This window comes from Anser brachyrhynchus (genome assembly GCF_964034855.1).
Source record: "Anser brachyrhynchus genome assembly, chromosome: 1".
Taxonomy (NCBI): domain Eukaryota; kingdom Metazoa; phylum Chordata; class Aves; order Anseriformes; family Anatidae; genus Anser; species Anser brachyrhynchus.
The window spans coordinates 145173567-145317745 of record NC_137694.1 but is presented as its reverse complement, the minus strand read 5'-3'; the positions used below and the strand labels follow the sequence as shown (position 1 = coordinate 145317745).

The 144179-nt window shown below is 42.5% G+C and overlaps 1 protein-coding gene and 4 long non-coding RNA genes across 13 annotated transcripts; 2 read left to right on the top strand and 3 right to left on the bottom strand.

Moving 5' to 3' along the window:
- The first annotated feature begins 16335 nt into the window (after positions 1 to 16335).
- On the top strand, positions 16336 to 24014 carry LOC308199019. 3 transcript variants are annotated; one of them, XR_013954334.1, is made up of 4 exons: positions 16409 to 16564; positions 21841 to 22207; positions 22315 to 22356; positions 23894 to 24014. It is a non-coding gene; the product is annotated as an uncharacterized lncRNA (long non-coding RNA). The 3 variants fall into 3 exon arrangements; XR_013954335.1 differs by having other exon boundaries at positions 16412 to 16564; positions 22315 to 24014; XR_013954333.1 differs by having other exon boundaries at positions 16336 to 16564; positions 21841 to 24014.
- A 3799-nt stretch (positions 24015 to 27813) lies between these two features.
- Positions 27814 to 30981, bottom strand: POU3F3 (POU class 3 homeobox 3; the record flags this gene model as incomplete). Its single annotated transcript, XM_080602277.1, has 1 exon — positions 27814 to 30981. The coding sequence occupies one exon, from the start codon at positions 30979 to 30981 to the stop codon at positions 29656 to 29658; it is 1326 nt and encodes a 441-aa protein (XP_080458403.1). The 3' UTR covers positions 27814 to 29655.
- Positions 30982 to 33354: 2373 nt separating this feature from the next.
- LOC308198931 lies at positions 33355 to 85728 on the top strand. 7 transcript variants are annotated; one of them, XR_013954286.1, is made up of 8 exons: positions 42642 to 42751; positions 59020 to 59106; positions 68015 to 68137; positions 70180 to 70214; positions 72353 to 72448; positions 82321 to 82450; positions 82652 to 82982; positions 84696 to 85728. It is a non-coding gene; the product is annotated as an uncharacterized lncRNA (long non-coding RNA). The 7 variants fall into 7 exon arrangements; XR_013954285.1 differs by lacking the exon at positions 70180 to 70214; XR_013954287.1 differs by having other exon boundaries at positions 70180 to 72448.
- On the bottom strand, positions 36498 to 43195 carry LOC308198943. The gene is made up of 2 exons (XR_013954294.1): positions 42683 to 43195; positions 36498 to 41919 (listed from the first exon to the last, which is right to left on the bottom strand). It is a non-coding gene; the product is annotated as an uncharacterized lncRNA (long non-coding RNA).
- A 10528-nt stretch (positions 85729 to 96256) lies between the features above and the next one.
- Positions 96257 to 116687, bottom strand: LOC308198954. Its single transcript, XR_013954296.1, has 4 exons — positions 115818 to 116687; positions 103216 to 103310; positions 100792 to 100941; positions 96257 to 100306 (listed from the first exon to the last, which is right to left on the bottom strand). It is a non-coding gene; the product is annotated as an uncharacterized lncRNA (long non-coding RNA).
- Between the last annotated feature and the right edge of the window lie 27492 nt (positions 116688 to 144179).

Genomic DNA, 144179 nt, shown 5'->3' with positions numbered 1-144179 from the left:
GAGAGCTAGCACTTAGAAAGCAACCATGTATAGATAAACACAGTGAGACATATGCCTGCTCTTGTCACGTATGGTGACCCAACTCTGGTCCCTCAGCTATGTGCCTATACTACTACCTGAGCTAACACACCTTATCTCCTGGACCAGAGTGCCATATATTCCTGTGGTTTGGATCATGGACAGAGCAGACCATTCATACATGGGTATTACATTCATACCCATGAATGTAAACATACCTCAGAATGGGCTCAGCAAGCTAAATGCCATTTAAGCAAAGAGGAAATCCCAATGAGGGGAATTTTGCTCCCTGAATGAGCTACAGTTAAGGGTGTCTTTGAATGTCAGCTTCTGAACCAGAATGTCCTGGCTTTAGCTACCTTAGTCACACATTTTGAGACAAGTGGCTCATCTCTGTTCTCCCTTGGGATGGGGCTTGTCGTGACACTTTTTGTTAGTAGCCTATTGAACATGTGCCCCAGAAGTGGGACTCCAGACCTATCTCAGCAGACTCTACAGCAGTGTAAAGAAGGAGGTCTCATCAGAAGGATTTAGGTGAGAGTGGGAATGAGAGAGTGCTTCTGTTTTCTCTGCATCAACTGTGTCACTGTGAAGCAGCCCAGAAGTCACAGTTCATAGAGCCAGAGGGAGTAGAAAGGACTACCTTGAGTGGAGCAGGTAATGAGTATTCCCACTGAGAATGGGAAGCTCTGAACCTTGGTTTTCACTCCATGCCTGTCTACACGCGATGCGAAAGCAGTAGCTTGCCTTTGCTCTGTTTAGCTCCACGACTCCTGACTTCTCGTCGCTAACTTCACTATGAAGCATGATGTGGTCCTCTCCCCTGCTACCTCTTGTCTCTCAATGAGAGTCCCCTTAACAGACTTGCAAACCTTAGGCTAAAGAGAACTGAAAACTTTTATTTCCCAGAGTGTTCCAGCTGCCAGGCAATCGCACAAAAGGTAGACAGCAGTAGTTGCTTTTGAAAGGAAGTGGCTGCAAATGCTGAAACCAAGAGTGTATGAGACTGTGCTAACATGGTCTTTTGCAGATGGAGGTGAGCCTGTTTCATCCTTTTTCCAAGCCAGCTGGGGAATTGCTTTACTGTAAGCTGATCCTGAGCTAACGCAACTATGCAGCTTCAGGTTCAGAAGCTTTTAGTTAGCACGTACCTCAGAAAGCAAGCTGGGTGTCTGGGGTGGGGTGGGGGGTACACTGTGAAAGGAAATAGGAAAAGGAGGCAGAAGTCTGGGTCTTGGGACAGTAACTGGTGCCTCTCTTTCGTTCTTTCCCTGTCAGGACTAATAGCTTTGTTCCCTGATCCCTCCTGTCCTCCCCTACACTCTGTCCAAGCCTTTTTCCTGTACCCTAGCACTTTCCACAGCAGGGAAAAACAGGCCCCAGCTCCTCTTCGCGCAGAAAAGCTGCACTTCTTTTCACTTCAGCTGGCTGTGGTAGCTGACTGTCTAGACATGTACAGTGGGACTGTACTGGGCACCTGAGGAAGTCCCACCTAGCCGTGTACCTGCCTGGGAGATGCCTAATCAAGATTGGCAGGATTCTGTGTGTGACCCTCAGTATGCACCTACACTCTCCCTAAGCTGCATTTTAAGCACATGAAAGACCATGCCCAGTTTCATCACATGGTGTCTTGAAGCAATTCTGCCTGCTTACCTGCAAAAATGAGACTCCGTGCTTCCTGCTCCCTAGGTGGAGAAGCCAAGGAAGCAGGAAGCGTCCTGAGTTGTCTGAATAGGACTGCAGAACAAAAGTCAGAGAAGGAAAACACTGTGAGCAATATCTCAGCCCCACTGAAGCCCCTGGCACAATCTCCACTGACTTCAATAGCTTTCTATTGTGTGGCTGCGTGTCCTTGTGTCTGACTACACACCCCTTTCACTCGCACACTGTTAATAAGTTGTGTGACTGCTACAAAGGGCAGAGTGCAACCTTCTCCATTTTTATTAGGGCACAGTACGTGCACTCTGAGCAGAAAGCAGCATCTCTTTACATCAGGTCTTGTGCATCAGGTAATATAGGAAGAGTATTGTTGTTAAGAAAGTGGTTCTCTCACGATGTAGAATGACTGGCATTGTACCCTTTCCTTCTCTATTCTCATTTCTCTCTATTCTCTCGCATTTTGGACCATACATACTCTGCATTCACTGAATATCCTCCTATTCAGCCTCACTGACTTTTGTTTAGGTGCACGGCTAGGGATTCCGAGGGAGGAATCTGGTGGACTGTATTTATAATTACATCTTTGATATTTATCCATTCGAAAACAACACAACAATTTTTGAGCAAAAATAATATTCAGCACTTTGCCAAGACTGAGCATTGTTTTCCTGCCTCCACATGCCAGCCGTTCCTCGACAAAATTCCATGCATTGTCTTTTTCATGAGTTCAAAGGGCAGTTACCAAGTGTAATTTCCACCTGTAGGCACTGTTTTTGCTTTGTTTTTATGATTCCTCTTCCAGATTTACAACAGAATTTAATTAGGCTTCTTATAGATTTCTTTGGCAATTTTTGAATATATATATATATTTCTCCTTCTTGATTACGATCCCCTTTAACTCACTGGATGTCCCAAATTATAAGCTTTGCATGGAATCAGTTGCCTTTGGCTATGTTTGGTATTATGTTACCTTCTGTTCAGTTAACGGTGTGGAGATAGGCCATAAGCACTGGAAAAACCTCAAAGCTCTTTTCTGCTGTTTTGAAATTGAGAAAGCAGAAACATAATTGCTTTTGTTGGATCACAATCCTGAATAGTGAAAGACTTTTTAAACATCTGCCCTTCCTTTGATTGGCTTTACATCTTCTCTCTTTTTTGTCTACTGTTCATTATTCTGCATTTTATTCACTAATGAAAAATTCTATCCATGACAATATTTTCATATGCCGTAAGAAGACTGGGATTCAGTGCATTTAATCTGATCTAGCCCTACAGAAAACCTTAATAGAATGTGACAATATATGTTAATTCTGTGAGGTTTGTATTTCCTTCTTGCTCATGTAGTATCTGATCTGTCCTGCCTACAATCTCAGTGCAATCTCTTGTAACCCTGACTTTTAACAGAGCCAGAGTCTAACTCCCAGAATGTATTTGCAGCACCCTATTGAAGTCCAACAACACTGCATAGCTGTATGGGAAATAAATTTTGTTTTCTTTGTCACTGGGACCCTGTTCCCATTCAGATCTGTGGCAAATGCAGCGTTGACTTACATTCCACCAAGATGAGGCATCAGAATTGTCCCATTTTACACAGGATTCCCTTTGATGGGAGGACTTGCATGTGTCTCCCTGTGTTGATCTCTCTCTCTCCCTCTTTATCACTAATCGAATGACTTGATATACCTCTTTTCTTTCTTTTCTTTTTTCTTCTTTTTTTTTTTTAATACCACTGTCAAATACCTGTTATGATATTAGCATTCATTCCCAGGGAAATGTAGCAGCCAGGAAGAATGCAGATCCCCAAGCGGACCAGAATAATACATTCATTCTGCAGGGAATAGCTATCCCTATTCAATAATAATATTGAAATTAAGAAATAACATTCTGTCTTTTAACATGGGAAGACAATACAAATAATCGGGGAATTTTCTAATGAGTCTGTTATTAAAACAGCATCTAGAGGAAACCTGAGCATTCAGTCAACTGAAATGTGTCTTTTTTTTTTCCCTGGTTTGAGCACAATACTTGACATCAATACCACAAGTATTTTCAGTGCTACCTGGGAATAAGGGGGGATGAAGGCAGGAGGCTTTTGAAAAGTCACTTCTGATTTTGCTCATTTAAGAGCTAAGTATTTCAAAAGCAATGAGGGCCAAATTTTCAAGTGCTGATAGTCCCCAGTTGGATCCAGGTTTTCAGAAAGATTCCGTTCTCATTTACACTTCTCAATAGAGCATTTTTCCACAAGTGCTCAGCAGCCAGCAATTCTTTCTGGCCAGGAAGCCATTGAGAAATCTGGCTTCTTTTTTTTTTTTTCAGAGACTAAAAGGGAATGGGGTGTTCTTTTGTGAATCTGGCTCTTCAGACAAGTTATGACTGATGAGCCCAGGTCTGAGGAAAGAAGTTTCCTCTCCGAAGCTCTAAAGGCAGCGGTCGCTAGAAAGACCTGGTGTAGCGCTGGGCAGCGATAGCTCCGAGAGAGCTCACTTGGAGACTGGGAGCAGTGGAGAAATACCCATAGTTCCTCCTGAAGCTTTGCAGTGTATGAGGGAACAAGTATTTCCATGAATACCGGAATTATTCCGGAAGCCTAGTTTCCAATGGAGTTAGTGTTTTGTGGCTGACTGACATTTTAAATGAATTATACTCTTGCTGCAGTGTGAATTCCACCCTTATCAGACACTAGGGAGCCCATGGGGGAGAGAAGCCTTGGCTATGGAGTGGATTCCCAGATATCTAATAAGGTATAAGCTCTGACTGAAGCTTTCCTTCGCGTGCATCCCCTCTCTCTCCCAGTTGGATTGTCTCCATGTCAGACGAGAACCGAGCGTGGGCTGCAGCCTTTCTGCCAGTAGGAAAACTCTTCAGCTTTCTATTCGCACAAAAACTTACGAACTGGATTATCTCTGAAACCACCACCTTTCTGCCAGGTCTAGCTACAATTGGCCGATGAGTTCAGAAGTTGTTAGACAAACACACGCTCAAGCACATGCACGCCGTGCAATTATACGAGCTGCGCTTCCTTACAGAGCCGGGCTAAAAACACCCACTAAAAACTCCGAATGACTGCAGCCTGCTGTGTCTACGAGCGAGCTGGGGAGGCTGTAATAAAGGACCGGGTGGAAAGAGAAATAAACGATTCTGCATCTCCTGCCCCGTAGAGCAATCAGCCGCATGCTTCCCCCCGTCCCCAACCACAGGGTCTCCCCGGCAGCGGCCACGGCTGCCGAGCCCCTTTGGCGTGGAGCGCGCCTGGGGGGCGGTCAGGGGAGCTGGAAGCGTTCCTGGCCGGTCTGCCAGTGTGAAGGATTGGCAGGGCTTCTTGCAGTTTCCTTTCCCATGAGCAGCTAGCAGCAATCAAACACAATCTAGCCCTCATTATTTGCCGTTCGTTTCTTTGATTGTGATTTGGAAATAACGTTGCTAAGGAAAGCAAAAACCGTGGTTAACTGATTGATAGAAAATAAGAGTCATAGAAAACATCTGGAGAGCCAGATGAGTACAAGCCATTGTTTAGTTTAATACCCTTATAATATTTGCTGCAAACAGCCAAGCTGAAGGGTGGATTCTTCATCATTTTTATTATGTGCTTATTCCAAAATATTAATGAATGGGCTTTGACAGCAACGTTTGATCCATGCCCTTTTGCCCAGACGTTACCATGCCTTGGCTTCCTGAAGCTGCATAAGGCAAAATTATCAGAACATAATATCAAAATGGAAGAACGGTCATACTGGATCATACCAATGTCCCTCTAGACTCTTGCCTCTGATGGTGACTAATAACAGATGTTTAGGGAAAAATACACAGCCAAAAAATGCAGCCGCTGTTCCCTGGTGCGCCCTCCTCGCGCCTAGTGATTAGCAGTCCAAGAACAAGCTGAGCCAGGGGTGGTGTCTTTGTGTTTCACGTGCCCAGATGGATTTTGTTCTTCTGGGATTCTCCGTCTCAGCCTTTAAAGGTAGAAGCAATGAAGAGCTTATGTTTCACCTAGGGACAGAAAAATGCAGAGGAGGAAAATCCTACAACTGGAAACATTAGGGCTCATCCCTAGGAAATGGGCTCCATCAGGCTGCAGGGGCACGTCTAATCCTAATTTAGATAATAAGATAATCTGCCTCTGACTTCAACTTTTGGTGTTCACTCTTCAGTTTACCAGTCAGCAGCTGGTACTAGCTTACCCAGCTGCAGCCCTGGGAGGGAACTCCATGGTTGAAATCTGCACCTCAGCTTTAAGCAGGGTGGTGCCTGGGTGCACATGGACAGTAGACAGAAATAATGTTGATGGCCAGCTTGCCATCAACCCACTCCTGTGCTGATCATAGTTATTCAACAATGTGCTTTACACCTACATCAGTGTTGCAGCTTTGTTAAAGAACCCTCTATGGGCCCAGAGGGACAGATAAATGTGAGCATGTTTCCAATTCTACAGATACTGAAAATGAGAGAAAGAGTTGAAATCACATGCCTGAAGTCCACAGAGTGAATCAGGAACTGAACCAGGTGTAGAAACTACCACACACACTCCTGATACTGTTTTCAATGGCTAGCCAGCCAGCATTTCCTTTCACCTAATTTACTCTTAAACCTAGATGCATAACGCAGAAATATGTACAAGGGGGCTGTTCCTTCACAGAAGTTTATTATTTGATATTTATAGTATGTGCTTATGATGATCATCATCAACAAAATTACATTGTTTTAACTCCGTGAGTGATATGCCACCACAACCACCAACAAAGAATTTTTGCATTAAAAATGGGCTGGTGTTTCCAGAAATACCATATTTTTTTCCTAATTCACACATCAGTCTGAATTCATTACAATACAAAGCTGTTCCTAGTGCCAATACATTTTTGCATTTCATTCAATCAAATTTTACTGTGAGTTTAGATGAGACGTCATCTCACATTTCACAGAAATACAAGCTTTTAAGGCAAAAAGAAGGAGAGGAGAGAAGAAGAGAGGAGAGGAGAGGAGAGGAGAGGAGAGGAGAGGAGAGGAGAGGAGAGGAGAGGAGAGGAGAGGAGAGGAGAGGAGAGGAGAGGAGAGGAGAGGAGAGGAGAGGAGAGGACAGGACAGGACAGGACAGGACAGGACAGGACAGGACAGGACAGGACAGGACAGGACAGGACAGGACAGGACAGGAGAAAGTGAACACTGGATGTATTTTGCCTGCCCAAGTGAAGTCATTACCATACATTTGCAGTCTACTTGCAATTAAGTCTTCTTTTTTCTTAAGTATTTGCCAGTGTTCTGATGTCAGTCATATTCTAAGTGTTTGTTTGTATGTTTGTTTGTTTTTAATAGCTTAACATATTTAGAATATTAGCTTTCCAGAAGAGGCTGATGAACTTTTGTTAGCCCTCAGTTCAGAAATACTGACTCCTGAGGAAGTTTTGTGAGCAGAGGACATTCACTAGGGCATCCACCGTAGCCTTTTGCAATTCAACCGTGGGCTGTTCCTGCCCTTTCTCACATCACATTCATTTTCACCCCAAACTGGTGTGGTAGAACGGACACGGTGTAGTCCCTGCTGCCTGCTATTCCATTAGACTTTGTTTGCTACACGTGAAACGGCTTGCCAGCAAAGCTACACTAATAAAATACCAACAGAGTCACCTCAGTGGAACCGTTTTGATGAACAAAATAATATACCAGCAAAAAGACTTTTTTTTTTTTTCCACACGATATTGTTCTGTCTACCTCGGGCAATTGTTTTCATGCTTCTGACTGACACAGCAAGGATGGCAAAGCTCTCTGCGTAGACAAGAAGTCCTGAGGGGGGAACAGAATATTCACTGCTGGTTCCGGTTGCATCTCCGTTGTCTCTCTGGGCTGGCTGCTTGCATGAGGGAGTTTGCTTTCAGAACTGTCTTGCTGGAGATTTGGGGCAGATGTCATTTTTATTTTTCGAATTCTTTTTTAATATTGCTTACTTCAAAAGAGCGCTGGGGTCTAGCATTTCCCGATGCTGTAGGAAATAAAAATTGGGCCAAAAAAAAAAAAAAGTGCTTTGAGGAAGATCAACAGATAGCCAAAGGACTGTCAGTGTTTGACCATTGGGATATATTTACTGAAAGAAGACCCTTTTTGAAGGACAGACTCCATCTGAGCAACTATGGAAATAGCCTTCTGGAAGCAAGTCTGGCAGGACTGATAAGCAGAGCTTTGAACTGAGAAATGAAGGGTACAGAGTCAGAGACTTGAATAATCTCCACGTGCCCGTAGAACACCAGAGGAGAAAGCCCAGGTACATGAGGATATGCCAAAGGACAAAGAAATTTCAGTGATCAGAGTGATGGGGAATAAGAAGAAAGAAAGTGCAAAGTGTGATGAGAGCTCCTTCCAAATCAGCAATACAATGTCAGGAGCAGGTCTTAACAAAGCTGTGGTATGGGGCACAGAAATGTTTAACAACACTCTATGTACCAAAAAAGGGAAGAGCATGAACTAAGCTGACAGGGCATTAAGGAGGACAGGTATACACCAGGAGCACAACAGAATAGCAATCATGGCTGGAACACTGGTCTCGAAGCGCATGCATTATTCAGTAAGGCAGAGATAAAGGTGAAGGTGGTGGCAGCGAGCAGAGCGTTAATGATATGAAACACTGCAAAGAAGGACGTGCAGAAGGGATGGCATGCAAAAAGCAGGATTTTCTCCAGTTAAAATCACTTCAGGGAAAGATGGCAAAAGAGAGTGTTTGGAAAGTGCAAACCCCCTGATTTGGTCTGGTCATGGGTGAAGTCAACAGTAATGCCATTAGAGAGAAAAGTTCTGTTGGGCAGAGAAAATTTTACCTTCCCAAGTACAGATCGAAGAATAAATGACACTAATCATGATAGGATCCAGATATTTCTGGATGTAGTAGCCAGCAAATTTCTTAATAAAACTCTCAGTAAAAAGTGATACTGTTTCAGACTTGGTTTTGGTAACCAATGATTACAGTGAAAAGAAAAAAAAAATGGCTCAAGTGATCAGGGATTGACACTCCCTAATAAAATGGAATTAATAAATGAGCCTGTTAATAAAGTTTAATAAGGGCAGTGTTTGGTAAACTCATGGTATCGATTAGTAAACTCAGAGTCCAGGCATTAAAATGTGAAAGAGGCCTGAAACTTCTGCAGGTCTGCACAAATGAAAGTTTCAGGAATCTGAAGAAGAGGCAAAAGTGAAAGCTTGGTTATATAACCACTTCAAGAAAGGTACCAGTACACTAGTTTATGCCTTTTAAAAGAAAGGCCAGGTGATAAACAGGGAATGGGATAAAACGTAACAGGAAAGGTCACACCAAAGTCTGTTGGACTTTTCTTGGACAAGATTTATTTAAAAATAAATAAATAAATACAAAGTTAGGACTAACAGTACAATTACTCCTAATTGCTCTGAGCTTGTAAGTAAGCAGAAAGACCTGTCCACACTATCCAAGGTGACTCTCATGCTACAGTGTGATCCAGCCTTCAAAACAGGTAACTAAAACCCAGTGACACAGATACAAAAGTGCTTTAACACACACAAGAAAATGATGAGACCTTGTGGGCAGCTCCGAGCACCCGTGGGCAGGAATGCTCAATACCATCTGGAAACACTGCAGAAATATGGCTAACATGATCGTGAGGAAATAAGAAGAGTCCTGAAAAGCTTAGCTTGTAAAGTTTAACAAAGAGTGAGGACTGAGAATAAAGAAGCTCACCACAACACATCAAGGTTGCAAATCAGAAGATATTTTCTAGCTGTCAGAGTCGTCAGTCTTGCTGTGGGGAACAGCGAGCACCAAGAATCTGATGGCATTTCAGATTGAGTCTGATACGTTGGTGAAAGCAAATCTACGACAGTGTTTGACATAAGACGAGTTCTTGCTGGTCAAAGAAGCCTCTTCCAGTCTTGTGGTTCTAACTATAGCTGAATATCTGAGGGAGGGAATAAAGGGAGAGATACGCGTGATGAGAGAAGGCCTCCTTCAGTGTTTGATGGATCTTTTAGCTGTTTCTCAAATCCAAACTTTTGCTGGTTTGCCAAACTTAGATTGAAAGACACGAATCTTGTAAAAACCTTTTTGATTTTGCTTAATATTCAGTAACTTGAATGGTGAAAGAGGAAGAAAATAGGTTTTCATGTAAAATTTAACACATTCTTTTCCTCAGCCATTTCTGAATACTCAGCTAAACTTTTTGATTTGAAATATGTGAGCTGGTAATGTCCCACATAGAAAATAAGCCCCATTCGTTGCCTGCCCGCCAGCCAAACAACAAAAGAGAAAACAAAGTGGCCTAGTACATTTGTTTAACAGTATCTTGTATATATGCGGTGATGCTTTTTCTCAGTCTGAGGCTAGATGTACTTGCAGAGAGATAAGGACTGGGGTATCCTCCTGTGAGAGGCAGTAGGAAATTACCTGTTGGATTCACTGGGATAATATGTATGGAGTTCTTACAGCTGCGCAGGTGGGTGTTTTCTCCTCTGCCTACAGGGTTCATCTGCTCCTGCTGCTTCTCCAGAAAGGTTCTTGGAGTGAAGTTTTCAATGAAGGTGGCAGGCTACCTTGAGATATGTTCTGAAGAAAATGGTGTTTGGTTATTCTGCTGCTTCAGATGGCCATTCCCAGCATCATCATGCTCCTCTCTTGAGACTCACCCGTCTTGTGCCATGGCTCTGTCAACTGGCTCATTTCCAGCCCAGTGCAGTAGGCTGTCTCGGGCTGCTGATCTCCCAGGTTTGGTGTTATTGATCCCACCGCCAGCTGACACATGAAACCTTGGAGCAAAATACTCAAAAAAGGCTTTGGAGTATAAACGTCTCTTCCACCACAGCCCAGCCCAGCAGCTCCCTTGCCTTCATAGCTTCCCAAACCATGGGGTCTCACTAACTGGGTAAAGAGAGAAAAATCTGAGAGTTTATTATAGTGTAAATTTAGCTCTGTACAATCTGTGTGTGCTAGCCCTGAGTAAAGCACCACCGTGCAACCACATGAGAAGGTATTCCTATACACAGTTCTGCCAAGTTTCAATTTGGTTTTTGGAGGTCTTTGTTTTGTTTTGTTTTTATGACCAGTCTCATGCTGCTTGGCATTTCCTTTAATGCCTGGCTCCTAGACTCGTGTGATTATGCAGAAAATGTTTGAACAAAAGTGAGGGTCCAATTTGCCCTGTCTTGGAGAAAAACTAGGAGACCTCGTGCCTCAGAGAAGCGCCACAAGATGGCAAGCAGAGCGGTGCCAAACTAAACCTGCACCTCAATCAGCATGACCATAAATTGATCAAATGAGCTGAGGGCTGGAGTCCGGTTTCTTGAGCGTTGTGGCCACCAGCCACAGTATAAGTCAGACCCATTTTTAAAAGAAAGACCATCCAAGATATTTTGTTTGATATGGGCAAAATACAGTCACATTCAGTAGCAACAGTTCATCTTGACTAGTCCTGAGTCCCTGAGCATCTTCTCCTTGTCTGCTGTGCCCACAGAGAGGTAGGACAGGATCCATCTGCCCTAACTTCAGCCATCTGGTTAGGTGCTCTATAACCAAGCTAGCTGCTTGGGTTTCTACTATAATCGACAGAGCAATGCAGACAACTTGAAAAGGTGACACATCGCTCCCTTTAATAGGTACCTAGGATGGTGGGCATTAATTGCCCTCCGTTTTTCTCAACTGAATACAGAGGGTGTCCAGACTTGGCCGATACATTACCGGTATGTGCCTAAAGTTAGTGAAGATAAATCCCATCTGCAGTCAGTGCTGGATCTGATAACTCAACTGCTGAAGCCACATTTGAAATGCAGACCTTGCTTTTAGAAAAAGGTATCACAAACTTATTGGTCTCAGATGTTCTCTATACATGGGCACTCCTAAAAGGGGGGAGGGGGGAGGAGGGATAGTAACCCCTTGATTGTGAAATTACATGATTACTAAATGAATATGATTCTCCAGCAGGCTGTTTTTAATGTCTAGGTTGTGTTTCTAATGAAGGAAAACATGTTGTATCACTGATCCATATCGCAGCGCTCATGCTGTCTGCTATCAAGACTAGGCAAGCTCTAAACACAGGATCTCAGATTTTTATTCATACCTGCAGAAATAAAACCAGAAGGTTGTTCTTTTTTAAAATCAAAATAGTCTCTGTGCAGTGTATCTGATTCAAACCATATTGCTAGCAAGGTGGAACCTTGAAATCATTAAGATTTTTCTATGGTAAAAGTTAAAGATTAGAGGGCCCTGAGGAAACAGAACACGTGGGCCAAAAGTTTTAAACCCAAATATTAAAGATAGCCAGCCAAGTCAAAACATTGGCATCTACATGAAGGGGTCGTGAATTACAGAGGAACCGAGCACCCACTGAGTCTATTTATTCCCTAGCACTTCTGAAAACTACTGACTTTAAATATATACCTTCATGGGGATGAAGCCACTTCATTTTTGTACAAAGGAACTCATACACTCTTTGCTTTATTAGAGGAACCCCCAAAGGGTTGGGTCCCTTGTCTTTCTCCACCAGCAAGGGAGGAACTATGAGAGCAGTCTTCGGGGCTGACAGATTATTTTTTTTTCATCTGAATCAGAAGTAATCCACAGAGGAAAAAAATAATAATAATAATAATAAAAAAGGAAAGTCCCATCACATAATTCACCAATGGTTCAGCAAAATGATTTTGGAGGAACAGATACCTCCCACCACAGCTTAGGGACATGGTTTAGTTGGCAACATTGGTAGTAGGGTGATGGTTGGACCAGATGGTCTTGAAGGTCTTTTCCAACCTTAATGATTCTGTGATTCTGTGACATCAGCAGGTTTGGGATCAAAAGCTGGGCTAGATGGGCTAACCCTTCTGAGTTGCACAGCTGAGTTTCCACAGCTGCTCCTGCCTATGGTCCTCCTGGGGCTGCAGACAGAAATGCGTTGCCTTGAGTTACCTCAAGGAGCTGTACTCACCTTTCAAGTATGAGAAAACTCACGACATTGAAATAATTTCAAAGCCAAAGTTTAACTTCTTTGAATGACAAAACCTTGAATTACTCTAGATTCTATGGTAAAAGAAAATAGGTGTCATATTTTAGCTTGAAATCCAGTCTTTATGTCCCACCTGACAGAAACAAATATCTGCTACTGCAGAGCTAAAAGTGGCTCTCCCTTGCCAAAGTCAGGGGAACCTTTCCTAATCTGAAAGCTGTGACAACAAAACGTGCCATCTGCTGTCCTTCTGGCCTCACACTCCTTGTGGGGTGGCGGCATGGGGCAACCAAAGAAGCAGAGTGGAGAATCCTCCATCAAAAGACATCAGGGCAGCCGTCCTTCCACTGCTCTTCGGGTAAGAGTGGAGGAAAAACTTTTCCTTTCTCAGTTTAAAAGATTCTCTCAGCTGAAACCCATAATTCACATTTGCCAACGTAACCACAAGCCAGGGCTTTTCTGCTGTTCCTGTCCTTCACCGAGCAGCATGGCTTTGGACAAGGCACAAAAGATTTGTCTGTAGACACCTTCTCCACTCACAGCGCAGTGAGCCCTGGTGCCAAACACAACATCAGGGATGCCAGCCTCAGGGCAAGGCACTCGAAAGCTAAGTAGTGAGACAACTAACTTTTTAGACATGCAAATCCTTCATTGGATGTATTCAGAAACCTCGCTAGCCCAACTCTTCATAGGTGGTTAATGAACTGGAGTGTGACTGATTTTTTGTGCCTACTCTGAGACACCCCAGCCCGACTGTCAGAGGCTGTCTGTTTTATTGTCCATAGCCCTGAAAATACATTCTTGTTTCAGTGTAGACAGAAATTGCTCTTCCTCCCAATTAGAGAACCAGATGAGCATTCCCAGGCTCAAGAATGAAAATCTATTCCTGTCTGAGGATATACACATTATGAGTTTCCAATTTCTTGCCTATAAAACCAGTTCAGTGGCAGTGCTGTACTTCATTTTAGCCATGTGAAGTTTGGTTTGTTTTCACAACCTGGAATAAGTGTGAGGATGTTATTTTTTTAATTATTAGGCTCAGAAGATGTCAGAAGTTTACAAGGGATGGGAATTATAAATCACACTTTCACCTCTGAAAATGCAGAATCCGATACAATCTGACCATGCAGCAGAAAATTGATCAGGCAGTCATTACCACTGCCTAATTGTCTTTTTTATGTAGTGGCCCGTGGCGCAGCACCATCAGAAGGAATACAGCCGTGGTCACCTTGCCCTTCAGATTCCTTCTGGTGTGTAGGATTTTTTTTTTTTTTTTGCTCTATGTGATAAATAAAGAGAGAGCACCTAAAAACTCTACTTCCAGCTGTCAAGGTACTTCAGAGACGAACTTAAGTTTTTTAGTTTTTTTTCTGCATATTTGGTCATTCTTCTCCTCAGAAGGTGTAGGCAAACTAGGTAGCTGGATCCCATTTCCAAACAGTGTGATGCCCATCAAAGATGTTTTGGATATTACATCAAAATAAAAAGGGGGTTAGAAATTAAATATTTTAGGACTTTAAGACCAAGGTCCACATTCAACGGAAGATTTAGACTTATAACTCTTGTTTAGGCTTTTATCTCCCTACTGGAGTCTGGAAGCAGCTGGGACCACACAGGCGTTTGTAGCCTAAACCCTTTGTTTGGGCTGGCCTTAAATGCCTTAGCAGGGCTAAACTTAGGAGCCATTGGGTGTCAGTGGCACTCAGGTGCCTCACCATCCAAAAATCTCTTTGGCAAATGTAACCCGTCCATCCAAGTCCCGTGGGATTTGCAGCATGCAGAAGTGATAGCCAAGGGCATTGGAGAACCTGGGCTGAAACATAAATACAGTTTGAGTGGCTGATGCAAATATACCTTTTGCTAGCCAAGGCTACGCTAATATTTTATGACCTGAGACACGGACAGAAAGATTTCTGTGCTGCTTTGGACCTGCCTGCCAACGTGGAAGACGTATGTAAATACAGCAAAACCGGTATGTGTCATTGAAGGTGTAGCTCAGACTCTGCATCTGTAGCAGTAATACAGAAGCAGAGTGAAAGTTAACGTTAAACCTGTTGGAAAACCTCTACCCTGGGTTAGCAGAAACGCCTGATTTTAACACAAGGCACTTAGAGGTGGCAAGAGCTGAAGAGAGGTGGCAGGCGCCTGTAGAGACTGCCTCCGACCTTATGTGAGCCCAGACCTGCCCTGGACAGACAGTCTCTGCTTCTTTTCGCTGCCTCTGCCACGGGACAGGGGTGAGCAAGCTGCTAATCTGGGCAACTCACTTGGGGCCTCAAATTCATTTTGGGAGGTCCGCTGCCTCCCAAAATAAGCATCGCTCTGGCTGTGAACACAGGCATGGTCACAGTGCCTTGGCAAAAGGGCAGCGTCGTAATTTAACCTTAAAAATGAGCATACGCTCCAAAGCTTTGGGATCACAGAGCTCACTGGGATGCCAAAGCAGCAGCAGAAACGGGGACCCTTGCCACTTGCAAGATGCAGCAGCCTGCTGGGGCCCTCCCAGAAGAGGGATATGATGAATATCTCAAATGTGCTGGGCTGGGAGGGCTCCCTCCCACCCACCCTCTACTCTGTCCAGCTTGGGATTTATTCATTCCTCTTTTCCCTCCTTTATCCCGCCCCCAAAGAGTACCTTTACCAACTCTTTGCATCTACAACGACACAGAAAAAGGCGAATAAATTAAAAACGCACAGGCTGGGGGTTGCTCGGGGGGGGGATAGCCCACCGGTCGGGTTACAAAGCACAGCCTGGGCAGGTTTTGCGCCCTTCCTCTTGCCACGGGCACCTTTCCACTGCCCCATACCGGGGGCGACAGGGTCCCAGGAGGAGCCGTGCCAACCCGAGCCAAGCCGTGCCGGGCTGCCCCCGCTGCTCCCTGCCCTGGGCGGCGCGGCACAGCTCGGAGCGGCCTCCGCCCCCCGTTAGATGGCGCTACAGACTTTACAACCACGTGTTTTTAAAAAATATAGGGGAAAACTATCAAAAAATAACCGCCTTATTGTCCGAAACGGGGACACCCGGCGGCGCGATGCCGCCTCCTCCTCGGGTCGCCAGGGCAAGGCGGGGACCGGGACCCCCCGGTGCCGGTGCTGCTCCCGGGGAAGTTCCCGCACCGGGTGGGACGGGGGGGGCTGCGGGCCGGTCCCGGGAGGGGGGAGCTCGGGCAGAGCCGTGTGCGGGTCCCCGTCCCTCCCCAGCATCACTTCGCCTTTCCGAAAAGCCGCTCGGGCGACCTGCGCGGCGAGCCTGGGCTTTGGGGTTCGCTGGCTTCGTCGGTTCCGTGCGTGCCCCCGCTTTTTATTTTATTCTATTGATTTATTTTACTATTTATTGGGGAGTTTCGGGACGCGGCAGTGACAAAAAAAAATAAATAAAAAAAATCAAGTTTCCAAGAATTCAGCCACCGCCGCGGGGAAGCTCTGGGGCGTTGCGCGCCGCAGCCGCGGGGGATCGGCGCCCGCCCCCCCCTTATCTTCCTGTCCCCCCCTTGTCCCCCTGTCCCCCGCCTTGTCCCCCCTGCCTTGCCCGGCCCCGTCCGGCGGGTGCCGCTCGGTGAAAGCCCCGCAGGCTGCGAGGCAGCCGGTGGCCGGAGTCCGACTTGGGGCCGCCGCTCTTGTGCCAGCGGTGTCCCGAGTGTCCCGGTCCCCGCTGCCTTAGGATGGATGGGGTTAGGGCCGCCGAGGGGGAAAAGCAGAGCAAAGCCCTCCCGCCCCCCCCCCCCCCCCCCCCCGAGCTTGGCGCTTGGCTGTGAACTTTCCGCCGGGGTAAGTTCTCCTTTAAGAAAAGGAGCTGCTCCTTATGCATATTTAACGCCGGGTGTCTGCAGTGCCCAGATGACGCGGGGCTGGAGGCTCGCAGGCAGGACCTGAGCTGTAGGGGAAGTAAAGGAGCCACCCTTCACCCGCACCCTCTCGCTGGGAGCCCCTTGCTCTGAGCCCATGTAAGTCAGAACCGCGGGGCTGGGGGTGGGGGGGGGGGCTCCCTGCAGGGCGATAAGGGGGCTCTTTGGTCATCCCCATCGCAAACCTGACAGTGCGCTGGAAGGCAGGACACCTCGGACTTTATTATTATCATTTGTTAGCATCGTTATTCTTATTTTCCTGGGGGCGCGGAGCCGAGCGCAGGAGGGAGGAGCCCCCAGGAGCATCCCCCCCGGAGCATCCCCCCGGGACCGAGAGTGCGGGATGAGGCCGGGCAGCCTCCCCCCGGTGGCCCTGTGCACTCCTGTATCCGTCCGGAATGCCAAAATTGCAGGGGAAGGTCAGCCGGGAGCTCTTCCCCCGCAGATCGAGTGGGATGGAGAAAAACTTCGGGTGCTGCGCTCTCGGCGGTTTCCTGCCTTTTAAAGTGAACTTGTTCGAGTGTGTCGCTCCCAATGCGGTTCAGTAGTTGTGCCTTCAAATTAAGTTGCTTTCTCGGTCCTCACTGGGAAAAGCAGACATGTGTCCTCAATTGTATAGCATAAAAAAAAAAAAAAAAAAAGCCCTACTAGGTACTTTATGATTCCATCTGGAGAAATTAAAAGCCCAGAGCTGTAATGTTTATTCTTACATAGTTTACAAAAAAAAAAAAAAAAAAGGGGGGGGGGGGGAAATGTGTGAGACACATGTCTCCAAATATAACCAAAGTGCTTTCCCTTCTGGTTAAAAAGTTGCATGCGAATGTTTTCATTTTAACACTCCCTGCCACCTGTACTTCGCAGGGAAACTTTTCCTGGCGTTAGCGGCGGAGCACCAATAGTACTTATTAATGGATTAATTATTATTATGGCTGCTGAATTGACTTAAAGTGCTTCGGAGGCCAAACTAATCCATGTTAATCAGTTACAATTAATTGTGTTTCAGCTGCTGTTTTAAACACAGTTTCCCAGAGAGGGGAGAGGAGGCTGCTCGTAGAAGGGGGGATGCTCCTGGGTTCCCACCCTGCCCCCGGGGGTCTCTGAGACCGGCGCAGCCCACGCCCGGTGCCCGCATAGGGCTTGCGGGAAGGTGCGGGGCCAGCTTTGGTGCCAGGCTCCGGGTGCCGAAATCCGCTCAGAGCAGAGGCTGCGGAGCGAGGGACACCTCCCGGAGGAGATTTCCCCCCCCCCCCCCAAGAGCTCGCATTGTGCAGAGGGCAGCAGAGGTGGGGGCTTGTCGTGCTCTGTTTGCTTGGCCGCTTCGGCCCGGGGCTTTTGCTTTGTCCGCGGAGAAAAGGAGGCAGCGGTGGGCAGGAAAGTCAAGGGGGGGGGGGAGAGGAGGGAGGAAAAAAAAAATCCCACAGGGGACAGCGGCGGCTGGGCTGGCCCAGCCGGGCAGGGAGCGAGCCGGGCCGGCTGGTGGCAGAGTTGGGCAAAGTTTGGGAAAGCCCCCCCCGAGGGTAGGGGGGCACGCACCGGTTTCCTGCACCCTGGGGGAACCGGCAGGCGGGGGGGGGCTTCCCCTCCGCTGCCAGGGAACGGGTTTTTCCCTAGGAATAACGCTTCCCCCCCCTCCAAGCTCGCTACCAAACTTTGGGACGGGGGAAGGAGGAGGGATGGAGAGGGGCCGGCGGCACCCGGGGGGCCCAGCCCGTCCAGGGGGTACACGAGGGGTCATCGAGGCCAGCTCGCACTCCCTAAAGAAAACTCTGCCCCGCTCCCAGCCCTAGCCTTCAAAACGATTGTTTTTTTCTTTCTTTTATGGGAGTCCACAAACTGAGAAACTACACTCCTCCCATCCCTCTCCATTCCCTCTGGAATTAGGTTGTTGGGATTCTTTTTTTTTTTTTTTTCGGTTTGATTTTTTTTTCATCTCCCACTCCGACTCTTTCTCAGGGATTCGCCTTCTTCTTCTTCTTTTTTATTTTTTTTTTTCCCCACCCCGTTGACTCTGCTCAGCTTTTGCATAACACGGGCAAGCAAAGCACCAGCCAGCCCTCCCCTTCTACGTGCAGACGGACCTTTCCTGGAGAGCAGCAGACCAAAGAAGCAAAACAACTTTTACCTGCAAGGGAAAACAGTGTGCACCGCCAGCCCCCGCAGCTGTAATTCAATGGAAATGTGGGGAAGGAATGCATTTCTCCCGGGGAAAGGGGACAGACGAGGTGGCAGCGGGCGGCCGGGTGGGCAGGGCACCTCTCCCCTGCTCGTCACGCGTGGAATCGTTTCGTCCAGCTGGAGCGGCTCTTGGTCTTCTCCCAGGGGTGCAGGAAGCACAAAAGCAGGCTGCTTTTGATGAAGCACGCGTCTTAAGCAACTTTCTCCCTCCCTGTTTTTATTTCTTTCCTTCGGCTGCGGGGACGTTGGCGGCCCGAAAAAAAAACAAACAAACAAACAAAAAAAGCCACCCTTTTGCGTTTGTGCAGGCACTTTGTCGTCGGGGCAGCGCACCCGCATTAGATTATCGCCGGGGAATTTATTTGCATGCAGCTGCAAAGCCGCAACCCGGCTGCTGACCGCTGCGCATAAAGGGCTGCCGGGGCCGGCCCCTGCCCCGCCGCCGCGGCTCCCAGCGGGAGGGGGGCAGGATCCGGACCCCCCTCCCTTCACCTCGCCCCGTGCTTTTTTTTTACTCCTGGCACAGCCCCGAGGGGTCCCGAGGCTGCAGGTGCGTGCGCCCCAGGGCCAAAAGGGGAGCTCGGCGGCCTTTTTGGAGGGCACCCCGAGAAAAGCTCCCCCAACGCGTGTATCCCAGGGAAAAGGATCTCCGAGGGCTGTTTACGGTGTCTTCAGACCTCCAGTCGTCCTGCTGGTCGTTTTTCCCCCTTACCCCCTCTCTGATGCTCAGACAAGCAAGCTGGTAACCTTTGGAGCAAGGGCTTTAGGCTCCGGCCACCTCCGCTACCTCCAGCCCCCTGGGGCAGCGTGGCGAGCATCCAGCACCTCTGCGTGTCTCCTCGGGCCTCCATCCACCTCGGGCTAGGTCGCCAAGTCTCCTTCACCTCTTCCTGGAGAGCCAGGAGGTCCCCCGGGCTCGGACCCCAAGGGGGAAAAAAGCCCCGAGGGGGGTCGGGGGGTCCCCTCTCTGCGTTGCAGGATGGGGTCAGGGCAGCCCCCTCTCCATCCCCCTGCCCCGACCACAAGCAGGGGGCTCCAGGGGCGGAGACCCCACTGTCACAGTGGTTTCGGCGGCCGGGAGGCAGCCTCCGGGGCTCGCCCCGTCCCGCAAGGCTCCCGTCCTCGCGTGGGAGCTGCGCGGAGCCCCCCGCGTGGGGCGGCCGCGGCGAGCCCCGGGGGCTGAAGCCGTGGGAGCTGGCAGGGGGGCAGAGAGCAGAGAAATGCGAGCAGGAGTGCGGGAGCGAAGCCTTTTGGCAGCCTCCGTGCGGAGAGGGGTGCGTGGGCATCTCCGCGGAGGGTGCCTGGGTTTGTTTGCCAGGGGGTTTGGGACAGCTGCCGGAGGGGATCGTTCCTTCCCAGGAGATGCTTCCCTGTAGGGGCGTCGGGATGCAGCTGGAGGCCGAGGAACAAAGCGGGCATCTCCCGTCAAGGTGACTGACTGGTCCCCTTCCTTTGTTCCTGCCATTGTTAATGACGGGGCTCGCTCGGCTCCGGCCTCGGCCCTGCTGTACGCGGCGTTAACATCGCCTTGGCAGGGCAATTGAAAACCCCAAACCAAACCCCACCGCAACATCAAGGGCGTCAAGCCCAAGCCTAGCTCTTCAGGTAAAAGCTGCCTCTTCTGGGCCGCTGAGGATGGTGCTGTCACCTCGCCTGGGAGCCACAGAAATCCACCTACCATTCGTAAGATTAGGCACATCCATATCCATCGGTAACACCTACGGGAGACACTAACGCCGTCCTTTAGCCCAAAAGAGCATTATTTGCAAATGCGCACTGCTAGAGCACGAGGAAACTCTCACCACGTTTAAAAAAAAAAAAAAAACTAACAAAATTATTCCTTTAATTTCGGTCATCTAAACGTAGCAGTAAACCTGAGCGTTTATTGACTCATTTTCTTCTTCTCGAGGTAGCGGATGGTATTTAAAGTTCAACATTTCACACAGCTCCTTGTTTAGTTTAATTTCCCCGACAATCTAGGCGATTTCGGCAAACTGAGTTAAGAATTTTTGTACACATTTGGGTATGGATCTGCATAAAATAGAGAAGGCAGCAGAACTGGGGAGTGGATAATTTATTATTTTAGGAAGAGAAGGAAATGCATGTTTGCATGTGTGTGGGTGTGTGTGTGAGAGAGAGAGGGAGGGAGAAACAAATGGAGAGCCTTGCACCTTACATTTGGTCTGTGGCTTTAGCGTGGTCTCTGGAGCAAATATCTATTATATTTCTTTGAGAAATGTCCCACTCGGGCAGATGGGCCCCTGTTTTGAATGAGAGATCTAGAAGATGAAAGAAATGTATGTTACTCCAGCACAATTCTTCACCGAGCCATTTTTTCCCCCCCTCTTAGAAAGATTAGTTTCAGCTCTGCTTTCCTGGGCCCATTTTCTGTCGGGGCAGGGACATAATAATGATCAATGCCCAGCAGTTCTCATTTCTTTTGTACTTGGTAAATATTCAGGATGCCTTGAGCTTGGCGGGGAGGTGGAGAAGTGGACCCAAACTCAACCTCTGGTGTCCCCATCACCTGGCTTTCACCTGCAGCCACACAGAGGGGGAAAACCCCAAGGAAACAGAGAAAAACAGCCAAAAGAAACCCCAATCTGAAGCCTCCTACCACCAGGCACTTGCTTTTGGTATTTCAGCCTTGTGCTGGGCAAAGTGCTCTACCTGGCTTTATACGAGTAGCCCCGAGTGTACAGCAGCAGTGCTCCAGTTGGAAATGGAGCCTGGAGTTGTTGAGCAAACAGCCCCTGCTCGGCTGTAGCGCACGCTCAATGCTCTACAGTCAGCTCGATGGAGCACTGGCAGGGAAGCATCACCAAGCATTTCCAAAACTAATAACAAAAAGGTTACTATATATAAAACGTTTCTACATCCCACACTGCCTCAAGTTGTTTAAATTTCGGTTTTCTGCACATAAATATAGCAGCCATGCGGTTCCCCATTAGCCAGCCCCTGCTTTTTTAAATCAATTCATTTCAATTTGAAAGGATGGCCCCTAACGCAAGACAGTCAACAATCCTTTGGCTTTCTACACTCAGCATGGACCTGGGGAAGAAATAGCGTCTGTCTTTGTCATTTCACACGCCTATTGCGGTGCCTTGACTTTGGGTTTTAGAGCAGGCCTACTCCCGACGAGGGCAGCAATCCCCAGCTGTTTTCGCCTTTCTAATCCATTTCCCCCCATCTCATCTTAGGCTCCCTCTGAGGAAAGACCAATTCTGCTGGCATCCCGCGTCTGGACTTTGGAGGGCATGGCAGAGCAGCTGGATCTGAAAGCACCATCCCCATAGGTAGAAATCCTCCTCCACACCACACACCTTTCAAGGAAGGCAACGAGGGGACACGTGGAGAGCCCAAACGTCTGGCATTGAGGAACTGAGATCCACCTTGCACTGCCCTGAAGGGAAGTTTGTTCCCAAACCGATTACGTTGTGGCGTTCAGTGCCGGTGTCAAATCGGTTCAAGCCATCCCAAGTGTAAAATAAAGATCTCCGCCCGGGTACGCCCGTCGTGCCAGTGAGCGTGTCTTGCTAACCTTCCTCTGTTTCCTCTGCCTTGAAGGTATCGAGCTGATGTAGCACTATCTTTTCACCCCACCGATGTACGCAATAGGAACAATTCAGGAAAGTTATGTTTAGCTTTTTTTTTTTTTTTTTTTTCCCTTGCAGCTGAAGAAATGCAAGCTATCAGAAACAAGCCTATGTTTGAAGGTACAGTTTTCAACACGTGAGTGGGAAACATATGTACTGGCACAATCCTGCTGCTCTGCAAGGGCTGCATTCGGATTTTGGCTTTTAATCTCAACTCTGTTAGGGAGAGAGAGATGCAAAATGGAAGGAAGCGTGATTATTTGTGCTGTAGCCTTGTGATAGTCATCCTATAACCGTTGGGAAGAGAAGCAAAACACTCTGCTAGAGCTCTGGATGAGCCTGAGGTTCAGGGGGACTCGAGTCTTCGCAGGTTCTCACTTCACTGCCTTTCTTCCCTGAGTGTTTGTTATATGGGGTTCTTTTTTTTTGTCTGCTGTTCTACGTTTTAAACTGAGTAGAGGCTAAACCCTGCTGAGAGAGCAAGCTCCCTCCATCACAAACTCACGTTTGAAAACCTCTACCCCCCTTGACCACCCCCCTTCAAGCCATCCTCCCCTTTCAGGGGAGAAAAGAAAACCTCAAAAGAGAGCGAGAGAGAAGGGGGTTGGGAGGGGAGAGGGAGGGGAGACCCCCCCGATTCCTCGGTGACCTGCACAGCTCGGACAGCCCTCCGAGTTCCCCTTCCCCTCCTGTGGACAAACCCCGTTAGAAAAACACATGCCTGCACCTAAGCAACTTTTAATGTGGTTTGGGTTTTTACAATTCAGGTTATGTTTTAGCACTTTCAAGGGGTAAAAAAAAATATAAAATAAAGGTGGGGATGGGCATGGGGAGGGGAGGGGAGGGGAGAAAGTTTGGATTTAGCCTTTTGCTGCTGAAAAAGCACCATAAAATAAAAGAACACAGCCAAGAAGAAACTAAGCAAGCCCATCCCGAAGCCAGCCTTCGCCACGAGGGAGCTGAAGGCACACACAATAGCACACAAAAAACAGCAGCTCCAACTCTTAATACCAGCACCCTGTGCTCACCGCCGTGCCGAAACGCCCCGGCCTGGTCTTGGTGGTGCCCTTCAGAGCGGCCACCTTCCGTCTCTGCGGTGCGGCCTCTGTCCCCCCTGCCTGGGGACTTGAGGCTTGGCAGGAAAGTTTCTGCGCTGCTGCAGGCGTATATACACACACAGGGATCTATGTTATCCACACACATGCACACACAGCTTTATATATAGATACGCATGTAGGTGTAGAGTCTATGTTTAAATACTCCTATATATACACACACAGTCCTCCTAGGATGAGGTCATTCCACAAGATCTGGCTGCATCGAACGCCAAGATCTTATCTCCGCCGATCTAAGGAGCAACACAGACGACACGCTAGCAGAAGTGGAAAGAAATTTGGGAGACAAACATTCAACAAGGTGCCCCCGGAGGCCCCTCTGCCGCCCTCCCCAGCCCAAGAACCCACTCGCTCCTTGCATGAGCTGCACCCCGCAGCGTGGGGCTGAGCCCTCCTGCTGCACCTTGAAGTTTTTCCCCCCCCTTTTTCTTTCTTTTTGCACCGATGCTCGCCTCCCTAACGCGCTGGTGGGCTGCAGCTTAATACATATATGCATTTTTTCCCCCGTGGCTCCGAAAGTCTTGATGTTTTTTTGATTTCAGCAAACCGAAAACGGAAGAGGGGGGGAGAGATGATGCTCGGCTGCGGGACTCCGAAAGGTTTCGCTTTCCAGCTATCAGCAGCGCCAGGAGACAGCTCCATTAAAAAAAAAGTAGTTTTCCACCGCTCTTGAAAAGCCGTTATTTTTTACATCGCTTTTAGGGAGATAGATTAACAAAACATCACATTTCAAGCCACTCTGATCTGTAATTAAACGGGGGAGCCGGTTTGTATTCTCCTATGGCTTTTACAGAAGTTGCAGTGATCCAAAGTCAGGTTGCTGTGTCAGAGTGGCATTTTTATTAATGAGAATACAAAAAGCTTGCATATTCTTAGCCCGGCTTGAATTTAGTTGCTAAGCAACCGCTGTATGGTAATTCATCCGCGAAATTTAAATCGGGGAGAAAGGATCGTGCGGTTTTTTGCTCAATGGGCGCCACGAGGAACACAACTTGTGGGACCCGCAGCAGCCGCCGCCGCCACCGAGCCGCCCGCCCGCCGCACCCCGGCACGGCCCCGGACCCACCGGGGCCTCCCCAAGGCCCTCAGGGGACGAGGACGGGGTTTGGGGTCGGGGTTGGGGTCGGGGTTGGGGCCGGGGAAGGGAGCGGCGGCCGCCCCGTCGGGGCTGCCCACGCGTGGGGCGCCCGCGAGCGGCCCCGGCCCCGAGGGGTCCCGGAGCGCCCCGGTGCCGCTGCTCGTTTGGCGGCGGGGAGGCCGGGAGGGAGGCTGGCCTCCCCTCGCTCAGGCCTTAACCCCTCCGCTTTTTGTCTCGCCAAAGCCTCTGTCGGGCAAAGGAGAAGGAAAAAAAAAAAAATAATAAAGGAGGAAAAAAAAAAAAGAAAAAAGCGAAGCTCCCTACTGCTGTGTCATTGATACCACGGGGTCGCTCGCTCCCTTTCTTTTCGCCTTTCTCAAGCCTCCCATTGAAGGCTGCACCCGCTCAATTATCGCAAACTGCAACTGAAAATCCTGGTGGGCTCGCTGGCCATGTGCCTCCGCTGCCCTGAGCCATCCTCCTCGCCCCAGAAAGAGCGCTCCCCTCGCCCTACCTGGGCTCCTGGGGGTCTCGCCACCGCCTCCTCGCCTTAAATCCTTCCTTCCTCGCCCGCATCCGAGGCCAGGACTTGTTGCATCCCTTTTAGAGTTTGATTAATTACCCTGGAACTTAAGCAAACTACACTGCATGTGGCGAAGGAGCTCATGCCTACAGTGCTGTCCTGCAGCTGCCAGCCCCAGACGTGATTTTACGCTCTCGTGCGAGCTGGAACAAATAGGACTGTGCCTCTAAAGGGCTACCTGTGTAAATATATACAAGTAGCAGCTTGAAGGCGTCGATCATTTATTACAAAAATAAACGAATAAATACTACAACATGTTGTTGCTTTCAACAGGATAAATATTTTACAAATATATAATTAAAAAAATCGAATTGTTAGGATTATTTAAAATGTTACACTCATTGATAATGAAATTATCAGAACCGATTATTCCCTAAGCGTTCCATTTAAACCCGGCCGTACAAAACGAGTTGGGAGCATTGCAATGTGCAAACACGAGTCACTACATTAAAGCAGGAGGATTCTTTAGAGATCACTTCCGAGAGGAACCGCTGCGTTTTTCAACCAAGGCAGAGCTCTTGGCTGAATCCCGGGAAACACGCGGCCCGGCAGCGGTGAGATGACTATTTAAATACACCTGAAAATGATTTATTGTACACAGACGAGACGGGGGAAGGATGGGATGGGAGCGAGAAGACCAGGGCGTAGCAGAGGACCGCAGGAGATGAGAATGTAAACTATAAATAATCACATCTCGGGATTACCCAGACCGAGCAAATATAACTTTGTAAAAGCATTTGGCTTTCCTTTAGGTAGGAAGAAAAATATAAAAATAAAAAAAGGAAGGAGAAGAAGGAAAATGATGCCGACTCAGTCACCAAGCACAGAACACTGATATTATAAATGAACACAATTACGAAATTCATTAGGAGATCTGGCGATCTATAACAATATTTTCATTATTTACACGTGTAACAATATCACCCTGAACGCCAAACCTCTCCGTGATTATCTACCCCTGGTCATCTCGCAGGCTCACAACCCTGAAATGCCCAAATACATTCAGAGGATTCAGTTTCGGGGGGGGGGAGGAGGAGGATGGGGGGTGATGGGGGGGGGGGAGCGGAGGGGGGACACGAGCGCGGCCTCACTTTTTTTGTGCATGATGAGCAGACGGAACCGGGCACATTTTACAAGTCCCTACAACCGCAAGCTACCAAACCCTTTAAATCCCAGCTCCTCGTACGCAGCAGCAAAACCGCAAAGGTTGCCTTCTAATGGCAACCAGCGCCAAGCCTTGGATGTTAGCTCTTTGTTGCCATCCAAATCCCAGGAACCGAACCCCGCCGAGAAATGCCACCAGCCCTTCGCGGCGCCCCACGGCCCCCTGTGTCCCCCCCACAAGGTGCCAGCACCGAGTCCCTCCTCGCGTGTCCCGAGCGCCCGCAGCCGGGGCCCCGGGGCCGGTCCCCGTAAGCGCGACACCGGCCGGGCTCCTGCTACAGCGAACAAAGAAGCAGCGTCCTTTACCCTTTCAGGCTTTTTTTTTTTTTTTTCCCCTTTGTGTTTTATTTTTTTTAATCATCATTATCACCGTTATTATTTTTCCTTCCGTGTTAGCAGGGCCTTTCGGGTCTCACGGGCCGAACCGGCGGTGCCGTTCGAGCGGCGTTCGCATACCGCATCCCGGCACGCTCGGCTCGCCCGTGATTTATGGACTGACACCGGGCCTATCTGCGAGGAATAAATGTTTTGTTGTTTCTACGGCGGTTTTCTGGGGTTTTAACCCCTGCGTCCGTAGCACGTAGAGAAGCGAGGGATAAGGGGGGGGGGGGGGGAGGTGGGGGAGCGGTCGAGGGGGAGGGAGAGGAAGGCGAGGAAGGAGCCACGGACTGGATGGATCATAAAAGCAAACCTTATTCTCCCGTACAGCGTTAGTGGGGGCGGGCTGAGGCGTTAGAGGCAGCAGCTATCTGCTTCCCACCACGTCCCCGGCTCAGAATGAAGCGAGCCGAAACGGTCAGTCACTTGTCCGCACATTGCCATAAATTCAGCGGATAAATTTGACAGGCTTACCCACCGCATCCAGCGGCAGCTTCAACGCCACTAACACGCACGCTTGCTCGCGAAGAAGGTACGGCAGCACTACCGCAGAGAGAAAAACAAAAAAAAAAACCCTCTTGCTACACCACTTCACACCCCATTGAAAAAGCCTAAACCAACCACAAACAACAGCAGCAGCAGCAGCAACAGAAACGGTGAACCGTGCGGAGGATGCTGGAAGCATTATTCTGTATATCCTTCTGGGGAAAAATAATTAAAAAAAGCACCTTCTCCTTCGATAAATTAAATCCCAGTCTTTGCACGGACACGAAATGCGTCAAAGTAATTGATAGCTCGCCCCCCTCCCCTCCCCGAGCCTTAGTTTGAGAAGAGAGAAAACAAGAGTGAACTTTTGGAAACATCCCTGCTTTCAGCATCGGCCATTGATTATCGGCGGATACACTCGGGCATCCCCTGCCCCTGAAGTGCGATCCTAAAGCCAAAAGCTACCATCCCCTCTCGGAGAAACGTGGCCCTTTATCACCTCTAATCTCGCCTCACTTTCCCATGCCACGGGGTCCCTGTGCGGGTGGAGGACGATATTAATAATTTTGACTGAGAAAGAGCGAGGATTGTGCTGAGCACCCGGCGGGGATGCTGCCAGGCTGCAGCCCCAGGGACCCCGAGCGGTGTGCGGAGAGCAGGTTGGGCTTGGGGGAGCACCTCACATCAGCTTTTGCAGCATTTGCCTTCCGAGAACTTTTTTTTTTTTTTCTTTTTTTTTTCGACACAGTGGTTTATGCATCAGACACAGACTCTTTCATTCTAACAAATTTATTTTCTCAATCAGCTCTTACGGAATCACTACTCAAATTAAATTACAATCAAATTATCACATCAAAAGATACCCTTATTACCTAACAACTGTCCATATTTTCATTTCATTTTGATTTGTGCTCGTCTGAAAAAAACACGTAATACAAGATCTGGGGAAAAAATAAATTACCGTTTTGCAGCAGTTCATAGGTATTCTGAATAAAATATTAAAAGAAGTCATTTAATGAAAATATAAAGCAAATTTTTTTTTTTTTAGATCAACAACGGATCTAACAATTCTATATTGCCGTCTTTTTGAAAAGTCTGTTTATTAAAACCTACCAAAAACACTGCTTGGAAATGGCAGTATTATATAATCACATCCACAGCACCCATTCAATCAAAGTTGGCAACGGATTTAGGAGAGGAGAAGTTCAGATAAGTGCAGCTGCAGATGCTCAGTCCTTCTAAATCCCTTTATCTGAATCAGTCCAGAAATAAAAAATAAAAATATTAATAAAAAAAATATTAGCAGTGGATTTTTTTTTTTTATGACTCTTCCATGGTGATTGGCAGCCGTCAGGAGCAGGACTTTGACAGCCCTGAATTATTTCCCTTTCCCTCGCTGGTTCCCTTAATTCATGCAAAGTCCTTCTACAGAGCTCGAACTTTAGGGACCAACAACCTCTCCTTCTCCCACCCTCCCCCCGGTGTCTGTCCCTCCCCCCTCTCTCCTCGGGGTCAGTTTTCGGTGTGCGGGCATTTATTTCCATATTTTTGTTCTATAGCTATACCTATATATATAGATAAATATATATATATGTATTTGCTTCCCTATGCAGTCTGCTTGTTTTTAGTGCTGTGTGCATATTTTTTTTTTCCTGGAAAAAGTGGCCCTTTTCATTTTTGCAGAATATATAGCTATATAGATATATATGTTTTCAGAGTGGATGTCTGCCTTGCACCAAAATTCTCCGGTTTGGCCAAGAAAAACAGGGTGCTGGAATGCAGCAGGCCCCCTCTGATTAATCAGATTATTTTGCTTCTGCTTCCCTTTTTTTTTTTTGGATTGCTCCCATTTAAGAAAAAAAAAATAAAGGAAAGAAAAGGAAAAAAAAAAAAGGAAAGAAAAAAAGGGGGAAAGAAAAATAAAGGGGAAAGAAAAATAAAGGGAAAAAAAAGAGAGAGGGAGAAAGGGGGGAAAAAAGTTTCTGTGATTCAGAGAAGAGAGCCCTTCTGGGGATAGGGGGGAGAGTGCGGGGGGGAGGAGGGGAGAGAAGAGGTGCAGACATCAGTGGCATTCCTCGCTGCGAGAGAGGGGTAACTGGGGGAGTAAAAAAGCAAAACCCTAAAGAAACCAAACGAAAACCCACCCGGCCAACCCCTGTTCCCACAAGCAACCCCCCGACACATCTGCAGTTTTGGTGCATTACCGCATCTCCGCCCCGTTTTACCCAGCACAGTCTAAACGCTCTCGCTCGGATCCTTCCTCCACCGCTCCCTCTTGGTCTCGCTCTCACATATATATATATATATATAGATGCACGCCTCTATCCATATATATATAAACACAAGCAGTCTGAACGAGCCTGGACCGTGTGTGTGTGTGTGTGTGTGTACGTGTGTGTGAGTGCGTGCGTGCGGGTGTGAGTGTGTGTGAGTGTGTGTGTGTGTGTGTGTGTGTGTGAGCGAGCGGGTGTGCGCGGCGCTGCCGCTGCCGGTACCGCTGCCGGGGCCGGTGCCGGTGCTGGGGCCGGGGCCGGTGCGGCGGTGCCCGGCCCGGCCCGGCCCGCGGTGCCCCGAGCTCCCCCCCCCGTCCCCCTCCCCGGCCCTGTCGGTGCCCCTCACTGCACGCTCGTCTGCAGTCCGTGGTGAGGGGGCGGCGTGTCGGAGTTGACGGTGCCGACCTGCGAGTAGACATCGTCGGGGGTCTGCTGCTGGATCCCCGGGGGGGTCATCCGTTTCTCTTTCTGCCTCCGATTGCAAAACCAAACCCTGACCACCTCCTTCTCCAGCTGCAGGCTGTCCGCTAGGTTCGTAATCTCCTGGGCGGAGGGCTTGGGGCATTTCAGAAAGTGGCTCTCCAAGGCCCCCTTGACACTCACCTCGATGGAGGTCCGCTTCTTCCTCTTCCTGCCCTGCGCCGCGATCTTGTCGATGCTGGTGGGGCTGCCCGTGGAGGAGTCGGCTTCCTCCAGCCACTTGTTCAACAAAGGCTTCAGCTTGCACATGTTCTTGAAGCTGAGCTGCAGGGCCTCGAAGCGGCAGATGGTGGTCTGCGAGAAGACGTTGCCGTAGAGGGTGCCCAGCGCCAGCCCCACGTCGGCCTGCGTGAAGCCCAGCTTTATCCGCCGCTGCTTGAACTGCTTGGCGAACTGCTCCAGGTCGTCGGAGGTCGGCGTGTCCTCGTCCGAGTGCGGGTCGTGGCTGTTGACGCCGCCGTGGTGCGCCGGGTGGTGCCCGGGGTGCTGGTGGTGGTGGTGGTGGTGGTGCCCGGGGTGCTCGCCCAGCTCCGGCGTCTCGCCGCGCACCAGCCCGGGGTGCACCAGGCTCTGCCCGCCGGGGGGGGGGCTCAGCATGCCGTTCACCGTGAAGCCCCCGGGCTGCGAGTAGAGGAGCGACTGCTGCTGCTGCTGCCCGCCGGCCATGGAGGGCAGGTGGGCGGCCGCCGCCGCCGCGCCCCAGGCCGCCGGGTGCCCCTGGTGCGGGGGGCCCAGGTGGGGCGCCCGGTGGTGCAGCGCCGCGCCCGAGTGCAGGTCGTCGCGCCCGCCGCCGCCCTTCACGTCGGGCGGCGGCGGCGGCTGCTGGGGGCTGCCCGTCATGCCCACGGGGCTGCCGGACCACGGCGAGCCGGCCTCGGCGGCGGCGGCGGCGGCGGCGGCGGCGGCGGCGGCGGCGTGGGGCAGGGCTGTCACCCACTGGTGGGCATGGCTCAGCATATGGCCGCCGTTGCTGGCGGCCATGGCGCCCGGCATGAAGTCGCTCTGGACCATCTTGGCCGCCGGGTCGCCGCGGTAGCCGCCCGCCGCCACCGAGGTGACGGCCACGCCGCCCGGCTGCATGCCGCCGCCGCCGCCGCCGCCGCCGCCGCCCGAGTCCGCGTGGACGATGGAGCCGGCCGCCAGGATGCCGGTGCCGGGGAGGTAGGGGTTAGACGTGGCCGCGGCCATCCCGCGCCCGCCGCCGCCGCCCGCCGCTCGCCCCCGCCGCGCCGCCGCCGCGCCGCCGGCTGCCGGCCGAGCGCCCTTGCCCGCCGCTGCCGGGGCCGCTGCCGGGGCCGCCGCCCGCGCCGCCGCCGCCGCCGCCGCCGCCTTCCCAGCCTCGCCGGGGCGCCGGGGCGCGGGGTTCACCTGCTAGCGCTCCGCGGCGCGCTGCCGGCCGCCCGTCCGCCGCCCGTCCTGCCTCGGCTCCGCTCTGCCTTCGCCTTGCCTTCTTCTCCTCCTTCCCCTTCTGTGGTCGTGGTTTTTTTTTTTTTTTTTGGCTTTTTTCTCTCTCTCTCTCTCTTTTTTTTTTTTCTCTCCGGGAAAAAAAAAAAAAAAAAAACAACACAAATTGTATACAGAACGTGGAGGGGGGGGGGGGGGTTGTCCTCCGCCGCCTGCTCGCTGCTCGCTGGGAGGAAACCAAACAAAGGCTAAAAAGCGAAAAAGAAGCGGGGGGGGGGGGATCGAAAAGCCCCCGTGCCTTCTCCCCTCCGCTCCCCTAGAAGTACATCTCCACCTCGCAGCCTTCCCCTCTCCGAGCGAAACTTTTCCTTTTCTTCTTTCCTTGAAGGCTCGGGGCGGCGGGGGGCTCTTTTCCTCCTCTGTCTCTCTGGCTCTCTCTCCGCCTCTCGCCTCGGCTCCTCGGTCTCCTCTTTGCTCTTTTATCTGCAAGTTTTTGCTCGGTGTCCTACGAAAACTTCCCGTGACGATGATGATGGTGGCGGTGGCGGCGATGATGCATTGCTCAAAGTTGTGCTGCCGCCGGAGCACTTTGTCCCCTTTGAAACAAGAGTCCTGCCGGAGCCTTCTTGCTAGAGTCACAGGCTGGATAAGACATCTTTTTGTTTTATATATATATATTTATATATATATTTCTCTCTACCTTTCCTTTAGGCGGTTGGAAAAAAAAAAAAAAAAAGAAGAAGAAAAAGTGGAAAAAAAAATCAGAAAAAGTTGAATTTTCTCGGTACCTCGCGGATTGTTTCTCTCTCTCTCTCTCCCTCTCTCCCTCCTCTCTCTCTCTCTCTCCTCTTTTTTTTTTTTTTTTCTGGTGTTTGTTTTGCTTTTTTATTTTAATTCCAGCGGCCGCTCGAGGGAGGAGGCGGAGGAGGAGTGCCTTGCCGGAGAGGTGTGCGTTATGTGCGTGTGCATATATGGTATCCTTTATACACTAACTCCGGCGGGCAACTTGGGCTGCCGGGCTCGCGGCGCGCACTGGCGGGGCCGGAGTCCCGCCGCTCGCCTCTCCCCGCCTCCCTCCCTCCCTCCCTCCTCCCTCCCTCCCTCCCTCCCTCCCTTCCCTTCCCCTCCCCTCCCTTCCCTCCCTCTCTCGGGCCGTGCCCGCGCCGCCCCCTCCCCTCCGCCCTCCCCGTCCCCTCGCCCGCCGCCGTCTGCCCGCCGCCCCCCCCCCCCCCTCCGGACCCCCCCCAAAGCCCCCCGGTCCCCGTCCCCTCGCCCGCCGCCGCCCCCCATTGGCCGCCGGGCCCCCTTCCGGCCGTTCCGATTGGCTGCCCGTTAATTTAGGCAAAGCGCAGTCGGGGCTGGAAGTCGCCCCCCCCCCCCCCCCCCCCCCCCGGCCTCCCTCCACCGGCCTCTTCCCCCCCCCTTCCTCCTCCTCCTCCTCCTCCCCGCCTCCTTCCCTCCAGCCGGCCCTCCCCTCCTCCCCTTAACTCTTCGTGCACAGAGAGAGAGGGGAGGGGGGGGCACACACACCGGGGGGGGATATTTTTTTTTTTGGGGGGGGGGGGTCCTCATTAACAACGAGCAGCGCCGAGAACGGCCTCCGCGCAGCCTCCCCTCCCGTCTCTCTACCTCCCCCCCTCCTCCTTTTGTCCTCCCCCCGTGTCCTGAGCCCCCCCCCCTCCAGCCGCCGTCCCGCCGTCGGGGGGGGCGGGGGGGGGGGAGCCCGGGGGGGCCTCGTTCTCCCGGCGAGCAGCCTCGCTCCGCCGCAGGCAGCCGGCCCGAACCCCCCGGGCCCGCACCCCCCGCGGTTATTTCTCTTTTCCCATCCAGCGGAAAGAGTTAAGGGGGGCGGGGGGAACGGAGATGGGGGGGGGGGGGGAAAAACGACCGAGCGGAAATGCTGCCGCACACGGGCAACCTCAGTGAACCGAGGGGGAAAAGGAAAAAAAAAAAAAAAAAAAAAGAGAAAGTGGCAACAAAAACAAGGGCGAATTGAACGCTCCTCGGGGATTTCCAGCGCAATAACACAAGTCGGACGTTCAGGGGACGCGCCGCCGCGCACACGCTCCCGAGGTGCGGGGCATCCCCCCCCCCCCCCCCCCGACCCCCGCCGTCGTCGTCCCCCCCCCCCCCCCCCGAGCTCTTGGGGCCGAGCTCCGGGCCCCCCCCGCAGCGCCCCCCCGGCGCGGCGAGCCCCGACGGGCGCCCGCTGGGCTGAGCCCGGCCCCGGCTGGCGAGATCCCATCTTAGGTAGGTCTCGGAAAAGAAAAAAAATCCCCATCAGAGCCAAGCTCCGAAGGGCTCTGGGAACTAAAACCCTAAGCAGACCCTTTTTTAAAATTATTTTTTTATTATTATTATTTTTTTTGTTCCCATGCGTCCTCCAAAGGTTTCTTTTTTATATATATATAAAAGATCCAACACAGATTTCATTGAATAAATCTGAGATCTCCAGGTGCAGACGTTTGAATAGTCGGTGCCAGAACCCCATGTTTTCCTTTCCAGCCGATTTTGCTTGGATCAGGCTCAAAAACCGAGCGAGTCTCGTGGTTTTGTTTACACTGAATGGGGAGGATAGGAACGGTGCCATGGGGCCGTCTTTCATTAATATACAGTGAGGATTTTGTCTAAATTACTGCTATGAATTTCACAGTACACGCTTTCAAAAGCCGTCTCAGGTGGCCTGATGAAACGTGATAGCGCCTCTGCAAACAGATCTACTTTCTTAATAAAAAAGGAAGGGGGGGGGGGCGAGAAATCCCCCCCCCAAATAATAATAATAAAAAAATGTACACCCTCATAACAGCGGCAACAACAACAAAAAAATAAAGCTTGAACCGGAGTAATGTCTTTTATTTTAAAAAAACAAAACAAAACACACAAAAAAACTTAGTTCCCCAACTCTTCCCACCCCCTCCCTTGCCGAGTGTGATTGTTTTGTCTGGAAAAAAATCCAAAGTATAACAAGGGGAGAACAGTTAGTGCTGATTTTCATTTGCATAAATTTTCATATATTTTGGTGAAAATAATAGACTAGTGGAGAGCGGGGCTTAGTGGAGTCAGTGCAAAGGAAAATCTTAACATGGATCGTTTCGCTGGAGTTGAGAACATGATTTTCCCCCCTGTCACCTTATTAAAATCAAAAATTAAAAAAAAATCTCTAAATCCTCGAAGTATGATCGGTAAGTGTTTTACATTTTTTTTTTCTTCTACTTTTGTTTGCTTTAAAGTCTTCTGGATATGGGGTTTCAAAAGCCTAGGACAAGACAGGGAAACCCATGGCAACTGCCTGGAAGGAAACAGGCTTAGGGAAAGGGAAAGGAAAAAGAAAAAGAAAATCCCACCAGCAACAAAAACCACCTTAGTGAAATATTACATAAAAAGCGTGGATTCATTCCAAAGCTCGAGGCAGCAAAGCAATTCTTCAGACTTTTCTGGGTCCCTGCTTCACTTTCCTGGGCACTCTTAATTATCGTAACGCCGGGGCTCGGGGCAGGGGGTGGGTGGGATGGAGGGGGGGGGAGTGGGGGGGGGGGGGGGAGAAGGCTCTCGAAAACCTTTCGGGGATGGAAAGGGGGCTCGGGGGCAGGGGAGGGGGCCGCTCCTGGAGGGGGGGAGCCGGGTGCGGGGAGCCGGGCACCTGCTGGCGGCGGCGGCGCGGGGGGGGCCGGGCGCGGTGCGGAGCGGTGCGGAGCGGTGCGGAGCGGAGCGCGCACAGGGTTAACGCTGTAGCTAGGGAACAGCCGGCTGGGCTCAATATCCCGGGCTGGAGCGGCGCAGGTCCGTCGGAAAGAGGATAATCAATCAAAACTAAGCAGGGCATCCCTCCGGCTTCTCCTCCGAGGGGAGAGGGGCCGGAGGATTTACAGGGCAGGTTGCACTTTGTTTCTCCCTCCTGCCCCCTCGCTCCGCTTTTCCCTCCCCGATTCCGGCTAATTGAGAGGTGGAGGCTAACGAGCCGCAACTCTTTTTTTTTTTTTTTTTTCCCTTTTTTTTTCTAGCGGTGGGGTCAGCGCGATAAATAATGTGATAAATAATGTAGGCTGAAATTAGTAGGCCAGCTCCCTCTCCTGCAAACTTTACCGAGCCTTCAATATCCCATGCCGCGACTTTCATTTATTTTCATTTCGCCGTCCCATTTGCATAATATACATATATATATATATATATATATTTCCCCCCCACTCTGTCGCTGCTCTTTTGGGCACACAATAGCTGGCGATCATTGTGATTTCCTAGAATTAGTTACTTCTTTGCAAACGGTCGATCGTCGAATCAATAAAACGGCTTGTAAAACTAGGGAGGGATAGGTTTCAATTTGGGGGGGGGGGGAAAGAATCGCTCATTTTCCACTTCTTGTTGACGTGCCCGGCGTCTCTTTTGACTGGGGTTAACTCTGTGTGCTCCATTGGAACAGATGCCGTATAGAGCTGCTCCCTCAAGATCATTTGTTTCCTTGATGGGGGAACATTTCTGAGCAGAACATATTGGTTGCCATAGAGAAAGAAATAAAAGGAAGAACACTAGTCACATTAAGCTATATGTTTGTGCACTGGGCTTTAGATAAAAGGGCCCTAGTTCAGCCAAAGAGAGCGCGGCCAAAGCCGAGCTCCTTAGCCTCACCAAAACTAGCTTTATTTTGTTTTGGACTTTTACAGTTGAAACATGTAAGCTAATTTTATTGGCTCTCGTTAATTTTATACGAGGCGGCTTGCTGAACAAAATAAACTTTTTAGAGGCTGCCGGAGGACGGCAGGGGGCGCCCGGGTGCCCTTCCCGGCACGGCTCGGCCCGGCACGGCCCGGCGGGGGATGCTCGGGACCCCCGGGCACCGCCGCCCCCTCCCGCAGCGGGCACAGCCCCGTGGCCGGGAACCCCGGGCCGGGGGAGCCCCAGATCTTCGGGGGGGGATGCTGGAGGCTGGAGGGCAGGGGTCCGACGGGGCGGGAGGGGGGCGGCGGGGAAAGGGGTGCGGGCTCCCGGGCCGCCCCCAAAGTGTCCCGGGCGGTGCGGTGCCTCCAGCGGAGCCGAGGCCTGCGGGGGAGCCAAATCAGCTAATTAAACTCAGGGCATCCTGAGGTACCACGCAGGTTTTTTTTTATTATTTTCTTTTATTTTCTTTCCTCTTTTTTTTTTTTTTTTTTTTTTTTTTTCCAAACAACGCGCTTAAGCCTCTGGAGGTGCAATAAAACGACTCTTTTATTTTATTTTTTTTAGATCATTTAATATTTAATTGCTGTGTTAAAGCTGGAAAAGTAGCTTTTTTTTTTTTCCTTTTTTTTTTCTTTCTTTCCCCCCCCCCCCCCCCGGCCCCTCCCTCCCTCCCCTCACGCCTTTTCCCCACTGGCGAAGCCCCCGCAGCCCCCCTTCTATCTAACCCCCCCATCCCGGCCACAAGTTGTCGCCAGCCGGGACGGGACACTGGCAGGAGTTAACCCGAGCTAAAACCAAGCACATCGACGGCCGGCACGGCTTAGCCCAGCACAGCTCGGCCCTCCGGCCCTTTGCAAAGGCGCAGTGTCAGCTTTCTGCCCCAAATCCCCTCCGTCTCCCCCCACGCCCCCCCAGCTGTCGCGATAGGGGACAGCAGCGACAACCGCGTCGCTGTCGCTCCCCCCCCGTCGGGGAGCAGGCTGGCCAGCGGGGCTGCAGCAGCAGCAGAGACACCTGCGAGGGGATGTCCCCACGGTCCCGGGGGGGGACACACACGAGGGCACTTTGTTCCCCCCCTCCGGGCTGCAGCCCCAGCGGTTTCCGTGTGGCTGGGAAAGTTTGATTCCTCGCCTCCATAAAGGAAAGACCAATTGGAGCCCTGGAAATCACACAGCCCATAAATATGATAGATGCTGGCAAGATGAACTCCCCGCCTAAAAACCTAACGCATACCCAAAAAGAAAAAAGAAAAAAAAAAGCAGAGAGAAAGAAAAGTAGGCAAAGAGGGAAAACGACCTACGAGAATACATCCACTTTTGATTTAAAGTGGTGCTGGGTCTTCCTTGGGAAAACGGAGTCAAGCCTCGGCGTGCGTTGACCGTGCGGGAAAATGCTCGAGATATTTGCGTGGACAAAACTTTCCACCTACCGCATTTGGCCAAACAAGCAAGAGCAATATTCCAGCCCAGCGAAACACATTTCCAGAGCGCAATTCCCACCAGAAAGGCGGTCGCTTGCTGGAGCTTTGCCGCACTTTTAGTGAACATTTCCCTCGCCTCCGAGCGGGACGGTTGGAGTTTGAGGAGCCCAGCAAAGTTCAGAGCCCCGGGCTCGGGGTTCAGAGGCTTCCCCCTCCCAAAAATCTCCTCTTCCTCCCGCTTGCCCCAAACCTTCCCCGTGTACGAAGCAAACCCCGAGTTAGCAGCCGAGCTCCTCTGTTTTCTGCCCGCGGTGGGCAGCAGCAGCAAGACTTCGGGGCAATGCAAGCAGCAAAGCCACCGCTAAAACGAGCAACAAGTTAGCTCGGCGACAACTTGCTGTCCCGACTGCGATTCTGGGGCTTGTGCCACAAGTGGCCCCGATAAGCGCCTATTCGGGACTCCTTTGTAAAGTGGGTGTGTAAACGGAACGGGCACCGAAGTGGGGAAAAGAAAGTGCGTGGCGACTGTCTTGAGTAGTCATTTACTCAGAGTGGGAAACGCTTAGGTATCTCCTAATATAACGGCGGAGACCGACTGCCTCATTAGCATTTACAAATGAAAATGTTAAACATCGAGACATATTCCGTATACAGCGTGCTATATGTAAAACACAGCCGTGCATAATCCAGCAGTCAGCTGAAAACGCCGAGTTGACTGGGTTCCAGCTATGTGGCATTCTTGGCTAATGTGATTTGCTCTGTGTTTTTCAAGCTTACCCATGCTGTAGTTCAGAGTTCTTATGACCACGTTGATAGCTGCACTAGGGATATTAGACTAACCAATCTGGAGAAAACAGGAAAATACACATATTACTTTTAAAGGCTTACAATAATAACGATAAACACAATAGGCAGGCGGCTCATTTATCCATACCTTTTATTATGAAGGCTTCGCTCCCAACCTTATTTATTGTTTTGAGCATAACAAAGCGTTTCTGGTTCTGTAATAAATTAGAACAATAACACGGGACCACACATGCAAAGCTGGATAGGTTTTAAAATAGAGGTCCTTTCTCTCCCAGCTGCATAATTCCGATATTACCCAATGTGTCGTGCTTAGGGCTCACCTCGCACGCACTGTAATGAAAGTTGCCAAATGAATGGAACAATCTATCTGTTGACTTGAGCTCAACGCAGACGCATTACATATGATAGAAACCTAATGCTCCCACCGACGTTAAAATCATAGGGATGTATAGTTACAATCCGGCTCCTTGAACATGTAGATTTTTATTTATAAGAATAATCGTGCATGTAGCAACATAAAAAGGGGATTTACAAGTTGGAGTCCTTTGTAAAAGACTGTGAAAACCTTAGCCCCGCTTTTATTAGACATGATATCATTCTGATTTGCGTGCTTGCCATCTCAATAGCGTTTCACACGTGAAAAAAAAAGAGAATGAAAGAAAGAAAGAAAAAAGAAAGAAAGAAAGATCCATATGCATTACATAGATTTTCTTTTACGCGCATAAGGACTGGCAGTCTCTTAGTGGATAAGAGGGTGAATAATTGTGCTACACCAGAAAACAGTTCGTGCAGTTTGGCAGCTCTGTTTTTTATTATTAGATTTTTTGACATTTGAACTTGTCTATTGTCTGAGGAGCTCAGTGCAGATTGCAGCAGGTCAACCTTAAGGCTGCTCTTTTTGGCATTGCACACAAACATGCACTCGCTGTCTGTTCTCCTTGCGTGAATGCAGCAGCTACAGTTTTACCGTGCATTTGTTTTTTTTTTTAATGCACATGTATTTATATTTATTTAATCGGCTTGGGGTTTTCACGGTCGTGCGGTTAGTTTGTCCATGCGATCATTTTACACCAGTTCCTCCCCATCTATGAGTTTTTTCCCCGGTGCTGGATACTTTTAAGCACTCAGCCGCTTTTACAGCAGGGTAATTCCAGCATCACGATGCTTGATAAAAGGGACTTCAGTAGCCCCGAGATTAAATGACATATTTCCCCGCAGCTTCGCTCAACTCTATCATGACTCCTACAGTCAAAAGTTAACATTATTCATCATGTCCTCGCCTTTCTTCCCTCCTCCCCCCTCCGCATCCAGCCCCGGTCCGGCTCCCCGAGCCTTTGCGAGGGCTGGGGGCGGCCGGGGGAAGGGGGGGGGGGGGTGGGATGCAGAGGAGGGGACCTGGTGGGGCGAGGGAGATGCGAAATGGGGGTCGTTGCCCCCCGAGGCCGCAGGGGGAAAGGGAAAGGGAGTGGGATGGGGGTGGAAATAACTTTTCCCGGCAGCGATTTGCACCCCGGTGTGCTGGGGGTCGGGCTGGTTTTAAAGCGGGACTCTTCCCTGGGTGCGGGAGGGGGGGGTCAGGCCGAAGAGCCGACCTCTTCCTCTAGCAGGCTTTCACTGGAGCATATACCTTCAGACATATAGACGTGGACACGCTGTGCGCCCACCGGCAGGGGCACGAACCCCCGGGCACGGCCACGCACCGCGAGGCTGGGTTCGCCCCCCCCTTATCTTCACCCCCCCACCCCCCCTCCAGCCTTCCCCTTAACAAGCGCCTGATAACGCGTTTAAGGCTTGTTATTTGAACTCTCCCGATCAGCATGCAGAAACGTAATTGCATCGTTTTTCATCAGGAGAGAAAAGAGGGGAGGAAGGGGGGGACCCCCCCCCCCAGCTCTCCGTAACCGCTGAGTCACCGCACCGGGGGGCAGCGGGGACGCGCAGGAGGCAGCGGCATCTCATTGCCCACCCCGGCTCAAAACGCATCCCTCCTCATCTCCAGCCCCGCAGGTCCCTCCCTCCTCCTGGATTTAGCAAGACAGACTTGGAAGAAAGTGGCCCAAGTGCGGCCAGGGCCCTCCTTTGTCACTGGGTGTCCTCCTCCGGTGCACTGGGACCTGCATCATTGAGGCGAGGAAGAAAATAAGCCTTAAAATAGTGTTTTGGGGGGATTTGGGGAGGAGGAGGGATGGATAAGCACCGGCCACTTCACCTGGTGGACAGAGGACAGGCAAAGCATCTGGGCACCTTTATCCCTACAGACTCCTTTAAAGGTTACTCTTGCTGCCAGGCTTTGGCACAAGCAAAAATGGGGGTGCTGGTGGTTGGGAACAAAGCTGGTGGCAACCAAGCGACCCCCCAAAAGGGGGAGGAATAGTCCCTTCAATTCCCTGTCGAAAAGCATACGGCATTGCTTTCTGCTGGGGGCTGTTTCCCGGGGTCCCCGCACCCCCAGGGTGCTGAGCGGGGTGTCTGTCCAGCACCCCCTTACCGGGCCCACTCAGGGAGGGGTGCGGACCCCCAGGTACATGCCAAAGGGCCTCATGGACAGCTTCTGGGAGTTGGTGGGTTGCACGAGCAGCCTTGAAATCAGTTTGCAGCAAGGCCTGCAGTGGGAAACAAAGAGGCAGAAAATGTTGGGAGCCCAAGAAGAGCCTGAAATACAGAGAGAGGCATTGAGCTTCCCGGAGATGCTTCAGCTCCTCAGTGGGGAACAGAGCGGTATCCTTTTTGGGCTGGCTCCGTGCAGCTGAGGGCTGGACTGTACAGCCCACACTGAATCAGAGGCATTGTGTGCAAATGAATAAGCGCACATTGTTTTGAAATGCTGCTATTGTGTTTGGGCTAGGGGGAGGAGGTGGCTGCATTTTGCGTGCGTGCGTGTCTATGGGCTTTCTAAAGGTGAGTGCAGATTGCAAGAGTTGCGGCTCTGTTTTTGTTTGTCAAACAGGGCCCTTCTCTTGGGAGAGGGGCATGTGGCGGATCCCAGCCCAGGATTACATTAATCAAAGCATTATTTCCCCAGGGATGCGCAGCACAAATGATAGTAAATCCTAATAAAATTGGATCGCTGAGAAATTGAACGCTTAAAGTAATCTGCTCTGCCTGATAAAAACTTCAAATTTATAAGATATTATGCATCCCCACCCCCAAACACCTCAGGTATCACCACTGTGTGTGTGCATTACGCATCTATCTGGAGGAGAGACAACACTGGTCGGCTTAACAGGCCCCCCACTATTGAATATATATATATACACAGATGTGTGCACGTGTACTTGCGTGCACACATTTCACGCATGCACACACACGTGCAGAGCTGTAAGCTAAGCTAAAACCTATACGCACGTAGCAGTAATGAGGATGGTCAATATTTGGTTATTCCACCCTCGCTGTGTACGAGGCCGGGACATGGTACTGTGCCGGTGCCGTAACACGGCCTGGGCACTCCTTGCTCTTGCTCTTTAGCGATGCTCACCACGGGCCTCCATAACAGCACCTGCGATCTCAGCCCTGCTCAGAGCAGCTTGGCTTCTCACGGGGGTGGTGGGGAAATAAATAATAATAAAATAAAACACTACATGGACATGAATGTCCAAAGCTGACCTTAGAAAGCCTGTGGGAGGATGAGTGTCAGAGCGAAACTGCCTTGGACCAGGGGCACAGGTGAAAGAAGGGGAGAGGTTGCCCGTTTTTCCCTGGGGTGCGCAGCACGCGGCACCCGCAGCCCCCGCGCCCACGGCCGTGCCACCACGGCCCCTGCCCTTCGGCGAGGGTCAGCCGAGGCCTGGGTAGCCGCTGGCAACTCGCTTAGCTTCAGATCCTCAGTCTCAGCTACTTCCTCTCTGCAGAAGGAAAGTTTGTTTGTAATTGCGGGACATTACAGTACGCTCAAAGAGCCCCACTGTCCGGCATGGAAAAAAAAAAAAAAAAGGGAAAAAGAAGGAAAAAATCTGTTTTTTTCCCCCTCCTCCCCCTTACTGAGCTTCCAAACGTGGAAGGGGCAGAAGGCGTTGCCACTCGCCCAGCTGAAACTCCTTGAAGGGCTGTGCGTTTCAGACATGCCGATCATTCCTCCTCGCCCCTACCCTCCCGGGGACCCCTGAAATGTGGCACTGCGACCCCCCCTCCCCCCCGTGAAATGCCCCCACGCGTGACCGTGGCCGCTCCTGCCCCCTGCCCTGCGCCCCCCGTGCGCCCCCCGCTGCCCCTTCCTCCCCTGGCACCGCTCGGCACCGGTCCTGCCCCTTGCGGGGGGGTTTCCTGCCCCGTCCCGGCTCCAGGGGCTTGCAGGGGGGTGTGCGTGTAAGGGGGGGGGGGGGGGGGGCGGCCTCGCAGCGCCCCGCCGGAGCGGGGGGGGCTCGCCCTCTCCCAGCCCCGAAATGACGCAGCCCCTGCTCCAGCATCGGCTCCCGTTCGGGCTGGCTCCATTTCAGGAGCTCCGTCTCCCCCCACCCTCTTCTTCCCAGCCTTCCTCCTTCCTCCTCCTCCTCGCCCTACCGTCACTCTCAAACATCCCCCCCCCCCCCCAAGCCCCCAACCCCCCCCAACCTTCCCCCCCCCCCCCCCCCCCCGCCTCCCCGCCGCCCCAAACTCCTTCCTCAGGACCGTGGGATGCTGGCGAGCCCTGGCGAGAGTTGCCGGTCTCCATTTCCAAGCGGGGAGCCGCCGGGAGCGGTGAGGCAGCCGGCAGGGCTTGGGGCGGGGGGGGACGCGGAGGGGCTGCGCGGGCCCGGGGAGGGATGTTGGGGGGGGGGGGGGAATGAAGGATGGGGGGGCAGCACCCCGAAACAACCCCCTCGCTCCCGGGATAGGGGCAGCGCCTTCCCCTGCCCGCCGCCGGCACCGCACAGTGGCCCCTCCGCGCCCCTCCAGGGCTGTCCGGTGCCCCCACAACCCCCCCACCCCTTTTTTTTTTGGAGGGGGGATTGGGCTCCCCTCCGCCCTCCTCCGCGCCAGCAGCAGGGGGACCCGCTCACCCCGCCGCTGCCTCCCCTCCCTCTCCCCTTCCCTAAAAAATAGTAATAATAAAAAAATCACCGTTCCCTTGCGCACCACGAGGCACCCTCTCTCGATCCCCCCTCCCTCCCCCTTTTCATTCCGCCCCCTCCCGGACCGACCCTTTCCCCCCCCCCCTTTCCCCCCCCCCCCCCGCCGCCCCGCATCCCGGGTGCAAGCGGATCACCAAAATCCGAGCTGGTTCCAATTTCCCCCAGTTGCCTGCCTTTGAAACACTCAGAAGGTAGGGATGGCTCATCGTGGGATAATGCGCTCCCACTCCCCATGTGTTCAGGAAGGTGGCTGCCTCCCCACCCTCCCCTCCCCGCTTTCTTCGCCTTAATTGGCTCTATCTTGATGTGCACTTGTTTTGTTTAGCCTATTTTAACATTGCGGACGAGATAGGCAGAAAAAGGAGCGTTTGACTCGGTATGTCTCTCTGATTTTTTTTTTTTTTTCTCCCCCTTCGGAGGTTAATTTGCATTTGAGGTCTAATTCATATTGCAAAATCCTGGCGTTTGAGGACTGCAGAGGAACAGGGCATTCTTTTCTGCTTCTGAGCAGGAGGCTCTCCTGTCGTTCACTCTTCTGAGTATAATTTCATTGTATTCACAAGTGACAAGGATTTGCATCAGTCATTTTTCAAGCTATTTTTTAAAGAGTTGGGTCATTTTTTTTTTTTTTTTAATTGCAAAGGGAACAAATATCAGCATGAAAACAGAGGATGCCTTACTAACAACGTTACAAACTTAAAGTTTAAGGCACAGGCTATATATTAATATAAGTATTAATCTGCATTCCTTGGAGTTGGATTTCTAACTCCTGAACATCTGATTTTGATGGAAGTCAGGGAAAGTCGACTATACAAATATCGAAGTATATTTATAGCTTCTTACATCTATTCACAGGTGATTTTACTGCTGTTTGCCACTCTTGCTCCAGCGTTTTGTAATTATTTCACTCCTGAAAAGCATTTCATAGGATTATATGCTGCTTTACTTATTAAAGGTTTTCAGCCTGTCCAGCTATAACTTCCATTCACATCTCTGGAAATAGTTAAGTAGCCATGTGGACTTTATGGAGAGATTATAAAAGATACATGGTCATATAAAAAGATTCTGTTTTATATCCCCGGTCTTTTCGTTCTTTGGATGTGATGAAGAATCCACCTACATTTAGGCCTTTATAGCTCCTTTAAGGAATACCTTCACATATTTTATTTATGTATATAAAATGAATTTTATTTATATACATATAAATATAAAGTGATTACATGAATGGCATATGTTGTATAATATGCATATGAGACATTTCAAGCATCTCTACGCGCACACCAATTTATTTTTCATAAATGTATATGTGTGTGTATGTGCGTGTATATACACGTGTGTGATGATACACATGCTGGAAGATAAAACTACACAAAGTAAAAAAATATTCATAAAGGAAAAACCTGTAAAGGTTGTTCACTGGGAGTTCGCGTTTAGTCCCTCGTAAAAAATCACCTAAGTTACAGACTTTACTGTAAATACCTACTTACACCCCCACCTCAGCATAAAAATATTTGTGCATATATATTTGTCATAGAACAAACTAAACAGGGCTATGAATTATACCTAAAAGACAATACTGAGATTAAAAAAAAAAAGCAAAAAACAAAAACAAACATAAAATAATAATGGAAAATGGAATTTTATATAATGCCAACAACTTTAGCTTGATTCTTGGCATAAGCAATTTAGTGCAATTTCATTTGTCTGAACTAGAGTGATATTACAAAGTGAATTAATAGAACATTAGTACTGGAAAAAAAAAAAGAAACAGTTCTTCCTTTGAAATATGAAGTGCCTCTAACTTGAGATGAAACCTGAAAGTCAGTGAATAATATATGGGAAATATTAATATTTTAAATGTATCATATTTAAAATTGCTATGAACTTAAACAAGGTTTCATAGCAAGAAAAAACAAGTAATTCATTTTAGATTCCAATTTTATATGCACCATTTTACAAATGAAGCAATTCACTAAAGAAGTGAAGTCAGGTATGTAAGCATATTTTGTTATTTTGCACATGAAATACAGTCATTATGGAATATAAATTTAATTTGGGAAATGATAAAAAAGAACATTTGTTTCATTTTCTACTGCACTGCAAGGAAAACATTTTTAAGTAGCTGATTAATGAGATGAAATGAAGTGATACAGCCCATAATACCTGCATGTGTTTTTATACGTAGTGAAACTGTACCACAACGGGACATTTATGAAAAGTATGAATTCAAGTAATGCAGTAAGACTTTAAATTTAGAATGGGAGTTTATACAATTCAGCCTGATGTTGTAAAAAGTGAGCCCTGTGGCATTTGACTTTGCATTACTGAAAAATTACTCCTGCAAGAGAAGTTAGTAGAGTGTAGCAGAGTTGAATCCTGCACTTCAGCGCGGGCAAAACTGAGGTGCCACTGGCTGCCTTGCCGCTGGTTTTAGTGGGAAGAAGGTGCAGCCCTCAGTCCTTTCCCTAATACGAGGTCTATCGACTCCCAAATTTCATTGCCCTGCTCCAACCCAAGCGAGGAGGTACAGCTCAGCCTCTGGGAGCCAGCCCTGTGTTCCTTCAGTTGGGCCAAATCCTACTTGCCCTGTTCACTGAGGACACCTGGTGCTTTGTCTTACTGAAAAGAGCAGAATCTGGCCCTCAGTCTTCCCCCTGGTGTAACTCCTTTGGACCTTAGTAGAAACAGAGGGATTATTTTCGCATGTTTCCAATGTCAATGGGAATTCTGCTGGGGTTAGTTCTCAGGGCTAGGTTGACCTTGTACTTACTCCTAAGAAACCTACAGTTTACACCCTACCTGCTTTGGCTCGGGCTTCAGTGAACCAAGCCAGCAATAATTCGAGTTGATACATACAATACATAGGATACATATGAGTGGGCATTTGGAACAGCTAGGCAAAAAAAAAAAAAAAAAGAGTGTCTTTGCACCAGTGGAAAGCACTGGATGTGTATGAGCTTAGTGAAGAGGGAAATGACACCTTCTGGCAAGTGCTACGGCTGTCATGAGGACTATAAGCACCTAGGAACTGTCTTGTTGAAGGAGAGCAAAAGTCTGGGTAGTCTGTAGCTTGGTTCCCAGCAGGAGTTAGTCACAGGTGCCACAGAAGAGGGCAAAAGTTGGTGACCGAGGGGGAGGTAACACGCTTGTCACCCTCCACACGGCAGATCTCTTTCTCACCACTTTTGCCTGAAGCCCTGGGGCATTTGATATACTTCTCCAAATGACTTCCCATTAGTTTCAGTAGCTTCCATTTTTGTTATAAATGGCCAATTCACTTCTGAAACTCACTATAGTTATTTTAAATTCAGAATAATAGTGACAAGAAAAAAAAAATCCTTTTAAAACAGTTTTACCACTCTTTGTTTAAATATACATTTCTCTGCTGTGAAATACCCTTTCTTTCCACATCTATACCTATATGAACAATGCTAACTCATACCAGGAACAACATTTTAAAACTGTGTCATGCTTATGGGATAATTATTAATCTTGTCAGAATAAAAAGCATACTAAAAGTACTCCATACAAAGGTTTGTGCCTTAATGTTTTTGAAAGTTTTTTTTTTTAAAGTAATCAGACATGTCATAACAGAGGAAGAAACTATACAATATATAGCACATAGTAAAAGTATATGACTCCTACAGGACTATTTAGAAATACACAAAGATTAATTTTTCTCCTTTTGCTTAGAAGAATACTTGATGAGCAGGTATGTTTTTATTTGTATTCCTGCTTGTGTCTTACAGTTCTGTGAAGACGGTGTGGAGCTACAAATCCAAAATTTTAGTGGCTATAAATGATATAAAAATAAGCAAGAGAAATGCTCATGTTACGTATCTGGAGGGATAAATACACAATAATCATGCAATTTGGTAGCAGAAAGAATAACTATTTGACAATAAAACCAATGCTAAATACAAACAGGATAATATTGTTCTAGTGAAAAATATAGCAAATAAAAATATACAACTAAAAGATGATATTGAAATTCTCTCTGTTGTTTTCTATCTCTGTTGTTTTCTCTCTCTCTGATTAGATCTTTTTCAGTTGAATGTAGATTTTGAATGTTTTGTGACCGCCGAGACCCTGTTAGTGAACAAGTTAGTCAAAACTTTTCCATCTTGGTTATCATATCCCATGTCTACAAATCCAAAATGTAACCGGTATCAACCCCACTGAACACTAGGAAGGTGTTTTTGCTGCTCATTGCTTGGGATTTGCTGGAGGTCTGATTTTGCATATGCTTACTCGTGTGCTAAAATTGCTGGGTTATGTGAGAGGTATTTGTAGGTTCATCTACTTATTTTGTGCAGGAAGGCCGGCACTTTCAAACTGGGAGTTTGTGCATGCACAAGAACAGGACACCTACTGCAGGAGAGGGGCCTTTTTTTCAATAGACATGGGGCATTTTCAGCTTCGTTTGACTTCAGTGAGAATTGTGAAAACTCAATATTTTCTAAAAAGACGGGCCACTTTTCTTGAGAAAGTCAAATGTGGATATAAAAATCTGACTTCCTGTATCTCTGACTGAAAAAAAAATGGTAAAATGTTGGTGTTTTATCTTCATATAGGTTTAGCATCAGCCCTACGGATATAAATCACAAACTTACCTTTTCCCATGTGATAACTGTTTGCTTTGCCTTTCGTTTCACAGAGGTAGGAGAAACGATTAAACCACAACCACCCTGAAAAAAAAAAGACATCAATAATAGAAATTATTGTTCATTACTCGATTAAGAAAATAAGAAGACTGGAATCTGCATTGGGGGAATTATGATTTTACGTGCTGATGTTTTGACTTTCGGAAATTAGGATGTTATTACTAAACATTGCCACGTATTTCTTGCTAGCAATAGGAAATAATCACATGCAAATTTTAAAGGTCTGTTCGAGGGACAGCTTCCTGCACTGTGGCACACTGAAACTTGAGGAAAATATTTCTAACGTTTGGAGGGGCTGCCAACAGCTGGAGAGGTTACAATATGCCACCGGCCCCTCCGTGTCGGTAAAGCAGGCAGCGGGCGTCCTTACCTGGCTTTACGGGCCCGTATTCAGAAGAGGAGAATTAGGAGAACTGAAACAAATGAGCAAATATTGGCGCAAGTCCCCTCGGTACAGCATGACCATTTTTGTGGTCAGTTTTGGCTGGAGGGTGTTGAGCAGAAAGCAGGAAACGGGCCCAGTCCAAAGCCTCCTCTGCACACACCCAGTGCTGGGCCTCTGGGCACTCCTGCTTTGTCTGCAAGTTGGGGCTGAAACAATGCAAATGAGTCTCCCGTCCCAGCAAAATCCCTAAAATTAGTAAAATTAGTAAAATCATGTCCCCTGTTTGTGAGCCGTGCCCTTCTTTGTCCTGCTCCTGGGCAAAGGCCTTTGCTGGTCGAACCTGTCAGGGCCGGGCCCCCTTCCAAACTGTGGCCCGAACTTTGCTCTTTGGTTTCATCCCAAACCAAGCTTTGAGCTTTTTTTTTTTTTTTTTTTCTTTTTTTTTTTCAAATCTTTGCTTTGTCTAGAAATGATTGGGCTTTGCTGAGAACCGACTGTCTTGATAGGCTCGAAGTCCCTGGGAAACCTCAACACTCGCATTTTATAAAAAACAGTAAGAAAAGCACACTAGCATATTAATAGGTGAAGGGCATTTTAAAGGGACACTCTCGCTTGGTAATTCAGTCCGGTAAAATATATAAGCTGAGAGCAGTTTGCGGGAGTTGTAGCAAGCCACAAGTGTTCTTCTCAACGTAAGGCTTCTGCATTTTAATTATTATTTCTTTTTCTGCCACTGTGGCTGTGTAAAAGATCCCCGGAGACAATGGGGACTGTGACACTGAGGGACAGGTTGCACTGACGCCACACAGAGAGCTATAAAAAGCACAAAATGGGCACACAGAATAACATACAGAAAGAGAAAAGAACAGTTTCTCTAATTTCTCGCGTTTGTAGTAGCTATGTTACATCAGGGGTGGGTAAAAAGAAAAAAAACAGACAGAAATGCGATCCCTAAACTGACAGAGCCTCTTTAAATTTGCTTGAAGAACCATCTCAGGAAGGAAAAAAAAAAAAAAAAGAAAAAAAAAAGACATACTACACTGTTCTGGATTTTATTTGTTTAAATGCAAATTTATGGAGCTGGCCACACACCAAAAATTGAAGAGTTTGGTACTGCAGTTGCTTTGGTGTATTTTTCAGCATTGTAATGGGCTACAGGGAGACAAAGGAGAATATGAATATATGGCAGTTGATATTGAGATTTGGGTGACATTTTTGCTTGTTGTAACTGTCATTTTAAAAAATCCATTTTCATTCTATCACGTTATTGAATCGCAGCAGACGTTGATATATAAAAGCTGGAATTATTTAATAACCAAAATTAGGAGTGATTTTTGTACTATATTTCTCATTACCAACCCCACGATTGATCACAAATCCTAAGGTCCAGGATCACGAATCCTAAACTTGCCCATAGGGTAGAGTAGACTGTTCAAGAAGGAGATGATAGAAAAAGTAGTTTCTTTTTAAAGCTGTTCAAAGCACACTGTTTCATAGGGCATCAAAAAGCAAGCTCAAGTGTGACATTACTATCACACCTTTCACAGTATTTTTTTTCAGGAGTCGGTCCCCAAAATTAGTCCGAAAGAACTGCTTTGGGGAATTGCGTTTGCAGTCCTGGTGTTGGCCTGCTAAGGAAGAGGTGTGCCCTTTGTCCTTACCTGCAGATGGTTTGGATGATTTTACTCTTCGGAGGCAAGCACTTCCAGGGGGCTGCGTTCAGAAACTGCTTTTCATAGCATTAGTACAGAACCAAGTTACAAAAGAATATTAATCTAATACATTCCAAAATTCAAATATGTGTGATTAATAAGCATTATTATCTATAAATAAGGCTCTAATGATACTTTGGCAGTGTTGTAAACACAAGAATCAGAAGCAATTATTGTCATTATTGTTCTGCAAGTACTTTCCATGAATACCAAATGGATATTACTGTCCAGCTCCTTGGCACATAGAAATCCTGTAAAGAAACAGTTGTCAGTCAGTAAGGTCTGGCCGGCTGCTGTTAACTACATTTGTCTAAAATGCAGCGTACCTAAAGACAAAGCGGGCGAGGTATTGAAAGCAAGACAATAGTTGATTTAAAAATTCTTCTTTGTCTTTTTCAACCCACCAAATTATGTTAAATAAAGCCTATGAGAAAGTTTTCACATCCTGTGAGATGAACTGTTTGTGTGATGGCTGTGATTAAAAATGGAAACGGGTTCTCTGCCAAAAAAGCTACCCTTCCTTGTGTGAAACCTACAAAGGTGAGAAAATTCCAGATGAAAGGTGGTGTGAAAATAATTACAAAGACCCCCCTCCCCAGCCATTAGAGGTAACCCACAGATTGTTTTCAAGGACACGGGATAAAAGGGACATTTATCTCCGTCATGTTTACCTATCTCCAGTTTTCACAGGTCCCATAGACTAGAGTCATGCTGGTGGCCGGGTCCCACTCACTGTGACACCCCCACTTGCCTTCCTTTGGCACTCTCACCTCCCTCACGAAACCTCACCACTTTAGACAGCGCCAGCCAACAGCAGCATTTTGTGGTGGGTGTCATGTTGTTCTTCGGATGCCAGGGTGTCATCGCGAGCGGGAACAGTGTGGGTCTGACTCTCCGAATCTGCAGAAAGAAAAAGGAAAAAAAAAAGAAAAAAATAAAACCAAAACAGTAAGCTTTACTTTCCAAATGTGTTCAATTCTTCTTTCCTCTCCTTGATATTTGGGGTGTGCAGCACCCTATACCATGTGGTTTAACATTTTGTTCTCTATTTGTAGGTCAACATTTCCATGATTAAACTTCATCCTTTATTCAGCCTGTTCTGGCTAGGCTTTGCAGCACATGTGATATAAGCTGTTTTCACAGCTAGTAGGCCAAATCTTACTCTGGATAAGTGAGCCAAACATATGTGACTGAGTCAGACACTTAAATCAGCTCACTGGTAAATGGGAGATAACTCCAGGTGCAGTGTTGAACACTGAGAACCAAAAAAGTGGGAAGGGTGGCCAACGTTCCTCCGTGTGGGAAAGGAGACATCCTATGCACACAGACAGTGAAATCATAGCCCTGCCCAGATCTCTCTCTCTCACATTTGCCTGAGTATATGGAGCCTTCTTCACTGAAGTCACTAGGCATCTTTCCATTGACTTTGGTGGGCTCAGGACCAGGCCAGGTTTGGGTAGTCTTGGTGGCAGCTGGATGTGGTACGGGAGAAAGGAAGACTCTTCTCACTTTCCCAATATGAAAAGCCATCACTCTTTGAGAACCCACCTTGTACTTGCAATACACACCGGGTGGTTTCTTGGGTGACATGGAGCACCACACCTATGGAACCCCATTTCTTTCAGTCAGTTTCTCTTCATTGCCCTTAGATATCAGGCTATCAGTCTCATTTGCTGACAGAGGCTGATGAATCTTTCACGTTGTGACAGACATCAGTTGCTCTAATGTGTGGTTGGACTGGGTGACCTCTCCTCATAAATCAGTGGAACAATTCCTGGAAGTGCTCAAAGCCTTGAGTGAGCATTACCCAACTCCGTCATCTTCAGTGCTGAGGATTTGCATTAAAGGACTCTTTCTGGCTGTGTGGCCAGCAGTCCTCCTTCTCTTGTCCTTCTTTTCCACTGCCTGGTAATTCTGGTAAGCCTGTGCAGCTAGTTAAGTGAAAATAGAAGAGCCAGATCAGCAGGCAGGTGTCATATGTATGATTCAGAGCTGCCCTATCATTGCTGTGTGACATTCTCACTTTCATCAGGGCTGGACCGGTCTTGATTGTTGGACTGCTAGAGGACTTTGACCCTTTTCCTCACATTTACGCAGAAAATGCCACGGTTGACTAGCTAGAGCGGCAAAGGAGAGCTCCTGCATCAAGGCCAGGGAGGACACATTTTCCTAAAGCAGGCAGAGCTGTACCTGTAATGCTGCAGAGAGAGGAGTGCCCTTCATCTATGCTTTGGTGATGACTTGCGTCATTGCACAAAGGAGCTGGCAGAGAGCATTTTCCCTCAGGAATGAGTCCCTCCAGAGCTTTGCTTGGGCTGTCTCCCTTAGCTAAGGGAAGTACTGGGAATGTAGATAGCAGGACTTCCAGTGATTTTTTGCTTTTATCTTTTTTTTTTTTTTAATGACACGTCTTTCAGCTTTTGTACATTTGCTTTGAGTATTTCAACAGCTTTTTTCATTTAGAAAACAAACAAACAAACAAACAATAAAACATCTCCTGCTCCAAACTAAATCTACTTGTTAGATCTTCAGTGGATGAGCTCAAATAATAAATGGTGGTTACCCGTTGCTTTCAAAGTCCTGTCCTGATAATGCACTGTGACATGTTGGATGAAGTGCCTGTACTACTCTGAGGACCAGCCCCATAGTTGGGCAGATCCCTTGGCATGCACGTGGGCATCTGATTGACTTCCCTGCTGTTGTGTTGGGAAGGAAAGCCTGCTGGGAACAGCAAGAAAGTTGCTGAGGAATTAATGGAGGGCAGGTGCCATCAGCTCTTGGCATGTGAGTGAATAGCGGGCCAGGAAGTGATTAGGGCATGCTGTCCTGAAGTGAGGCACAGAAGTAGATGATCTGGTCTGGTGTGCCTGGGGACATGAAACGGCACAAGACAGAGGGAGAATTTCCTGTACACTTCCAGAAAGCAACAGGGAGAGTACCACATTTCTGCTCTCACTGGTGTGAGAGTTAATCAAGGATATGCTGGAATAAATCCATTTGTGCTTCAAAGACATGTTGGTGTCAAATTAGTGGAAAGGAGCGGGGAATTCAGGCCAGTAAGATCTGCCGATAGGGTCAAGTGGCCTCCCTGGCCCTGGTTCTGCCTTTTGGAAACACAAACTGCACTTTGGATTCACTTTTAAAAGTGTGAGCCAAATTGTGATGCTTACAGAAAGCAAGAGGAGAGGAAGAAGGTGGGGAAGTTGTGTGCTCAGAGTACGAGAGGAACATAGCATGCTTCAGTGAAGTAAAGTTGAGGAAAAGCAAATTAAGCTTTTTTCTTAGTGGTTATTTAGACAAAGGAAATTAACTCACCATTTTCTTATGCTTAAATAACAGTCTCCCTCTTCCACAGCATAAAAGATCTCAGGATCACACTGGAATGAATTAAGACTATGGTACCAGATGTAATTTCAAGTTAATGAAGAGACAGCGTATTTTGTGTTATCTTTTCTCTTGTTTCTGATTGTCTTTTTTGGGGTTGATATTACTGTAAGTAAATACATTTGTCTTTTGTTTCATTTTCCCCTTGTGACCTATTTCATTTAATTAGAAGGAAATGTGTAATAGGAAATGAGTAGCATCACACTGGGCTCCATCCAAAGCCTGTGAAATCACCGGGAATCTTTCCCGTGGTTTTCACCGGCACCGAATCAGGCCCAGCAGAAATGAGAGGATATTTCCACCTTATCTGGAACAGGAGGAAGAATGCACTTTGCCAGTGTAAAAATATTACAGTCGTCATTTTAAGATCTGGCCCAGATCCTAGGGAAGGATTTTGCTACTGCATCTGCCTCTCTGTGCCACATGTTTCACATCTGCGGCAGCACGTTAAGGATAAAGGTTCCTAAAACCTTAACTCTGGCTATAAATATAAAAAGAAGATACAAATTAAGTAAAAGATAAAAGATATTGATGGAAGTACATGAGATGCTCTTTAACATGCATATTATTGACTCAGTAGATTGTTACGGCTTCAGAGCTATTAGGGTCTGCTGTGTCAATGTGTACTTAGGGACTGTTTAATATGCAGATGGTTGACATGACAGACCGAAGCCATTACAGTCTATCATGTCAGGGGGGATACATGAATACGCACTTTGCCAAACACTGTAAAAAGTCCCTTTAAAATACAGTTGCTGTGCATACTTAGCTGCTTTTTAAAATCCTTTAGTAGGTTTGGTTATTCTGATACCCAAAGACTATGGAGTCTTGATTTATCAGCAACAAATTTTATTTCCAAATTAAGCCATTTTCCATGTGGAATGTGCAGTCAGGAGGACAGGGTGTAATCTCAGATCCGCAGCTCCTATCAAATCTTGTAAAATTAGCAATTGCACTTGTGAGTGTGTATAAGAGATCAGAATCTATCTGCTGGCATGTGTCTTTTTGAAGAATATAGTTTTGTCTTTTTGAGGGGTAAGGGAGAGTGTCGTCTCTTTTTCATTCAAATAATCTTCAGTAGCAATTAAATAGCTTATGCTACCTAAGAGATCAGTTATTACAAGATAAGCAGCATGACAGTTTGGAAAAACTGAATAAGTCTTTGATTATTTACTAAGTTTTGATATCTGCTATTTGCCTCAAAATGCTAAAAAGTGAAGTATAAGATACAAACATGAAAGGCTCATTTGATCATCATAAGGAAAGGAATCAGTAGTTTTGCTTTTCTTTTCCTCAACAACTTATTTTTTATTAAAATAGCAAAGCCAAGTGTTGTGTTTAATAAGATATATTTTTTTCATTTGAATATCAAATGGAAAAATACAATTAAAATATTTCTGCTTTTACATTAGTTGTAGGCTATATTTCAGCAATGCATATATCTAAGAAGCTCAGCATACACATTTGGTATATATTAGATGCTTCTAACAGATGCCCAGACCTCTTCCCCTGATTTTTAATGTTCTTTTTTATGGCAGTGATCCAGGGACATTTTAATTTGCAAGCCTGTGAACTTGGAAATAATACTTGTAGTGGGGCATTACAGCTAGTCCATTCCCTCTAAGTTTATTGTCATGTGTCACCTAGCTCTGATTTTTAGCTTATTTGCTGGACCGAGGTGTGTGGCGCAAATCCAGCACGAAATTCATCGAGGAAAAAGCACTCTGCCTTTCTAATAATGGGAACCATGCAACACTGTAAAGGCCTTCCTTCTTATTTGTGGTACAGCTGGGGTGCAAATCTTGCAAAGGAGAGAAGTGGGTTTTCAGACAAATGTGCTGGTTTCTTTTCTGATGGCTCTTTTTACCGCCTGGTGCTGTCAGGGAGGCCATGGCTGCAGTCGGGATGTGGCGATGGGTAGGTCAAGTGCCGGGAGGTAGAAATGGAGCAGTGGATGTTTCCCATTACCTGCCACACACCTGCTCCTGGATCTCCTACTAGATTTCTGCAGCAACACAGGAAAGGCAGGAAGAGTTTGAGGGAGTAAAAGGGTCTAGAAAAGCCCACAAGATGAATGCTTCTTACAGACAAATGAAGGTAACCTGTGCTCCATCTCCCACGGGAGATGTCTCTCTTTGTGTTGAGGACCAAGCAGCAGGAGCCTGAGCCACAGAAAATCGTATTGTAGCCTCATACAGCACCAGCACTAGCAGGAAAGATGTGCTGATGACCAAAGACCCTGGGATCAGCAGCCCCTGCAGCCCTTCCCACCTCACCTTGGGCTGTCTGTCGTGGACACAGGGGCACCTCCAGGTCTCCAGGTCTCTGCCCTCCTCCTTCCCCAGTGTGTGCCCCTACAGATCCAGTTCCAGGTCCCTCTGTGCACCCACGTGCACAGAAACATCATCTGAAAATGGCCCATATGAGCATGCGATGCAGAGCACTGCATTACCTGGTGCTAATCAATAAAGCGAAAATGTCGCTTTTGACAGCGCTTGTAATTTTGACTATTGCAATGGTGTGCCATTTCTTTGAATGCAGCACGCTTCTGTGCCCCATTAAAGCATGGCTGGCATAGCTTTCAACTATTCACAAATGCTGAGATGTTGAAAAATGTAACATTTACAAAAGATACATCTGGTGTATATTTACAAGGCTCAGGAATCATTTAAATAGTGCCTGTGCCATCACCATATTAGGAGAAAAGTTAGTCCCAGCCCCATATGTGAAATCAGTAGTCAAATGTGTGCTGGTTTAAATTCCTCTGATATGATATGGCATTTTGGGGTATTAAACTCAAATGTACCATACTGGGTGTAGCACCCAAACAAGGTAACACAGAGCAAAGTATAGACCTGAATAACACACGTGATAATGGCCAATATGCATCAGTTTCAGTCAGTGTGGTTGGAAGATGGTTATGAGTTTTGAGGGACAAATGCTAAATTTTTTAATTAAAGAAGAATCTTTGGCTACTAATTGTGAATTTTATTTTATTTTATTTTATTATTTTATTTTATTTTATTATTTTATTTTATTTTATTTTATTTTATTTTATTTTATTTTATTTTATTTTATTTTATTTTATTTTATTTTATTTTATTTATTTTATTATTTTATTTTATCTTATTTTATTTTATTTTATTTTATTTTATTTTATTTTATTTTATTTTATTTTATTTTATTTTATTTTATTTATTTATTTCGATTCCACAATGGGAATTGTGAGATATACCCAGGAATCAAGGGGAAAGATGTTGAGCAGCTTCCCTTATATCATATAACAGGCTGAGGACAAAAAGTGTTTGTCTTTTCCTGCCAGTGTGATATGACTTAAGCTACATTTGAAAACTATTTTTTAATTAATGTAATGGGTCATGTTTTCACCACACTAGGGCAGGAAATTCAAGGTAAACCAGATACTCTCTTTCTCAGTCACACAAACATGAATTAAGCATGTAGCATCAGACTTAATTTCAATTTCTAGGTCTGTAATTGAATCTAGCTAAATGTGAACATTTTTTTTTTTTTTTTTTCACCATCACATTGATATCTGGATGTTAGTGACATTATTTAAAGCAACAAATCAACCTATAGGACTGTGTTCAGCTATACTTTCTTTATGTCATTTGACAGTAAATGGAATAAAAAAAAATGCTACTTTTCTCTAGGGGAAGATTTGTTAAAGGGTTTTCGTCTTTTGTCAAGATATTTAATCTTACAGTGTTACCAAAAAGAAAAAAAAAAAAAGGCACGGTTTGTACAAGTGCAGATTTTTGCATGCACAGTTTGCCTGATTGCTAATTTGGATGAATGCTTTTAGGCTTAACACAGGCAAATGAGAGAGGAAAGATAATTTTTGCATATATCCTCTGAGTCAAGTGTGAGTCCCTGGACTCTAAGGGAAGTAGGTATCCACTTTTTGGGCTGAAGGCTGTCACTCTGGATCGCCTGATACATCAGTCTTAGTTCATGCATGCCAATGAGAACAAATCCTAACAATGAGCTGTTGAGTGATGCCAACAGAAATGAATGTTTCTGAAAGCTTCAGGGCTTTGGAGAAAGCAGCTGAAGCTAACTACACAGCACTCTCACCCCCGCTAACTGGCCGAAGCAGGGTGAGATTTTGGCTAAACCCTCCCACATAATGGACAATTTTGAACACACCTTTGTTTTGCAGTGGGCTGAGTAAAGCTGATATGGGACCGTATAATTAAGCCAAAATACCCAACCATGTTATTTCCTCGGAGGGGTTCACTATAGAATGGCCTATCCAAAATTATTAGCATTCCTAGTAATTATTATTATTAATTCCTGTTTGTGAGCCTGTCGCTCCATCACGGCAGCGATCACATGCTGGGATATCCACTGCTCAGGACATAACACGCCTTTGGAAGTGGGTGATTGTTTAATTGATAGATTGTAAAGATGGGCTGACCTATTGCCTTTCCATGTTTTGCTTTGCTTCAGCTGCCCGGACTCTTGCAGTTCCTTAGTGCCTTTTCTGATCCATCATGTCAGCCTGGCAGCTGTGCCTCTGCGCTCTGCCTGCCTGCCCACCGCAAGCCAGATTTCAGTCTCCAATGCCTGGTACACACTCCTCCCTGGCTGTCCTCTCACCGGAGAGCTGATTTTGCCTGCACCTCTATCAAATGGCTGTCTTTTAACCAGCACGACTGCTTTTCCCTTGGGTCCTCTCAGCCCAGGGCACCAGGTACACCAGGACAGAGGAGTTCACGTTACCAGATAGATGTCCCTACGCGTGTGCTGTGCGTCAGAGATCGGGCTCCTGCCTGACACCTGTGGGCTGAACCTCCCCACCCCAGTGAAATGTGAACCATTTTTACTTGGAGGTGTTTCCCATACACCTGGTAACTTCTGCCCTTGTTGTGGACTGACTCTCTGCTTTTCTCAAATTTAATTTCTTGGGGGCATGCAGACCTGCAAAAGATAGTGTCTCACACTGATAAACTCTTTTTGACAACAGTCCACCTAGAAAATTGCCCTACGACGTCTCCACCCCCCTTCCCAAAACTGGGGAAAAAATGATTGGAAAATGGTTGAAATTTGATGAGCAAATTTTCAAGTAGGAACAGATTTTTTTTTTTTTTTTTTTTTACTGCCAAGATATATAATAGGTGTTTTTGAGAGGTCGTTAACTTCAACAGCATAGTCAAAAACAGTGTTACACCCCACACTGCATCATTCGTTAAGCAATTAAGTTACTGATAGGCTTTTACATTTATTTACCTTGATGGAAAGATATGTTTACTCAACCTGAGTACAAATCAACATGAGGAGGCGGAAGTTCAGAGTAAATTTGACTAATGATGTTATGTTTTCATCCTTAAAAGAAAGAAGAAAAAACCCTCCCTGCTTTTGATGCTATTTTATCTTCATTGGAAGGGATCCGAAATGATCCCAACTGTCATGTGAGTGCTCAGGGAGGCTCAGATCCTCTTTGATTGCCTCTGAATGTCTCTCTCCGTTGGCTCATACCTTCCTGTACATGAATACAGCGTGCAGCTCTTCAGGTTGTTTGCTGAGCAGTGCTTTAACTCTTCCCCGTGAAGGCTCTCATGTCTCCCGCACAACAGGGGCTGTGGCCACCTTTGCCTGGGGGGACGTTAGGGCAGCCTCGTGCCTGCTATGAAAGGATCATTTCCTCTCACTTTCAGAAAACTCCTGACTGACTGGTGCAAGTCACATTTCTTTCAGTGAACTTTAATTATCTCTCATTTTCTTTCAGGCCCACTCTGTTCTCCAGCCTTATTACATGGGGTTTTTGTCTCTCCAAGTCATTCCTCAGCATCGCCTTGAATGGCATCTACTGCACGTGAGCATCCTCCACCGTCTCTAAGATACTTTTGTTGTTTTTCTTTTTTAAGCGTTTGTTTTTTAAGATGACATTGATAGACATGAGGCCTAAGTCTGGAGATGTTCTGTGGGTAGAGCTCACATTTATTTCAGTGTGTAGAGCAGTTTTAGGATCTGATCCATGTGGAAGACTAGCACTGCGTAATGAGGCCCGGGCATATAAAAAAATATGTATTCTAACACAGCTCACTCAAAACAAATATGTTCCCTTCTCTTCAGCTGGTGTAAACAAACAATCCCCATTGTGCTCAGCGTGGCTCTGCTGTGCTGCCTTACAGGAGACCAGAGCTTGGCTTCCCAGGTCTTGTGAGCTTAGTTCATGACAGTGTATTGCTGTCCACAATCCTATGATTTAGGATGCCAGTTCTAAAAGCCATCCTCAAGTGTGGTATTGTTGCAAGTGCTTTCTGGGAAGACCTTTTCACACTACAGATGTATTTACATGGGGTCTCACTTCTGAGTAGTGGTCTCCTCAGTCGAACTCAACAGGCTCGAGTTCCAGGAGAGTTTTACACTGTGCAAAAGCAGAGAATTGGTGCAATAGTTGTAGCAAGATACCCTCATGCTGACCTGCACAATGTTGTGCACCGATATCTAAATTTTCTTTTGATGAAAATCGGCAGCTGCACGAAAAATCTGTGATGACTCGAGGCAGAAGCATTAGCAGGGACTAGTTCAAAACTCCCATGTGATATCCACTGTCCGTGTGGACTAAAGTGAGTTTGAACCCAGGTGTTTGTTCTTCAGCTGAGCTCAGATTTTGTGCTGTTCTGCAGAACCATTATACTGCTCTGTAACTTGTGCTGGAAGCAGAGTGAGCTGCTTTGGCGCTGAAATGATTTCATTGTTAGGCTAAGTGTTACACAGATGGCATTCTTAAATGTAAAATTCTTTTTATGATTCTTTCAATTTAATATTTATTTCATTAGATCATTATTTATGTTAAAGAGACACCATTAATATGAAACGTGCTCAGCTTAAAAGAAAATGTTGAGAGGAGTTTCAGGTATCTGATCCTCAATCCTTTAGTTTTTGTGTTTCACATTTTCCTGCTTAAAATGTTTTTTTTGTGTCTCTAGGTGCTATGTGACAGATCCACACAAACAACAGAGGGGAAAGAGCCTCACTTAACTGATTAGAGGAGAGAAGCAGTGAAAGGGAATACGCACAAAGCGCTGCCAAGTTCACAGAGCAAAGGAAAAGATAAAAAATAGAATAATTTCAACAATCTTTTTTATTATTATTTAGAGTAATGTGAGGTATTGCTTATAACAGCAGCAGGAAAACAATTTTCAGACAAAAATGTGATTTCTCAATCAAGGGTCTCTAATTCAAAATATATTTATTTAATAAACAGTAATTATGATAGCTGCAACTACTCATTCATATCAATAATTCATTCAGAAGTAAACCATATCAACATATTAGCATTTATTTTTCCATTTAATAGGCTGTGATTTAAAATAAATGTAAATCGTCATAATCATTCAGCTCCATATGCTGGGAAAGGAAAAGTCACCTTAAACCAGATGCATACCGTGAAAAAAAAGGGAAGACAAGTTGTTCGAAAGAAACAGCATATGGGGGCAGATTTTAAGCTGGGGTAGAAATGCTCTGCTTCCTAGATATCAGTATAACTGTGCTGATATACACCAGCTGAGACTGGTCAGTAATTTTTAAGAACTGGAAGTTTTAGACGATGTTCCATGGAGATATGTAATGATTTATTTCTGTAAGAAAATAGATGAGTATAATTGCTTTCAGTTTTCTTTTGAGTATAATTTCTTTCAGTTTTCTTTTCTTTTAGGAAAAGGCAGCGCACGTGATCAAGTAAATTCTAGTTTGAAGATTTTTATATGCGGAAACAATAGACTCTTTGCCTGAGTCGTAGGCTGGCACTGCACATATATGAGTGTGTGTGTGCTTGTGTGTGTGGAGCTGCATTTATTATTTCCTGTCCCTATTTGGTTCGCCAACCCCTCTCCTAACTTGTATCCCTCCCTACCTAACTACCCACCTCATTTTGACAGCTCTTTTTTTCCTAATCCTTTAGCCTTCCTTCAGCAGGCTCTGTTGAAAATATTTTTCTGAACCTGGTTTAAGGTCCAGAGAGCATTGTTTGGAGGCTTTGGAGCAGGGTTTCATGTTAGATTTTTATTTTATTTTATTTATTTTATTTTATTTTATTTTATTTTATTTTATTTTATTTTATTTTATTTTATTTTATTTTATTTCATTTCATTTCATTTCATTTCATTTCATTTCATTTCATTTCATTTCATTTCATTGTATTTTATTTTGCTTTGGGCACAGGGAAAAAGTGGTCTAGGGCTAGACCCTCAGCCAGTGTGTGTTACTGCTGTTAGAGCATCTCCAGCGCTCAATGCATATCTTGTCTTACAATGACAGCTCTTTCTCTTTTGCTTTCAGTAGGTGAGGCCAGAGATTGTGGCTGGGAGATACACGTGATAGGGATGAGCCTGGAAAGCCTTTGGTACTCCCTGTGTGAGCCCACCCTGCTCGCACGCACAAGCAAGAGACGGCAGCATGCCTGCCAGGCCCTGCTGCAGCCTTGGGGTCCTCTTGTACTGCGATGAGCTAAGCTGAGCCCTTTTCCTCCTCCACACAGAGTGCCCTGTGTTCTTGCTGAGGAAATAAGACCACAAACTCCTTCCCCCCAAGTCCTGCAGTGATGCTTTCAGGGGATGGCTCAGGGCAGTGCCTGCAGCACAGCTGAACCAGAGAGCAGGCAGGCAGCAGCATGGCATGGGACAGCCACAGCACGGGTTAGCCTGGCAAAAAAGGTGTTTTCACAGCCTCCCAGGTGAGTTTTGTCACCCAAAGGACTGTGGCACCCAGCTAGCTATTATCCCATTCTTCTTTCAAGGCTGGCCCTGCCGTGATGCTGTCCTTCACCCACAGCTTGCAACTGCAATGGGCATATAGCTATAGGGCAGCCAAGTTAAGGTGTTACTCAACTTTTTTTTTTTTTTTTTTCCCCAGTCTCTGCAATGTTTTACATTATTACATTCCTCCGACAGTTTCTGAGGAGAAAAGTGAGTCACATTATTTAATTTTCCCCATCTTAATAGAAAGGAGCCATGCTTTTTCCACAAGTTATTGCATTATTCCTCTTTACGGTGTGGCTCTGATTTAGTGCTGGATGAAGCTCAAAAGGAGGATTAGCGTAGATATACTCCCATATGCTTGGATGCATTTCTGAACCCTGTCTGTACCATCCTCACTGCTTTTGATGGAAAAAGCTGGGCTATAAACCTGATGAGAACAGGCTTCCATGCAAGATGTTTAGTATTTCCTGCTTCCATTCGGGCTAGCAATATGGCACATCCAGCCCCTTTTGGCCCTGCAGCTCTTGGTCATGGTCTTGTCTGAAATTCAGAAAATCACAGTGGCAGAAAATGAATAGGGGAATAAAGGGAAGTTGATTTTTCTCAACTTTAATAATGTTTAGATTTGGGTTTAGTTCCACCTGTGGCTGAAACTTTGCTGGGGGTTGGGCATAGGTAGAGTGTTTTTATTATTTTAAGTGGAATTGGTTCATCTATCTCTTAGATGGTGGCATTGAAGTGTGAGCCCTGAGAGGAAGAACCTGTGCTTCTCTGTAAGATCTGTGCCTTCTGGGAAAATCAGGGCTGGCTATAAAAACCCTGACTGTATTGTATTCAAGCAAACCAGGAGCACAGGAAGAGGGAAAGGGGAGCAGAAAGAGCGAAAGAAGGAGACAAAGGAGGCTTTTCCAAAGATTTGTTGCTACAGGGAGTCGTGCTGTGATTTGGTAGTGCAAGCTTCACCATTCCTAATTCTTGCCTGGCATTTTCTGGCTGGTAATCTAGTTGTTTAATAGCTGAACACCAAGCCACATTGAACTTGATCCTCAAACTGCTGTTCTATTGTAATTCGGGGGCTTTCTTCTTTAGCTGACTTTTTCTAAAAGAATTTCTCAATAGCACTGTAACCAGTCTTTTTTTTTTTCTTTCTTTTTTTTTTTTTTTCCAACCCTCCTCTCTCCAAGAGTTTCCGAATTTGTGAAAGAGAGTCTGTGTTTTCTCAACCAAATCCTCCACTCTTAGGTCTACTAACAAACTAAGATTAATTTACAAGATATGACTGAAAATGCAGGATCTTTACATACCTGCGTAGCCAGCTGGAGGCGTGAGGCGTCCAAGCCAGCTAGGCAGACAGACACCTTTTTCACATGCCCCAGGCTGGCTCCTGCGTTGCTCCATGACTTTCTATCAATCCGTACAATGGCTGACATTGTCTGCAAGCAGCAACTCAGATTATGGCCCCTTCCAGCTGCGCTGTCCCTGACCCTGAGCCTGCCCCAGGCTGCCCACGCTCTGCCCTCCCCACCAGCACCGAGACTTCAGCTACAGCCTGCTGCTGCCTGCGAATGTTGATCCTGGTCTTGAGGGTGGCCTTGGATGCTTTTCCACAGCCAGCACAGGCACTCTGTGGGGATAACACAGAATGATTATTTTAGGGTGGATTTTCCCCTAAAAAAAATATAGTTCTACATGCACACAGTTTGATCTTCACACAAAGGATTTATATAAGAACTCACTTCCCTCTGTCGGTTATGAAAAAAAAAAAGTGTGCTGGTGGGATTTAGGGAAGTGTGCAAGCTAGAGGATAGCTGCAGACAAAAGAGAATTTTTCTTCTAAAAACAACTGCACAGCTGGAGCTCTGGCAGCGCTGCAGTCAGAAAGCCTAGGTGTTACCTGGCTGAGACAAGGGACAATGTCTGCTCAGCACCCTCCTGACACACAGATTTGGCCAGCACTTCTCAGATCCCTGTCCACTGCCATGTACATACGTACACATACTCACTGTCTTGTCATCCAATGCCCATTTTTTGGTAATCTTCCACCCTGAATGTGTAGTGTAAACAACTGGCCTGAAGGGAGTAAGGGTGAAGGAGGAAAATCTTTGTGACTCCCTTACATGCCAAATTAGATGTAAAAGAGGCCCAAAGCTCACCTGATCTTGTAGGAATAGTGTTGTTGCAGTGGCTATAACAGCCCCAAACAAACATCCCAACTCTTAAACGTCATCCAACAATATACCTTTAACTCACACTGGAGAGACTTAATGACAGATCTGCTGTAAAAAAAAAAAAAAAAAAAAAGACCCAACAGGATGGGAATAATGCTTCCTTTTGGTGCTTGCACCCACCAAAGTCTTTCTAAGGCCAGGCCACCACCTACAAGTGTAACACCAGCTGACTGTGTCCAATCTGCTTTGTGGTGAGAGGGAGATATGCACATCAGTCTGAAGTTGCTCAAGTTTTGTCCATCTTGGGCTGGCCCTGTTCAGATATCTCTGCTCTCCCATGGAGCGAGTCCCAAATGCAAAAACAGAGCCTAACAATCAACGTGTGTGCTTGCCCTTAATGTAGCATGATGCTTGAAACGGAATATAAACAGGGATGAGGCTTTAGATCTTACTCAATTCTCAGTGTAACTTTGAGGTTGTCAGGCAGTACTGAAGTGAGAGATCTGGAGTAGGAAAATTAGTGAACACAAAAGTCATGATATTTACTCAGTTTATGCGAAACCTGCATAACTGGCGTGTAATTGTTTTGCTAAGTGAGCCTTGAAAGCAAAAGTCTTGATAGCTGTCAAATATCTTCTTTGTAGTAGTGTGTTGTCCTCAGAAGCTAATCAGTAGAACTTGCTCAGAAGAACTTAATCAGCAGAACTGAGCACATTGTCAGTGCTTAACAAATAATAAATTATAATAATAACAACAGTTCCTTTTGACACAACCTATCAAACTTTTGCTTTATTTCTGGGAGTGCCGCCTTTGCCTCTAGTTAAGATATGATACCTACTGCTGCTCTGCTTACTTTGGTTGAGAGGATCGGTGATACAACCTAACAGGGTGGAAGTATTGATCGAAATGAAATTTTGACAAATGGCTGAAAAAGAATCCTGAGAAAGTTCCTAGACCATTCCTTTTCACTTATTGATGTTACTCCTAAGACTCTAAAAGAGAACGTAAAAGTATATTTGATCAGTTCAATTGTTAAAATGTAACATGCTATGCTTACGTGTTAATAGAATCACTTTTGAATTTCCTGATAAAAAAAAGAGAGAGAGAGAGATTCATTAGGCTTTCCTTACAGAAAGGTGAATGTATCCAGCAGCACATCTATTATTATTAATTATTATTATTATAAGGGGATTGGATAGCTCAGAGGGCTGTTAACAGATCTGAGGCTATCACTTCTTTGTCACCATTGTAATTTGGCCCAGGCTGGGAGTTACTGACAATCATTTCATCTTCTGATTGTTTGGTGGCTTATATGCAATTAGTTGGTGGGTTTTGTTCACTTCCAACAAGACACATATCCACATTATAAAGAAAACCACCGGGTCAGCTCTAAGCTGCCGCTAATTGTCGCAGGCTTAAATGGAGCCGTGTCAATTTATCCCAGTTGAGGATCTGACCGAGGATCACAACTGGCATTAATTAGCAGATGTGTTATCAGACGCCGTGGAGATGCCCTGGGTAGAGTGACAGTGGGCAAGCGCCGTGCCATCGCAGCCGGTGGAGCAGTGCCCAGTGCTGGCAGGTGGGAGCTCCAGGTCACCCCTGACTGGGGCACCTTGGTGGCTTCTGCTGCCGTACAGCCATCGCTGTGCCACCAGCCCTTGGGCAGAAGGAGCCCCAGAGCTGGGGGTGGCCAGTTTTTAGAGCCGAAGCAATGCAAGACAGCTACTTAAAATCTGGGAGGGGGTAAGCATGCAAGGAGAAAGGGAGGAAGTACTAGGGCTGAGCTGACTCCTCCTGGAGCTGGATGTGTATGAGACTGTGCTGCTAGAGCTAAATGAAAGCCCCTGGCTCTGATTTTCTGGAGGTATGTATGCACCATCTGAGCTAACACTGTAATGCTGGCTGCATGTATGTGACAGAAGGGTGGAGAGATGCCACTGAAAATACAGGTACACAAAGTCCACAGGACAAATCTGGACTTCACATAGCTCAGGGAGTAATCTTACCAACCTTCACCAGCTACTAACAGTCTTTAAAAATTAGCTCCAGTTCATAGCCCCCATGGTTTTTGGTGCACTTGGAAAATTTTCCTTTTCATTCTGAGACCTTTTCGTAACTCACAAAAGGGAAGAAACAGGAGAGTGGGAGTTCAATATTAGTGGAAATGAAGACGTTATTACACTGATCTAGTTGATGGGAAGATACAGAATATCTGAGGAAGGTGCAGTAGTAACTGCCACCTGCAAACTCTCCATCTACCTTTCTGCAAACTCTTTATTCCTATTTTAAACAAGATATGAAAAGATGTTCAGGTACCTATTTTCTGTGGCAAATCTGGGTCCCAACTCTGAATAGGCATCTCTGGGCCTAAAGACACAAAAGGAGATGACTGAGACTCGGGTGGGATAGAGATATTTAGCTTAAAGATACCAGTCCACACATCTGCAAAGTTCATCACCCATATTTTTGTTAATAAAAATATCAACATCTAAAATCCTTCTCCTGCTCGTGCCTGTTGGCCCGGCAGTCACCAGCTTAGCTGGGCTGAACTTCTCAGCAGCTAACCCCTGATTTGCTTCCTCAAACTATGCATTACTTTGCCCACAGCTCTTAAAAAAATGACCTGGCAAATCATGTGTAACACACAATCAGGATTGAGCAGCATACAAAACACAGCAGCTGTCTTCACTTCAGAATAAATACATTCGATGTCTACCTGAGCTTCAGGGGTTTCAAGCCCTTGTCTGCAAATCTGTATCTCCAGGAAGCTACGAACCAAATATTCTCGGGGGTAGTTATTTTCCATACTTCCTGCAGAAGTGGCGCTGGCACACATATGGTTCTCTAGGAGGAGTTTAAGGCAATGAGGTGGAGAATAAGATGCCTTTTCCAGCCCTCCTCTGCTGACTTAGCTTGCTCTACGCTTAGTTTGGATTGGCACAAGATAGAGGATTTCATTCAGTATACTCATTGCCGTGTAAGGCATTTCAAGAGTATTGGCTTCACAGACTAATAAAAATACAATGATTTTTCAGAAAAATCAGTAGAATATATCCTCAAAGGATATACAGATGTGATGATTATTGGAGTTTTAATTAAAATAGCAGGTAAAATAAGTATTATGGTGTGTTATTATTTCTAAGATAACAACAGAATAAAGGTGCCCATTTCTTTCTCGAGTGCAATTTCCTAAATGAAAAAGTAAACATTAATATCTTCAGAGATCTTACTGATCTTGTACGATAATTTAGAAAAATATCTCTATTAGGGATAGTTATATATGCTTTTTGTTGGAAATGCAATCACAGAATATGCACATAGCTGCAATCTGTAGACAGATTAAGTAAATTAAATCACTCAATGTCTTTTTTCAATAGCTCTAAAGTTAAAAGTAATTTGCAAAGAAAATACTCAGTTTCAATTGGTTTGTAATATCTGTTAATGATCTTTGGAAAAATTTCTGATAACACACGGGAATTCCCTCAGGGACAGGGTTGTGAATAAGTGGATTTTTTTAAGTTTCAGATGTCATTAGCTAGTGATTTCTTTGAAGTAAAAAGCTGTTACAGAATAAATTGCAGAGGTATACAAGTGAACAGGACAATCATTTTTATGAATAATACACATTTTTCTTTTCCACCGTGCTTTCTGCCCCCAAAAGAAAAAAAAATCCAACTTGTCATTACAAACATACTGGAATCACAACTGCATGGAGATTTTGTTCTTATTTTATGTGTATACTCTGTCTTTACATGAATGTACAGAATGCTGGTGCAAAAATCCTAGTGGAAGGATCTTTTTTGCTCTTTTTGATGTGGTATTTATTTATTTATTTTTTCCCTGGCAGATAACTTTTTCAGCCCACAAGGCTGAAACACTTCCTGTGACTGAAATGGCTCCAACACAGCTATTTCCTAGAAGACATTCTCCCTGATTTCTTGTGGTGCCTGTAAGATAACTGGAGATGCAGGTAAGTGCAAACATGGAGAAAAAGGGCCTCTATTCTCATGATACCTTGTTAGCATGAAGTCTCTACCACCTTATTGACAGTTCAGTGATAAACCAGATATCCAGATACCAGACACCAGAATAAGGTAACATTTCTCAGAAAGGTCAATGAGAGATCTCCTGACCTCTGCCCCTATCTGAGGATGTCTGGAGTAGAAAAGAGCAACAGAGGCATACTACACCTGCTATGACTACACCTGCCTGTGGGGAACATTGCCCTGCCTCAAGGTTCAGCTGTACAATTCAGCCATGTGCAGATGAGGATGAGCCTTATGTCTCCATGAGTTCCTTGTGTGTGGGTGAGGTGTGTGTGGGTTTAGACAGAGACTGGAGACACTTTGAGGGGATGCTGTTCTGGGTGATGGGGGACTAGGACTCCTGGGTATACTGTCACACAGATAAGCCTAGTTTCAGCCTTTGAGCTTTTGGTTTCCTCACCTTCCTTCTAACCTCTTTTCCCAAGGCCTTATTTGACTTTCTGTGCTTTTTCCTGATCTACACACAGGGCTATAAAGCATACCATGCTACAATGAATATGGTTATTCCCTTCACACAGGGGTGGGGGAGAAAGATTTGCCCAGCTTTAGTAAGAGAGGTGAACAGCTACAAGTTTGGAAAGTCTCCTAGCCTTCCCTGGGTCTCTGAAAGCCCAGCATAAGAGTCCACACTAATCCTGATTATCCATAAGTAGGTCAGACAACCTCCCATTTCCCAGACACCGGTGTTCAGTGATGCTCTGTAGTTACTCAAAGAATAATGAAATTTCCTCCGGCATGCTCCGATGCCAGTCACTGGCATTGGTAAACACTAAGATGCCTTAACTGTGACAGAGGCCAATACCAGATGATATGGAAAGGGACTACTCCTTCCTGCCTATTTAAGTGTATAACAGTTTACCAGGGAGACGATACCATTCTGACTCCATCTATTATCTAACATATATCTAGAACTACTGACATTATTGCATAATACCTGGTAGTAAAATTCTCTTTTTTTTTTTCTTCTCAAGACTAGGAGCAACCATTATTATCATCTAGTCTGATCTTCTGCATAATATATGCTACTGAACTTAACCCAATCTGAACTTTGTGTGAAGATTTGCTTTTATGCCTAAAAATGCCTGCTCATTTACAAATATGATGCTGTTTCTCTGAGTACTATCTATGCAGCAGCAAGTTCCATTAATTAACTGTACATTGTTTGGAAAAGCAATACCTCTTATCCGTTTGAAATTTGAAACCTCTTCATTTCACCTTGCAGGATAGGAAAGGGTTTTTATTCCTTTGCTGCTAATTAGGTTGGAGGATCATGAGGACAAAATGTTATTTATATTACAGTCATGCTTAAGTAGAGCTCTGACGAAGCCTGGGGATCCCACTGCACAAACTGAGGGAGACTGTGCAATTCCTTTGGGGCTGAGACTATTTGAGTAGACAAATGGCACATTTCTGAAAGAGCTGAATGATTTCACAGAAAAGAATGTTAGACGAGTCAATGGATTCATACTTCTGAATCACCTGTGCATTTCTGAAAAATGAATCCAAAATTTGAAGGAAAGAAAGGTATGGAAAAATGAATTTTCTGAAACTGAGACTTAAAAATGAGTATGGAAGTAGTTGATGAAAATAAAAAGGTGTTGCTAATATGCAGCACTGCCCATAGGTCACTTTGGCTTCCAGAGGCTCATGCTCTGAAAGTCCTCCCTTTAAGAGAGCAGAATGCACTGAGGAAAGAATTTGCAATATGTGTTTCATGCAAGGTCCCTAAACCTTCCAGACAGAGGACAAGGGCATCTTCTAGGTTAACTCAGGCAACAGAGTTTGTTCCAAGTTAATGGAAAGGTTTCATGTAAAATCTGCAGTCCCATGAGGGTGAATCAACCCTGAGAGACAGGCTGGGGCTTCTGTTCTTTATCTTTTCTCAAGAAATTCCACATCCTTTTGGCTTTTATCATTTTTATTGCCATTCTCTGGACTTGTTCTATTTCTACTTTCTTTTTTTCAGGGATGAGGTGACCAAATTTGAAGACAGTATTCAAAGTGAGGATGTGCCACTGATTTATATAATGGCATTATAATATTTTCTGTATTATTCTCTAAAACTCTTTTCTTCGTACAAACCCCATAAGATTCTTTTTAATTCTTTGAACTATAGTGCCTTTTAACATCTGTAGTTTACTCTGATCAGATTTTGACAAAGGAATAAAAGGCTCCATTTTTCACATAGAATTTTATTTATTGTTTGAACTTTAGAGGAGAAATTGGTTAACTTACAATTTAAAATTCTTGGCAATGTAGACCATTGGGCAAGGATTTCATTATTAGTCCTTCTATACTTTCTAGTAAGAAAGTGCAAGGCTGAAAGTTGGTGTACAAGGTCTTGGTTCAAAAGACTTGAATTTCGTACTATAAACACAGCCAAAGACTTATTTGGAGCTGCGAGATTGCCCAAAGATATCAGACGTCATTCTTCTGTACCCCCTTCCTGATGCAGGATGCTGAGGCTGTGCACTTACATGGCATCCAGGCAGTGCCATGCATGTATGCAAGCAATACCTGAGCACTGCGGTCTCCTGTTTACTGTACCTCATACCTCCACACTAGGTCAGGGGAAGACCCCTTTGAAAATTTGGTGCTTGATGACTGCGGAGGGTGAAGGTCTTGCTGTCATGTCACAGCTGGGCATGATGCCTTCATCAACATATTAGAAAAAGCTCAAGGAAAACAGCTACATCCATTCTGTTGCCTAAGACACTTCCCGCAGCTACCGGCTTGCCTTAGAGTTACCAATCCAAGTGCTGACCCTGCCTGACCCTACTTATCTTGTAAAAGCTGACAAGATCACAGCCTGAAGCAGTATAGCCACAGGCTCAATACTGGCTACCAAAATGTCTGTTTAGTGTTTTCAGGAAACACTGCTCTTAAGATTTACAATACCGGCTGCTAGAAATATAGACAACACCAAAACACAGCCCTGACCCCTGAATGTTCAGCCTCACTTAGACAGATATTTGTGCCTCTCAAGGGGCCAGCACTGAGTTGCCACAAAATAGTTATTCCCTACCTTTGAGTGAGCTGGAATTGAAGCATCTTATGAATGTATACATGCAGATACTGGGGAGAAATATTTGAAGACTACAGTCCTGAGTTCAGAATTCATTGTTAGCTTTTTTCATCTGTTGCATTACTACTTTTACAGTAGAAAGAGCTCTGCCATTTATGTGTAATATCTTTTATTTATTTATTTATTTATTTATTTATTTATTTATTTATTGGTTTAGTATAGAAAATTGTCTTAATTCTTCCATGACCAAAGCGATTTTTCGTCAGAATTTATTTTAAGATGAACTGTAAGTTTCTTCCCTAGCAAACATTTTAGCTTCTCTGTATGAAAGCAAACACATATTTTCCTGAATATCTTAAAGGATAAACACATGTTTAAATACCCAAGAAATATTAAGGGACCAATCTGGTTTAGTTGTTTGTACATTCATACACAATATAAATTCATAGTTCTTGCAGGGTGGGGTTTTGTTGTTATTGGGCTTTGTTTTTGTTTTTTAAGAAAACCAAAGACATGGAAAAGACACTGAGGTCTTATTGCTCCTATCGGAAACTTTTGCTGACTACAGCAAGAGTTGGATTGGGCCCAGAGAAACCAAATACACACAAGGAAGAATGAGTTGGCCATGCAAGCAAGGAAAATCACAAATAACGGATGCACACAAATTAGCAATGTACCTTTTAGGTCACCCAGGACAGCTTGCTGACACCGTGGGGTTGTTTCCTATGGCATATTTTTTGGTTGTTTTCTGTGCCTAGATTAAATATCCTAAGTAAGGCCATGTCCCTAGGGAGAGATTGTGCTGTCTAGTGTATCTTGTTAGATTTTTTTTTTCTTCCCCTTTCTCCACATCCTAATTATGTTCCTTTGCAAACCCCCTTCTTTTCCTTCGTGGATGCTATTTACCTCCAGTGTCTTTAGATTACAATGATGTTGCATTTAGTTAACATTAAGTCAGCCCACACCTATTTAGCTCATTTAATTTTCTCTGATAAATCACTCCTTTCAGTCCCCTGATTCTTCTTCTTCTCCTCTTGTCCCATTCCTGCCTGTCAATATCTTTTGTGGTTATGAGATTTTAAAGATGTGATGTATTTCTCTTAACTAACGACAGACCTGGTATAGATCTGAGCACCCTCAATGTCTTCTCAATGAAAAACACTCCTGATGCATCCAGGGGAAGTCATTGGTTCTTTGAGCAGACACACAGGTATAGTATCCTGTTCAAACCATTTCCTTGGTACCACTTCTTCTACTGATCAAAACAAACAAACAAACAAAAAACTATGAAAAGAGTTAATATAGTGGTTCAAAATCCAAATACTTGAATACTTGTCACTATGGATTTATTTTATTTTTCACAACCTTAGGAGATAGATTAGCATGGATGAAAAGATATTTGTTGCTGTTGTTGATGTTTTCAAACCCTTGGTCATGGACATCACAACCTAAAATTATGGAAGACATTGTCTTGTCTGGTAACTATATTTAAGTGCCACTAGAGTACATTGTAGAAAGTAATTATATATATAGTCACAAGCTTAGCTGTTCACTTCAAGCAATAAATTCTGATCAACAAACAACACTCCTTTAGTTCTAAATGAGATCTTGGTTGTAATTGAATGTCTTTACCTTTGTGTTCTCTTGGATTGGAGGAATATCATTTTAATCTGCTCTCTTTAAATTTTCATTAAGGAACGTTTCAGCTACCTGCAGCCTCATCTGATGATGTTTAATGATATCAGCTAGCTCATTCTTCCATGCACCAGCAGGGGCTTCTTTAAATTGGTCAACTGTACAGAACATTGTTTTTGAGTTTAATATACTTGGAATCAACCTTTAAAAATAATGACATCTCTACAGACAGTTTATATACACAGTGCACACACATATGTGCGTGTATTTATGTGTGCATGTGTGTGTATGCATATATATGCATAACTGCACACTTTCATACAGAAACATTGATCCTATTCACCTTCTTGAAAACATTTCAGCTAGTATTAACATAAATGTGCTGTTAAATTGGCAGTGTTATACATTTTTGTTAGAGTTTACTTCTGTAACCTAAAATAAGAAAGATAAGCTGTGAAACTCATGCAGCTGATGACATAATCCTAGGATCTCGTGATGCTGAATCTCATATTTCTAGGAGTGTAGGATGGATGTTCCTTGCTGGATAATTATGCTGCCTATTGCAATATATGTTTCCTTGTTTTCATGTGGGCACTGAGATGTTCAAACCATTAAACATATATGGTATAATGAGTCCTGTGTTCCTTATTTATTCTAAAGAAGGCATTAACTTTCTATGGTTGTTTTATTGTATAATAAAGCCAACTATTCTAAGAATCTGTGATGAACATAGCAATAAGCTGTGACAATATGCATATTTACATTTAATACTGATGTCCAAATGTACATATGCGCATATAAATATGCATATATATATGTACAAACAGTCAAAGAGAGACATATACACAAATTAAATACAACCAATTAGGATGTGGCATAAATAGATTCAAAGCTTACCTGTTATGGCTATGTAAAGGGAAAATCTGAGCCACAAAGACTCACAAGAAAGTAAAGCTCAATACACTCCATTGGCTCGTTACCATTATGCTCAACAGTGACAGGCTGTATGCTAAGACGGGGTACCAGCAGACATTCGCAATGACAGCTGGTTCAAAACAGAGCTTTCAAAATAGTGCAACACCCCTAACTTCCTTCCAAATCCTGGTGTTTGCCAGCACTTAACTGAGGCTGGCTCTTAAGGTCAGATGTTCAGATAGAAGTTATTTGGAAAGAATCTACTTCTCTGGATTTGAACTGTTTTTATGTTCAACATACAGGCTCTTCATTGCCCAAGAGTTTGTATTTGAGCTAACACCTGGGTTGTGCTTGGCTGTTACCTGAAAAAATGATGGACGTTTCTCCCTGGTACCATGACTTATTTGCCTGAGATTGTCCTCTATCAAATTCTTCACTCTTTTGTGGGGTACAGAAAGTGATAGTCATACACTAGCTTTTTGTTTTTACTGGGGAAAAAAAGAAAAAAAAAGAAAAAGAAAAAAATCTGTTGAGAAATAGAGGAAAAGTGCCTTCTTTTTAATATCACCTATATTACATGTACTGTGTTCAGTCAATTAGGGACACAAGAAACAAACAAACAAACAAACTCCCAAATTTGGTTTGTCCTGGGTGACTTTTCCCGGTGGATGCATATAGAATCTGGAAATAAACACACTCCTCCTTTGGAAAGAAATGCAAACAGGGTTTATCTATTTGCATTTGAACTCAGTGAAAAATAACCAGGCACAAAAAGCAAGCTTGAAGATAAAGACATGAATATAAGCAAAGCAAAATTTCACCAAGCTAAATTCTGACACACTGTTATAATTGCTACACAGAACATGAGCTAATTCATTGTTATATTGTGCTGGTGAAATAGGTGTGTATTACACAGGGGGCAAGCAAAGGAGCTTACACTGGGATGTTATTGACTTTGCTGAGCAGCCAGTATGTGGGGAGCATGCCACGAACAACCTTGTGAAAATGAGGCTGGTAAACCAACTTGGTCTTGGAAATGACTTCAGGGTGGGTAGAATAATATTTTAAAATTATGATAAATTGCAGCTGCAGAAGAGGAATATTAATTGTGTGCAGTTTACCATTTACCATATCACCTGGGGACCCCAAGCCCTAAGCGTCAGATCTTCAGGGGAATTCAGACAGCTAAACATGCTGCTCTTTGGGGATCTTCAGTACTGCCCAGACACGCCTCCTAACAAAATTAAGGAGACCCAGCTATCGGGGCTCTTCAGAAAAACATTGTTCACTCCTGGGGAGCTTTCTACATTCCCAGACTATTGACACTGCTTCAACTGGAGATGCCTCTGAGGAGACGCTGAGGGGAATAGGATGAGTCTGTGCTCATTTCTGGGGGAGGTATGGCTCTCTTGCAAACCAGAGGCATGTGCAGCACTGCTTCCCCGCAGCACGTGTGCTTGGCTTACCAACATCCATCCCACCAGCTCCAGAGCAGCATGCAGTGTGGGCTGCACACTCTGGCTGGTGATGCTCCTGTTTGCCATCAGCCTTCCCTCCTGGATCGGAGCTGCTACCAATTGCTGAGGGGTCGCCAGGAGCAGCTCCCTCTGGTGAACCTCTTTTGTGCTTTTATCTCCCTCTTCTTGGCAGTAAGCTGCCACTGGCTCCCAGCCATGGCCCTCTCGCCCTCCCCAGTGCCCAGACTGCATGCTCAGCCAGTGCCTACTTCTCTTCCAGCAGCTGGCCCTTCTTTTCCTCCACAGCTGGCTGCTGCCCCCTACTGTGGTAATTATTATTTATTATGGATATTCAGTGTACATTATGTGTCTAGAGTCCAGTATTGTCTGAATCAGTACCAGGGTCCCACTGTGTGGGCAGAAGCACGCAGCAATACACTGTTGTTCCACTCGACTCTCACGCAGGGACAGACTGAGGGGGAGGGAGTCAAGGTGACTGTTGGCACCTATTAGCACTATCTGATGTGACACGTACTCTGTGTCCTGTTACATGACTCTGGCGACAGCACAGCTGAGTGCAGAACTGCTTTTTCTCCACCTTGCTATCAATAGCAGGTCTCCTGCTATTTTTGCTATCTAGCAGGAAACACTTGAGGTGTTTTCCAAGAGTCATGGTTGCTGCTCAGCCACAGCTTAGCTCCGTGTAGCTGTGAATGCAGATATTGTTTGGTGCTCGGTTGCTGTCAAGAAGTGATGCCCTTAGACCCCAGCATGGCTTAGTTGGGCATCATTTCCTTTCCTGTTTCTCTCCCCCACCCGCTTCTCCAGGAGTCTCTGTTCATTCCAGACCCTTTCTGCATTTGTTTTAATTCTTGCACTTCAACCGTCCTCCACACCTTGCCTCCCTGAACATATCACCCTAAGGTAAATACAGAACAGCTTTAGTTCTCACAACTTAGCGTACAAGCAAAAGCACCTGGAAGAAGCAGCAGCTTACGTACATTCAGAAAAATACAGAATCCTAAACATATTTCAAATGCATGTACATGCGTGAGAACTAGGTTCTCGGCTGTCGTGGTTAGGTTTAGCTCTGTTCAAGATGATGGAGTAATACTGTTTTGTGGCAGTTGAGGATCTGTCCCAGTATGTAAATGTAAATATCTATTTTTACAAGCCCTCCTACAGTTTGCTTTAAAAGAAAGCTTTCTTTTTAGACACTGAGAGCGTACAAGCCAGTCAGAAATGTCCCAGTTTCTATATTTTGTTTAATTCCTACCTCTGACTTCCTTTGAAATCTAATGAATTCAAAAGAGACAGAATGAATTAAAACTGAAGTAGTTTTGCCTCCAGTGCACTGGGCCTGCAGGAACTGAAAAACAAAACAAAACAAGCAACAAACAACAACAAACAAAAAAACAGGAGAGAAACTGAAAGAGTACATGGTCATGTAAATCCATATAATTTAAAATGTTTAATGGTAAGCAAGCTCACCAAACCTAACAAAATTCACGCTGTCCTATTGCTTGTGGTCTTCTTCCCTTTCAACTAGCTGCAGCAGGTTAATGTCAAGAGCAAATACTCATTTATGCAATCTCAGTATCAGAGCACTATCTGCCATGAATCACTTTTAAAATTGTTTTGAGTTTACATCAGATTTCTTCCTCTGCATGCTATCCACACAGATACCCACACCCTTTATTTCATATGTATCTATCAAGTGGGCTGGAGCTACAGTCCTTGGATACGGAGTATTCAAACCTCAGAGCTTTACAAGTTTGAATCCAGGAACTGATTTGTCCTTTTTTATGATAGGAACCACATGTGCGACTTGGATTCAGATCTGGAGTAGACTCTAGATATGCTAATTTAAATACATTAGGATTTGGGATCTAGACTTGTTTATTCATAATAAAACTAGTCCGAATAACCCACTTCTCGGTGCTCAAGTTTCCCCTTACCAGAAAGAGGAATATTCATATATTTACTTCCTCTGGATTGATTTGTAATTAATTCCAGGAACACCTCATCTTCAAGATCTTTTTCCCATATTTATTTCTACTATCCTCTATAACAATTGCTTATTAGTGACCTCTGCAAAACCTTTTGAATATTTGGATCACTTGCACATGGTCACCCTCCTCTGACAAGTCCCTGTTTTCCCACCATCCCTCTGAAGGCCTTTCCAATGGTTCCTCAAAATATTCTGGTCATACGGAGAGGTACTTGTCCCCTGGTACCAGCCTCAGTCATTTGAAAGACTGAGGAACACCCTCATGGGGTGTTCCTGTCCAACAAACTGTCTCTTTAGCTACTGTTCGGAACTGGTTTCTTGGGCTCCCTAAAACTGTGGTAAACTTCAAAGCTCTGCAATTCCCAGGATTTTCCTCGTCTCCTTTTGAAGACAGGCAACATAATAGGCCTTCCCAGCTTTCTTGTGCTGCTACATTTTTCAAGGGAAGAAGGCTTCCCCTTGTCAGTATCTTGGCTTTTTCTCACTTTATTTCCCCTCAGAACTCCCAGATGAACACCATCCGGTTGTGGTGATTTACTGCACTTGAGTTTCTCAAGTTACTCTACAACTTCCTCCTCAGAGACTTCAATCTGTATAAAGGCCGCACTCTGATTTTCTTTGCAAAGTGCCTTTGGCACAGGAATTTCTGTGCGACTCTCAGCAGCAGACATGATGCAAGAGATTCATTTAACTCCTCTGTTAGCTTGTTGCACTTGTCTCCTGACCCACTTTACACGGATTTGTGGGGATCTCTGGGGCATTTCGGTGCATAACCCAGCGTAAGATTTATATTCACCTACAGGTGAGGCCTAGCTCTCAGCTGGTATTCTCTAGCTGCTCCCCTGAAGGATGTTTCTGCACATTGCTGCAGCCACTCTCATCAAACCTTATTCAGCTGCCTTATTAAACCCAGAATCACTGCTCTGCACCGCATCTGTCACAGGTGGGTTAAATGCTCGCTGGTGCAAACCAGTGGTCCCCCTGGGAAGATGCTCTGAAGAGGAGCAGCTCCCTGTAGGAGCTCTCTTCTCCAGCGACATGGCAAGTGGCCCCCCGGCATGCAGCAGCAGAGGGACAGGCTGGGTGTTCAGCACCACAGAACGGGAAGAGCAAGACAGGATCCTAGCCCACGGGCTGACCATCAGCAAAGCAAAGGACCATTTGGTCTTTTACCTTTGGTGAAGCAAAGTCAGAGTGCTGTGGCAATCTTTTCTCTTTCTCATTTTCCCTCTTTCTCTTGTGTATATTTATTTCTGTTTCTTCCCACTCCTTTTCTGTTTTAAGAAAGACAGAAGCTGCCTTACGGCCTATCCAATCTTTAATGATTATGAAGGACAGAACTAGAACATTAGAAATGGGGCGAATATTCTCCAAGTCCTCATTTATTCTCTGGTCATTGTAGGCTGGCCTTAAGTCCAGACATTTCAAAAGAAGGTCAGTTTTATAATGTCAGCCAGAAAACATGGGTTTGCAAACACTACTGAGCTTTGCGACATAAAACTTATTTCACTGAACTTTGATGAACATTACTTGGTCTGTTTACAGAATTAGACTCCTGATTACTTTTTTAATTTGTATTACAAACAGTAAAGATATATCTACCTTATTTGAAATACATGAAAAATTATGTTGCCCTTTGGTATGAGATGTATAGACGTCAACTATAATAGCCTAAGGCACTAGTATGGAAACTGCCTAAAAACAATTCCTTGGCTTCATCTGTCAAATGAGAAAAGTATTTCTGCTATGACTGGGGTTGTCCCCACTTTCAAACTGGTGGGGATCATTCTTGTTTCACTCACTTTCTTATCTCAAGTGAAGGAGAAGGAAAATCTGACACAAGACAGCTCTGTTTCTTCATTGGCTTTTGGGAGTAGATAAAAGACACTGAACTTCCTAACCTTTTTATGTTGATGTTAAATATGTCTCAGAATCCACAGTTCTAGAGATGTCAAAGTCCAGTCCAAGAAATCCATATCAAGATATCAACAGGCATGTTTATCCCTAGTACATCTGTTGAAATGAATTAAAAAAAAGGCTTAGAAATTTATTTGTGTCCTTAATTTCCTAAAGTATGGGAATTTACATACAGTGCAGGATTCACTACAACTTTCTTTAGTTGTCTTAGAATTAGCTATCTAGTTTCAGGGGACTTTTTTCTTTCTCTGTCCTCTACACGTCACTTCCAGATCTTACTCAGTTCAACTAGCTCATGTGGCCACTTTAGGGTGGTATCTCAGATTGCTATAATAAAAATAGTTCTCCATTACTGGTAGAGTCTCTCTTTCTTTCTCTCTTTCTCTCTCTCTCAGCTACAGAAGGAGTGCAGGTGATTGCCTTAGACCAAATCACCAAGGTGACATTATACCACTGTCAATGTCTTGGTTCATTACCATCTTTAATTTAAATCAATTTAGTGTGATACTGGTTTGATATATATATATATATATATATATAGTCTTATGCAGTAGTCTGCAATAATAATGATGCCCCCTAAACATCCCAGTCTTAATCTCTTTTCATTGAAATGATTTTCAGATTTTCTACTTTATATGATGTAAAGAGAAATGTTACTTTCTTGATCTCATTTTCATCAGATGAAGATGTTTTCATTTTATCTTTCAATACTGTCTGCATATCTTTGTCTGATATACCAGTATCCCACTTAACAGTGCATGAGCAAAATCTCAGCAAATGGCCTTGTACTCCTTACAGAAGTTAGGATGCAGAGAATGAACTGATGAGATGCATCTTTTTAAGATGTTTCATCTGATATTACCAATTTTGTACAGTTATGATATTACATTGACATAACACAGTAGATTTTCAGATCAGTTTGAAAGCATCATTTCAATGACCAGAACAAATATAATGTTTGGATATGGCATTTATAAAATGTGCTTAGGAATAACTAAGTGAAGTAATTGAAATCTTATTATACAGTACTTAAGGCCATTCCTATTTCTCCGTTCTTGTACCCTGCCTTCACACAAAATAAGTGGGTTACACAACTCCCTAAACAGTAAGTTTCTGTAATGTCAGAAATCTTTCAGAGGCCTTTGGGAAGGGACATCCAAAGGTGCACAAAAAACAGATGGAATAGTATCTCTTCATGTTAGTAAAAGAAAGACAAATTTCCTAATAATAAAGCAAGGCCCTTTGTTTTTTACCATGTTTCCAGAGTTTAAAAAGCCACTTACATGGGCCTGCTGGTGACAGAAGAGGATGACTTATCGTTAATGCTATTGGCATGGTGTGAAAAGCAGTAGGGCTTAGCATTGGGTTTTGTGTTACTTTTGATGACTGCTTAACCCGTGCAATGTGCACACTGTCAGGACTCAGGCTGATAATTTTTCTCATTAAAATCTGTACACTATTCTCTTTCTCTGCCGCCTTCCTCCTTCTTTAAGAGACTGAGGTTATTCTTTCTGTTTTGGGTTCTGTTTCACCTGTTGACGGTCTGATCATTCTCAAAAGAAGCTTTCTGAATGCCATTGTAACACCTCACTTTCTACCTATACTTGCTACTTACTATGTGCACCACCTACTTCATGAGATTTTTGTTGGGACTTTGCAAAGCCTTGCCTGCCTACAGGACAAGACAAATGGAAGCACTGCCTTATGTGTTAACCAAACTTGTACCATTCTCTGTCTCTAAGGAAGCTAGACAGAATATCTTGTGTGCCTTCTTTGTGCCTTCTTTGCACTGCTTTCTCTGCACATATCTTATAGTCCCATGTAGTGACCCGTATTTCTGTTTGGGATTTATAAGAACTATTCATAAACAAATAACAACTATCACCATCTTCTTTGTGGCTATCAAACAGTGTTTTTCAGGTGAATCAATACAGATGGCATATTGTAAAGTGATAGGGGTTCTGTCAAAAGGAGTAAAAACTATGTAGAAACATCCCACAACTGATAACATCTGCAGAGGTGAATACCTCTTCACTTCACGGTAATCAATGTGCTACTCACTTCTGTCAGTAGTAGCTACTTTCTGGGGGAATACTACGAAGTGGAGGAAGTCTCCCGTGACATAAGCTCTACTGTTGATGCATTCTGTTGAAGCAAAATGGGTGATAAGTAAATATCTTTCAGAGATAAAGAGAGGTAAAGAGAGTGTTGAAAACAGAGATGTGCAAGAAATGAACCTTAAACATATACGAAATTAGGTTTGGTTAACAATCATCCTTCCAATGGAGTGATTCATGTTTTTCTTGTGTCTGTGGAATTTTCATCAACAGAAGAAAATTTTGCCAAAACTATGATGATGTCAAGACCTTGACAGAAATCTGTTATTTACTCATGCATTTGAGTGTGGACAACAGTTTCTCCTTTAGTCACACACACACACACAAAAATCTTATTTATCTATTAACTCTAGCCTCCTACAGGTTTTAGGAATGTTCTGACACGAATTTGGATGAAGAAATGAGGTCTTAATGGCAGACGTGCATAACTCTGTAAAGAGTTACGAAGCAAACTTTTGGATTTCAGTTCTCTGTTCTAGGAGGAATTTTGATTGAACTTCAGATGTGAATGTCACAGTTCAGGTCCATTTATAAAATATGAGTCTTGCAACTGGCTCTGAACATTAGTGTACTTGGGGGAACCTGTGACACTGTGTGTGATCTCAAGGTGGAATCTTGGAAGAGCAGTTTTTGTTCTTTTTCTCCCTGCAGATCCTTAAAAAATATGCAAATCTATGTGATCTGCTTCTCATACAAAGAGTTGCAAATTCAGCTATGGATCAAAGATTAGAGCATATGCTTGTTATTGCGGCTGCCAGTTAACCAGTCCAAATGTTTAACTCTTAAAAGAAGTAGAGGGTCAGCAGCTTTCTGAATAATTGTTTCCAGACTGTCTTCTGTTGGTTGTATTTCTATATCCCATTCAACTTCAATTGGTGCTGTAATTTATCTCCACTCTGCACACTCTAACTTTACTAAATTCACATGTTAGTATTTGAGTTACTTGGGCTTAGACAAATCCAGAGCATGCTCTATGATATCATTGATTGCTTTTATTGCTTTTTTTTTTTTTTTTAATGGTGCCTCATAGATTAAAGGGGAAAAAACAGTGCCATCCAGACACCTGCCTCTGGCCTTGATGTACTTAAGTGCAGAGAGGAAGAAACCGGGCCAAAAAAGACTCAAAAATAAATCAAGTCAGGATGTGTACTAACTTTTTGGTAAGTTTATCTTCACTTTGGTATTGACAGTCTAAAGAGGGGGTGTTTTGCTGACAGCCATGGTTGCCAGGGTAGTGCAACATTGTGAGAATATATTTCTTCACCGTATTTTACTGTGTTTTCCTTTCTCTCAGTCTTTCATTGTCTTTGTGAAGAAAAACATTTTATGGTGCTCTAATTGTGTCCTTTGTCCCATTCCAGTGGGTACCACCTCACCTTTGAAAAGGAATCTTGTGTTACTGTCAGCAGAACCAGTCATACCTTCAGTGCTTCCTCCTAGAGAGATATTGACTGTGGTCTACTGCATGCTCTCACACAGTCTCAGTCCACTTCACCATCTTTTTGCTGTCTCATGAAGTCACATACCAACCAGCTATTGTCCAAAATGGTGGTGAAGATAATGCAAGGATTTTACTTTTAGCTGATGTTAAGCTGAAAAATAAAACACATTCAAGCTTGGTTCATATTCTAGTTTTGGTCTGGGCTATTCAATGTCAGTCAGTCCTACTTCATCAAATAACCACACCTTAAGGTAAATATTTTCCTCAACCGACACTGGGTTTTGACTAATAGAGCAAAGTGTGAGTCTAAACTGAAAAGGGCCAAGGAGATGAAATAGTTAAGGACATGCTGTAGACCCTTAGCCTCTCCTCAGAAGGAATGATAAACACCTCTCCTTAAACAGGTCTACCTTCCTACACCTTTCTGAGGAGACTTAATGGAGAGTGCTATTTATTATGTGTTGGGATGTAGGTAGGGAATGTTTTCCACCATTTAAAAAAATAAAATCCAGAATTTATGGGAGTTTGAAAAGCAATTTCCTTTTAAGGTGCAAATTCCTAATTTGCCACATAAAAGTACAGGAATTAAGTGCTAAATCCTTCTTTGCCAGTGAGACCTGTGAAAGGAGGTATGAAAAAAGAGTTACTGTTAGGTTTCTATTCATGTCTTCTGAAAGCCAATGTATGCAAACGTGCACTGAAACAGCTCTGATTTTTTCAAAGCCTTCCTGCCGTTTTGACTGACTTAAAAAATGAACCCTTGTCCGGTTTTATTTGTGTGGTGGGTTCGGATTTTGTTCTGCTCGTACTGTATCACTTTTCTCTCCTCACCATTAATCTTCCATGAATGTTCCCCAGGGCACAGTTCTCCCTTTTGTGCATGGAGAGTTTCTATTGAAATTAATGGACATTCTTCTTGTGGGTGGAGGGAAGAATACACACTTATATCTGCCTTGCTGCAAGAGAAGATTATTCATTGAAAGGAAGTATTAGTCTAACTCCTGAAAGTCCAGGGTCTACTCAGGCAGATTATAGTGTGAGATCCCAACAGAAGGTCTAGTAGAGAAGAGAGAACTGCTCATGCAAAATCAAAACAAAAGCCAAAAGGCTTTTTAAATATTGAAACAAAATGCAGGGAAATTCAGTGGCTGTACTCTCCAATGAAGTGTACTGTCCCAAGCCTTGTTTTAAGGCAGGTCCAAACATTGGAATATGGTACAGTGAAGAACTAAGCTACCTGTAGAACCAGGCACAGTCAGGAGAACAGAATGGTGCCCAGGCTAATTTGATCTGCAAAGAAGTGTTGCAGATTGACCAGGATGCTGGACCACACAAATAAGGGTATATTGTGTTGTGCAGATGTATCACCTCATTTGGAATATGGGTTTGGGAGCTTGGGCATCTTTAACACAGTTGTGGATTGCACAATGTAGACAAGCTAATAATCTCATTCCCTTTAGAGGCTTAAATGGAAAAGTCTTATGTTCCTTCACAGAGAAGCCTTTAATGAATTAAAGAGGGTGTTGACAACCTTCAAGAGGAACTGCATAAATTCTCATAAGAAAGATAGTAGCTGCAATGTGAGGTCTTGAAGCAGGCGGATGACCTTATAAATGTACTGCAGTATCTAAGTTTAGTAAAACAAACATGCTATGTTTAAGTAGGCTATGGAAAGGTAAATATGCTCCAGGAATGGCCCTAAGAAGTTCATCTTACAGTAATGTTACTGTCATATTTTGGACATACCATTACTGTAGATACTATAATCTAAGGATAGGAGACAGAATTTAATATGCACAAGAGAAAGCTAAATTGAGGATAGGAATCCCTCTTTCCTCAAATGTATTTTCAGGAATAGACATCCACCTTGTAACCCAAAAAGAGATCTTGTCTAAGCAAGCATTGTATGGATGTGCTAGGCTACTCTAATTTTTTTTTTTTTAATTCTTTGGGTTATTTCACAGGGGAGACCTACTTGCAAAGATAATTCCTTCCACCGTGCCTGTTTGCTTCCCATGATACCTCATTCTGTACAATGATGGAAGGGATGTTAAAAGTTGGAGAACAACAGTGCTGGACAAAAAAGGATTTCTTGTGTGTTTGTGGTTTGTGAAGCCTTGATTGTTTAATTAATGTGCCAGTTACACTTGGATTTTCAGCTTTAGCAATCAATGTGTTTTTATATTTATATTTGATTTGAGTGTCCCTGACAAAGCTCTGCTCTTCGTTTTTTGTGTATTTATATTTTGGTTGAAGATTACGTAAATATCTATCATGATGATTACTTTAAACAGTGCTCTATCTGCTCCTTCCACCAAACCTGGAACACTTGCTTTAAGATTAGCCTTGTAAAATTTGCTTAAAGTGACCAGGCAAATATATACAACTAATTTTGTTATAGGCAAAATTAACTAATGCTCTTTTTCATGGTGAGATGCTGTAATGATTTTATATAGCAGTCAAACTATTTAGATACTAATGCTGCCTTCATGCTGTAATCACCATTCCAGTCAGATGTCAGTTTTAGTAGCCTATAGGGAATTCCATCCCTTAATTATTCTTCAATACACAAACCAAGCATTCTTTAATTGGTGTAAATTGAACAGTGTTCCAATGCAAACAAGGAGAGGACAAACTAATCAATGATTCTGTGCATGTCTATTGGAAAGCTATTGCCATTAGATCAAGTAACAAATCCTTGACTCCATTAGCTTCAGAGAGAGGAATGGTGGGGGAAAAATACTGTTAATGCTACTCCTTGTTATCAATCCGTAGTGGGAAGCATGAAGCAAATCATATAGCGAAACTCCAGCTTTTCTTGAAAGTACTCATGGAAATTTAAAATATGAAGATATTCTGACTTCAGAATCCCCAGTCATATGTCTTTGGTGGGGGTTTGTCTGGAAACAATGTGTTTTTATCCTCTGCTGCCTCTAGTCATGTGGCCTGTTTTTTATTTTTCTCTTTTAAATAAACAACTCTTGAATGATAACATAACTTTTTCAACTTGTCAGGAATTTTGTTTGGTGAATTTTCTTGCTCTCTCAGGCTACGCTCCATATATTCATATGTATTCACTACTGCAGCACAACATAAATTGGGCGGCTCTCCTGTCTCTTTTTTTAATATGATCTGAAATAAAGGTGCTATATTTAAGAAACAGATGAAAAATCCGTCTCATAAACGTGTCACACTCACTTTTCATTCTTGTCTCTTTTTATCAATTCTCTAAAACTGATTATTTATCACTGGAGAGGGAAGAAAAAAAAGCAAAAGGCCCATTACAAACCTCTGGCCCAGATCTGCCAGTCTTACAGTTTTAGTTACTGTGGAAAGCGAAACTCTTCTGGAAAGAAATATACTGGCTATGGATGTTCACTTTTTAATCTATTTGTTTTTGATATAATATGCTATTTACTGTTTAAGGACCTTTCATGTTGGTTTAAATTGAAGTTTTTAAAACCAGTCTAGCATAAAAAGCTCTAAGTGACATAGACTTGGTGGAGAAATAAAGCATCTTCTACAGACAGCCTTTGTTCAGTACATTATAGTTGAAAGAAGCATAGAACAGGCTCAGTAGATAACCTACCTTCTTAAAACAAGAGGGCTTCTAATTTCCACATGTCGTAATCACAGTCACATTACTTTGCTTTCTGTGCTAGACCCCTCAGGGCTGGCTCTAGGTTTTGCTGTGAAGTCACACGTGTGGGGCCTGAGGCACTTTTCCATGATGCCTGCAGCTGGGGAGCAAAGGATCTTTCTTTCTTTTTCTTTCTTTATCTTTCTTTCTTTATTTCTTGCTTTCTCACTTTCTTGCTTTCTCACTTTCTTGCTTTCTTGCTTTCTCGCTTTCATGCTTTTTTCCTTCCTTTTTCCTTCCTTCCTTCCTTCCTTCCTTCCTTCCTTCCTTCCTTCCTTCCTTCCTTCCTTCCTTCCTTCCTTCCTTCCTTCCTTCCTTCCTTCCTTCCTTCCTTCCTTCCTTCCTTCCTTCCTTCCTTCCTTCCTTCCTTCTTTAGCATAACAAGGTTACCTGAAGTTGGAAAGAACCATTTGCAGTCATATCCTAAATATGGTTTATGCCATAAGAAAAGGCTAAGGTTTGTCATCTTATATTTCTGAAAAAATGAGCAAGGCATTTTTATTTTGGTTTCTTGTTCAAAGAAAAGGCCCAGATTGCCAGGAGAGTTTCAGTAGAATAATTATTTAGACACCTGTATATTCTAGGCATAACTGGTCTTCAAAGCCCATATTCAAACTCCACACAGATCATGCCCTTCAAAACAGATGACGGGAAGAACAAACACTTACCAGGCCTATGCCATTGCTTGGCACTCCTAAAGAAAATACCCTTCTGATCCCCACAAGGAAATACATCATCACCATTTTGCAGGATAAGGAAAATCTCTTGGTTCCCAAGAATGACAGAAAGAGAAAAAGGGAAAAATACAGGATATGGTGATGCAGGATGTGTTGTTCCCTGTTTTAGACAAAGAGAATTATAGTATACAAGTAGTCAAGAGGAGTGAAGCTAGCAGAAGGCTTTTGTAAAACAGCTAGATTATTTAGTATTCTCACATCAGTGTAAATAGATACAAAAGATAACATCTTTAAATATCTTAATTTTAGCATGCGACAATATTTTAAAATCTTTTGTAACTTACTATGTACTTTAACACTTATGTAAACTCTTCCAGAGGTCATTTAGGTTTGAAAGATTTATTTTAAACAATATGACCTATGAAATTTGTTATTATTATTATTTAATTTAAAAGTGAATTGATTTATTAATATATATATATTTCATATAACTAACAGATACTATCTGGAAAAAAGTAATCATTCCCACTTAAGGTTGCATTAATCCAATTGCACTGTGTGTATCTTTCTGTAATTGCCATTACACTAATGCTGGGACAGAGTCTGAGATTGCTTTGCCTTGTACCTCTCTGGTTGGTCACAGTTGTTGTGACTCTAATCCTAAAAGCTGATGAATAAATCTCAACTTCCAGGAAGAAGTTCTGGCATATTGACTTCCTTTCTTTTATAATATTTAATGCCTGCCTACTAATCACTGAAATTGTTTATTAATCTCTCTCCTCCAACCCCTCCAATTTTAATGAGATAACCTTTGAACATACAGACCATTCTGTCTCACTGTTGTTGAGCTGTCCTGTAGACAAACCACATTTCCAATTGCTCCCATTCATAATGGCAGCTGTGGTGGGCATTCATAATATGTTTCTTGCTGTAGATTCATTCAAAAGTTTATTTTATACTTCCACACCAGTAGGAGTTGCATCATCTTCTTCAAGTCAATTAAAAATATCAGAGTAATAACTAGGGTAATAACTGATAAAGAATTGTTTTCAGCCAGAATCTATATTTATGTTACTTTGGACAGTAGTTTGTTTAACTCATTTTCAAAGATCTTTAGTGAGAGGGGCTCCAAACTCTCTACAGACAATCCCTGCCACAGCTTCAATGTCTTCACAATTAAAAAGATTTTAGGAGTGTCTGACCTTTCAATATAGGTTTGCTACCTTCTGTTGCTTCTTTATAGACCTCAAACACAAACTCGTCCTTGACTCTGCAGAATGTTTTTCTTCAGATTTGAAGTCTTTGTTTATATCCACTCTGATTCGTTTCTTCTTGAGATGAAATCATCCCAGTCCAGATTTTCTTGCAGGTCACATTTTCCAGACTTCTGATTAGTGCTACTCCAAACCTTTGGACAGTCTCTGTAAGCTGCATCTTTCTTAAAATGTGGTGCTTTAACTGGGCCCATGATAGTGCCCAGCTGAGCAGTTTGAACATTGTCTATGTCTTACAAGGAAACTTCTGTCTGCAGAGCTCCCAACAGCTTTGCTCTCTTTTATCCAGTTACATTTCCAATTTTCTTTACCACAGCTCTGGAGAGAGATTCTCTCTCATTCAGAATGAAACTTCTGCCTTGTGCCATTCTCTCACCTGGTGAAACTTTAAAAGTTCTTCAGACTCTGCTTAAGATGGAAAGAGGGTTCTGGGGTTAATCCTCCTGGAAAGATTGGAAAAAAAACTTTGTTTGCATAAGTGGAACAGATAATTTTGACTCCATATAATTTTTTCTCTTGCTTTTCTTTCCAGAATGAAAATATCCTAAAAATGCAATGTTTAGTTTTATTTTTTTTTTCTGAAACTTTTTTCATGTAGTTATTGGCATTCGTAATTTAAGCAAGAGTGATGTAAATATATAATTTGAATGAAAAATCAAATATAAAAAATGAAATACGGGGCTTTCCATCTTTTTTAAATATTATTTTGTCCAAAACTACTTACACAATTAAGCAGAAAAAAAAAAAGCAGATTTTCATGGGCAGTTTAAGATTTAATTTTAAAATGAGTAAAAATTTTGTAAGGAAAAACCTCACTTGATTCCACAGTGGATGCTCTCCTTCTTGACTTAAATCAATCAAGCAAATAAACCATTAGCAAATTTTAATATAAGTTCATTACCTACATAAATTCATTTAGATTTTATATCAGGTTAGGTACTTGGGTTTGTTTACAACTGCATATTTGGAATATTTTCTAAAAAATTGTGTGATTTTAATCAGAGAAAACTTAAGACTTAAAGGCCTCACTCCCTTAAAGTCAACAGAAAACTCCCATGAGCTTCTCCTGGGAAGGACTGAGCCTTTAATCTGTGTTTGTTTAATATTAAAGTCCCTGAGATAGGCTGGTAGATATGTTTCTTTGAACCACACTTGTAGCAATACTAAGCATGTTTTTCTTTCTGATATACCCTGTTTTTTTAGACTACTTAAGCACGTACTAATGACTTTGCTACCACAGTCTGCTCCTGACCCTCTGGTTTGTCTTTCTGTTCCGAATCCATGAAGATCGATAAACATTTTGCAGCAGAAGTGTGAAAATACATATATTTTTAAATGAGTGGTTCATCATTACTCTTCTGTTTTCTTATTCCATTAAATTCCATCACACACGATCATTTCTGAACAAACATTTGCAGTCAATATTTGCTAAAAAAGTCCAACTCAGCCTAGTAAATAAAGCATTAGAAAACATAATTTTGTTCCTTCACCCAGCTAAATCCATTAAGACTTTAACATAAGTAAAAACTAAAGACAAAGGGAATTTCTTAAAACATGAAGGCCTGTAGCACATTTGCATTTTGAAATTAATTGCTGACCTAATTATTTGTCAGTAGAAGGATAAGTTAATCAAATATAATGTTCACTAAAGCTTCTAAACACCCACAGGATTTTCTCCCCCGGAGTAAAGTGTCATAGTGGTCCAGTTTGACAATCCATTCTCACTGTCATCTTGTGACCAAAGAAGGACTATCTGGGAAATGGTACCATATGGAGACACAAGAGAAAATGAAATACTTAGATCTCCTGTACAAAGGCACGATAAGCTAACAATCACCAGAGGAAGTCAGGAATGACAAAGCTTTGAAAAAATAAATACTCTGTCTTTCAAATCCATTTAGATTTACTTTTATACTCTCTCCAATTTGGACTAAAATACTCTGATATTAAATATGCATTTGTAATAGAAAGCAAACATATTGTGTAATGTTTCATTTCTAGCATAACTCTAGATCTACTTAGCATCAAATTGATGGAAAGGCCCATATTTATAGACAAGATTGGGACCTTTTCTTCTTCATCCTAGGGAAACCGACCGTTATCCACAAATAATATGTGGCAACAAACCACTTCATGACCTGAGGCAAAGGATGCACAGTTTTATTTCAAAACACACTCAGAAACATAATCTGATGAAACTATCAGGTAATGTGACCAATGTATTATTTTCATAAGGCATACCTACATATTTGAGTTAGAAATACCTCATCAGTAGTAGTATGAACTACTTCATTGCTTCTCTTATTACAGTACTGCCTCTCTCCTGTCATCTGCTGGCAATGGCAACCCACAGTAAAGGATGTTTTTCTGATCATTTTGCACTCATTAAATACAGCTGTCACAATAGCGGATGCGAGAATGCATACAAAACTTTTATGCCACGTCAAAATAAAGCAGAAACATTTTAAAAAGATCTGAAACCTTTGAAGCCTTTTCTTGAGAAATATTGAAATATTGCTTTTTGTTGTTGTTTTCGACAATTGAAATTGTTCCACAGCAGCACACATTAAAACTCACTGCAGAACAAAACATCATCCATCAAAATTAAAGAAAAACTAAAACAAAGATAAAAAAAAAATCAACAAACCCAACCTCTAAGAAGCACAAAATGTTTGGTTTCTGAGAGTCTGAAGTTGTGGTTCATCACCTGACTTCTGGGGCTGAACACACATCAAATTCCAAAATCTCAAGGGAGCTGACATTTACTTCTGGACCATGGATGAAATCTGCCCCATAAAGCTTCCAGCTGAGCAAAAACATCTTACCCAAATTCTACATTCTGAGAAACAGCTCACTTTCAGGCTAAGAAGCAGTACATTCTGTAGTTGTTTGACATTAGTTCCATTAAAAAAAAAAAGAAAAAAAGAAAGAAAAAAAAAAGGCTACAAGAATGACCTCAAAGCCTTTATGTAATCTGTGTGAACAGAAAATCCCATACGAGTACCATTAATTAATACTTATTCTTATCTGTATGCAAGTGTATTCTGGCTGTAAGATCTAAGTTGACCCACTGAAGACTTTGGTCACTCTGAGCTGGAAGAAAGCAGCGATTTGAACCTATCTTGCACAGTCCTGTTTTAGGATTACTTGACAATTTTCTAAAATAGTGCATTTTTTTTTTCACAAAACTTTGAAGCATCTCCTTGAGTTGTTTACTACCCTGAAACTGGAAAACAGAACCCACAAACAAAGATACGGATTTTTAAATGACACCCACATTTTTGGTGAAGTAGTTACCTGCAAGAACAAACTCAAGATATCCTGAATGGCTGATCTTAAGATTTATTGATGAAGGTTCTTCAAAGGCTGGCCTACATAGGTATAACACTATAGCATTTATTACTGCAGTTACTCATTTAGCATGAATGACATTAGCTCTAGTTCTTTGTTGTAAGGCCTACTGTTGACCTTGCTTGAATGTACAGTTTGGGGCCAGTTAGGTGATTTATGTGTCATGTGTTTTCAATTCCCTCTTAATTTTTAATTTACAATTTTTGCATGTGTAAACAATGATGGAAAAATTGTGCAAGTGTGTGCATGTATATGCATGCACGTGTGTAAATATGCCCTGGAAAATGCCTGGAAACATGCCTAAAAAATGCTTACTGCTCACAGTCCGATCAGCAGTGAGATGCTTTGGAGCTACTGGGAAAGAAGTCCCCTGAAAATAGTGGCTAGACCAGAGCAGCCCCACGCTGTTTCATTTCCTCTGAAAGGCACAAATGTGATGGCCAAAGGGAGACAACTTCAAGCATCCACATACTTGGCATCCATACAATGCAGGCTGCTTTCATTATGGGAACCTAAGCGTGTCTCTATGAGATACAGTGACTCTACAATTATTGTGTGGAGATAGACTCAGCTGCAGTTCTCTCTGTGGCTTGCTTCTCTTCATGCAACTCTTTCCTACTCTGTCTACTTTTCTTTTTTATTATCTTGTGTATTACTTTACCTGTGTTGAAGACACTTTCCTGAGATAAAAGAAAGAAAACTGTGATGCCCTTGGCTTTGGGAAAAATAGAAAAATGACATGGGTCTTTCACCATTAGTGTATCCACCTACAGAAGTGGTTATTGTGAATAGGCATAGTCAAAGCTCGGCAGAATTTGTAATTGAGAATATTAACATAGAGAACACTGCTGAACTCTTAGTTACCCCTATGTGCCACTACCATCCCTTGCTTGGCTTGTCCCAAGCTGTCCAAGTTCCTAACTAGCTTGTGTTTACTGGATTTTAGAAAATGTTTGCGGTTGGCACTAGGAGCCATAAATCTGAATCATGGTACACTGTGTAATCCCAGCTATGGTTGTAGGATCAAATCCTGATGGACTTAACCATGTGGGTAGAAATCGCAAGGGAGTGACTACTGGGAGAAAATACAGCCAGAGGAAATCTCAGCATGTAGGTTCTGGATGAGTGTGAACAGGAATAAAGGTAAAGATGAAGAATATGTCATGCCATAAAGGAAAGCAAGAAATCAGAGAGAATTCAATTAAAGGGCACAGGCTGTGAAAGAGAGACAGAAGAGCAGAAGAAAAAGGGAAGCTTGAAGAATATGACAAAGAGGGAAGAATGTGGCAGAGGGTAAGAGAGAAGTTCTTATGGCAGAATGGAAGGGAAGGATATAAGAGGGAGAGGAAAAAGAGCAGTAGAGTGGTAGAAGGGAAAGACAAGGCTGCTGGCCTTCTGACTTCCCTTATAAAGTGGGAAAAACTTTATGGGAAAAGTTGTTATGAAGGGGAGACAAAAAGCATGAGACATCCATAAGCAACATCCATCTCCCCTTGCATGTATCCATGCCTTCTCACTGGCTTGCAGAGAGTGATTTTTCTCTCAACATCAGAGCCCTCCAGGATGCCCTGCTGTTGCCCTGGTTGCTCCCAGCCCTCCCCACTAGGACTCGTCTTCACAGCTTCCATCCCATGCCAGGACAGTGCCCTCGAGTTTGTGGCCAGCTCCTGTCCTTTGGGTTTCAGAAGTCATTTTCGGACTGGACCACATTCTTGAAATCTGCCCTTCAGAGCAAATATAATCCCAGATCTATCTTAAAGGTCAAGTCCTCCAGGTTTTACACGGTTTTGACTCATCCGCACCTTCCAGAGATTTCAAAAAGCCTTCAGCCTAGATAAGGAAGGGCAGGACTGGGTCCACAGATTTCCAATATGAAAAGTGACTTCACTTTCAGATAGCTTTACTGTACCTGTTTTAAGGTTTCACTGTTCTATTTCTCTCATTGAAATACATGGAAGGATCTGTACATCAAATACATAAAAGATTTGACTTTTAATTCCTACCATGTATTTTGGTAAGAGGAATTAAATGTCAAAACACAAAAGCAATTATACACTTAATGGTAAAAAACATATAATCAAGTCATTTTTTTATTTTCAAATTGCGGGGATTGAAATAAAAGGGCAAGAGGGTCTTACTTTGACATTATATGAGATGGAAAGGCACATTTGTATCCTTTTGTACCTTTTACAAAATGAATACGCCTGTAATCAGACCCATTCATTTTGAAAAGGAGATTGTGCTTTAGATCTATGGCATATTTGCGAGGGTGTTGAGAAAGTATCTAAGTAAAATGTGCCATAGGAAATCAACTCTGGGCAAATGCAGTTATTCTTCATGATGATATACAACCAGTTTGGCATAACGCTTGGGGTGAAACAAAGCCTGCTGGTACGGGAGAGTCATCGCTGCATATTTTACCCACCATTACTCCAGCAAACTTGGCAACATTTTCTAGCTCAGAAGTCCCTGAGCTACGAACTTCTGGGGGCTGGGAGAGTGATGTGGGGCACTCAGTTGTGAGACTTCATTCTTCTCTTCTCTAGCCAGCTGAGGCTGGCCACTGTTGGGGTTAAGACACACGTTCTTATATCTACCTTCGTCTGAACATTTTTTAAGTTCCTTTGCTCTACGTACCCAGCAAATTTAAAGGGGGAAAAAAGGCATCCAGTCATGTTGTTGCCTCTATATTCTGTGCTATTAGAAACACTAATCCCTAGTGCAGCGAACCACTGCTCCTACAGTGAGCCTTTTAGGCACCTCTACTTTATATATTGGCAACAGTATAGCACAGTGCATATGGATGTTTGTCCCACAGACCTAGCAAATCAGTCATCCAGACTAGGTGCAGGAGACAGTGTGTCACAGCTCTCTCTGGCCTGAGCAGGTAGGTGAGTTTCCTTCCCAGATGTAAGGAAAGCAGCCTGGTCTAACATTTCTATATTGCAAGTCCTTATATAGATGGAAAATAGGCTGAAGGGACAGAAGTGGACTGCTATGAGCTTAGTGACAACACAGCCCTGGGATGATGCTTTTCCACTTCTGCAACAGTTTATAAGGGTATAGAAGTCTTATTAGCAATAGACTTTGCTACATTAATTCCATATGACAATTGTTTACACTCAGCATCAATCTCTGTGAACCACTGGATCAAATTCCTTTTTATTGCTGCAAAATCTATGAACATTTCTACCAGAAGCATACTAGATGCAAGGTGTGGGGCCATTTTTGCATCCCATGGATTAGTTTACCCAGATGACCACAGATTCTTGTGTCTGATTCCTACTCACAATGAGATTGCATTCCTGAATCTGTGAAAGAAAACCAAAAATTAATATGAAGGTACCTACTATCTAAGTAAAGATACGCAGCTGAGTGCCTTTAACATAAGCTAGAAGACAGCTCCCAAAATACAAATCTGAAAACACAACCTAAAATGCCCCAGAAAAGAAATTGAACCTGAATTACCTATCAGCCTACAGTTTTGTAATTCTAAAAGGGAAATATTTCTGTGGAGTGCGGTGATTCTGTGTGTACACAGAGAGATGGCACCCTGCTTAAAGCTTATCCAGGTAGGCAAGTTACAGGAAGGGTGCTTCTTCAATGGAAATACACAAGTAACCTCTTCCAGACTAAAAGTAAATTATATACTATGGAGTTGGGCCAGCTAGGGTGCTATATTATTATGAGCTCTAATTCTTGACTTTTGATATTCAGTTTGACATATATATATGTATTTTTTATAAATACTTTTGTGCTTTCACTCTGTCTTTTGTGTAATGGCAATATAACAATCTAAAAACCTAATAAATGAAAACATACAAACAAGTAAAAATAATCAGTTGAAGAAAGATGAGAACATTATTCAGTTCACTTTTCAGAGATCTTGGAGCACTTCAGAGGCAAATGAGTCTATAGAGTTCTTAAAAAATAATAGAAGATTTTTAGCGAATATTTTGTATGTATATTTTATGCCTAAGAAATGATAAAACATCTATTTTGCATGCCAATGCACTATTACATATCTATATTTAGCTTTCACTTTTAGTGGGTGTTATCTGCTAATGTGTATTTCAGGGAAGTTTGGAAATCTAATGTTAAAACATGGTATTTTTCACCTTCTGAAAAGAATGGGATTTTGATAACAAAAGAAGCAAAAAAGACAACCTGCTAAATGGTACTTACTGATAAAGAGGATTCTCTCTACCAGGGAGAAAGAGCCATCAAACTTTTAAATCCTACTTGCACTACTTGCAGGCTTGCATTTCTTAAAAAAAAAATCAAACACCCCCCCCCAAAAAAGGCTTTTTTTTTTTTTGTACAAAATTTCATTTCTCTCAGATTCAGAGAACTGAGTTGAATCTCATCATGCTGAGTTTCTTCACAAGAGGAATGTAACGCTTAGTGTAGGAAGTCCCTGAAAACATATTTTATGATCGACATTTTCTGTCACCCTTTGCCATCGTGGCATACATTTTCCTGTCACATAATATACGGTAATTATATGGATTTTCCTCTTTCCAAATCAGAGGAATGTTTCCTTACTTGAACGGAGGGGCCATAGACTACTAGTCAACCTAAAAATCCTGTTAGCATTACATCTCCACACAAATAAAGAATTTGGATCAGTGCCTTGTTAGATCACCTCTATTTCTAGCTCGCTGAGTAAAAAGAGCATTTTTTACAGCCTAGTTTGATAAGTAAAAGGTGTCTTTCTCACCTGCTTGCACTCTGAATTGTCACTATCATGCTTTGTTCCTTTGCATGCAGCTGTTGTCAGCTTCCGAGTCACAGAACCACTTGCAGGAACGGCTCGGGAGAGTTTTGGAAGAAAGGAGAGGGAAAAAAGGAGCTGCATTTTTATTTAACAGAAGAAGGAGAACATAAAGAAAAGAATGGTGTTCTCAAGAATGTAGCCCGCAGCCTTGTCAGGTAGCATTTCTTCAGATGTTTTTTTTTCTCCCCTTTCCCACCCCAAGATCTCTCTTCATCATTTTTTTAAACATCTCTTCTGGGACAGGGACATGAAAGTGAATTGTGGGTCAAAGGCAAGAATTAGGGGTTGCCGAGGCTGCTTTCTGATGGCTTTACTTTATCTTTGTGTCCAAGCTTTTGCCAGTCAGCAGGTACCACGGGTTATCCATTCCAGTCACATCATTTTCTGCTTGATGACAAGCATCACACCTTCATCCATCACATTTACATTTCAAACTGCCATGCTGCTCTATTGATTAATTATTTAGCAGCTCTTGGCCACTTGTGAGTGTTTCTGTGCTCACGTTTCACAGAGAAGGTCCATTCTTTTTATTTGTGTGCAGTTTTGTAAAACAGAAAAAGTATGTAAAGCCTTTAACATACATACCCCCATGTGTGCATGCTAATATGTGCACACGCATATGTGTGTGCATATTTACGTGTGTGCATGTGTGCACACCAGTACAATTAAGTACACACAAGGAGCAGGAGCAGGTAAGCTGATCAATAAGCACATGCTCGCACTGATAATAGATTTCTGAGTTTTCAGAGCCCCAAACAGCCGATCAATGAGACCTTGCAGGTGTGCTGAAGCTGGGAATTGTATCAGCTACATCATGCTCCCTGCAGACCAGTGGGAAGCTCACACATCATCCTCTGGGCTCTGTCACTCAGAACAAAAACAGGTGAAAGGCTTTTGCAGGTGCTTGATAATATTTACATTACTTCCACATCACAGACAGGAAAGGGTAGCCTCTAAGCAGGAATCAGGGGGATCTGGTTCTTCCTAGGTCTCTGCTTGCCCAAGCAAATCACTTCATCCTTCTTTTCCTCAGTTCTTTTCTTTTTTTGTGAAATGGAAATCCAGTGGTATCTGGAAAATAAATCCACTACTCTGATGAGAAAGCTGGCTACCCTAAGAGGTAAATGGTTTTGTAACCATGTGGATAGATGGCTATCTGCTAACTCTCATTATTTATTTCTCTGCATTAATTTCTTCCAATTTAATAATATAAATATATATATATGTATATATTTAAGTGGGTATTTATAAGGTAAGATTCTAGGGTGAAGAAAAGAATCTGTGAGATAATCTGTTCCTGGAGTAGTGTTATCATTATCACTTGGTGATACTGTCTCTTTGTCTCTCACAACTAGTTCTCCACACGTCTCTTTGATATTCATAACTGCTTGCACAAAGATAGATGTTTTTGGAAGGAACGCCTTCAAAAAAGATACAAGATGAAGTAGGCACTCATGTTTTCAATAAGGATCTTGAAAAATATCTTGACCGAAAAAATCTTGAAAAAATGGCCACAAGTTGCACCTGGAGAGATTTAGATTAGCTATCAGGAAAATCTTCTCTCAAAATGTGGTCAGGTACTGGAATGGCCTGCCCAGGGAAGTGGAGGAGTCACCGTCCCTGGCAGTGTTCAAGAAGTGCCTGGACAAGAGGCACACAACGAGACACGATTTAATAGCTTAGTGGGTAGTATCGGTGATAGGATGGTTGAACTAGATGATCTTGTAGGTCTTTTCCAACCTTGTGTTTCTGTAATTTTTTCTATGATTTTCTATCTTCTGATGTTCATGACTTCGTGTATTTACATTGGAGCTGGAAGAGAGGTCCTCTTGCATTTTAATATAAAGACAAGCATTTGGATCTGTTTTTAAATTTTCTACTGTTTTTATTTGTTACAAATTTGTTATGGATATAAACCAACAAATATAAACAGGGTGATTCTTTTCTTCAGCTATTCATTTTCAATAATTTCTGAGTTATGCAAAGCCTATTAAAATCAAAGGGAGTATGTACGTTAACTTAATAGGCTCTGTATGAGACCCTTGAAGAGGAGGGACCACATGGTCCTTATTGCTACATCTCTTGCATTTCTGTCATTGTCCTTCAAATTATAAAAGAAAATGTAATACTACTGACTTTTTTTAATGGATGGGATTTGTGCCAGTGCTGAGCTCATTGTTTGAATCTTGTTAGGTTGGGGTTGGTCAACATTTTTTTTTCCTGTCAAAATTACTCGGTTTATTATAAAGTACATTGGGAACTTGTACAAGACAAATGAATATTCTATTTATATGTTTACAACAAAATATTACAGTGTTCACAGAATCACAGATAATACACTAAGCAAATGGTTTTATTAATGATGTTAATACAATATTTAACACAAAGGGAAAAACTGGCTCAATTCTATGGAGAGAACTGGAGGAAAAAATGTCAGTTGTGTCTCAGCCCTCACCTGTGGTGGAGGATTTGGGTGTTTGGTCAAATAAAATCTCCATCTCTGACCTCAGTTAAAGGAAATATTAAATAAATAAATAAATATATATGTCACTTTTTCCCCTGTTTACTTCTCCTCCTTCCTCTTTTAGTCCCTGTCTGTCTCTATTATTATTTGTTTAGAGAAACAAACTTACGTGAAATGCAAATTCATCTTTCTCTCTTTTTTTTTTTTTTTTTCCTCCCAATGCTTTCCAAGCCTCTCCCACTTCTAGCATTTAATACCAGCACTTAGCACTGACAAAGTCCATTTTATGATGACGGACTTGATATCACTCTGATGATACAACTCATGTCTATATCAGTCCATCACAGTCAGGCCTGAAGAAAGGTAAGATATGTTGCTGGCTCCTGGATCGAGTGCTTTCCCTTGCCTTGAGTAAACAAAGGACTGGAAGACAGAGCAGCTATTCCAGACATTGCTCGTATCTTCTACAAAGTAGCAGTCTTGTACTCCACCTAAGTGAGTGGAAACTTAAGCATAATAAAGAAGGCCAATGAATCCCAGCTAGTGAAGGAATCACTGTACTCTAGTGTGTAAGGAAGGAAATGTAGCATGGACATCCATGGAGAGGAATTGCAGCAATGGATGGTCCTGTCTGTAACAAGTCCTGGCCTCTCAATTTCCAGTATCGTATAAAAATACGGAGACAAAGCTATTTATTTCTGCCTGTTATCCCAAGTTGTTTACACTGAAGTAACTTCTGCATGTGAAATGTCATGGAGACTGTACTGAATTATAATCACAATAATTAAAACTTCAAGTAATCTGAAAATCAGCACTTTCATGGTTAAGCAAAGGTGATGATATCTTTTATCTCTACAATTAGCGAAATGGTTTTTAATGTAAACCTCATAACTCAGAAAGATGCTGCAATTCGCATCAGCATTCTAATGCCCAAATCCGTTTTAAGTTCAAAAGTGAAGGACAGAAGGTGTACCTATAACTTTTACAACACAGTGGTTTCTCTCATACAAGTAACTTCAATAGAAAAATATCAATGCTAATACTGAGGCAATACATGATAAGATCAAGAACGTTATTATCTGGACCTGTCCACAACACTGTTCCACTGTAAAGATCTGAAATTAAAAGACGACCAAATTAAGCTCCTTCTTTAGTATCATCATCATGTGGTGTCTGAGAAGGTATTTTACATGACTTTTCCTTAAAAAAAATCCTTTGAAATACCCTTTCTTTGTAGAATAATGGTGTTTTTCTCTTACATACCTATTCACTCATTGATCCTAAACTGGGACCTAATACAGTGTCATAGACAATAATGGCAGCAAAGCTGTTCACACTTCTCTTTGTTTTTGCTTGCTTCATCTCTCCACATTCACAGTTAACAAGCTTGTTCTGTAGAAAGAACATAAACACAGTAATTAGTTCACCATAGGTGTATTTAATTTGTATTGTCACAAATAAAAAGAAAAAAATAACACTTCATTTTTTTGGGGGCTTAATGAGATCAGGAAAGTATTTTCATAATTGAAAATAAAAATTCTTTTAAATAAGATCTTTTATTAGGAAGTGAGAACATTATAAAGTAGGCACCTTCCAGAGAACTGTTCTTTAAAATAGCAAACATGATAATAAACAAAACAAATTATGAGTAGACTCCTTACCATATAAAGCTTAAAATATATAAACATAATAATTGTGAGTACTTGACAGAGTTACACAAGCTCTAATTCTAAGCCATGCTATTTCTGACTGCATAAATACTAGCCAGCACATCCTCTACTGCCAGTAATAAGAAAAGTCCTTATAAATCAATGACATAAGAGAGAAAAAAGGAAAAAACAGAAATCCCACAGCTAGAGCAACAGGTGGTTCTTCACCTTATCTATGGATACAGCATTCCTTTGCCATTTCAACAAGGAGTGGATGCTGAGAGGGTGGTCAGTCACACCATCAAAATTAGCTGTTTGTCACTTGGTAACTAGAGTTCTTTTAAGATGAACATCCACATCTGATTTTGCAGTCTTTTTCTGCAATAAAATTATTGTTAGTTGTTGCAATATAAACATCAGAGAAGAAGAATGCTATATCTTCTGCCCAAGCCTGGTTGCTTAGTCAACAGTGAGAGCCAGTACTGTGTTTTCCAGAGGAATTCAAAAGGCAAATAAATAAACAAATAACCAAACCATGAAATGGCAAGTAATAGATCAAGCTAGCAGTATAGTGTTATTGTCCATGGAGAACATTCTTTTCTGACTTGCCAGCACACAGAGCACTTGCACTTTATTAGCCGAGCAGGACTCACTTCTGCATTCCCAGTGCACTCAGAAGTCCCAGGAGTACAGGACTGGTCCCATCAATTATGGTAATCGTGTTAACAACTACTTTTCCCAGCCAAGTAGCACTATTTGTTAGGTGGTCACCTGCACCAGCAAATCCCACTGGTTGACTGTATGCAACACAAACCATTTCCTTTTATTGCCTCTATGTTTACTGTCCTATATCTCTTAACTTCACTGACTGTCCTCTTGTTTATAAGGGATGTGACAGGAAAAAAAGGAGGTCATGACTCATGATTTAATTAATCACACCTAATTAATCACACTTTCAGGAGCTTTAAGTAGGTACAGTGTTAAGAAACAGACTTCCTTACTGTGCCTTTCACATGGTAACATTGATCCAGAGAGAAAGAAGAGTGCTCATATCCCTCAGGGGTCTAACTTCTGAGACATCACTTTGCTGGAGAATCACTCCAAGGGTGTATGGAACACACAAATTTGGGAAGCAACCATCCCACAGGACTGCACTTTTCTAGTGTACTCCTGCCCTTTCTAGAGAAATGTTTAGAAAACATGCACAAGTTGATCTAGAGGTGCAGAAAACCATAAGGACTGCTTGCATAGTCTATATTAATAGTAATCTGACTAAAATATACGAGCAATAATATGTCTTGGCTTGTAGGATGACTTCCTCTGAGGTAAATATTATCTATTTACAGGTGGGGTTCTTTTTCATTTTGTCCAGAGTTTAACTGTGTCTTAAAGTGTGATGTCTATATGTCCCCAACAGAGAGGGAGCATCCTGATTCAGATAGTGTGGTTAAAGGGTGGGATGGCAATGATAAGGTTGATTTTCCTGGGACTGGAGAGAGACTTGACCTGGATCATCCTCACAGTGTCCTCATATGTGAGGTTGTTAGATGAAGATTACTTTACAGCACAACTGCTATGACTGTGCTAATGCTGCAAAACACAAGAACTGGATTTTTAATTTCTTTTGATCAAATACTGTCAGCTTCACACTGACGAGAGAATTCCAGAGTGTTAGTCTCTCTTTCAATAGCCCCTTTTGGAGATTAGGAGTTAGAAAGACTGGCACAACAGTTAACAGGGGTTTAAGGCACTTGGACCCAAGTTCCTCTTAGCTCTGGTTTACCTATTTCAAGAAAATTAGAGCTCTTCAAGGAGGAAAGTACTTAAAACCCTGCTGGCTGAGGCAAATCACCTGTGGCATACAGGGTTGATTGGTTTGAAGTGAAAGCTCCTACACACCCATGGACAACACCTCAACCATCACACTACTGCCTTTTTTTGGGAAAACCTCTAGATGTAATTGCTTCATCTTGATGCAGAAGGGGAACATGTTGGAGTCTAGTGTTCTAGTGGGGTGGGAGAACGTTTTTGCTCCTCAACTGGAGCTGGGACTGAGCTTGAGCTGAATTTTACTTTCAAAGCAGTGATCAGTAAGATAGTGACTTGATGTCTGGTGGTTATCTTGATTTGGTAGTACAGTGGAAAATAATTTGTACTTCAAGTAAATTAATAACACAGATACAGCTAAGCAAAAAAATCCTACAGAAGTAACTGCATACAACTTTAAGTCTAAGGATTATCTGCCATTAAAGAAGGTTACCCTTGCTAGATTGAGAACTGATTGCAAGACCTTTTTGTCTCTTCTTTACTTCAATCAATAATTTTTAGGGTTCAAAATAATCAGACTGCAATAATTCCTCCACAGGCACAGTCATACAGTGATGAATTACATAGCCCAGTCTGCACGTGTGAAAGAATAAAGACAAATTTTGAGCAAAGCTTACTAAATTAAAGCAAAATATGTCTCTGCAACTGACAGATATGTGTCTTTGGTGCTTTGCAAAGCTTAATACTTAATGGGAATAAACTTTGGTAGCAAAACAGACTTGAAAAAACCAAAAAAACAAACTATCCCCAAACTCAGTGGAGTGTGTTGTATGTTTCTTTAAATAGTATGAAAATTGAATTTGACTAGACTTGCTCAAATCAGACCTGTTATCAACAACACATTGTCTCAGGAGACCAACATTTGTCCAGTTAGGGCTTCCTTCATTAATCGTCCAGCATCAAGCAAGCCAAATCCAAATCTGTGGAGAAAAAGCAATTAGATATTTTAAGCAGTGATAAGAACACCACAAATAATCAATTTCTATGGCATTAGCAGCTACCTGGCCCAGCAAAAGTCTATAAAAGCTAGAATTTATTGCAGAACACCAGACAGCTTACAGAGCATTGATTCGTAGTAGTATGCATAGATTGCTGGATTTAAAGAGAAATCCCTAATGGTTCTTTTTTTTTTTCCTTTTTTTTTTTTTTTCCCTTTAAAGGGAAAACAAGGATAAGGTGTTCATAAGGCCAAACTATAGCAAAACAAATATCTAACAACTGCTGGACAGCAATCATATGCAATCTAATGCATAAAGCTCATAAAAGAGGAATAGCTAAATATTATACATTTAGACAAATATTAATGTTACTTATTTTTAAGATATCTATTGCACCTTAAAAAACAACAGACTAGAAATAAGTTTTGCATTTGTTCAGGACGGAGATCTTTAGGCTTTGAGGCCTTCTATTCTACCACAACAATCTCATACTAGAGTATCTTAACTGTATTGTCCTTTGCGATTTTTAACTACTTAAAACAGGCAATGCAAAATGTAACAAACCAAACCTTATTGTCTGTAGCTGACAACACACAATTTGGAAAAACAATATTTCACAGTATTCCCAAAAGGCAGTTCCTGTGTGTAGACATTGTAACTTATCTTTCCATCTGAACTGAAATACATCCAAACTCAGATTTCTAGCCCGACATTGAAAGAGATTTCTTGTTTGACCTCCCATGCACATACACTAGAATGTTTCCCCAGAAGCTGGATTAAATCTTGTCTTTCAGAAAGGTGTCTAATCTCATTTTAAAGACTCCAAGCTATGGTAAGTCCACCTCCTCCCTGGGTAAGCTCTTCCAATGTTTAATTACCCTTACTGCTAGGAAATGGTGTCTTATTTCAAGGTTGAATTTGTCTAACTTAGCATTCAAATACTAAAAAAGCAGTGTTTGAGAGAGAGCAAATATAAGTGACATGATACATTTTATACTAATCCTAAATCAAAAGATTATGGAAATACAGAAAACATGACAACTAAAGCTCTAGTCTGGCAAACATTTATGCAAGGGAGTAGCTTTCTGCATAGGAGATACTTTCTTTCAGTTCAGCAAGCCTACACATGTGTAAAGTTACACCAGGGCTTCAAATAGAATTTTAAAAAAGGCATTTGGAATGACTTTTACTGAGAAAAATATTACGGATTAATTAATAAAGACAACCTTCATCCACTTCTGTCCCCACTCTGAGAAGCCTTTGAGGTGGGATACCTTAAATTACTACTAGGAGAAGAAAAAGTGAGAAAACCTCCTATTGCAGAAATCTGATTGCTGCCATAGGGGGACGATTGCTGAAATCCCAACACTACCCGAGGGGGAAGAAAAAAAAAAAAAAGGAAACGAAGGAAAAAAGGAGAGTTGTCAAGATAATTAAAACTTTGCAACAATTCAGTAGTGGTGCTGATAAAAACAGCACTGCTGGCTGAATGCAAATAAGATGGTAAAGGCCCTGTTTGGATTATGGTAATTACTCAGTCTGAAGTTAGCTCCAGCCACACGCACATATGAGCACACACATACACACGCAGCAGTGGAGTGGAACCTGACAACTTGGCTTGGCATGTGATCACAAAATTCCCTGGCACACTCTCAGGATGCCATGTGGAGCTATTTGTACAGTGAGGTGCAGGACTCAGCGGCGCAGGAAATACCAGCGGAAGCACCGCTGACCTGCCTGGCCTTCAGCAAGAGGCTGCTCCCATACTTATCACTGGCCTGGATTCAAAAGTGATCTCTGGAGAAGGCAAATCAATTGAACACATGTTTGGTCTAAAAATGTCATTTTGGAATATACGGAGATATTTCCTTACATTAGACCACTTTGTTTGCCCCAAAGATTTGTCAAGTGCAATTGAATGCATACACATCACAATGCGCACTGGTGCCAGAACAAAATAATTTCAATGTGTCCTTTAGTACTCCGATAAAATGCAGGCAGTCAGTGTTGAAACGAGATGCCCTGTGAAAGTCTTGTGCACGCTGGCATTCTGTGTTTCTTCCAGGAACTTGTTTCTTTAAAATTTGGGATCAGTCCAAATGAGCAGATTTTGTGTAAGAATGAAGAAAGGGACCAGCTCAACCTCTCCCCGTGCCTTCTAGACGGAGGAGTTGCGGCAGGCTAATTTATGTGATGAAAAATCATTAAAGAAATTACAATTTCAAACTCTGATTCCTAAATAATAAAGCCTTTATGAGGACAATATCATTACAAATAACCCTATTAATCTGTTGATTCAGCTTTAGAGCCAATTCTGATATATGACAAAGATGTGTTTCTTCAACAATTTTCACAAGTTAATATTAAATAATATTGGCACACACATCACTTTTATAGCTAAGTTCTTTGATTTGCTCACCCTGTACAATCTCTACAGCTGTGTGTTTTATGACCTACCCATCACGGGAGAAGCTCCCATTAGCACCGGCACATGGTGGAAGAGATGTGAACTTTGCAATAAGCCCTCCCATCCTCATTCTGGTTTTGGTTAGTGCTCAAAAGGCTGTTTTGAGCAGATCAGAATACGCACAGCCTGATCAGCACAGCTGAAAGTGCACCCGTACTGTGAAGGGCAAGCTTCCCTGCCTGGCATGTTCAAAGTCTGCAAAGACTATATCAAATCCAGATTTATATACGGCTGCGGATGCTGAGATGCAGTCCTCTGACCAGCGGGTTCCTTAGGGAAGGCACCCACGGCCCTCCAGTCCCTCCCCCTACCACCACCCTCGTCCGCCACCCTTTTCCTCTTTCTCTCTCCCTTCATCGACCCAGCATGGTTGCTATAACACACACACGCACTCACAAGTGCATCAGCCTTGAAGCACTGTGAGGTACTTGGGTTGCTGTACTTCAGCTGAGACACAAATTAGGTGTGTTTTGACTAGCTGTATGATCCTTTTTTTTTTTGTTTTTTGTTTTTTTTTCCCCCAAGGAACGCTACCTTAAAAAATTACCCTGACAGGTCAAAAATCAAAATTACGTGATGTGTCTTCTGAACTTATCCTGGTGATGTTTACACAATATTTTCTCTGAGATTTTATCCTGATGAAAACAAAAAAAGTATAAAAGGAAAAAAAAAAAAAAGACTATTAAAATTCCCCAAGATCTCAACTCTTACAATTCACCTGACACTATTCATCCAAGACTAGTGATTGTATAACAGAGCAGAAACAACTGGATGCAAATAAGTAATTTCAGCCTAGAGATTCAGTTTGATGGGGTTATCATGGAAAGGGCAGTCAATACAAATTTCACACATGACCTTAGCATCATCCTTTTCACTTTCCTGTACTTTACACATATTTAATCGCTTGAGGTTATAGTTGAAAAGATGCAAAAGTTGGGATATGATCCTAAAGGAATCAAGAATATTAAACAGTTCAGAAATGGAACAGTGTTACTTTGCTGCAAAATATGAACATTTATGGAGTATATAATAATACATTATAAAGGGAATTGAAAAAATCCATAAAAGATTACTAGATGTAAAAGAAAGTCTGATGAAAATGCACATTTATTAGTTCATATTAGACAAAAAAAAAGCACTTTATAGCTGTATAGCATTACTATTGTGATAAATACAGTATTTGTACCAAAATGCTCAGTTCTTCTCACTACTGAGAGATATGGGATTATGTGACTTAAAATTGAGGAATAGCGATAAGACTTAAAAGAAGAATTGAGGACCCACAAGATCTTGAATTTTTGTATTATATATACATTTTAAGAATGAATAATAAGTTTCTGGACCCTTTAGTGTTTTGTACTGCATGGATTTTTTTTTTATTAGTGTGGACAAGTAAATTTTATTTGATAGCTTGTTGTATTTAAAGACAGTGTAAAACTCTCATTGCAAACAGTTGTTTACAGTGCGCTTTTCAGCACAAAGCTGTTTTAAAGCTCAATTGTGCATTTTGCAGATAAAGTGGGAAAACTAACTGAAGGCTGTATTGTAAGCAGTGGTTGCCGTGGAAACCCCAGTTTCAAGAGCTGGTTCTCCATTACCACTTAATTTAGGCTTCCTAATTGCATTCCACTAAATCGGTAGCGACAATATCTGCAGAGCAAAACTGCATGCCCAGTCTAGCGCAAACCTCTTTGAAACAGGCTTTTTGAAAGCCAGGAGCTATAAAAACTCAGCATGACGTGGAGCATATGAGAAACCTGTAGTTCAAATGTACTGCTGCTTGCTTTCTCATCCTTAGTAACTTCAGTGCGCTCCACACCAATCTATTAGTTCAGTCTACCTTAAAGATCATAAAGCTCTGCCATGTGGAAACTCATCTGTCCACCAACACATCGGTGCAAAATAGATTTAATTGTACTCCCGACCCAGTATCATGTCCATCTTATTTTACTACACACCAGCAGGTAGCCGGTGCAGAGCCTTACTTTCCTTGAACTGCCCTTGCTCCATAATACGAGGAGAACAATACTTTCTCAGTTTAAATCATTTGCCACTGTTCAGCTGTGCAGTGAGCTAGACCGCCCATATGTGACCTAAAGAGAGCCTTGTCAGAACCACTAGACATAAAAGCATTCCAATTATCGACCACACTGCTTTAATAGAGGAGGCAACTAATATGATAGTGTAAGTGATTCTGCCACTGAGAAGCTCTTCGTCACTGTCAGATTAACACTTGAGTTAAACTCTTGTAAATCAGTCACATTATGCCGTCGGTTGAGAAATAAACACAGACCTATTATGCTTAGAATTCCAGAGGGCTCTCCCCGCAATAGGAGTTATGCAGGATGCCCTATTAATCTGAATTTTGTCATGTTTATTATTTTGCAATTACTAATGTGGGTAATGTTGGAAAGATTTAAGTTGGCTATGATTAGATTCTGAAATGGATGTACATGCCTAGAAAAACCTTCTGCGGGGGAAAAGGAGCGAGAGGGAGAGAAGAGGAGAGGAAACAGCTTACATGTAACTTCTGACTGAAAAAAGCCAGCAGACCACCAATTTAATTAAATCCCATAACTCTTTTTTTTTTTTTTTTTTAAAGCAAAGAGCGTTTAAAAGCAAAATACTTCAGTGTCTTCAAGCACAAGACCTCCCACAAGCTCGCAGCGAAGTGCACCTCCTAACCACTAATGTGGTTGCATTTCAGCCTTCTAATATGTATCAAATGAATGCTGAAGTTGAAAATAATAAGTAAACAACTACTCTTTCAACATTTCCTTCCCTCCACAGTATTATTAAATGGTGGCAAAATACCTTTATGTCATGTATTATCAGCTCATCATCAGCTTTTTTTTTTTTTTTCCTTTTTTTCCCCCCCCAATTTCAGCAGATTTTCTCACATTTTTGAATTGTTTTCTGCACTCCCCAAGCTGGCTTGAAACCAAAATGAACACACCTTTATTTTTGATATTTGGGTTTTGGACGTGAGAGAATGGACAGATGAAGATTGTTAACACAGGCTGTGGCTTCATTTTTAGTGTCTCAGCTCTGTGTGTTTAACAGAGCCCTTTCAGATAGTTACTGATGCTGTGAGAGAAGGAGACAGGGCCAATGACTAGAAGACCGTCTGTTGAGTTTCCTTGGTCCCACGTTGCTTTAGCTGGACAGATAACTCCACAAGTTTACCAGATGGCTCCTTTTTCAGTTTATATTTAGATTTAGATTCAGAATTTAGGAGCCTTATGTAGAACCAAGGTAGAGTCTCCAGGCAAAAATAAATACAGATCTTTCTAATAACTTTGGTCTGAGATGATATGCCAGTGTGTCCCAGTGCAGAAGCAGCAGCTACAAGGAGATTTGGGGCTAAACAACCTTCTCACATCTTTCATCATCATCTTTCTCCAGAAAAGTAGGGAAACAAGACTTTGTATCACTTTTCTTCTGTCTATGTTTCTGAAAAGCTCTTCTGGGAAGACAGGGAGAGGAGATAAAGTATTGGGATAGATGGGGACAATTATGCTAAAATTCTGCAGAAGAAGAGGTGTAAAGTTAATGGGGTTGGAAACCACATTAATTTTCATATCTCACTCTGCTTTTCCAAAGACCTTTAAAAAGGGGCAGTGGCAGAAGCCAAGGAAAGGCCAGTAAAATCATATTGTAACCTGAGGAAAGCCAGAAAGGACATTTTTTTCTGCTTTGTCTATTTTCTAGGGCAGTCTGTCTTTTAGTCACTACATGAGGCCCTGTTAAGCCTTTGTGGGAATTTGAGGGAGGAAGCCCTTCACCCCGTGCCTCAGATGAAATGATTTGGGACAGAACTTGATCAAAAGTTACCCTGGGCATTTGCATCAGGTGGCTTCTTTCATAGAGTAGATTTATAAGAAGAGACTGTAGGCATGCATTCTCCTTTCACCAGTTTCTACAGTTGGGGGTAAAATGTTCATTTATTTATTTTAAAATAAATAAATAAATAATTGCCCATAAGAGACACATAACATTGGAGAAAAATTATGTTTTCCAGTTTATGTAATTCATGTCCTAGAAAACAACAAAGAAAATTTAAAAAGCTCTCAAGAGACAATGGCCTCTATTCTGTCCTCACATGCATGGCTTAGTTATAAGTGGGCTTAGAGCCAGCTGCTGGGCTCAGCCACACACGTGCAATTTCCTCTGACTTAAACAGAGCATATATTTTTATGGGCAGAATCTGGCCTTTTTGTGTATGGGAATTAATTATTATGATTTATTTATTATTTGTGTGGTATTATACGGACCAGGGCTCCATTGTTTTGCATCTTGGGAAACAATGCTCTGTATTCTGTCCACTGCAGAGATTATGGTTCAGGAGAGCCAGCAGCATGTCTTTGGTGTGAGCAGTCTAACTATTGGTCCTGCACACAGTTATCTTTTCCAATGTTAAAGAAGCATACATAAATTTTAGCAACCTAGAAAATAGTTGACTTTCTTAATGTGAATTATCCATCATCTGCAGTTCTCCCTGGGCTCTGACTCAGACTTAGGAGAAGGCTTAGATAGCTGACAAATCCCCTGTGTCCTTTTCCCATTCCTCCTTGCCCCCATCCTGACAGTACTTGCCACCCGAGATTCACCAAACAGTACAGTCTTCATCCTTAAAACTGATTTACTCTGGGCAGATATTTGATCTTGTTTCAAGCACCCGCTTTTAACAGGATATACACACAGCTGGATCCAGCTTCTACCCATATGCAGTTTTCTTTGACTTGAATATATATTTTTGTGGGCACAGCCTGTCCTTTTGGGGTATGGCTCTAGACAGGCACGGGAGCCCAGCTGGCTCACTTTGCTCAGGGCTTGTACGTATCTTTGTAGAGGGAGGAAAGGGGGAGGAACTTGAAGGATCGGAAGCCAGTGGCCTTTCTGTTCTGTTGAGGGAACATATGCAACATCTGACACAGCACTGAAAACAGTAGGAGGGTGTTGTTATGTAGGAACTGCACAAATAATCTCTTCCTTTGAATGAATCTCTGTATCAACCATTAAGTTGGACAGGGCTTTAGCAACCTGCTCTAGTGAAAGTTGTCCTTGCCCATGCCAGGGGGGCTGTAATAGATGGTCTTTAAAGGTCTCTTCCAACACCAATCAGTCTATGATTCTAGATTCTATGCAGTGCTTTGTTATTAGGGATTGGAATAGTGCAAGCAGCCCTATGGCACGTATGAAACCACAGGGACTTAGGGACTTACCCACGCTCCTGGATGGGGATGGAAGACTGGGGGCAAGGCAGAGGGCTTTTAGTCATCAGAAAAGATCCAAAACAGCATGTTCAGTCTCCTCTGTATGTTGCATGGCTGTCTGCACACCAGCAAAGTGTGGCTAGGGTTCTGCAGGTCTGGGAGGAAAGGGTTTCAGGGCAGGGAGCAGAGCCAGATTGGCTGCTCTCTGTTCCTTGCCACCTCTGGCACCTTTCCCAGTGGAAGTCAGAGAAGGAATAAACACACCGAGAAGTGGTGCAGCTCCAACTCCCCAAGAGGAAATCAACATTTTTTCAAGCTATATGATTCTTGTTTGTAGCTACGTGACACATTATTTAATGACTGTGAAATACTGCATTGTTCTGATTTTGAAGATGCATACATCTTTGGAGGACCACTCTCATTTTTCTAAATGCTTTTTAAATGCAACATTTACAAACACCTTCATTTTCTTGTTGTTGCTGACTCGTTCATTGACATTTTAAGCTAAACAGCATATGGCTTATAGCTTTGTACAAGCAATTGTACACAATTCATACATTTTCTGGAATTAAAAATCCTTGAAAACATGATGACAATTTTCAGAACTATAGATTTATTCTTAAACCTAGGGTTTAAGAACCCGTGAGGTCTATTCTTCATTTTTACAGATTTTTCCAAGTGATCTAAAACAAGTTGCTCAGGGCATCCCAATTTCCTAGCTGCAAAATAACAGTAACAACACAGGTGGATATTTAGATGTTTAATTCCCAGATGTGTTCAATGTACTTTGTGGTCTTTGGATCTAGGGTATTACTGGAATGTAAGGTATTAATTATTGTTATCAACATCTAAAACATCTCTTGCTGAAGATTTAAATCAGCTTCCCCTGGAAAAGTAGGAAATAGGATTTAAAAGGACCTCCTGAATCAAGTTCAAGGCCCAGCTTTTGCTGTCATCCACACATCACATAATTGGTTTCATGAAGTGCTCAAGTTTCACATTGGGACCAGCTAAGTTTCTTGCTCCCCCTGCTTCTGTTGGAGGGCTGCTCCAGGATTTTGTTCCAGTACTTCCTCCTAATTTCCTGTTTAAGTTTATTCATGGCCATCTTATAACCATTTACTCTTATGTCAACATTACCCTTTAAATAGCTCTTCTGCCTCCTTGTATATTTATAGACAACAATTATGTTCTCTCTCAGCCTTGGTTTTGTTCATGTGAATAAGTGAAATACTTCTACTCTTCCTTATCAGATATTGTTTCCTCCTCATCCCAATACACCTTCTTTGAGCTTGTCCCACTTTGATTTTATTTTCTCACACATTGGTGACTGAAGTTGTACATTGTTTGCCTGTACTTTGCCTAGAAAAATAACATTCAATGAAACAAAAAAAAAAAATAAACAAAAAAAAAGAACCTAGCACAATAATATTGCTAGATAACTCTTCCTCATCACACTTTTGTTTTATCTAAGGCTCATAGCCATATTTCATTAACAGAAAGTGTTAAATATGGAAAAATCTATATTTTTCATAGGGGTTGGTGTTGGAGCCCATCCTCTTTAATATCTTTATTGATGATTTGGATGTGGGAATTGAGTGCACCTTCAGTAAGTTTGCTGATGACTCCAAGCTGAGGGGAAGTGTTGATCTGCCAGAGGGTAGGAAGGCCCTGCAGATGAACATGGACAGGTTGGATTGATGGGCAGAGGCCAATGGGATGAGGTTCAACATGGCTAAGTGCAGGGTCCTGCACTTCGGCCACAACAACCCATGCTACGGGCTTGGGGGAAAGTGGACGGAAAGCTGTGCAGAGAAAAAGGATCTGGGGGAGCTGACTGATGCTCACCTGAACATGAGCTGGCAATGTGCCTAGGAGGCGAAGAAGGCCAACAGCATCCTGGCTTGTATCAGGAATAATGTAGCCAGCAGGATCAGGGAGGTGATCATCCCGCTGTACTCTGCTCTGGTGAGGCGGCACCTCGAGTACTGTGTGCAGCTTTGGGCCCCTCGCTACAAGAAAAAACATCGAGGCCCTGGAGCATGTCCAGAGAAGGGCTACGAAGCTGGTGAAGGGCCTGGAAGACAAGTCCTGTGAGGAGTGGCTGAGGGAACTGGGGTTGTTTGGAGAAGAGAAGGCTCAGGGGAGACACTATTGCTCTCTCCAGCTCCCTGAAAGGAAGGTGTGGGGAGCTGGGGGTTGTCTTCTTCTTGCAGTTAACTAGTGATAGGACTAGAGGGAATGGCCTCAAGTTGCACCAGGGGAGGTTCAGGTTGGAAATGAGGAGACATTTCTTCTCGGAAAGAATCTCAGGCATTGGAACGGGTTTCCCAGGGAAGTGGTGGCATCACCGTCCCTGGGGGTGTTTAAGGAAAGGTTGGACGTGGTGCTTAGGAACATGGTTTAGTGGGTGACATTGGTTATACCAGATGGTTGGACCAGATGATCTTGGAGGTCTTTTCCAACTTTAATAATTCTATGATTCTATGACTCTATGACATTGTTTAAATACATAAATTGTACCTCTTCTTTTAGTCAACCATCTAAACTAGGTGTTTAAAACACCACTTCATTTTTTTTTTCTTGGACCTGAAGCTGAACTTCTGGCCCGTCGCCTGGCCCTTCCCTTCCCTTCCCTTCCCTTCCCTTCCCTTCCCTTCCCTTCCCTTCCCTTCCCTTCCCTTCCCTTCCCTTCCCTTCCCTTCCCTTCCCTTCCCTTCCCTTCCCTTCCCTTCCCTTCCCTTCCCTTCCCTTCCCTTCCCTTCCCTTCCCTTCCCTTCCCTTCCCTTCCCTTCCCTTCCCTTCCCTTCCCTTCCCTTCCCTTCCCTTCCCTTCCCTTCCCTTCCCTTCCCTTCCCTTCCCTTCCCTTCCCTTCCCTTCCCTTCCCTTCCCTTCCCTTCCCTTCCCTTCCCTTCCCTTCCCTTCCCTTCCCTTCCCTTCCCTTCCCTTCCCTTCCCTTCCCTTCCCTTCCCTTCCCTTCCCTTCCCTTCCCTTCCCTTCCCTTCCCTTCCCTTCCCTTCCCTTCCCTTCCCTTCCCTTCCCTTCCCTTCCCTTCCCTTCCCTTCCCTTCCCTTCCCTTCCCTTCCCTTCCCTTCCCTTCCCTTCCCTTCCCTTCCAATATTGTTAGTTCTTCTTAGCTTTGTGTAATCAGCAAATTTAATTAATGCATAGTTTCTTTCCTGTACCATGGTTATTAATAAAAATATGACTATACAAAAAGACCAGTCCTGTGTAGGACTCCACTACTAATCTTGGTCCATCTTGGTAGGTCCTTTTTCAGCACAACCCCGTGGTCACCTCTTTTTCAGTCAGTTCCTTACAGTTCTTCTAACTGATCTCTGTTTTCTCAGGTTTAAATAATACCCCTCCTCCCTGCAACTCACTATAACATGATTTATGGATACCCAGAGAGTTGAGATCTATTGTATTTCCTTTCTTAAGAAACAAACCACACCATTATTTATGAAAGAAAGTTATCTGGGCAGTATGACATGATCTATTTTTGGTACAAAACTGATGTATTTCACCACACCTCTCATTTCTTTCAAAATTCATTTTAAAATGTAGCTCGCAATGAGACAGTATTATGAATCTGAATACATGCTGCAACAATCGTACTTGGTACTATAATGGGTTAATCATTGCAGTGCAGGAGGCTGATAGGGAGCCACAAGAAGGTGCATGCCTTAATGAGGAGCTGGTAAGAAGCCCTGGGGCATGGAATAGGGGCTAATATAAAGGGAAAAAGAAAAAAAATACAAAAAAACCCACCACCAAAAAAAACTAACAAAAAACACAGAGTAGTATAGAAAGCTGAATAACACAAATAAAGATACGTTTACTCTTTACCCATTTATGCTGCAATTACTGTCTTGCATGAACAACAGGCCTTGCACAATAACCATCTAGAAAAAACTCTGAAACACTCAAGTAACTCCATGATATTACCGTGTGCATGGGATATTTCTGTCCTAGACTTAATTTTCCATGTTTTAAGGTTTCACTGGCTGTCCCTACTATGTTTCTAAGAACAATGGTGAGCTCTCAATTAAACTGAAAATACAGACTAAAAATTACACAGTGGAGCATTACTTAGATTGGTGGACATAGTGTTCTTTTAGTCAATACTTTTGATTTCTGGGGATGCATTTTGTTTCCAGGCTCCATTATTTTAAAATAGTAATTTCTGAAATATATCAAGTTCATTTGAACTGAAGAGAGTCCAGAACTATTTGAAAGAACTATCTCTAACACGTGGTTCAGAATAGATCCCCTGCAAATGTGCATTATGCAATGACACTGATCAACTTCACAAGATGTTCAGGTTTTCAGGTAAGACTACATTCGGTTACAATCTCAGAAGGGTCAGTAACATCTCAAATGTATTATTTGTCTTAGTATTTTGGATAAATCAGGTTGTTCTTCCTTTCTTTCTTTTGTGTGTGTGTTTGCGAGGTTGGGAGAGCAAAGATAGAGCTGTAGAATCCTTGAAAGACATGAGAAGAAAAAGACAAAGCAAAACCAAACCAAAGCTGTTAAACCTCAACAAATGTTTGGCTTTGTGTCCTGTACAAAATAGTTCATCAATTTCTTGCTATCCCTACTACTTTATGCATCAACTATTTACCATTCAATTATATTTTATCCAACAGTCTTTTTTAATAAGTTAATATTTTGCTTTTAAAACTGACACAAAAGAGTGTGTTTTTAATACATATGTTATTGGACATTCCTTTCTAGGATTGATTAATTGTAATAATAAATCAATATTACTGTACATAGAACTAGGAACAAAATCAGACTTACCGGTATTTTGATATCCACCTAAGTAAACCATAGAGGTAGCTTCCATGTCAAAGAATATGATCCTCAAAAACCTATTTCTGTAAAACAAAGGTAATTACATAGTCTTTAAGTAAAAAAAGCAAAACAAAAGTGGAGTCTCACTGAGATATGAAACTAGAACAATGAAAAGAGAGTTTACCTAAACACCAGCTCTATGCTTTTCCTTTCCGTATATTTATTCTCTTTTTATTCTGCTATTTTTTCCCCACTACCAGTTTTTTCCTCTTGACCCTCCAGCCTTCTGTTTCCTCCTTGCTCTCTTTCAGAAAGAGAAGAACCTCAGAAACTTTGGTGACAGCGAGTAGCATCAATGATACAACTGGAAAAATGCCTGTTATTATTTTCTGTTGTTTTGCTCTGTCTTGTGCTCTTTCTCTTCTTTCCCTTAGAAAATGCTGTACAGGATCATACACAGGTCTCACAGGTCTAATATTCAATCTCTCTGAAAGTACCAGCATATCAGGTCTCCTCCTGTTCTTTAACAGAGACTGACCTAAAGCTTGAAGTGTGGGATTAATATCCCTCTTACAAAATAGATAACTACAAGTATTTTGTACTGTCTGTATAACTATCTTACAGAGCCCTTGGCCTCAGTGTCACACAAGGGCAATTATTGCCACAGGCTAATTACATGCTGTGGCTGGGGAGGGGAAGTATTTTCTTTTCATGAGTTTCCAAAGCCCAGCTTTTACTTTCAGGCAGTATTTCCTTACCCTCATATAATGATAGGACAGGGAAGATGCAAGTTCCTGATACACCCCTGCTAATTGTTTTGGAAAAAAAAAATGCAAGCTTCTATTTTGTCTCCTTCTTTTATTTTCAAAGTCTCCCATTCACTATCTGTTACTAACGTTTTTATTGCTGAATAGCCTTAGCTTTGCAGAGTCTCTGCACTAGGTATTGTATAAACATTTAAGAAAGTAATATCTTGCTCTGAGCAGCTATAGCCAACATACTCATTAGGGAGCTGTTGACTATAAATGTGGCATGCACACATGTGGCTGTGTGCCCTACAGTGGTATGTCCTCCCAGAAAAGCAACATCAGTTTTACACTGCTGCTGCTGACATACATCCCGCTGCATGGACTCCTTGACGTGCAGCATGTTGTAGTGTGCTGCATCCTGTGACTCGAGACTGTGGGTGGCAGGGAGTGACAAGGAGTCAGCAGAGCTTCAAGGTTGGCCACCACAGTGGGTTGGGAATCTTTCATAGCCCAAAGGCAGGATGCCACATGAACCCCAGGGGCAGCAAGCCTGGGGCAAGACACCCCCTCTCTGGGGGAAGCAAGTCTTCAAGAAAAGGAGAGAGAGAGCTGCCATGAGCAAAGTCCTGGGGGAGGAAGAGGCAGGAGAATATTGCTGTGCAGTTCACCAACTATAAGGGAAGTGTGGGAGGGGAGGATCTGGTAGTAAATAGAAACAGATGGGCAAGTTCACAGGAGAAGAGGTGGAAGAAGAAAAAATGGCTTTCTTTGGGAGGATGGTGGGAATTAAGGCTGGGAAGCTCAGAGAAGGTGAAGTATCCTCCTGCTTAAGTTTTGTCCCTAATACTAAAATTCAGGAAAGATGGGTCTTCCATCAGCCCCTTGAAGAACTTTCATACTAATGAAGTAAGAATAAAAACATGCTTGATTTTCCAATAAGCTGATAATAGGTACATTAACATATGTACGAATAGCTTATATATATGCATATGATCTCAATGCTTTTTTTATGGTATTTTTTCACCATTTCATCCCATACTCAGCCACATTATGCCACATCCTCAAGAAACAAAACACCACTTGTTTCCCAACAACAAGGAATGGTCTAGATGCAGTAGCCTAAGTAATGATGAGCTACAGGTGAATGAATTTTAGGAAGCTCCAAGTGAACAGCCTACATAAAGTAGTAACAACAGTAACTCTGAATATTATTGAATGGAGAATCAATTAACAGAATCATTTTCTATTAAAAAAAAAACACAAAACAACAAAACAAAACCACTACATCAAAAATCTTATCAAAATTATTCTTAAAATTTAATTCAGCTAGGGCAGATCTCCATATAAACTTCTATGAAAGTGATTAAATTGGTGCTCATCTGTATTCTTGCTATGTTATTGAATATCTGTGTATGGACAGTTATTGTGGCATATAACTCTCTTCTATTGATTTTTCTTAAATTATCATTATTTTTATTTATTTATTTATTTTAGTATAATCTGTTACGTTTACTGTATAAAAGGAACCAAAGAGGGACTTGAATGAAATTAATAAAGAAAATGCTAAAATAAAAGCCTATATCACTAATTGTGGTCATTGTGGCATGTAGAAAAGTTTCTGCAATTTAACTCCCAAACTCACTGTTTCTGTCCATCTGCAGTTGCTATAGGACTGATGCTGTTGATGCAGAGAAGTCCTCCGAATGATTGAATCATCTGTTCTTCAAAACTACTAGTCTACCACAAGTTAATTGCTTATTTTGCGGGCTCTCCTAATCTCTGTATGAGTGAAGAGAGAAAAAAAGAGATGTAGCTGGATATGCTATTAGGGGTAATGTTCAAACAAGAATGTAATATACAAATATTACTTTAAACCCCATCCCATCAAGAAACCGCTGAGACCTCTAATTCTTGTGATGATACCTTCGGGAGCAGTAGGGCATCTTGAAAACATTGCTGCATGTAACAGTAAGTCTTTAACAGCATGTGAATGAAAGTACTGTATTGCAGGAATATCACAAGAAATAATCCATGTAGTTGATCATTTCCATTTCCATTTAACAAACAATTTGTTACCCAGATACAATTGTTACTGTGGAGATTCCATAAGCTTAAATTTGGGATGATATAGTAATTTGAGAGACGCATTTCAAACATCAGCTAAGGGAACTCACTGGAATGCTGAGACATAAATATATCTGCATGGAAATCAGGGGAAATAGGGAATTACTGCCACTGTATTTAAAAACACAGAAAAAATTATAAAACTTTATATAAATATAGACACTTTTACCCAGGATACAGGAGACTAATCAAGTTTCTTGTGATGAAAATTTCTTTTTTATTATCATTATTGTCTATTATTTGCATTGTGATATGCCTTCAGGCCCTGCACTAGAAGCCAGGTTCCATTATAATGGATATCGAGCATGTAATGAAAAGACAGCCTCCCCCTCTGTAGCATTCTTGAGCTAAATTTATGTCTGTATTGCAGGCAGAAGACAGAAGTGACTGCATGCAGCAAGGAGATACTGGAGTCAGTTTTAAGTTAGGCAGTTTGGTAACCTAGCCCCAGGATTGGGGGCTCAGCAAGGGCTAATTACCCTTCCTTCTTGGCAGATTTTGCAAAGGTGGCTGGGAAAAAAGCAAAAAGTGAATCTGGAGGGGAAGAGAAAAGACTAAAGCGCAAGGATAGCTGGCACTGTTATCAGATTTTGCATGTAAACAAATGGCTCAGGAGCACATAAGGTGTAGAGGGAAGGGAAGGTTAGAGGTAAATATAGAGTTTTCAGTTAGACCCTGTCTAATGGCAAAATCCCTGCTGGAGGGTAGCTGTGCAAATTAGCCTGCCATCTTCGCTGTACACAGGATGCTCCTGGTGGAAGAACATGCAGCTAGCATCCCTCGATGCCACTAGGGATTAATTGAGCATAATGTCTTTTGGAAAGTAACAGCATTTTCTTGGAAGGCAACAAGGGAAAACTGATAGTTTTGCTGTGTAACTGAGTTTCATAATGAAATGTTGCCATACGGTGAATCCTTGTTGCCTCATTACTCTTAAACCTTTACTAAAAAAAAAAGCTTTTTAATTGTATTACTTAATTGTTTAATTTGGGGATCTTACTGCACAATTCCATACCAGATATATATTTGGCCTCTCCTGGATGTGACAGAATAGTACTCAGAAGTTGGGAATATGAAAATTAAGGTCAAAATAAACTGTTTTCTCTACTTTCCACATACACATTGTGGCACAGTCTAATTTTATTGCCTGTTACTCTTACTCTGTTTTGACATTTTGCAAATCCTCAGATGAAGTGTTTAACCTGGAAATGTGATATGTCCATAACATTTATGTTATTCTGTAGTGTTTGGTTCTTTGAGATCCAAATATCAGGGGATGCTTAAACAAAACCTAGGAAATTTTTAAAGTAAAGAGTTTCAATCTTACATAGTCTTAGGAAAAAGTGTGTGGATAGAAGGCTAAAAAAGAGGATTCTCCATTCAGCATGAATGGAAACTCATTTTCTAATGGTTATAAGTGGCTTATTTAACAATTGGTAGTTTTAAAGTTAAGCACAAGCAGACATTATTATTAAACTTAAGTGGTCAGCCTTTTGTGTTAGACTACAGGAAAAAAGTTTTAAGATATTTTAATTGTGCTTGAAAGGATCTGCCTATTACGTTCAGCACTTTCTTTTCTACTAGATTTCCTTGTGACTTCTGTTGTGATTTTGATTTATGCAGCTTTCACTGGACTGGACACTCCAAGCTGTTACACACTTCAAGGTGAAAAAAATGTATGGGTAACAGGAACAAAAATGATAGTGCAACATGCAGGAAAATTCTGGGCGAACACAAGGGGTGAAATCTTAGTGCTACTGACATAGATGCAAATCTTGTTTTGCAATTTGTGAGCCCAGAAATGTATATGGGAATGCCACAATATTGTCTGAGAAATGACAACAAATGGCAAGGTAAGGGTCAGCATCTCCTTCGCTACTGACAGATACCATTACCAACTTTGAAATCCATTCATTCAGCATTTGTTCTCACGCTATTTCTGTAATTCAGTGTAAAGTAGGAAAATTGCTGGCTTGAGTCCCTTAGTGCTTTGGTGAAGCAAAGGGGCCAGGAGAGAAGGGGAAACAAAGTGAAGGTAGTTTTCTTAAAAAAGGAAATCTACTATATCCATATCTTCTTCTGCATCCCAGTAAAATCTGAAATTTTTCTTCGTACTCAATTGAACCAATTTACTTTTCTTGGATATCTGTTACAATTAATGAAGGTTTTTATAGGTTAGCTTGACCAGTCTTGTTACTAGCATGGTACTAATACCTTGGTTTTCCATGGACTGCTGCCACCTTTCATTAAATGAATAGCTTTCTTCATCAAAAGAAATGTTAATGTAGTTATATTAAGAGACTGTAGAAATCAACCTGATCTGGAACAATAGGTCTTCTCAAAGAAGTTTCTTTCTTTATATGTAAACAAATGGTAGGTTGAGGAGCATATCTTTCTGATATATTTACCAATACATAACACAGAAGTTGATAATAACAAGGAACTTTTCAAGTCTGTTTACTGTATTAATGTTTCTGAGTGGCTTACAACAAGTAATTAAACCATTGGCCTTACAACATCCTTTTATATGAAGTATGCTCAGTGAACAAAATTACACATTACATTTTTAGTGTTCTTCAGACATCTTAATTCTGAGCTATCACTCTTGTTTAATATTAGCATTGTTGTACTGCCTTGTATTCCCATTCATGGACATCACTGAGATAGCTGGGCTAGAAAACAGAAAAAAATACAGAAATTGACTCTCTAAAAGCTTGAAAGAAACATAGAAATTCACTTTCATTTAGCTTGAAAGCTAGGCATAAGTTAGGAGGCAACAGTTGAAGAAACAGATAATTAAGGGTATATCAGAAACAGGCAATACAGGTCGATATGGTAGGCAGTGTGCACAACGGACTAAAGAGTAATTATAAATTGCATTATATGTACTAAGTGACTGCTCAAGGTAAACAAATATGGTTTCAGTAACTAATTGATATTCAAATAGAAAATAAATAACAAGCAACTGAGCATCATAAGGCTCTAATTCCATTAAGGGTTCAGGCGATCTCATAATGGACAGCTCAGCTTTGCACAGATAGCCACCCTGATGGACACCGGCACCCTTGCTGAACCTAATGGAAATTACCTGGAATCTGTCCAGGCATCCTCAGTGCTGGCCTGTGTGAATAAAGTGTTTTTTTTTTTTGTTTGTTTGTTTTTTTGTTTGTTTTTTTTTTTTTTCTGTTACTAGAGCTGCTCAATGGAATTATAGCCTTTTGTACTCATACACTTTCCTCTTATTTATGTGTAGTACCAACTCCACTCCACTACCTACTACACATGCTCCCTTTGACACCACTTTTTTTCTGTGCCTCAGGCTCTTAAAAACTTCCTGATAGTAAGCTCATATCTCCCAAGCCTTGATGTTTCAGACAAAGAGTCTATTATGACTCCTCTCTTCTGCCTTTGGTGGACTTGCTATGCTATATGAAGTCATACCTAAACTACAGAGCTTTTTCATAGGGGTTGGATGTTGAACAGAGTATGCCATAAATTATGCAGTATCTCTTTTTGGAAACTTGGAGAGCTCTGTGAAACATTTATAAGGCAACCTTGTATCACAGAAAACTGGCATTATATGAGATTTCAGGAAACTGAGATTTGTGAGCATCTCTGAGAAGTTTACACATTAGTATGCAAGGTTCAGACAAACTTTCAGCAGTGTGTAAGAAGGTTCCTCACTGCCCAGCAAGCCATAGGAAACCTCAGACCCCAGTGGGCCTCTCTGAAGCAACACACAAGTAAGTTTCTCTACTTCTTTGGCTGTCTCTTGACAAGAAAGGGTTTCAAGCATAGTTATCAAGCTGGTTTCTTGCAGAATGATAGAAATGGAAGTCCTGAGGTGTGTTAATGCAGTCTAACTTTTAGCACCTGACTTAGTTGATGTACTGAGACCGTCTCTCCTCAGGGATGTTCTGAAGAAGTAGCCATTAACAAAAACAGCCAATGTGCTGAATGAGTGTGTGGCTAAATCTGGATAGTTTTAATACTGCATACTGTGTGTTTCAGACTTCCTGCTTCATGGAAATAGTCATAAATAAACTGCCACCCTCTGTTCCTCATGGAAGTGACATGAAATGTTAAAATACTAGGTGGGGGGCAGCAGAGAATGAGAGAGAGCTCCAATTTCATTAACTTGCATGTCTACGAGGGCTGTGCCTGGAGGCCATTGCTGGGTCTGGTAACTCCATGTGCAAAGCACTGAACAAACATAGGAAAAAATAGCTGTCAGCCCAAAGAATCTGCAGACCAAATAGAGAAGAAAGGTAAGAAGAACAGAGAAACACAGAAGGGTACACTGTATACGAGATTTGTTTTAGTCATGTAGTCCCACACTCAGTAAATTCTGAGGGGGGTATGGGGGAAGGGGAGAGAGGAAGAAAAAAACCAAACCATAACAACAACAACAAAACCTGGCCAGAAGTCCTCAGCAAATACCCTTCAACGCCACATTACATTTTTTTTTTTTTTCTCCAGTAACTGGCAGGCAGCAAGCCCTTTTTATGAGAGGATATTGACGACCTCATCTATGTTTCTAAGTTCCCAGTTATCAGTTTGCCTGGCAGAAATTGTAATTCTGGCATCAATGTTACTGCTGATTACCATTTCACAGGTAGCAAAGAAGTCTAAATTGCCAATAATAGTTGTGAAAGAGTTAGTGAATGAAGAGTAGAAGGCTGGCAGAGAGATACAGTAAGGAATTACACAAACTATAAATTGCCTAATTTTGTCATTTGACATATTCCTTTTCCTCTAAAAGTGGGATATTATACAAAACAGGCCAAAATGAGATACCTAAATTGACTTAATCTGTGATAGAATGTTAGGTGCACAGGAATTAATAATATAGTAATCAAAATAAAACATCTTAAAAGAAAAAATATGAATTAAAATGCTTTTAGCTTTTCAGAAAGGGAATCCCATTGTAATTAGATCATGAACTAAGGCCTTTCACCGCTGCAGATTCATACTGTGCACTATTTAAGTGCCACCTCTTGATTCTCATACTGCAGCTTCTAATAGCAAAACCTGTTCTGTTTTTCTTTGTGCAAACCCAATCACATCACATCAAATTATACAACTAATTAACACAAACTCCTTAAAAAATTGCATATTATTTTGGCAAGCCAAATTAACGTCAGTCCCCTGAAACCATGTTTAGTAATTCCCACTGACTGTAGTAACGCCTACTACTGAGAGAAGGGCTAATCAACTACAGGCTCTCCTGCTGATGAGCTGAACCAAGTAACCAGATGTTTCTGCCTCCTAGGCTAATGAAAATGTCATGCATGTTTTTCTCTCCACCTAGATGAGGAACTAATTTCACCATGGCCATGACCTAGGTAGTTCTTGTTTGTCCAGTGCTGCATCGTCAGGTCCTGCTAGTGAAGTCTGAGCAGGTATAGCCTTACTAAAGGCACTCTGTCTTGAACCTAGCTAACACAGCCTGCTGAGACAGCCTACGTCTAGGGCTTCCTCACACAGGATATGGTGAGCAGAGGGAAAGCTGATGAACGTCACTATGGAAAAAAATATTTTTAGCATATTGTACTGTATACAAAAGCTGGGCAAAGTATGTTTTTTTGTGTATTGGTAAGAGGTCCCACCGGCATTAAATTACTTAATGAGATGTCTATTGCAATTAAAAGAGGCATAACATTTGTATTAACATTTTAAAGCTTGCTTATTTCAGGAGTGTCAGTTTACATGAGTCTAAATAGGCAATAATGAACATGATGAAGTATTCCATATTAAAACTGAGTACTGTGTAACTGTCTAGTAAAATCTTAATATTAAACTATATTGTAGAACTTACAGGGCAGTATAAAAGCTTCATATTTAGATTTATCCCATCTAGAATCTCAAATAATGGAGTTACGATTAAATATGAATACAAATGAAAAAAATGCATTTGCGTGTAATCTTACAAAATACATTTACACGATACATTTACTTAAAAAGCTTACAGCATACTTTGATGGATGATAAAGTCATTTTCAGAAACATTAAGCCATAATTTAAAGATACTCTGTAATTATTTAACACCAATATTTTCTAACTTCAGCTGACTTGTACCTCTCATGCTAGATGTTAGTGATAGATTAATAAACAGTGTATCAGTAAGCATCACTATACAAGCAGCTTATCTGGTGTAGAAAACAAGATATGTGGTACATTTAAAATCCTACATAGTAAGGAAGGGAGTTAGGTCTGTCAATGCAGCTTTGGTTTGAGAAGTGCAATGAATGTGTTAATTTCAGAACCCCACCCCACATCAGCTAAGTATATTCTTTATTTTGTTTTTCAATCAATCTGAAGTAGTATATATAGACTGTAAGCAGAAGTTAGTCTTTTTATATTTTAAATTTCCCTAACATACTCATTGCTGTATTAACATCTGTTCTGAAACTCCCACCACCACAGCAAGGAGGCATCAATTAACATCAGTTTGGAAGTGACAGATATTCAGTCAGGGAGGAATAAAACTCTATAACAATTTTTTGCCAGCAAAATCTCATCATGTGTGCAAAGATGTAGTCTACTGGTAGCACCAGTTCAATATTTGAGGAGATGGATCACTGAAAGAGTGAGGTTTGCCTCTCATGAAAGGAGACATGCATGAGCCCTTAATTCTAAATTCAAAGGTAAGGCCACTGAACTGAGAGTGACCTGGCTCTGGTCCCAGAAAGTTGTGTTTCACTGGATTTAGTTTCGACAGCAGAAAAATCTTGCAGGGTGAGAGGCAGTCTTTCAGACAACCAGGCTTACTTACCAGTGAAAAAAATACAAGAATATTGAAATTTACCCAGAATACTGTGGCTTGCTAGGGCAGACTGTGGACTACCTGACACCTGGTAATCCTGCATCTCTTAATGTGCAAGGTAGTAGTTACTGAAACACTGGAGATTTCTGGCTGGGTTACAGGACCAGCTCCAATAACAGTGGTGTTGAAAAAAACTTGTGTTTGATCATCAAAAAAAGTACGGTGTTTTGCAAAGATCAATGTCCAAGAAGTGAGAGAACAGCCTTGGGCCATCTTGGCAACTGTACAGGTCTTCCAGCAACTTCCTTTGTTTTCACATGCTATGACTTTACATAGTAGGGTAACACTGACAAATTAATGGAAAATAAAAAGTGAAAAAATAATCTATACATTGTAATTATATTGCCTTCCTTCGCAAACAAGAAATAAATTCTTAAGAAGCAAAGAAAGAGAGAGAGAGAGAGAGGAGAGAGGGGTGAAATAGACAAAGAGAAGTTTGTTTATTTATTTATTTATTTTTCTGGAAAGCAAAGTGATTATTTCCATTGATAACTAACTAAAGATTTTAGGAGCGTAGAAATTTTCAGAAAAAATGTTTATTTTTTAAAAAGGAAACAGTCTTGTTTTCAGTGAGGAAAAAATTACTTTTATAAAGTATTTTCTATTGATTTTATTAATGTCTTTGTGATGGAATGACAACTATTGAACAAACATGGCTGAACTGTGAAGAACTTTGGCTTAGGTCCAATAATTTCGGGGTCAAAAGCTACTGTGATAGATAGTGGATGTCATTTATAGGGGAGCCAATGGTTTCATGAAATACATTAATAGTAGTTATTCCAGTCGTGAAGGTAATTTTTCAATATAAAAGAAACACTCAGAGTAAAAGAAAAAAAAATACATATATACATACACGCAGATAGACAATGAGAGGGAGGAACATTTTAATATTATCAGACAGTTTTGGAAACATGGGAAATTAAATATGTATTTGGAGAGGGTATAATTGAATATTCTTCATTGTCTTGTGGATTCCAGAAAATGAAGGAGATTTTGTTGTCTTACAGAATTATTTCCCTATACACTTGTTTGTGCCAAAAAGAAAGAGACAAAAATCACTTTGAACAGTTAAAATTAAAAGCAATAATCCTGGACAAAGAGCTGCAATGAAAATCACAGGATCTCACCAAGGTAACTTTGACCCACGCACTTTTTAGTCAGTCAAGGGTCTTGGGAGGCCCATGTATCCTGCTCTGCTGTTCTTGCTTTTCAGCTTATGTAAAATTGGAGAAGGAAGACAAATTCTAGTCCTAAACACTTTGGTCCATAATAACCACGTTTAACCTTGAACTGCTGTGTTCTGAATAAAACTTTCAATTACCACAGTCTGTAACATGTTCACATTGGGTCTGGGGGTAAAATCTGGAGAAAAGATGTAGGGGTAATTCTTCCTGCTGCTAGTTTCTCTCTGACCAACTTTTTGTCATTGCTGTTTTCACCAGTTTCATAAACTTTTCAGTGAGGCTACTTGCCTGGGCAGTAAAAATAGATAAAGGTGTATTCACATCAAAAATAATATAAAGGACAACAGTTGAGAAAAACAGTTCTCAGAGAAAGAGCAAAATGATCTAGGATATCTATCACTTCCTGAAAGCTCACAAGTTTATCCATCATGCTGAATGTCTTGCAGCATGAAGGAATCCTGCAGCATTTGGGATCACAGGAATGTTAACTTGTATCACACTGAAAGTCCAGTTGGTCCACTGTCCTGTGAAGAGTGATCAAAGCTGCACACTTCAAAGGAAGGTGCAATGAAGTACGAACAAGACACTTACGGAAATATCCAGCTTTTGATTCTTCTTTCTTATTCCAGACAACCAGTGAATGGCTTATGCTTTGTAGCTTGAGAATTTTTGCCTCCTATGCTTTTTAAATTATTGTTTTTTTAAGTGTCATTGTATACTTTCTTTTCATATCAAAAATCTCTCCATTTCCTTTCAATAAAATTAAGATAAAGTGTAATCTTATTGCATGATTTTCCCCATTTTTATCAATATTGTGTGATTAACTTTTCATATTCACATTCATCTATCCAAGCAGATAAAATATTTTTGGAAGTCCAGTAGCCTTTGAGAGACTTAGGTGAGCAAGTAATAACAATCTGTTCAAAGAATTTAGTTCCCTTTGCTCTTTGCAATGCAAAAACTTCAAAGGTCAGTTCAGATGGACTTTGCATGCCACAGAGATGTTCATTCAACTTATTGATATACTTCTTATGCAGACAAATTTTAGAATATGAACAGTTTTTAAGATATATTTGCTGTGTATGTATGTTTGTTCCTTAATAATGGAGCAAGACAATGAAAACTGTTAGAGAAGGTAGTTGCTAGGAAAGGATTATCAGTACCCTGAGAGAACCAAAAAGTATTTTGACAGACTTGATATGGCACAGTAAGGTAATTCCTTCCTTTTCTCCAGTTATTCCAAAGATAATGTGTTGGATTTCTTCAAGGAGGAAGAAAATTCTGCTTTGGGCACACATGCTTCACTAAATTTTTGGAGGAAAATGTTTCTTCCTTCTGTGCTCACACTGCATCTAAGAATAAAAAAGAAACAAAATTTCCCTGACAAAGCCTTCAGACAATCCTTCCAGAGAGTTCTTTTTTGACTGTAAAGATAAAAGAAAGTCTAATTGTGAAGTCTACTTGGATTTCAATTTTTGCTTTCAGTTTTAATTGCGTAGATAACACTGACAGACATTCAGTGCTTTTCTGACATTGGGATAAGACCAAATAGTGTTCTGACTTGTGCACTGGAATGTTGAATTGTTTGAGCAAACCTGGATAAGGTTTGTTAGGAGGTTGCACTTTTCTTTTTTTTTTCTTTTTTTTTTTTTTAAGGAGAAATTTGTAATCTGACAATGATTACTGATTTTTTTTGTGGCCTATGATTAGGGCTTGAAAAAGAGCTATATTCACTACTTTGAGTTTAGCAAATATATTGAATATGAAGAAGGATGCAAACAAAAAGCCATGGAAGAAGTCAGATTTTGGACTGGGGAGTATTCCGTAAAAAATAATAACAAAGAGAACTGAAAAAACACTGAAATAAAAGACTGATCCAGCTTAGGTCCGTACATGGTAATGCATTATTGAACAGTCATTTCTCCCAGTTAATCATTAAATGCACTCCTACACTCTTAAAAACCAATGTGAGGAACACTTTTGGGACAGAGAGGAAAAGTATACACAATGGATATTTGAGTAAGAAGCATGCAAACCAACAAAATAACAGTCCTCTGTTCTGTATAGCTCTATATTCCTTTACAGCTAGGTTGTTTCATTACTAATTCCAGAGCATTAGTATGTATTGTGTTATTCTGTACAGCTTGTTGTACAGAAACAATTCAATAAATGAAAAGTCTGAATTCTAAGTATTATTATTATTTTTGTTCAGATTTGCTTTGTGATGCAAGATTCTTTTGATTGCCTCAGACCTACAACAATCCCCTGTTGTTTATCATAAATAACAAGTTGTTTTATTTCTCTGGGCTTGCAAGTTTCATTTTCTTCTGTTGCTATAATTTCTATTCATTTTTAACATGAACACATTTTCCTACAGAAGTGGTCTTATATCTAACTGTACCTTGTGATTTGTTGGCTGTGAAAAGCATTCTAGTTGATGGGAAAAGGGTGAAAATCATTCCACCCCCTCACCAGAATGAACTGAACTTTCTAAGGGTATATTTTGGTTCTTTTTTGAAAGGGGATAGGTAATGGCCTCCTTCCGACTGCCCATTTGCTAGACATCTTTCTGCATTAAATTAGGAAATAAGTTAGTGGTGGTGCCATTAACTTTATTTCTTATGAAATTCTTATTGTACCAACTTGATCCAGCACTGCCAGAAAGGAATGTTTTCTTTGCACAACAAGAGCTATTTGAAACAGCAGACTTGGTGCTGATTTGCCCAGGATTGCCACTTTTGCAAAATCTTTGAAAACTGTGCAACCTTTCCCTTGAACTGATCTTTTTTATTGTGGGAAAGTAGAGGGAATTATGAAATGCATGATAACTCGTCTCATTTTGATACCTGTCTTTCATCCTTAGTGAAAGCATTGCATATTTTCCATACTGAAGGTTGAACAACAGTGTTTTCTGACATCAATACTGTAATTTCTAACTATGGTATTTTAGCCACCTTTTTCACAAAGTCCTTTAGAGCTCTGATTCTACAGTCAAAGATTCCCTGGTTTTATGAAAACAGACAAGCTGAATCATGCTGGTTGTCTGTCCACTCTGCCTTTCTGCACTAGCTCATCAGAGTACATGTGATTTATTGTAATGAACTCCTACTTCTAGAGTTTCCCAGTATTCCGCACTAGAATCTTTAACAAAGATGTGTTCAGTCTTTCTGGTTTTGATTCAAGGGGAAAAATATGCTCTGAGATGCTATAAGATGACCAGAGCTTGGCTTGCTGTCTAGAAAGCTGATAAATCTGCATAACCAATTTATACAGTTTTGTAACTGTACAGGAAAATGAGGCACAGCTAATAGCATGCCTCTGATAAGAGCCTGTTGACATTTTAACTGCTAAATATCCATTTTAAACCTGAAGAATCTAAATCTGCTGTTGTGGGGGTGGAAGCACTTTATCTACCACTTCTTGTGGTTGGGAATTCCTCTCCCACAACTGAAGAGGTAGCTACATCGGATGGGCAAGAAAGTCCCACTGATAGGGTGAATCTGCTATGCTTCTCTCTCTCTCTCTCTTTCTTCCTTTTTCTTTCTTTCTTTCTTTCTTTCTTTCTTTCTTTCTTTCTTTCTTTCTTTCTTTCTTTCTTTCTTTCTTTCTTTCTTTCTTTCTTTCTTTCTTTCTTTCTTTCTTTCTTTCTCTTTCTTTCTTTCTTTCTTTCTTTCTTTCTTTCTTTCTTTCTTTCTCTTTCTTTCTTTCTTTCTTTCTTTTTCTTTCTTTCTTTCTTTCTTTCTTTCTTTCTTTCTTTCTTTCTTTCTTTCTCTTTCTTTCTTTCTTTCTTTCTTTCTTTCTTTTTCTTTCTTTCTTTCTTTTTCTTTCTTTCTTTCTTTCTCTTTCTTTCTTTCTTTCTTTCTTTCTTTCTTTCTTTCTTTCTTTCTTTCTTTCTTTCTTTCTTTCTTTCTCTTCCTTCCCTCCTTCCCTCCTTCCCTCCTTCCCTCCTTCCTTCCTTCCTTCCTTCCTTCCTTTCTTTCTTTCTTTCTTTCTTTCTTTCTTTCTTTCTTTCTTTCTTTCTTTCTTTCTTTCTTTCTTTCTTTCTTTCTTTCTTTCTTTCTTTCTTTCTTTCTTTCTCTTCCTTCCTTCTTTCCTTCCTTCCTTCCTTCCTTCCTTCCTTCCTTCCTTCCTTCCTTCCTTCCTTCCTTCCTTCCTTCCTTCCTTCCTTCCTTCCTTCCTTCCTTCCTTCCTTCCTTCCTTCCTTCCTTCCCTCCCTCCCTCCCTCCCTTCCCTCCCTTCTCTCCCTTCCCTCCTTCCCTCCTTCCCTCCTTCCTTCTTTCTTCCCTTCCCTTCCCTTCCCTTCCCTTCCCTTCCCTTCCCTTCCCTTCCCTTCCCTTCCCTTCCCTTCCCTTCCCTTCCCTTCCCTTCCTTCCTTCCCTTCCCTTCCCTTCCCTTCCCTTCCCTTCCCTTCCCTTCCCTTCCCTTCCCTTCCCTTCCCTTCCCTTCCCTTCCCTTCCCTTCCCTTCCCTTCCCTTCCCTTCCCTTCCCTTCCCTTCCCTTCCCTTCCCTTCCCTTCCCTTCCCTTCCCTTCCCTTCCCTTCCCTTCCCTTCCCTTCCCTTCCCTTCCCTTCCCTTCCCTTCCCTTCCCTTCCCTTCCCTTCCCTTCCCTTCCCTTCCCTTCCCTTCCCTTCCCTTCCCTTCCCTTCCCCTTTTTTTTTTCTTTTTTTATCTTTTGGTCTCCTATAACACAAACATGTTTTAGTCTCTCCCACAGTCTGAACGAGCAAGCAAGGAGGCAAGCAAATACTACGGATCTTCGTGCATACTCCCATACTCGACAACCATTTTTTGACCATACCCCTTTGAACCATATGTAATGGCTGTCTGGGATTTCTCTTCCAATTTCTTCTTCATCCCTTCTACAGCCCAACAGTCTACACTGAGATGACTCTCAGCAAAATCTCTCAGACTCCCTCTATGCTTCCAATGCAGAATTCATTCATATCTAACTTCAGATGCCCATTTTATTTTATTTAGTTTTCTATGTCCTTTCTCCTTTGAGCTGTCTGAACACTCTAATATCTTTTCATTATATGCTCTGTTAGATCCTCTACACTCTCTCCATCTTTGTGTTTGAAGGCCCTCTGACTCCTTTCCTGATTTTCCTCTCTCTTTATGCACCCTTTCTGCCCTATGTTTGAATAGTTTTGTCTATAAACATAAATGTAGCTATCAGTCCTGTTTTGGGCCACATATATATCTCATTTTCCCAAACTGGCCATCTGTCTCAACAAAAACCTCATCTTTTAATGCTAACATATTCTTGTGGGTGTCCAGCCATGGGTTCAAGTTCAGCAGAACCAGAACATACCAGCCAAAAAGTCCTTCAACACCTTTATTTATTTTCCCCATCTTTCCTTGTTTTTCCTGTTTTCATGGACTGGCACAAATGTTATTTGTGATTTGTGACTCACACCCGTTTCTGATCTATCATATACAGACCATATCTGAGTTTTGCTGACTGTCTGCAATGTATGTCTAAGATGCATCCTGTCTGTCTCCATGAGTTCTCTACAATTCACCTTAACTTTTATTTGGAGAAATGCGTTTTTTTTTTTTTTTTTTCCCCTCTCAAACACTGACAGCTGCTGTTGGTTCCTGCTTATATCTATCAATTCAAAAGACAACAATAATAACCATTTTCCAGGCTCATGGGTTCACTGTCTCAAGTCCCTCTACTGGTTCCCTTTGCCCATAACTCTGAGCATTATGTTTTCTTATCTTTTTGACTTAGATTATCAATACTTAATGGTGAAATCAGAGTATCTTGCAGGTAACCACCATCTATTGGTTAAAGTTCAGACAGGATATTGATGGTGTCCTTTAGGAAATCACTCCCATCAACAATTCTAAACACTTTCATAAACCATTACCTTCTTCTAAATCTTTAAATCTCTCCAGCTCCCAGTGACTGCTTGATACCTGAGGAGAGATTTGTCCTAATTGTGTAGATGTCTTCATCTGAACTAGTGTTCTGTTATATTCAGTGGAATATAATACATGTTCTGTGGTGCAAATCATCCTACCTACAAGTGATTATGCTTCCTTACTAACTACCAAAGAAATACAGAAAAACTGCTTAGATGCAGATATACATTTTGCAGCTATTCTGACTAACTTATCTAGTTACCTGAATAAGGGTAGAAATCTGCTATACACTCAAACACTTAAATTTAGGCAGCTACAGTGTAGGTGTCTACATGTACAGTAGGTGTTGAAGCTCTTATTATATCAACAGAGCTCTAGTTAGTAGAGTCAGTGGAACCTGAAGAACAATTCAGATGATCAGATGCCTGCAGCAGAATGAAATGATTCACCCTCTAACCTCTTCTAACTGGAGATCTAGCCTAACAATCAACATCTGTATGTGTTCTCAGATATATTTAACTTAAACTGAACCCCACTCTGGCATCTGAACCTGATACAAATCCTTCCCCAGGTGGTGTGTTCAGGTTGGGTTAACTCTAGCTGACTAACTCATAGGTTACTGGCCTACATTGGTTGTCTAGGTTTTTTTTGCTTGTTTGTTTTTATAGGAAACAGAGTGAGAAAGCCATCTTCATTAGACAGTTCAGAGGACTCCCATCTTAGACAAATGTACCAAGTTTGGTAGATTTTCCTTCTGAGGATGATCTCCTACCCCTCAATGATGCTATAGAGAGTATTCCACATCACTGAAATAATCATTAAAGTAGAAGCTGAACTTACAGATAACTGCAGTTAAGTAAAATTAACCTCCATCATAAACGAACACAAATTGTCAACATTTTTTTTTTTCACATTGCTGGCAAATGAAACCGCAACCATCACCTCAGTTTACTGTAACATTGGCTCAGCAGACTCTCTTAATGGAACTGTCTCTACTAAATCATCACATTTCTTTCATCTTTGTGAATTTGGAACAATGTGCAGTATAAAAATCTTAAAAATATCAGCTTTGATGCATACAGAATACAATGGCAATACTTTTACTGACTTGTGAGAGCTAATGGAACACAACTGGGGGATGCTACAGACAATGACTTGTCTTCCCGGAGCAGCATCTCAATCAAATGTTACCATCGTGAAACTGAAACACTGATTTTTTCTCTAAGAGAAAAGAAATGGTCTTTAAACTGAATGGTGCACCACTTTTCTCCCTTGTGTAAAGTAAAAGAAACAAACTTCCCTCTAAGAAAAACATATTAAACCCTAATGCTAGTTAATCCAACTTCCCCTGTTGCACACACAAGAAATGGTATTGCCACCCACGCTTCTGCAGAATATTTTATAAAGAATCTCCTCTCTTAAAACAAGGGTCATTTTAATATTTTTTTTCATGATTCCCCTGCTTATATCTGGCATGATCCCCCATAATTTCCAGGATCTAGCTGGCTAATGATATCTAAAAAAGAACTATTTAGAAAGAATTACATTGAAGGATCTTTTCCTTTGGAAAGACCATATCTTTAAAGCAACCATTGAAAAAGTTACAACCTCTTTCCTGCATCACGTGCAATAAGATTTCAGCCTCATATTCATTTATTTTCCCAAACATGATACCCAGCTGAGGCTGAAAATTACAGTCCTTAAATTATGTGTTCCTTCCTTTAAGTAAACTATTTTTTTTTCTTTCACCCTGCTAGATTTCAGGGGCCACCACTAATATTCTTTTGATAAAAGAAGACTTTTTTTTTTTGGCCTCTGGGCTTCTCTGCTTCAGTCTTTGGATGAGGAGCTTTCAGACTAGAAAACTCATCTTGCTTAAAACAGAAAGCTGCCACTTGGCAGTGGCAAATACATCTTCTTTGGTGGTGGAGGGAAGGGGTTGGCTGTGGAGTGGGGTGTACCTGTGTGCTCAGCAGTCAGCAAGGTTTAGCTTTATCTGTGCTAGTGCTGTTTTTCTGGAGAGGCAAAAGTTTGAAAAGTTATCACAATACCTTTACAATGGGTCTTTTGTGAATTCAAAAGTAGCATGCACACACCGGAGGCTAGTAGGGATACTGTATGCTTTACTACAGCTGGTGAGGCTTACTCCGCCTATAAGCTTCGCTGGTTTTAGCAGCATTCCAAGACAGTATAATTCCTTAGAAATGTGACCTTAAGAATAGACTAATAGAAAAATAGGGTGGTGAGTTACAAATAGCGCAGGTTTAGAGCTTCATTTCAGCTGACATTAGAAACACTTTTAATATTTTAATATAATAATTAATATAATAATATTTTAATATTTTTACTAGATACTGTTAATGAGGCCTGTGTAATATCTCAGCTATATATTTTTGATGGACCCTGTACATCAGATATCAGACATGATCTGCTTTGTTTTGGATCTGTTCTAGCTCCTTTGAGATCAATGGAAAAAGTCCTACTAAATTAGGTGATGCATGTTCATAGGAAGAGGAAGTTGTATAGGCATTCTACAAATATATATATACGTTCTACATTGTAAAATGTCACTTAAATACTCTCTACTTCATCACTTGAAGCAATTTTCTTCACAAATCTGGAGAAATTCCTCCTCATAAGTTAAAAATAAAACTGGTGTGAATTGTACTTTTCTAAAGAAAAAAAAAAGAGAAGTTAAAAAGCACCCCCTTACAAGGGTGTATGTGTGTGTGTTTGTTCTTATCTTTAAAAGATCTTTATTTTTATGCCTCCTTTATCTCAGCAGACTGTCCAGCGTGGGATGAAAACATTGTCATATGCACATAAGACATGGGGAAAATGCATTCAACTGGCCTGCATTTTCTCATCTGTTACAGATTTAAGATCTTTATCTCCACAACATTTCAAATTCCTAAAAAACTGAAAACCAGAGAGCAAGAACTGCGCACAGAAGAAAATCTCTTTTCATCACACTGGGATTATTTTTCTATCCCAGGTGCTCAAGCCTGGGCTTTCTCTTAGTCTAATTGATAACTGTCGGGCTCCTCCCCTTAACCCACTGACTTTTGTGCGTTCCCTTCCCGGGTGACTACTGTTTCACTGTTCTACCTCATTCACTTATGGTTGACCTGGAGCTCCTGGGTTAAGCTTCCCCACTGGTATTCAACCTTGGACCTTATTATTGTTCTACTCGTCTGACCTCCGATACACTAAATTCTAACAAGGTGATTTGAAAAAAAATCACTCATTTTTTTCTGTGTGGTTTCATGGCTTGTCTTTTTACCACTCTCGGCTGATGTTCTTTTCTCCACTTCAGACCACCAAGTGCTTTGCTTTAGTTTGTCAATTTATAGTGCTGTCATGGCTTCAAATGCTGCAACCATTGTGTAGAATATACTCTCCTGACCTCTGAAGCAACTTTCTGTATTTCAATTGTTAACTCATTAGGGTTTGGAAGAACAGCTGAAAAGAGAATGGCCATTTTCCCACAATTGCTTCCAATGACCTGCTTGAAAAGTCATCACAATCCAGGATTAAGAGAAATCAAGAGGATGCTGCTAAAAATTAGATCTGGTTATTTTGCATCCTTGCCCAAAGGAAACAAACAAAACCCCTCAATACAAAATGACACCAATGCTTTTTATCACTACTTTGACACCAAAACTTGAGAGAGTAACGCATTAATAAAGCTAGTAATGAAAAGAAAAACGTCTGATTTGGATTTTGTATTTCAGTACTATTGCTATCTACAGGCAATCAGGCCTCTTTTCATACTCTTTTTTTTTTTTTTTTTTCAATGGCCCTTTGTTTTTGGATTCTAGACCTTGAATTAACTTCTCCCAATCCAGTTTTTCTAATAAATGCTATTCTAACTGTTCCCTTTCCAAAATGCCTTGGAAAGGGGGAGGGAGAGGAATAGAGAAGTGAATGGAAAGTACCAACACATTTTATCCTGAAGCCAGTTCCCTCTTCAGAGGATATGAGTTCAGTCATAACCATGTTTATTAAAAAATTAAAATCATCCCTTTCCATTTAAGTGGAGAAATCATCTTGCTCATTGAGCAAATAAAGAGAGGTGCTTCTGTCATTTAGGGATAGATTTATAGCATTAGCAAAAAGTTCATAATTTTCATAGTTTGAATTTTCATATTAATGCACAACGACTTATTTATGAGGTTTCTCTCTGTAGTGAAGACTGAACCACAAGTTTCTGAATAATAAAAAATAGTTGTCTTATAGTTTTGCCACTTAAAATAATTTAGTGTGGTTCAGAATGGTTCTAAACAAATATGTTCTAGTTACAAATGCACATTTCTAAAAAACAAAAATGTTTTGCATAATTTTTCTACCTTTTCTCCATCATTATCAGTGTTTAGCTCTACCACACATTTTGATAACTTCAATAGAAACAAGCAAACAAACAAACAAAATGTTTTGGACCTCACTGGAAATATGTTGAGCTTATAAGAAAATACTTCGAGAGATTATTTTCTATAGCATTCTACCAGGTAATGTATGCACATTTTTCTGATAACATGAAATATCTAAATACATCCTTCATTTTTGTGTCAAAGGGAAGTAATAACAAGAGTTTACAGTCATAGGTCTCATCATCAAGAGTTTCTGAATACTTTGCAAACACTAATTTAAGTACCACAGTATCACTGAAGAAATTGACTTGCGTGTATACCTACTGATTTAAATTAGCATAATATGGGAATGACATTTTTCCTCTTGATGCATACAATGACCTTTTTTTACAGGTGAGTAAACTGAGGCATGGACCAGCGAGTGCATTAACCAAAGCCATAGACTGAGCCAGTAAAAACAATGCAAGTTGTAACTGGTATCTATTCTTCTGCCCTCTAAATCACTTTTTAACTCTTTCATTGTTTCTGTTAATTTAACATTTAACAGTTTTATTCAGTACAAGTCTACTGACTACAAAAACTCTCCTTCAAGGTGTGTATATAAAAGATATAAACATAAGGTTTAAAGAGTTTAAAAAACAACAACACAGAAGTTAGTGACTATTTTAACAGAATTAAAATGGTGATGTAAAGTGGAAGGAATATAATAATTGCGGAGTTTGATATTGGCTAAAAACAATGGATGAATTTGATTCCCTATATCAAACACCATTAGACTCTTGGCTTTAATAAAACAGTAAACCAATACTATACAGCTTAAATCAATTTTCCTAGAATGATATTATAGCTGCCAGATTTTCCAAAGTTGCAGAATATTTCTTTTCCAAAGAGGTAAAGAGTTCTTAAATCCTACTGTTCCATTTAAAAATATATATATTTGCATGGATGATAAAATAATATCAGAAAGCAATTTGTGTTAGTGTTTGTACAAGCAATTGAAAAAAAAAACAAAAAAAAAAAACAAAAAAACTAGCTGATTTTGTTTCTGTGCTTCTTCTGCATCATTGTTTCTGACAGATGGTTTGCTATTATGGCTGCCTGTACTTCAACAAGACTTTATAACCTTGGAAGATTTTTGTTTGAATGTTTGTTTGCTTTTTTTTTTTTGCTTAGGATTTTTGCAGTTCACCATTTATATTTTAAAAGTTCATGTGGATTACTCTCTCAGTGCTTTGAATCTCAGTTAAATTCTGATCTCTTATGGTACTGGCATAGTAAATCTGTGCTTGATCTGGACCCCGAAGTATTTTGATTGTAAATAGAAAGTCTTCTTTTATGAGGATGTTCACTTCACAGCTTGAGCAGTGTAATTTTTATACAGGTCTCAACAATCAATAAAAAAGCCACAGGAGGAATGATTTATCTTGTTGGTTACAGAGACTGTCACCGAGAGAAATTGTAAAAGATCAATTTACACAACCTGGTGTGAGAACGTTATTGATATAACATGGCTGATCAGTTTCTGGTAGTCTATGGGCAGATACTGAGGAGAGAGCCCTGCCCTCAGATAGGGCCACTCACCAAGATCTTAATTGACTCACTGGTCCATAAAACGGACATGAAACCAATGGAAGGCGAGATGCCGCATGCTCATAGTACACTGGCTGGACTCCAGGAAAATGGATTGGCTGAGCTCCGATTAGCTAGTTAAGCAGTGTCATGTATCCTCCTCTTTTTCTTTCTTCCCCCCCCCCCCCCCCCTTTTTTTTTCTTCTTTTTTTCCTCCTACTGTGAGAACTGTTCACTTGGAGACTCACTGCCTTAATTACAAAGGGCCCTTTTAACTACAGGTCACAGGAGTTGGCTCACTTGACAGGAAATAAGGAAACAAGCTACCTTCCTGAAAAAAAAATAAAAAAAATCCAACTTCCACTCCTCAAATTAGTTAAATGAAGCTTATCAGCACTTGTTAGTTGATCCTTTGACAGTCTGTTAATTGCAGCTGGTACATTAAGTTATGTTATAACCAGCAGGACATATGATTAAAAAATAAATAAATCTACAGATATGCCACATGGCATGTGTTGGTGGAGAAAACAAAGTAAGAACATTGTTAATCTTTGCTGCAAATATTGCAGCACAAAAGACATTTATAGGACATTTTCCTCTTTCCTCGTTATTTTGTGGGATTAAATTGTATTCTAACTGAAGGTGGTTCTTTGGATCAGAAAACAGCTTCTCTATAAAATGAGATTTGAAATAGTCTTTTTTTTTTTTTTAATAAAAAGCAACATAAGCTACTCTGTAAATATAAGCAGCCTGTACCTATGGATGTTATATGTATAGCTTTTAACATACTGTTCATGACATATACTCTCAGTTGTATTATTTTATTTAGAGACAGTAATTTCTCACTGTTATTACTGAAGGCAAAGAAAAGAACATTAGCAGCATTAAGAAACCCCACAGCAGTTGTTTCTCCTTTGTAGGAAGTGACTCTACTGTATAACTGCTAGCAAAATAAAGGATCCAAAGGCACATCAAGGGGAAAAAACTGTTTTCATGTGTTTAACCTGTTAATTATAGTAATCTACACTACAGTGTAAGTATAGTAACCTGGAATGGGAAACGGGTGTTTGAAAGAATGAGCTGACTAAGACAAAAATGATTAAATCCACACTTTGAATGGATGATTTTCATATGTAATTTGAGCTACACATTCTTATGTTGTTTCATTTTCACATTTCCATACTCATCGGCATGTATCAAAGTGAAAGACTAGCTGAAACGAATGTTTTCTTACCTTCATCTGCTGGAGTATTTTAAATACTTCTCAAAGTCTAAAAGACATGTTCATCTGGACCCATAGCATGTGTTTTAAGAGACATTTCATGCTCGGTACAAAGGCAGGGTTTGAAAGTTTGGACATCGCAAAAATATTGCTTCTTTTTTATCTACAGAAGAACACACATAAATGCAATGTTACTTTCATGCTCCTGAATATTCAAAGTTCCTATTAATTATCATTGTTTTTCCATGAGATAAAAATAGTCAACAGGCTTCTCAGTGTACTCGTAAGTGTCCTGAACACTGACAAATGTATCACACAAATACCCTCCAGTTCCTTCAGGTCTGAAGGCCAAATTCTTTGTTCTGAAATGTATATAATGCAAGCGCTGTCCCTCTTCCTATGTCACCCTTTGCTCAGAACAGACAATAAATAAAGGCTATGAAAATATTACACCTGACCAGAGTGAAGAAATGGAGCTTGTGTGTCCCAGCAAAAAGGGTGGATGGTGAGAGAAGATGGAAGTGGCCAGATGGGAATGATGAGAGCTAGAAGAAGCCAGGACTGGGGCAGAAGGAAGGACGGGAGAGAACTTCCTCTCAATATGTTCTTCACGTGCTGAAATGTCTTGATTTGATGGTACACATGAGCGTGCTAGCAATCTCCCAAGAACATGAACTTCTGGAGTGAGACCACAGCCTGGTCCAGCTGTGAGGTTTGCTATTTTTTAACTCCTGAAAGGATAAGCTCCCATGTCTAGGGATAAATGCAAGAATGCAAGAATGTTCACAGCACCTGTTGCTCTTTTCCAGGCGTCCCCACTTACTCTTCTTTGATCAGATTCCAAGGCAACCTTTGGTCACAAATAGATGCTTGAGCCACGTTTTCAAGTGGGGGGTGGGTAGAAGAAGTGTCACTCTCTCTGCAGCTGCCAGGCCATTCACTGCCTCTGGCAGTCAGCAATCATTAACCAGCCACGCTCCTCCCATACCTTTTTCATAACTAGCTTGGGCTCTTCCCACCATCCAGACCAGTGCCATTTCCTGTGCTCCATACATGGATGCTACCTGTGCAGGATGAGCATGGGCTCACTGCCACCCAGCCATCTCCAGTATGGTGGCAGCCTCCCTTTCTACTTGGATTCCCTTCTTGTTTCCCTTCTCTGTTTTCAGGGCTGCTACCAGATGTACACCACACTCCGTGACTCAAAGTCAGACAAGTCCAGTTACTATCCCCAAATTAATGACTGTTCAAAATAGCAGACAAATATTTTGAGTGAGCTCCTCACCAAGATATTCACTGATTCATTGTAGAGGCAGCTGGTCACAACACCCTGTATTCAGGCCGTTAAAGCCTTTCTGTTATAGAAAATCCCTGTGACCTTTTCTTTTGAGAGTCTCTCACACTTCTGTTGTTTGTAGAAGGTGTTTTATATTCAGCAGAGGAAATCCCCTCGGGCCACAGAAGTGTCTTCTCTTTGTCCCATGAAATACCATTTAGGATGCAAAATGACAAAAACTGCCATTAGCCTTCTCTTATTTTTATCTCTTGGGAAAACCCTGGTGGGCTCCAGGCTGCAGGCCAGGCTGAGCACTGCCACGACTGTGAGCATTGGTACTGCCATGACCAAGAGACACACCGGCACACTGGGTCAGCAGAACCAACGAAAATCAAAAGGCAAGTGAAAAAGAGAACAAGTATGGCCTTGCTCCATTTAGACACTTGCATTAAGAAAAGTTCCCAATGAGCAACTTCCATCCCCAAACCACCCCCTTAAATCCTTAGCTCAGGAAATAAGAGTAAGGCAAGCTGAGATAATGTGTATAGTTCTTGGTAGCTTTTGCAATAGCAATGTGACCTGCACCACAGAAGGTTCAGGACTCACATGTAACTTATGATACTGGAAATACAGAAAAAGGAGTGCTAAAATAATTTACAACAGAGCCAACTTTAAATCAGCTTTTCTGAGGCTGCAATAGATGGTACTTGAGAGTTATGAAATGCCTCTGAACCTTAATTCATCCCCCTTTATGTGAATGCACTCTGGTGCAAATGTGTTACATATGATCATACTGAATTTTCCCATTTGCCTGTCTACATCAATATTCCAGGTGGATGTATCAGAGTAAGAGGATGTTAGCAGATAGACCTAAAATACTGGTATTTTAGTCCTAAATGCTTGATTTTACAGTCCAATTAATGATTTTAATGTAACGGTTTATGAGCCTGGAGTGTCATAAGCTCTTGTATTCAGAAATAACATGTATTATTCACTAAAGCCAGTCTTGGTTCATGTATGTAATTCTTTGATTGAAAAAAACTACACCATTTAAGAATTTTGAAGAATTACACAGAGCCCATGGCAGCTTCACAATCCATATCATTAATGTGGTTTGTGTTGCATACTCATTTTATTATTCATATAGAGATCCTTCTCAGAACTTTATGGAAGAATATTATTTGCTCTGGAACAAAAAACTGGAACATGCATCTTCACTGTTTAAGCAAAGGCCTATACTTCTAAGTGTGCTCAGGTATCAACTTTATCCAGAACTCCCAACTATCAGATTTTGGAGAGTACCACACATGTATCAAGAAGGCCATATTTAGCTTTGACCAAAGCTTTTCATAACTAGAGATATATGAGGAATAAATTTCTAGTTTAGAAACATTTCAGGCTTTAGTTTTATACCAATTCAGAGATAAATCATATTTTGCTTTCAGAATTTCTCATGACTTCAGATTTCTGGGATTTTTTGAACCTTCACAGAGGCTTCTTAAATGAAACACACTCTCAGAAACTTGGCAGATGATGAGTAAAGTTGACGTGATTCCTGCTAGCTTCACTTCAGTTCACTCCAGAATAGCAGCAGTTCAAAGACTCATGCACATACCTTAAAATGTTTTTAACCTAATGTAGAAATCTTTCTCTCTATACAGTAGAAAGGTCCTTGTATCTACATTTGAGCAAATAGACTAACTTCTCCAGTACTTTATTATAGTAGCTTTGAAGGGAGATTCCTGGTAATATAAAAACGTGAACTGAGTTTCTAACGACTAAATGCATTTGTAAAAGATTTCCGGCTAAGATGGTCTTCTGCAGCAAGGGGAGGCACTAAGCACTGCGCCAAGCCTCACAGGAACATGCCTCCTCCTACTTGCTATTTGCTTCCAGCAGGGAGAGGGCTAAGAACGCACTGCAAAGCCCCAGCCACATCGACACTCAGCAGCACGTGGCATTCAACAGATAAACTGAGGCTCTGGTGACTACCCCACCTCTTACTGACAATTAAAAAGACATACAGCCAGAGACACTGGCACCAGGGCAGAGGCTCAGAAGCCATGCTGCTCAGAGGATGGCTCAGCCTCTCTGTGGATATAAACAGGGCAGAAATCACTTTTACTAATTGCAGTGGATACCATGAGATCTGTATCACCACTCTTTTGGAAACGAAATGCAGGTAATGAAACCAGCTGAAATGAAGACATTACCAACTTGTGACACGAATAACACACACATGAATAGAAATGTCTCACATGGAATTCAGGACAACTGTCAGTAACTATCATTCAAATCATTTTCTCTCTTTTGTTCCCCAATTAATTCCTTTTCCTATGGCAAAAGCAGTTGCCAAAGTGAATTTGAATTCTGACATGGCATGTACACATATTTGTGTTTTACTTCTGCTGTATGGTCCTGCTGGTGAGTCTGGATGAGATTTACTTGATTTTTGATTGTTTGTCGTGTTTACTTTAAGATGAAATACATTATGCCCCAGAATTATCTTTTTCCTTCCAGAAAGTAGCCCAAGTTAATGAGTTGTAGAAGAGGGCACCTGTGTTAACTCTAAGCGAGCGAATTAGAGAGCTCTTTAAGGGCTTATGTTTCACCAGAAATACAAACACTCAAAGTTAGTGATGGTGTATGGTCTTGGTGTTGATGATGCAACTCCTGACAGTAATTTTCTACTGCTAATGCAGATAAGTTATGACATTCTTGTCCCCAGGTTTCCTTCTTTCCAGTTTATACATACTTTTTGAAGCTAACATATGTCTTATCTTTTACTATATAGGTTAGTTGTTATCTTTTTTTTTTTTTTCCAGAAAGCTCGTTAGATTTTGACAATAACATTTATGCCTTTCTGATCAAAATGTTCTAACATTGAAAATATATGCTTTTTGTTTAGGTTGTTGGGTTTTGGGCTGTTTTTAATCTTAAGTTCATTTCTCTTTAGAAATTGTCTTCTCCCAACACACTTGGCTGTACATAGCCAGAGCTTACAAGGTGTGCTAAAATTGAAATATCAAAGAGAACTGTTGAAATGAGATGCTTGTGAAATGTGTGCAATTATCTGCTATTAACTCATCTGGAATCCTGAGATGAGCAAACTGTGATTTTCAATGTGTCATTACATTGTTGCTTCAATGGGTTGTTCAACAGCTCAATTTAAAAAATACT